This window comes from Bubalus bubalis, chromosome 1 (assembly GCF_019923935.1).
Source record: "Bubalus bubalis isolate 160015118507 breed Murrah chromosome 1, NDDB_SH_1, whole genome shotgun sequence".
Taxonomy (NCBI): Eukaryota; Metazoa; Chordata; class Mammalia; order Artiodactyla; family Bovidae; genus Bubalus; species Bubalus bubalis.
The window spans coordinates 165,831,789-165,975,967 of record NC_059157.1 but is presented as its reverse complement, the minus strand read 5'-3'; the positions used below and the strand labels follow the sequence as shown (position 1 = coordinate 165,975,967).

Sequence of the window (144,179 nt, the reverse complement as noted above, 5' to 3'; positions counted from 1 at the left end):
CACAACCAAAAGAGGCAGAAGTGGACCAATTTTAACAGAAACAAGTGGAGCTGTGGCGAGGAAAAGCAAAGAGGTTAAAGGACCAAAAAGAGGAGGAGCTTGAGGAAACAGGACTGATGGAGAATGAGGAAATGCATCCCAAGAGACTAGAATTAAGGATCCTGTGAACAGACACAAAATCCTAACACCTTCTAACTAAGCATAGATTGGATTATACCACTGATATATGAAGAAAAGAACTAGTAGAAACTTCTGAATTTTGTTTGTTCAGTTATTTTTTTTTGCTTGCTAGGCTCCTCCTGTACTCTGTGATATAAGACCAATGTCTAGGTTTGACTAAACATTTTTTAGGTTCCCAATTAAGTTGCATCTTTCCAAGATCCTTTCCATACTATTTATAGTCATCACAGAGCTGCCAGTCTGCCCCTAGACTTTAATACTTTGTACTGCATTGATCACTCTATTATATTAACATCTTCATTCAAATATATTATAATGATCTGAGTTTTTAAAACAATATCTTAAGTTTCTGCATTTCTCACAACAAAGGTAAGTGCCTCCAGAGCTCTGGGTAAATATTTTATTCTTTATAGTTAGATGTTATTACAAATACACAGCAACCTATACAGGCCCACGTATGTAGTCTATGTTCAATTCATTTTAAAAGTAATCTGTCTATACATCTACTGTCTTGAGAAATGTCTAATATTCTGATAATAATTTTTAATTAATTTTTAAATTGTCAGTTGTTAAATACAGTCACTTTGATAAATTGTTTTTAAATATGTGCTGTGCTAAGTCACTATATTCACGTCTGACTCTTTGCAACTCAATGGACTGCAGCCTGCCAGGCTCCTATGTCCCTGGGATTCTCCAGGCAAGAATACTGGAGTGGATTGCCATGCTTGGGAAATCGAACCTACATATCTTATGTCTCCTGCATTGACAGGCAGGTTCTTTACCACTAGCACCACCTAGGAATGTAAAATTATTTTAAATGTATTTAAATTATCTAAATAAATGATCTTTAAAGCAAAGGTAATACTGAAAATTCATCACTTCCTAATTATTTACTATATTTTGCTATTATCTTGCTCCTCAGGTTATTTATATCCATCACATCTGTACAATACTGGCAACCCTTCCCAACTCTGCTTTAGTACATCATTTTGGTAGGATGTGAGAGCTGGACTGTGAAGAAAGCTGAGCACCGAAGAATTGATGCTTTTGAACTGTGGTGTTGGAGAAGACTCTTGAGAGTCCCTTGGACTGCAAGGAGATCCAACCAGTCCATTCTGAAGGAGATCAGCCCTGGGATTTCTTTGGAAGGAATGATGCTAAAGCTGAAACTCCAGTACTTTGGCCACCTCATAAGAAGAGTTGACTCATTGGAAAAGACTCTGAAGCTGGGAGGGATTGGGGGCAAGAGGAGAAGGGGACGACAGAGGATGAGATGGCTAGATGGCATCACTGACTCGATGGACGTGAGTCTGAGTGAACTCTGGGAGTTGGTGATGGACAGGGAGGCCTGGCGTGCTGCGATTCATGGGGTCAAAAAGAGTCGGACACGACTGAGTGACTGATCTGATCTGATTGGTAACTTGAAATTGGCAAATTGGTAACCTGAAGGTGGGAGTGCTTACATCAAGAAATTTGAAAAAATGCCACAAAACAGGCCTTATATTTTGTTGATTTCGTTGCCTATTCAGTCTAATACAGATTAAACCTAAAAGTGTATCTGTCTACATCCATTATGTTATACATAACATAAAATTGAAGCATTTGTCCAAAATTTGAAAACTATTATACTATTCAGCAAAAATGTCATTGACATTATTGACTAACAAATGAGTTCATATATATTGTTATTGGTTCATTTTTCATCTTACCATAAACAAAAATATCAACCAACATTCACATTGAAACTATATACATTCATCAGCTACACCACAGTTTGTGCTATGCATGCTCAATCACTCAGTCATGGCCAACTCTTTGCGACTCCATAGACTGTAGCCCACCAGGCTCCTCTACCCATGTGATTTCTCAGGCAAGAATACTGGATTGGGTTGCCATGCCCTCCTCCAGGGGATCTTCCCAAACCAGGGATCAAACTGTGTCTCTTGCATCTTGTCTGCTGCATTAGCAGGTGGATTCTTTACCACTGAGCCATCTGGGAAGCAACCATAGCCCGGCTACAGGTAAAAGAGTTTAGCAAAAATTAAAGAAATTACTCTGTGGGAATAAATTGGCTATATGGAATTTACAATAAAGAATGTGGTATATTTCATTACTTTTAAATTTTACACTATATATTCTTTACCTAAATAAAGTGTATAGTAACAATATATATATAAATACATTTTTTCATGGACCAAGTTATTAAAACATTTGCCAACATAGCACTGCCTAAGACAATCGTTTACGATGCAAATTCCCAGGCCTCAATCCCTCAGATTAAATTAGTAGATCTTGGGTAAGGCCCAGAAATTTCTTTTACATAACTTTTTTTTTCTACAGTGGAAGCCTTAAGTTTGATTAGGGAAGAAGAGAAAAGTAAACAAAATGAAATATACTGTTGAGTCAGTTTTCGATACCAACATATGAGTCCATTAAGAAATCAGAAGATAAAAGGGACTACATTCTCTTTTTCAGGAGGGAAAATAAATTCTGCATGGGTATTAGGCTATTTATTTAATTTAAAAAAAGTAAATTAAAACTAAAATCTTTTTATTCACATAAATACTTATTTTCTAAATTATTCATGTATTACCACCATTGTAGTCAAAATCAGTGTGGAAATGAGAAGTCACTTTGGAATTATACATGAAATATGGATGTCTTCATTCTAGAAAACTGATACTATTGAAAATCGTCTTCAACCACAAGGTGAGTGTCTGGATTATGGAATGTTGCACTGAAATGTTCTCTATTGAGACAATCAAACCACAGCATGCACCACTGAAATTTATGAGTTCTATCTTTTAATTACTCCCTTTAACATTTTATCAGTATTTCCACCCCTTAGTAGACAAATATTCTGAAACTTTTTCTCCTGGTTTTATGACATGATATTTCTTTATTATATGACCATCTAAATGACACTATCCATAGAAATGGATTTTGAACAAGTTTTAAGCCAAACAACTAGTTGTTTCTAATGAGAGGCCATTAGACATCCAGTTACTGATTCAATTCAATTCTGTTAATCATTTTGAATGTGTTCACATCCAATCCCTTGTGATTTTATGTTTTTATTGTTCAGCAATAAGAGAAGAATAGCGAGCCTGAACAGAAAAGTCAGCTGAAATCTCAAAATGGATCAAGAAAACTATTCATACAGTTATCAGAATTCTTAATATAAAAGAGATGCATAGTAGCTATTTGAGTGAATTCAAACTTATTTTCTCATCTCACCCCAAAATAAAAAAGTACACACTGTACCTCCTTAACCACTTTTGTATATTCACTGGCCCCATGCATTGCACACTGGAACATACTCAAGCTTTTTAGATGGGTTGTAACATAGTGGCCTTGATCTGATCAGCTGTAGTTACCTCTAAAATCCCATATTGTCACATTTTTGCAATACACTTAAAGATGAAAAGAAAATTTCTGTATCAATTGTGAAAGAGAAATGGATGATTTCAGACAACAATAAGCAGATCCTATTTTCTAGACACCCTCACTTCTGGGAGCCAGTGGAAACCAAAATATGATGAATCTTCACATAGTAGAAGCCAAGCAGGTCCATCACTTTATCTGCCCTTAATATCTAATTCAAAAGTAACCAGCTACATTCACAGCAGGGCTTACAAGATAAATTAATTCAAAGCCCTTAGCAACCTTACAATAACTAGAATTAAACTTTCCTTGTCAGGGGCTTAACTATGGCAAAATTTAAATTAAAAAAAATGTCCTTTTGAAAGTTTTGAAATTAATAAGCCCAATTCATTTGTGACACTAGAGACTATTTAAGTTTTGCAATTAAATAACCAAAGGAAAAATCACATGAAATCCTTTTTCTGAATGTCTTAAAAGTTAAAGACTCATGCTTAATATGAAAAGTCCTGCTTTTTCCACTTGTGATAAATTATTAGTATCTTGGTCATGATATTAATATACTTCCCATCATTACATTGTTAATACAGTAAAAATAATGATTCCTATATTTATGTAGCTACAAATTCTTTAATATACAATTAAGCACACATAATAAGAAGTATGGTTAAACATTTGTAAGTGGAATGTTATTTGGAGCTTTAAATTATATATATTTAGAAGGCAAGAGTGTTTTCTTAGTTCCAGAAATTGATAGGTCACTTCCCTGATGTTAATTACTTAAACTAATAAGTGTAAAGAAAATTCATCAAAACAATTTGCTAATATTATCTTCCTTTTGTTTTTAATTTCTTATTTGATTTTTTTAAAAAGAACTTTGGAAATCCATAAACATGGGAAGCTCATCATATATTATAATTAATTAAAAAACAGTTTTTGAATGCAAATTATCCAACGTGCTATTTTTCACTAATAAGAGATGCGAGCTTTTTCAATTTGTTGTTTGTCTAATGTTCAGGATGTATTTTTAGAAATATATTTAAAATATTTTTTGGATCAAATGAAAGTGTCTCTCCTATTCTTACTACTGCCAAGCTTATGATTTACACACAGTTTAATTATTCAGATGTTTATTATGTTCTACATAATGAAATTTGGACCCTCATATTTTCTTCCTACATGCTCGATGCAGGCTGCAATTATAGCCACAGATATCTGTTTATTTGATGAATTTTGCTTCTTCTGCATAGTTTGATAAATATGGAAATAAGTCAAAACCTACTTTATATACAGTAATTAAAGTGAAAAATCTAGTCATGATGCAAATCCTTAATTGGACTCCAGGAGAGATATGCAGAATTTCTCTTTAATAATATGGGATGACTGGGGACAGAAAAACAAAGCACACTAAAATATGGTTTAGAAGCACAATTAATCACAAAACAGAAAACAACCAATTTAGCATAGCTCATTCAGTGACTCTCGTGGCTCAGGTAATGTTCTTTTAATCATCTGGCTCTAATATTAAGGTTGTGTCATATGCATCTGAAGTAAAATACAATATATATGCTGATCTTCAGTGTGAACCGTGTTCTTTCATCTAATTTGTAAACAGAGCCCTTCATAATAAAATGCTTAGACTACTTAATGACATGTAAGTGAATGATCAAAGCAGTACAAAATGGTTTTAACTGTATTCTTTAAATATATTAATTTTTTAGACAAAAATAAATAAGCCTTTGGAGCTCATGATAACTTTTTAGTTCTTGTGCAAATTTTGTTTGGTCCTAATAAAGTAGAAACAACTAGCCAAGATATGCTTTAGGCTTTTGACAATATAAAGGATTCACTTGTTATGTAAAATTAAAGGGATGCATCTTAAGATGGTATAGATGTGGATAGAAAACAAACATCTAATAATCTAAGACCAAAAGTACCTGTTTTCATGTACAATACATTCATTTATCTAATCAGCTAAAAATTAACCATCATTGTCCCCTAATTCAATTGTAAAGATATTCTTCTCTATATAGATTTTTATAATATCTCCTTATGGATATAATTATATGAGTTGGCTTAACAAGGAAAAGAAACTGGATTTTTGTGTTACTTTAAATAGAAATCCCATTATTCTGTGGTTCTATATAGAACACATCTCAAAACTGTGACAAGCAGATGAGAGAAAGGAAATGTTATATCTCCAAAGTTATTCTGAATTGCCCAAGTATAACCAAATTGTGTGTTTGTGTCCTGAGAGGGGCCAAAAAAGAGGTTTATGCCTCTATGCCTCATGGGCACTTGATGACATTGTCACTGGGATCATTTTTCTGTTCCCCAGATGTGTCCATCAGAAGAGACCATGACTGCAGCCTCCATGCTGAGAGCAGCTGAAATAAGAGAGGCTTGATGTCCAGTATTCAAATCACTGCAAAATTCTTTCTAACCCAGGACGCCTAACCTTCCCAAACAGATAAAAGGAACCAAAGACAATTGCGTTTAGATGGAGTCTTCTCCTGGTTTCCTGAGATGACCTGACATCTCTATGAGGCACCTGCCATAAAACTTAAAGGTTTCAGGGAGGTTGCCCTTTGATGTCTCTTACTGACAGCTGGTCAGCCTTTGATGTGGTCCTGTGGCACACGTTTTCCTTCACAAACTGAAGCACAGTTTAATAGCAAACAATTTCTACACCCAAGGTAATATTGGTCAAGGTAATATTGATGTTGCTCATCTCTACAACACAAGCTTGCAACCAAGAAAATGAAAAATGTGTTTTGCTTTGATATGTAGAAAAAAAAAAGTGTGTGAATGTAATTGTAATTCACCTGATGTTATAAATACCCAAACTTAGAATGGAAAATAGATTTATTGTATGAATTTTACTTTGGACAATACACTTTCCTTATGTAATAGCAATAATAATACATAATAATAAGGTCCCAGTCTTTTCAGATAAGTATAGCAGATTTAGAAGTAAATGTGCTATATTTAACTATAATATACTCAATAACTTTCAGAAATATTTAAAAGATGGAAACATGTTTTCCTATTTACTGAATCTTTGGTTCTGCACTGTCCATTATAATTAGAGCTTGACCTTTTCTCTAAAAGCTTTACAATGTTTTCCAATGTCAAATGCTCCTAATCTCAAATTTTGGAAATATAAACTACGGAATAAAGATCATCTATCCTTCTCCACATCTTTAGAAAAATTAATGGTTAATTCTTCTCTGCAGTTCAAATTAAATCAGGTCACATATCTGGACTTTTCCTGTGTTGTTCAAAAGAAGAAAAGACAAAGAAATAATGCCTCTTCGTAGCCCTGGAAGGCAATTTTCTGGTTGCATTAGATGGACACTTTTGAGCTACCTGTATCCATTTTTTATTTTATCCAGTAGAAATATAACTATAATCCTACATCAGGAAACTCTATCTGCATTATTTAGGTAATAGTCAAATAATATAAGATAATTAATTGGTAATTAGTTTTCTAATTCATTTGCAATTTCAAACCAACATTACCTTGTTGGTCTCATATTGTAGAAATTGTTTTATTACTAAGAGTCTAGCAGGTTTAATTTTAAACTGTGTCATGTAGAATTCCTTTATATCCTATAATATTTGAAATATGATAAAACTATAAAGTGTTATAGCTCTTTATTATCAAGATGAAATCATGTCCCCCAAAGCTAAAAAATTTATTCCTGAAAATGTTTGCCTACAGTGGTGTATCCCAGTAGAGAGACATTTATTTAGGAGACTTAACAAACCTTTATAGCAATAAATTTCATTACCATTTTTTTTTCCATAACAAAAATCCCGAAAGTTTCACTCTACCAGAGTTGTTGTGTTACTAGTCATATAACTATTTCTTAAGTTGCCTATATGGTACACAGACTTATGCTAGTTGTATTATTTCAAAATTTTTAAAGACTAAAACTATGTTACCTTTTTAAAAATGCAACACATTTTTGCCATCATTTCCATAAAAACAGAGGAGATGGGAGAAAAAATGGTAAGAAGGAAAGAAGGAAGGGAAGAAAGAAACTACTAAAACAATGTCTCCTGGTGTCTGACAATAATACATTTCAACTTAGAAACAATCTTGGCCTTCTCATTGGAAATATGTAGGATAAATTGCATGTTATAAAGCCATTTTGATCCTGTGAAGCCTTTAAAAATGCCTATAATTTACTATTTCTCTCTAAAAAATTTATCAAAACATGAACAAACCAGGCATTTTAAATTCTAGATGTGGTACTTTGAAGAAAAATGTAGATTGAGCATGTATCTAATATTCCTCTAACATCTGAAATATCTTAGAATTTTTAAATATCTAAAAGGAAATATATAAAACTATAAAACATATCATTAACATATAAAACTGTAACCACCACTTACTACTCAAAATGTTACATATCAATTACAACCAACAAAATATAGTCTTTTATTTGCTAACAGGTTACAAATATATATGAGAATGCCAAGCTTTAAAAAACAGATGAACACATGTATTCCAAAAAGTAAGACAGAGGACTCTAGCAGTTTCATAATCTGACAATAAAAATTATTATTGTTCTCTGAAGACCTGTGTAATACAGAAACAAATCATGTATGGCTTTCACTTTCTCCTGTACCATCCCCACCACCCACAATTTGGGTCATTAAGAAGAAATCTGTTAATCTTTTCATAAATTTCAAAACCTATGCTTTGGGTAAATCTCAAAACTTCTCTGTCACGCTCTTCAAAATATTTCAAATTTTAAAAGTGAAGTTTCATTTATGGAGTACCAAAAATTTTAATTAATGCCCTTGAACATTTCTATTTCTCTCTCATATTTATTGTACAAGCATATAAATCGGAGAAAAAATTTCTCACTTGTTAATCATAAGATTACAATTCTACTGCAAGCAGTAATTCCCTTTTGAAAAGATACACTTTTGAAACTGGAATTATCTGTTAAGATTCCTAAGTTTCATTCAGATTGTTTTGTGTTGTTCACCATGCAAATATAATAATCATGGTGGTACACCTCTCCCTCAAAAAAAGATGGATTTTACAATTCCAGATGAAGAATAAATTCAAGCCACAAAAATTTAGTCATTATTTCAGGGTAAAATAAAACACATCTCACAACTTAAAGATATCATTATAAAATATGGTGAAACTATATTAAGTTTATTACTTCAGGATATAATATACATGTTATGATCATGAAGGGATTAAGCTGTCTTCCTCTAGCCCTACAATGCAACAAGCATATATGCCCCTTGTAGTCATAAATCTGCTCCTGGGAAACCTAGACCAGCAAAAATTTGCTGTGAAATTTGCTATGTGCCAAATACTTTGCTAAGAGTATAACTTATATGCAGAGTATATCATGAGAAACGCTGGGCTGGAAGAAGCACAAGGTGAAATCAAGATTGCTGGGAGAAATAGCAATAACCTCAGAAAGTGAAGAAAAACTAAAGAGCCTCTTGATGAAAGTGAAAGAGGAGGGTGAAAAAGTTGGCTTAAAGCTCAACATTCAGAGAACTAAGATCATGGCATCCAGTCCCATTACTTCATGGCAAATAGATGGGGAAACAGTGGAAACAGTGGCTGACTTTATATTTCTGGGCTCCAAAATCACTGCAGATGGTGACTGCAGCCATGAAATTAAAAGACGCTTACTCCTTGGAAGGAAAATTATAACCAACCTAGACAGCATATTAAAAGGCAGAGACATTACTTTGCCAACAAAAGTCCACCTGGTCAAGGCTATGGTTTTTCCAGTAGTCATGTATGGATGTGAGAGTTGGACCATAAAGAAAGCTGAGCGCTGAAGAACTGATGCTTTTGAACTGTGGTGTTGGAGAAGACTCTTGAGAGTCCCTCGGACTGCAAGGAGATCCAACCAGTCCATCCAAAAAAAGATCAGTCCTGGGTGTTCATTTGGAAGGACCGATGTTGAAGCTGAAACTCCAATATTTTGGCACCTGATGCGAAGAGCTGACATTTGAAAAGACCCTGATGCTGGGAAGGAATGAGGGCAGGAAGAAAAGGGGACGACAGAGGATGAAATGGTTGGATGGCATCACTGACTCAATGGACATGAGTTTGGGTGAATTCTGGAAGTTGGTGATGGACAGGGAGGCCTGACGTGCTGTAGTTCATGGGGTCGCAAAGAGTCAGACACAACTGAGTGATTGAACTGAACTGAAGAGTATAAGACACTCATCCTCACTCCTCCTTATAAGGCTCATTTTAACTTTGTGCAATAGATGGAATAATTACCCATGTAATACTGAATCATTACTCATATATTACAAATACGCCATACATTTGAAACACAGAGCAGTTAAGTAGCTTACCCTAGGTCATACACTTAGTAAGCAAAAGCACCATTGAGACAGTACTTATTTATCTTCATGGGCCAGAGAGACAGATATAACTTCTTAGTTTCACCTCCAAAGGAAGGGTGATAGACTTTGCCCTGAAAGAAAGAGGGGAACCCAGAAAGAAATGGCCAGTAAAATCAAAGTGAGGGGCAACTAACCTCGTGGTCAGCCAGATGACCTGAGATGTACCCTTTTTAAAGGGAAATGATCATAGAGCTTGGACCCCACCGCCCACCACTACCATGATGTAAAATCCTCACTTCCCTAACTATGGGGAAATACTAAGTGAAGAGAGAGTACCTACCATGGGTCACCAAGCAGAGATAAACACTGAAAGATTGGCCCAATTCCATGGGAAACCCAAGGTGAGAGGGTGGTAGGAGAAACTGGAACAGCCTGGACAACAGCAGGGCAGGAAATGCCAGAGGGACAAGGGCAGGAGAGAAATTCTGTAAAGTGCAATGAACCCATTTTCCAACCAAGGAGAGGAGAGGCAGGCAGACTTACTTGTAAAGCTTTTACTGAGAGTAACAAAGTCTCAGGTACTGAACATTCATCTAAATGAGTGCAAGGCTACAAAACCGAGCCTCAGACACCTTAGCCAGGTAGATGGGGACCAAAGGAACAGAAAGGATATGAAAACAGCTGATGGAGAGAGCAGAAGGCAACAACCTAGCCATCGTCAGAAAACATTCACCCACTCCCTAGGCAAGAACGGAAAGTGTAGTCAGAGAAAGGATTGCCCTGACACAGTCTATAATTAATTGCCATGTTTGATTTCATATTTAGTAAATGGAGTCAAGAGTTTTTCCACAGAGCCCTTAGAGTGTTCTCTAGACAATCCATTTTTAATTACAAGTGTAAGAACCTTAATAGGAGTTTGTCATGCTCCGATAACTAAATACAGCTGGAACCTAACAAGACACTGGACACTGGACAGATGTGCAGAGACAACATGACCCAGCTGCAGGCTGATGGGGAAGGGTGACAGGCACCAAATCGTGCCAGGACCCTTGGCGCTTCTCAGCCACTGCAAGTAAATCACAAAGTTTGCTTTTTCAGTTTCTTCTCTATGAAGCATCAGATGATCTGGTATATGTCAGAAGATACAGACATAACAAGGTCAGTCTGCTGATGCCAGTTAAGTAAACAATTTATGTAATACTGAGATAGGGTTTTGTTTGTTTGTTTGAGCTTGAATTATTTTGAGCATTTTCTTTTCCCCATCTTCATCCTGTCTTTTTTGCTTCTTCTTCAGTTTTCTCTTTGTTAGCCTCTTTTTGTTTTTCTCAGCCCTGAGCATCTCTCTCCTCTTGTACTTCACATCTACCTGACAATCTCCCTCCCTGCTCACCTGTTCAATCAAAACCTAGTTTTCTACCATAAATTCTAAAATTGCATGATGCTATATGGCCCATTAGAGTTAAATATGTGTCTTTCTCTCCTTCTCTGAAATCCTTTTAACCTACTTTTGCTTCAGAATTTTTATTTTTTAAAAGCTAGGAAAAGGAGTTTAGCTTTTCTTCCCAGTTCAAATGTACATAAAGAAGGATTTAGTGTATGCCCTGAACAGAAGTTAGCTAATTGGAAAATCTATTTGAATCCTGTCCAATTATAGCATAAGACAGGATAAAATAAAATCTCTCTCCTGTTATAGAAAGCCTTCTATTTTAGATTCTATTTATAAAGTCTTCTATTTTTGAAAAAGCTAGCTGATAGAAATTAATACAAATAAACAGCAATATCGTTTTAAAATCCATTATATTTGCATTCCACTCCCATGTCATCCTTATTATCTCTTTTTAGTTGATGTCTGTAGCCCTGTACTCTTTTTCCAATTTTCATGAAGGAATTTTTATTTCTTTCAATTACATATGTTCCCAATATTTAAGTTGCTGCTAACTTTTTCCCAACAGAAGGCCAAAAGTCATAGCTTTGTCATGTTGTTTTTGTCACAATAAACATTATAGCTAATGTCCTTTGTCTAAATTGGTCTTCATTATTCTTTACATCTTTGTGGTGCTTGTTTTTTGCATTATATTTTTTCCAAGCATTGCATCTCCATTCTCTTGAATATCTAATGTGCTGATATTATTTTCTGGGACTCATTATTTCTAGCACTCTACCCAGAGTGAACAGCATACACTCTATTATTTTCTGAATTGCTTTTAAACTATTTTTAGGAAAGTCTCAATAATTTGATTACTATACTACATGACTCTGAAATTCTTTTTTGATCGACCAGGACAAATCAGTGGAAATATAGGAACTGTACACACATTAGTGGAAAATAAAGCATATCAAACACTATATGATTTTAAATTCTAAGAAAAATGTCAAATATATTTTTAAATACAAAAACGAAAATTTCTCCTATATAGAGAAATATCATATTTTAAACATAAAATTTGCAGAATTTAGAACTCTTCTGAAGTGAACCTTTAATTCCTGTTCTCTTCATAATTCTATTTTATTGCATTGCATTCAAAGTAGAAATAGCCACCCAGGGATGAGATATACAGAAAGTTATTTTTTTGTGGTTTTTATTTTGGCCTTGTCCTGGTTAAGTCGGAAAGAACATGAAAAACATTTTATGAATTAAACCCAGTCTAGATATACTATTTGAATAGCAAAATCAATACATGTATCAAGAAATTTTTCACTTTTCTTTGTATGTTTAACTATAAAAATATTAGACGGTACTTTTACATGACTTTGAAATTCAAACCATAAAACTTTTAAGTGATTTCTGCCCATTTATAGAAGAGAAAGTGGCTTGAAGGGAGAAATTATAATCATTTGTTTGTTCAGTCACTAAGTCGTATCTGACTTCGTGACCCCATGGACTGCAGCACACCAGGCTTCCCTGTCCTTCACTATCTCCCAGAATTTGCTCAAACTCATGTCCATTGAGTCAGTGATGTCATCCAACCATCTCATCCTCTGAATAATAGGGATTTTGTACAAGGTGGTTTGGTAATTATCAATCTGAAACTGGGACAAAATCCTAAAGATTAGCATCCTCTTTTTGTTGAAGGGTTCATGGGAATTTATATCATAAATGAAAAATTACTAGTTGATATATAATTTTAATGTCATACTAAAAACTGAACTCCAGGTTGTGTCTAAGAGGAAAATCTATACAAAGAAATGACCTCAATTACAGCCACAAAGATTACCAGGAAAGATGGTGCTCAATTTGATTTTACTAAATGTGTATTTTTCTGCTCCAGGGGCCTATGGCAACCTCATGTGTGCACTTTGAATTATGGCAGAAGTTACACTTTTAACATACCCAGAGTACAGCTCCAAAACTAAAACCTAAAGACGGTCACAGTTGACTGGAGTAAATTGAAAGGTGATGAGGAAAGAAGGCGAGAGACCCATATTACAGGTTAAAAGCAACTTTTCTTAAATAGAACCAGCATCTCAACAAGAGCTTGGCTCTAGAAACTGAAGATATTACTAGACTGAAGGTATTCATTCCCAGAGCAAACATACCCATCTTCGGGAAGCTAATGTTTCTCTGAGAAACAGAAGTTTATTTTTAACTTAGTTTGTTTTTGATAAATACAATAATGGATTGTCTTTGTACGTGTGCTTAGCTGCTCAGTCATGTATGACTCTTTGTGACCCCATGGACTGTAACCCGCCAGGCTCCTCTGTCCATGGGGTTCTCCAGGCAAGAATACTGGAGTGAGTTGCCACGCCCTCTTCCAGGGGATCTTCCCAACCCAGGGCTCAAACCCAGTTTTCCTGCAATGCAGGCAGATTCTTTACTGTCTGAGCCACCAGGGAAGCCCTGTCTTTGTAAAGTGCTGATGCTTATTTACTGGGGTAGACACAACCCTGAAACACAGCTAGTTAAATATTATAATATGTAATATTTTAAATACTTAGCTAATGTTGGGAGTGACTAAGATAGCTCCATGTCTCTAGAGGAAATTTCAGAGAAACGGTCTTTCTAGGTAAGCTTAAGGAGGCAAGAATATGTTTTGAACAGGGATTGTTAGGTGTTCTGAATACAGAGAAGTCACTCCCTGCTGTCTGAAATTACATCAACAGAAAAACCTGGAAAGAAGTTGCCAATTACTACCCAAGGTAGTCAGCCTACTGGTGAAAGGCTGGCCACAAGCCAAAACTTTTAAAGTCACATACACCCAGTTTCCAATTTTATTACTGTTACCATCATCATCATTATTATTATCCTAACATGTAAATATTTATGTGAACCATTTTCATGACCTCCATCCACACTATTCTTATTCCTGGCATTGGAAATACTCATGACTACAACCTCTCTCACCTCTATCTTTAAAATTCCGATCCTTGAAGTGGTTCCCAAATCCCATTGTTCAGTTTATTTAATGAGAAATAAAATGTACAAACTGAAAGGAATCAATGAGAGGAAGACACACTTTTCAGACTTTGTTTTAACATGCCTAAAGATGAATTCTTAATTTTTATAGTATTTCAAATGAAGACCTTTGAAGAACACTTTTTTCATCTATTTCATTTCATTACCTCATAGGAACTAAGGATAAACCTAGGTATGTAAAGAACATTTCATATATATGTGTGTGTGTGTAGATATATATATCTACACACACAAAAAAATGACATCTATTGTGTAATGATTTTTGTTTAAAGCATCAATGAACTATTTAACAGTTTTAATGAAGACTTGCTGTTGAGACTGTTAAAAACCAAGCCTATATGTTTGTCTGTAAAAACTTAAGTTGATGAAGGTATACATTGATACATGAGCTCTCTGCATCAGGGATGCTCAAAAGAGAAATGAATTTAAGAGGTTAGAAAAGGATAGAAAATAGATAAGATTGGTGATGGCATGAGGAGACCCCAAAAGGGCAATTAAGCTTCACTCCCGCTGTAGAGAGATGAAATAGACAAGAAGCAGAATTCTTGACAGAAGCGAGAACTTAAAAAGTCAAAAATGGTAAAGGCTTTGTTTACTTTACTGCTACTACCTATAATCAGAAAATACTGCGCACACCACCAACATAAAGATACTTGTGACAAAAATCCACGAAACATTTAATATTTTACAGACATTAATCTGATCTATAAACTCCAGTACATTCTCTCAAAAGCATTTTTTTAAAAACAGAGGTTCAACTATAAGAGATTAGCCTTTATGTTACCATCATAATTCATCTTTTTTTTCCCTCAAAATTTACATCATTTGCCAGACATACTAAATCTCTTTTCCAGACTTATTAAACCTCTTTCGTGCTAATGTACTCACTTCCTACAATTTGCACCACATTACCCCAAATTTGTCCTCATTTTGCAGAAGTGCTTCATGAAGACTCTCATTGTTTGCCAAGAAATTAACTCTCAAGACCGGCCAGAGGTTCCCATACAAGTGCTAATGAGCGCTTGGCTCCCACACAGCAAGCCCGCCACTCCAGCTCCCACACAACAGTGTTAATAAGTATTTAACACCTTTAGGGAAGCCTCCTGGGTTGACAACAAAGCCCTCAAAGGAGGATGTTCTAATCTTCAGCCCCAGTGGTTCCCCACCTCTGGCATGTTCAGCAAATTTTAGAATCACCCAGGGTACTTCCTAATATATAAATGCTGGGGCTCTTTTACCAAAGGTTCTGATGCTGTGGAGCTGGGGTGAGACCCAGGAATCTGAATTTTATGTATCCATCTCCACTTGCAATTCTAATGCTGCTAGTTCACAAATAAGGTTTATCCTGGAAGACCCAAGTTTCTGCTTGCTATCTTGACATGACTACTAACAGAAATCCTTGTTTCTCAAAGTTTCTTTGTTTCAACAGAGTCACCAACACTGGATCCAATATTATCAAGTCACCCACCTGTATTACATTTGATTACTCCTAGTCTAGGTTTTCCTTGGTAGCTCAGACAGTAAAGAATCTGCCTGCAATGTGGGAGACCTGGGTTCAATCCCGGGGTTGGGAAGATACCCTAGAGAAGGGAATGGCTACCCACCTCAACATTCTTGCCTGGAGAATTCCATGGACAGAGAGCCTGGTAGGCATTAGTCCATGGGGTTGCAAAGAGTTGAACACAACTGAGCGACTAACACTTTCAACTTTGCTTTCATTTTACAGTATCTTTAAAGACGGAACGTGGTCCTTACTGATCTGCAGCCCACTTTAGACATGCTCACAGTTGTACCCTTTCATTTGACAACTATTTTTGAATGCCTACTATCTGCCAGATATTGATCTGGGCCCTGGGACATAGTAGCAAACAAATAAGGCTTGTATTTCCTAAGAGTGAGGGGAGTCAGATAATAAACAGGGAAGCAAGACATACACAAGATGTCACTTAGAAAATGCTAGGGACTTCCCTGGTGGTACAGTGGATGAAAATCCACCTGCCAGTGCAGGGGAACATGGGTTCAATCCCTAGAATAGGAAGATTCGACACACCACGGAACAACAAATCCAATGAGCCACAACTACTGAGCCCATGTGCTGCAACTACTGAAGCCTTTGTTCCTGGAGCTTGTGCTCTGCAACAAGAGAAGGCACTGCAATGAGAATCCAGTGCACCCCAACAAAGAGTAGCACCTGTTTGCCACAACTAGAGAAAGCCCACGTGCAGCAACAAAGACCAAGAGCAACCAGAAATAAATAAAGAAATAATTTTTTTAATACTATAAAAATAAAAAGAAAATGTTAGGACAAAACTGAGACAGTAACTGACCTGAAGAATACCTGAGCATGAGGAACAATATACCTCAAAGGCAAGGTACTTGAAGCATAAGTGCTTGAGAAACAGACCACAAGCCAGGGTGGCTGACGGGTAGGCTGGGATAAGATGAGGGCAGAAAAATAGTAGTCATCACAGTGGCAATGTTCTGTGAGCCAAGTGCAGGTGTAAATCCTTTATATACATTCATTCATTTAATACTCAACACTATCTCTATAAGGAAGTACCATCCTTCCCATTTTACAGATGAGGAAACAGAGATCTGGAGATAGAAGTAACTTGACCAAAGACCCACAGGTAGCAAGTCATGAAGCCAAGATCTGAAGTCAGGAAACCTGGTCCCAAAGCTCATGCTTTCAGAACATCTCTCAATGACAGTGATAGGAATAGTAGTGGTGATCAGAATAATAATAATAGCATCTCACCTTAAATGAGCGCTTACTATTACACTCATTTTTAAGTGCACTTCAGGTATAATTTCATCTCATCCTCACAAAGACTTTTGGAGACAGATACTATTATTTTCCCTATTTTACTTATGGGAAAAGCTGAGGCACAAGGAGGAGCTTATAATTTTCAAAAGGTCACAAATCAGCAAGTGTTAGAGCAGCAGTAGATCACAGTGAGCCTTGCAAACCGTAAAAGGTCATGTTGAATTAGATAACGTTGGTCTTTTTCTACACATGATTTTGCTTCTGAAATAAAGAATCTAAGTGATTTTCCAGTAATTTTCCTGTCTTCAGTATATCTTTAAAGTGTACCTTCAGTATTAGCCTTAGAGTCTCTTACAAACCACTTAAAATTCTTTTTTGCAACATCTAAATTCTGCTTTTCTCCTGAATTATCACATTTCATGGGCTACCCTATTCTTTCTTGGCACATTTCCAATTTTCTACATTAACACTCTGTCACTAGACCAAGCATTCTAACTGCGCTTTTGCTTTCCTTTTGACACCTAACAATACATGGATTTGTTTTGCTTCTTTTTCATTTATGAAGACCCGATCTTCATGATTCTATGGTTTAAACTAAATATGTATTAAAACCCTGCCGTCTGCCATGGATAACAGAGGCCCAGTTCTTAAGTCTCCAAGTACACAGCAGTGGAGGAACCTGTAGCTGTGCGTCTCTGAAACAAGGTGTGTGTATGTATGCTCACTCGCTCAGACGGCCAACTCTTTACAACCCCCTAGACTGTAGCGCATAAACTCCTCTGTCCATGGGATTTCCCAGGGAAGAATACTGAAGCAAGTTGCCGTTTCTTTCTCCAGTAGACCTTCCCGACAGAGGGATCGAACTCCCAACTCTTATGTCTCCTGCATTGGCAGGTGAATTCATTACCACTGGGTCACTTGGGAAGGCCCTAAAACAAGGTAGGATGTAAGAATCACCCTTGGACTTCTGTGCATTCCATCAGCTCACAAATCTCATTTCCACACTCCCACACCATTATCACAAAGCAGACCTTTTTTTTCCACACAAAGCCACTTTAGGTTATTATTCTGTACTTGCTTTTCCACTTTAGAGTTGTTCTTAACATTATTCTAAAATGAAAATCACCTGCATAAAATGGCTGGGCCTGCGAGAGCCACAGCAGCAAGCTCTCCACCCTCTAGAAACGGTTGGAAAGCAAACTAGCACTGCTCTATGTGTACTAATTCCAGATATTTTGCAGACTGAATGATTTTGTAAAACAATTTGCTCAGAAAATATACCCCATGATCTCATTAGCTTCCTCATTATCATTTCACAAATAAAATCAAATCTGAAGCACAGAGAGGCTAAGTGACTTGCTGAAAGATACAAAAATCAAATGGCAGATACTAGAAATAATCAAAGAAATGGAATACAAGAGCGGGACACCATCTTCCTCATACAAAGAGATGGCCATCTGTCCATCTGTAGTGAATCATGCAAACACGGGAGAAAAGACACCCAGAGAACAATCCCCAGAAACAAAGCAGAAGCAGACCTCGCTTGCTCTAATCAAAATCCAGCAAGCATGCCAGAGAAATCATCTAGCTTTAAATTTTAAAAAACCATTAGCCATCCAATTATATAGAAGATGAAAGAAAAAAATTGCCTTTTGCTAAGACCTACTGCTAAATTTGGTCAATTTTGTTGTTTATCAGAGCAGAAAGTCCTTACACTTACCATTTGATAAATCTTACACACACACACACACACACACACACACACATACTTTGCTGCAATCAGGTAAAGTAGGTTATTAATGATTCTGAACAGACACACAGGATTGCCTCATCCTGAGGCAATTAAGGCTGGGGAGTAAGTGTGTTTAAAATCTCTGAGGACTGACGATCATGGAATAGGTGGTCTTCCTACAGTTGGCATTGTTTGTAAAATTCTGAATTGCTCAATACATTTCATCTTTTTAACAAATCACTCATGAATTTAGAGGTTTTCCTTTTTTTGTTAACTCCAGCTCAACAACAAAAAAATTACCCAAAGAAAGCTGGAGATTTTACAAAAGAAAAACAGAAGCAAATAACCAATTATCATTATAACACTTTGTATCATCGAGCTTGGAAGAAAATGGAGACCAACTATTGAAAGTGAGAACATAAATCAAATTAAAACAAAACTTTCATGTGAGTTTGCAATATACACATCCTTTTGAGCTTGGCTACTAGGTCTAATATTTGCCTGTCAAAACTGCAAATCATTTGTAAATTACTGAGGACAAAAGTTCTTGGGAGAGAGAAAATGTACTATTTTCCAAATACAATAATACATATGAACAGAAATCAATCCAATGTCCAAGTTTCTATTTTATGTTATTTGCTCCAGAGAGCTCCCCCTCCATCATTTCTACGCCATACACATACACCCAAACACAGGATTAGATCAGATGGTCTTAAGTGACTCTGAAAGTGCCCTGTACTTCCCTTATTCTAGCAGACATCACACATTACTGCCACTGATTATATAATTTACCATCTTTCCTCATATCAAAGTATATTGAGCCTCAAGTAATGGAATCGCAAATAAAATAAGGATATTTACTATCTATTTAACATGAAAATTGGAGATAGATGGATCAGGATGGTCATCAAAGAACAAATTTATTTGTTCCCTCTCTCTCTGTCATCCACGGCTAATCAACTCTACCCCTCATGGTCACAACCACAGCAACTCTCCAGACAGGTGAAGGGAAGCTGGAATCCTGGTTGAGTTGAATATATACTGAGTGGATGAACTAAAAAGATATTTCAGATTCAGAAACCAGGACTTCCCTGGTGGTACAGTGGTTAAGACTTCGCCCTCCAACGCAAGGGGTTTGAGTTCAATCCCTGCTCAGGGAGCTAAGATCCCACATGCTTCACGGCAGAAAAACTAAAACCATATTAATAAAACAGAAGCAATATTGTAACAAACTCAATAAAGACTTTTAAAATGGTTCACATAAAAAAAGAAAAAAAAATTCAGAGAACTACTCTTGAGCCAAAAAGAGCCAGTCTAGTACTCAGCAAACCATCTAATCTGAATGTGTGAGTTCATTCTGCCTTCAGCTCTCTATTTCATGCCACATGAAGTTCCAGTCATACCGAATGTGTATCAAACCCACCACAAATGGTAAGAAGTAATTCAGTCCTTAATACACTTGTGAGAAATGACTATGTCTTTTCTGAAATGGCCTTATTTTGGAGTTGTTCTGTCATTCTGTTGCTATCGTCACCACTACCAGACACCTGCTCCAGGAGTAAGTGCAGTTACACACACAGGAGCTTCAGCAACATTCCCTCTGAAGCACTGCTGCTGCTGCTGCTCCTGCTGCTAAGTCGCTTCAGTCGTGTCCGACTCTGTGCGACCCCATAGACGGCAGCCCACCAGGCTCCTCTGCCCATGGGATTTTCCAGGCAAGAGTACTGGAGTGGGTTGCCATTGCCTTCGCCTCTGAAACACTAGGGCACAGAAAATGCCCCCGTCTGACCACCACCTTGCCCCTGAAGCTCTCACAAATAGAGTGTTTTGTTTTCTCTAAAGAAGAGACTAGATACTTCCCTTACTGTCATCAAAAGATAACAATGATAACAATATCAAGTAGAATAGTAACACTAAGATCATCACTCTTCCATCTTCATAACTATTTGTATACTTTTATAAGGATGATATTTAATTTTTTAATTATGCTCCCTCTAACTTGTAATAGAGCCAAATGCAGACTAGTTCATCTTTTTCACATGCATAAAAATCTTTGGTTTTTCAATGGTTTCAATAACTTACAGTCCAACTTACTGTATAATCTATCCACGTTTTCTAAATATTGTCCAAAATGTAAGACTCTCTGAACGGGGTCACTGGTCATGAGAAACAGAATGAGATAATCCCTTCCTGTATTCTGATGTTTTATCCCCACATCTAAAAAAGTCAATCTTTCTGTTGCGTGACAATTCCAAATACTGCCTCTCTGTGACCATATCCTGTGGTACTAGTAACTATCTCTGATTATGTAACTCAAACTTAATTCTGTATTTCTCAGCAAAAAGAAAAAAGAATCCCAATTAAAGTATGCCCACAGCAATAGGGATATCTTTTCTGAGTAGCAAACAAACAAAAAAAAAGATACTTTGAAAAAGAGGTTCCTATAACATCTAACTTGTGCACTAGTATGGCACCATCAATTTGAAAGGTGTTTTGCCATGAGATTGAATCATATTTTTAAAAAGAGAAGGATGAAGTAAGCTAGTGACCTAGGAGCACCCAAATAGGATAAGTAAACTCCTTAGTTTTTGAAAGATCAGGTAAGCCCCCAACATAGGTATTGCTGTAAAGATCCCCATTCTAGCTTGGGTATTAAGAAGAACAGACTAATTCTCATATTGGGAAATGTAGGTAAGAAGAAACAGCATTTTCCCAACTCAAACTATATTTGTTGTCAATCATAGAAACATTAGACTGCCAAAGCATCAAAATTATCAATATTTACTTTTTTCAGATAATAAAATCTGACTTGTGTAAAGACTTGTGTAACCATTAGTTGATCAAATATTATTTTCCCCAAAACTTCCCTGGGGAAATGATTTAATTGGGTGTTCCTTACCCTTTTCAGTTTAAAGAGTAGGAATAGGAACAATGTGTTATTTTTAAGGCAAAATTTTAGCAATTCTGTCAGTCATTACAACATCATTGTTTAAATGACAACACTGTAAATCAACAATACTTCAATTTTAAAAAAGAGTTAAAATGAAACACAAGACAATCAACATTATTTTTCAAAGCCACTAAAGAGCATTCTGTTTCCCCAAAACATACAGAAAAATGAAATAATACTGAGTATACATCTTTTAAGCTATGTACTACTAAGCATATCGTATTTGGATAATTTTTTTCTGTGCAAAATTGTGCTTCCAGAGTTCTACCCACTGTGTATACTGCCTACCTACACACATATTCTGGCACTAATCTTGGTCCTTATGGCCTCTAAAAGCTTCTTTCATGTATGCGCCTATACATCACATGACTTATTTCAGCCTTGGAATCATAACCATTGATGGGTCAAGAACTTTCCTCCCAAACAAGAGTCCACTAAAAATAGCATTCTCCATATCATACCTGCTGCTGCTGCTGCTGCTAAGTCACTTCAGTCTTGTCCGACTCTGTGCGACCCCATAGATGGCAGCCCACCAGGCCCCGCCGTCCCTGGGATTCTCCAGGCAAGAACACTGGAGTGGGTTGCCATTTCCTTCTCCAATGCATGAAAGTGAAAAGTGAAAGTGAAGTCGCTCAGTTGTGTCCAATTCTTAGCGACCCCATGGACTGCAGCCTACTAGGCTCCTCCATCCATGGGATTTTCCAGGCAAGAGTACTGGAGTGAGGTGCCACAGGGTTTCTAGGACAGACTAGGTTTCTGGTGAGTAACTTAGTCTTGCATTCTTAAGAAATGCAGTCTACACTCAGGACTTCATTTTTACTATTTTCATTCAGAGCCTTTTGTTCCGAGGCACATGTAGGTACAATAAACTTGTAAGAGGCACAGATTTGTCTTTCAGAGATTACAATCGTCATCAATGTGTCTCTTCTCACAAATAAAAGGTGGGTGGAGACCTAGAGACCTAGATCTGGCCCTGGACTAGCTATGTTGGTTAAAATCAGCTCATTTCCATAATTTTCATTTTCTTTATCTATAAAAGAAAGGATCCAATGTAAGTGGTATTTGGACCTCGACCAAAGATAAGCCTCTCTTGTACCATATTATATTCCCAAAATTGCCTAAATGATGAGAAATCCTTTAGGCGCTCATATTTTGTTTCAACCAGCTTTAATGTTATCTTTTCCCTTGTGCTCCTCCTGCTAAATCACTTCAGTCATATCCAACTCCTTGCAACCCCATGGACTATAGCCTGCCAGGCCCCTCTGTCCATAGGATTCTCCAGGCAAGAATACTGAAGTGGGTTGACATGCCCTCCTCCAGGAAATCTTCCCAACAGAGGGATCAAACCTGCATCTCTTACATCTCCTGCATTGGCAGGCAGGTACTTTACCACTAGAGCCACCTGAGAAGACTATGTGTGTGTATGTATATATATGTATATGTGTGTATATATATACACACACACACATACACATATATACACATGTATGTATATATATATACATATATATGTATGTATACACACACACACATACAGGCTTCTCTGGTGGCTCAGCAGAAAAAAATCTGCCTACAATGCAGGAGATGCAGGTTAGATCCCTGGGTTGGGAAGATCCCCTGGAGAAGGAAATGGCTACCCACTCCAGTATTATTGCATGGAGAATTCCATGGACAGAGGAGCCTAGCAAGCTACAGTCCATGGGGTCACAAGGAGTTGGACATGACTAAAGTGACTGAGAACTCGCACACACACATATATACAGAGCTGATCAGAATAATTCCATACATGAAATCTTTGGGTTTTTAAAAAAAACTCTCAATACTATAGAAAATGTAAAAGATATTTGCATTTTCAGAACTAAAAGAGCCTGAGTGCTCTTTCAGAGGGCCATACATGGGGTTTATCCCATCAGATTCATCATGATTGAAAACCTTGGTGAATTCTCCACCCAAAAAACAAACAGGCAGCTGATAAAAGGCTCCCTGCCCTCAAGAACAGAGTTATCTACACTCAGTTTTGCAGGTGAACATTTCAATATAGTTTGGCACATGTTCTGAGTTATCAACTCCACCTCCAAAATATGATGTGTCCAGTGTGAGGTAAGTATCACTGTAGCCAATATGAATAAACCGTTTTTGGTAATTTCTACTTCATTTCATAGTTGTGTTATACAAAAAAAAAAAAATGTTGTTTTAAAGATCTACTGCATTGATTAGGGTAGGGAAATAGTTAAGATGTTGCTATAAAGAATAAATTGTGAATAAATATTTCCCACATTTACAAAAGCACTCATATAGAAAACCAAGTCCCAGTCAGCTGCAATGTAATTTTATGCTTCCTAATAAATACTAACATAATAAAGCTGTGGCTCAACCAATACCTTAAATAAAACTCCTGTTAGAGAGGCTTACTTAAGATAGTAGGATATCTAAAATATTGAAATCTCAAATTACCATTAGAGAAGGTGGCATATTATATCAATCTTATTCCTTAACACATAGTTGATTTTCTCATTTATTGCTCTAAAAAACAAGTTTTTTAAGACTATCTCATTATAGATATCTTTACTTTTGTAAAAATGGAAACCTATAAAAAAAGATTAAACTCCTATAAATTTGTTTTAGTCTGTGCATGTGTGTGTATACATGAGTATGTGTATATATAGATATCCATACCAATATAAAGCATAGAAGTTTAAAAGCATATTGACTATTTAAATAATTATTAAATTATTTTAATATGTAATAATTTAATTCACATTTATACTTCATGATGCAAGATGATAATATGAACTTTTTATTCCTCCACCTTAGTTGATTAATATCAACACAGCCATATTTCCAATATAAGGTTTGTTAACAGTGAAAATAACAAATATTACAGAGAAATTTTTCCTTTGGGAAAGAAATTGTAATTAACTCCCCATTCTGATCCCCAAGCATACCAGTATAATAGAATTCGCCTGAAGGATTCTATTAGTCCACCAATAAGCTTACACAACTATGTGCATTTTTTTTTACAATCTGACCAAACACAGATCAAAGTTCATGCATATTAAGGAAACTTTGCTTAGCCTATCATCCTTCTCTCCAATGGCTGTGTTACAATTTTGTCTTGAAATCTTCATAAGAGAAAGAGAATATCTGATTTAAAAGAAAAGGCATATTAAGCCATTATAAGCAAAGTTTTTTTAAAGAAATAGAAAAATAGAGTTCTTATGAATTTTTTATTAGATAATCATCTATACTAAGGTACTAATGGTTCTACTCACTTGTTTAAATATAAAACAATAATATCATAATGAAAATAGCCTGAGTCTCTGACTAACCATGAACCAGAACGTCATGAAATTTCACAGATATTTATTGTGTTCAGGAAACTTCATTCACAACTAACACTGAGAATAAAGGTATCTTTTAATCAAAGAACCATGCTACAAATATATTCAGAAATAACTAAACTTTAGGCTTCTATTAAAGGAGAGTTACAGAGGGAGCAATTTAGAAGTATTTAACTGAAAACAATAGAAAAGTTTTAAATTATTCTATAATCCAGAAATTAGATCATTCATTCAAGATGAATATATCTTAATTTTAAAGTGATGATCATGGGATGGGATACAGGGTTTATGTAGATTATCAGAAACTTATAAAATTTGAAGGAGTTTGAGGTAAACAGGAAAACAGATACAGAGAAGTTTGGGAGGGCGAAAGAGGCAATGAATGCAAATCTTTTACCTTATAGACTCAAAATAGATAAACATCTCCTGTCAAGTCTCCTAGAATCCTAAATATTAAACATGAGATTAGAACAGTTTTCCTTATTTTAATTCTTACTCTAGAGGAAGCACATATTATAGGGCTTCCTGCTCACTTTCTAGTCACCTAGTCAGGGGCTACCCAAAGATGCCTGCATCTTCAGCCAAGTGGGATTTCATAAATTAGCACTTTCTAAAGTCAGACTCAGCTGACATGCATGCAGCCCTCATCCTCTCTGTTACCTAATCTGATTCTCTCCCTGCCATCGGTTTTCATGTCTGTATTAATGACTTATCTTTCTAGGGGTATTTTTTGCCTATATGTCTGTGTGTACAGAGGTTGATTTCTGTGCATGTGAATAGAAACATGGTCAATGAAAAATGCAGAGTAGTTAATTGTTGAGATTCATAACCCATTAATTCAAGGCATCTTTATTATTTTCACTGAAATATTTGTGGGCTGATAACTAACTTTCCTAAAGAAAGAATACCATTCAGGAACTGGCTCCTCAGGAATTCACTTCAGAAGCATTTCCCTCCACTAGTCCCTCGACATTTTACTATATCTGCTTATAAAATACTGGTTGCCTTGGACTCCATGAATAAATAAATATACATAAGCCCTCTGGGAAAATGTTTGTGTACACCTTTAGCTAGAGTCCTGTGGTGTTTTTAAAGCTAGAGGGGATCAACTAATTGAATAGTAAGGCATCTGTATTTTTTTTAAAAAAACTTTTTCTAATAATCTACAAGGGCTCAGTTTTCTGTTCTAATGCTCATTCAGTCCCCCTCTTCTGTAAATTTCAAACCCTATGTACTGTCTTCCAAAATTATGTTCATAGAGGGCTAGTATATATTGTAAACGTTGCTAATGTAGGGAGACACTGAAGAGAGTACTTAAAAAGCCAAACAGTGTGCTATTCAATTATTTTAGTACAGTTTCCATATGAACTCATAAGGATTAGAGGTAATTACAGACAGATTTTTGTGATAACATGATACAAATATATGACTTCCTATCCTTAAAAAAAGCAGTGGCAGTCCTAGACATATTAAAGTAAATGGAGATGAACTCCTGGGTTTTGACACGGCATAGATATTTAAGTATACCATCACAAACAATTGTAGCTGGGTGATTAGAAGTGTGACCCTCACCAAATTCCTACGAAAGGTTAAAATTCCTAACTTTACTTATTCAGGAAATTATATCTGAAGTGAATTTAAATGCATTCTTATTTGGAAAATTAATTGACCCTCTAGAGATTACTAGGGGGGTGTCTTCCCATTCCCCCATTTATCCCCCACTTTTGAGAAGTTGTTTGACCACGATGACTTACTGAATCATTACTTAAAGAGACAAGGTTTTCATTTTCCAAAACGTTCTGTCTTCTCAAGGCTCCCCAAATAGTCCGGGAAGCTTTTCCAAGCAATTCCCTGGACATCTCAAGTTTTTTTTTGTGTTTGTTTTTTGGCCTGAATTGCAAAAACTTTCAAGCAATCACAACACTTGGCAAGGCAACTTTGCTTCGACTCCAGGGAAGGAGGTAGGGGAAACCCCGGTGTCCCTCTCTTTCCTCCGCCAACCCTTTTTCTGAAATCTTGACATCTACCGGGTGGAAAACTAGGTTAATTAGGCAGGAGTCTCTGGCTCGGCCCCCGGCGGCGGTTTTCAGGTGGCTTCGAGACCGCCGCCTTCGGAGCGTGGAGCGATGAAAACTAGAGGGAGGCCGCGCGGACCGGCCGGCCGCACACAATGGCGCAATTATTTGTCTAAAAGTTCCATCCTTCGCCGAGCTCCTTGCATAATTCAAGCGTAATTAGACCGACGGTGTTCCCTTTAAAGGCATGACTTTGAGCCGGGAAGCGGGTGTTTATTTACTTTGGGGCTTCGCTTGGAGAGCAGCTTCCGGGGGAGCAAAGAAAATGATTACAGGCGAATTGGCACCATCTGCGTGGAGAGTTCAAAAAGTTTTTCCTCTTGCAAATCGAAGCTCTGCAAACTTTCCACTCCCCTGCTCCCGGCTTCACTTGAAAGCTGCTGTCACAGACTCACATTCAAACACCGCTGGCTTAAGAATGTTTATATATATCCACCTAGGAACTGTGCTCTCATGCCCAACAGTCTAAATGCTGGCCCTCAACTTAAATATTATTCCTCCTGATCAACTACCGTATTTCCTGATGTCAGGAGTAAGGTTGAGTCACGCCCTTTGCTCAACTGGCCTTATCCCAGGTCTCAGAGCCACGGAATTTGGTCCTCGAAACTCGACATGCAGAGGGAACATTTGAACCAAACTCAAAACCCAAGGAAACTATCTTTAAGGCTAAGGGGCCAGTTAAGCTAAGGCTAACTGGAGAAAAAGTTGGAGTGTTTAGTTCATCTACCTATTTTGATGATTTTCTTATTTACATCAAGATAGTGTAAGAGATGTGGGAAGTTAGAAATGGCACAACAAAGAAGGTGCTATTATCATCTCTGCCAGCTAGGGTTAGAGCTCAAAGACATCCTCTGCATCATGCAAAATTGTAAAACACACTCTTAAAACAAATGCATGTGTCTCCAGCCTTAGTATATATAAAGATCACCTAATTTATAATATGCTTCCTAATAATGTTGGTCCCTGTGTGCAATTTTATTATCATCTCTTAATATACAAATGGCAATACACATCTACTATAATATGTATCACCATCTATACATATAAATCCTAATTGCAACACACACCATGTAATACACATACACCTCATTTAATGTGCTCTTGTAATATATGAAAAGAAAGTGAAAGAGTATGTTAATATACATCAAGATGGTGTTTTGCATTAGGTGAGATAAATATAGAAATATACATATATAATGCAAATATATATATTTATGCATAAAAATGTTACACCTATGGGCACATGTTAGATGACGTGTATTAGACCCTAGGATCGGCTTTGAGGCCCCATTTTCTGCTGTTGAATGGAGAAGGGAATAGTTACCCACTTCAGTATTCTTGCCTGGATTCCATGGACAGAGGAGCCTAGTGAGCTACATTCTACAGAGTCGCAAAGAGTGGGACACAACTAAGCAACTAACACACACCAGAGGTGGAACCTAGCAGGTAGAATCTTCTCTTTCTTCCCCACAAACTCAAGCTCGTCAAGATGTCTATCACTGCAGGGACAAAGGAAGGGAAGTCCTTGATCAAATAGCAGGCTGCATGGGGTCTGAGCCAACGCAGGGAACTTGTACTTCAGAGGAAGCCAGACCAGCATAAGCCACAGGAACACTGCCTAAAAAGTTCAACTTCCACAGCTCTCTCTGCTAGGCTGGATTCAACTTTCAACTTGAGGTAAAGAAGTCTTAAATCTACCCGAGAGGATCATGCCGATCACATCACGCCCAGGCGGGCTGACCTGGCCAGGCCAGGTCGTTGGGGTGTTCAATACTTGGGCGGGAGCGTGCTCCAGACTCGCCTCCTCCTGCAGCTCCTCCCCCCCCACCCCCCAAAATCTGAGCCCCTTAGACACACTTCTCTCCTGGCCTCTGCAGCAGATCCTGGGGCAAGTACAAAAAGAGAATTAATACCGAGTTTCCTATTATTCGATTTCCATTCTCCGGATTCTTAATTCTGGCCTTTTCTAGGCGCTATTCTGCGCCAAGATGAGTTCGATTTTGCCAAACGCTCCCGCAAGTCGGAATCTTGACCACTCGGAGCGACTTTGAGAACGGAAAATTCGTTAATTTTAAGAAACTATTAAAAGAAGTTGGGTAGGAAAGGGACTAGTGCTACTCTAGAAAAATCCATGCTTGAACCCACGCCCCCGGCGCAAACGGCCTCCTGGGACCGGACGGAAGGAACGCTCTTCCCTAACGTGGGTCGGGACGCCTCCCCGCTGCGCTGCCGCTAAGCTATTAGAAGTGTGCGAGTTTCTGCGCATAATTGAGAATATATCCTAATGTCTATCAAAACTTGGTGGAAAGAATTTGATGAATGTGTCTAATTGGCTTAACCTGCCAACTATTCAGGAGAAGAAGAGCGCCGTCATTAGCCTTAATTAAGTTTTTTTTTTCTTAAGTCTCTGGTCTTAATGATCATAGAAACCGCGAAGTCCAACACCAGCATCTGTGTCATTTTAATTACCCTGATTATTTGTTGGGGATGTGGCAGAGTTACCCAATATTTTCCCACATCCTTTCCAATTCATAGGGGAGTCCTGCGAGCAGGGCAGGCTCGCATCCAACGCAGAGAACAAGCGCAGTGTTTGGAAAGTTGAGGCTGGAGTCGCCTGGCGGGGCTTCCAGTCTCTTCTGCCACGCGCGCCCCCGAGCGCCAGCTATTTGAAGAATTTGGACCACCGCCTGAGGAACGATTTGCCATCGGATTTGTCCTCGGCAAATGGCTCACCAAACAAATACAAACACACACACACAAAATCCTGCAAGTTGCAAATAAGTGTTCAGGAAAAAGGGCTGCTGGAAAACTTCTACACACCTGACCGTACTGGGAGGCTCGCGGTCTCCTTGTCATCTGTCCACCGGGCACTGCACTGACTGAGGAGAAAAAACGCTGTTGCTGCATCTGGCCAGGACACCCGCGTTCATTCAAAAGTTTCCATTTAATTCCCCCAGTTTTCCTGGTTAGGGAAACAGGAAGACAAACTTCCTGGAACCCGGTGGTTGGATTGAGCTCCCACCCCACCCCACCACCAGCAAATCTTTCACACACATAAAAGCACACACAAAAGCAATTAGAGCCGATGTCAGAATGCTTAAAACTCATCCATTCTTCGTGTTAATTAAACTTTGACAATTCAGCTTCGATGGGCTGGGATCTCAAGGTTCCCCCACCCCACACCACCCACCCACACACACACACACTTGTATGTCAGAAACTTTGTAGCTTATGCTTCTCAGAACTTTGGCCTTCAGCTCTGCCAGTCTCTTGATTGTTAAAAAGACAAAAAAAGGCTAAAAACAATCCAAATTCTTGAGCATTGATAGAGATACAGAAGGAGCTTGAGTCCTTGAAACTCAAGTCAAAGGTTTCAGTCGGTCAGGCACTAAAGTTTATTTCAGCAGCAACATCCTGACAGTGCTTAAATTTTTTGGTATGATTTTTGCTTCCAGCTTCCTAAATTTAGGAGTTGGCTGAATAAAAGAAATGAGAGAAGCCACCTAAGCCAGATGAAGTCTTATTCTTTAATGTCTGGGAGATGGTCATTATTCAAAATGGAATTTAATATTTTTTTCTCAAGATAGAGAAAAGGGATCATGAGGGAGTTAGCACCAAGCACCAAGAAAAGAGCAGCCAATTCTTTCTTTTTTCCCCCCAGAGCAAGAAGGCAAGTGACTGACCCTTTGGCAAGTGTCATTAGCCACAGCTCTGGACTTTAGGCACCACTCTCATTTGAGGTAACTCAAGCTGGTCTCTGAAAATCTGAACCACCTGGTTGACTTTGGATTCAGTGAGGGCCCAAAAAGCAGGTTCCAAACATTTGACAGGCCTTGGACTTGACCCATCAGAACTTAATTTCAAGAAGTGCTTCCCACAGGTACCTCTGAAGGGGGAAGCACAGAGTCTGAAGAGCTTGTCTGGGTGGAGGTGGGTCTGGAAGCTGTAAGAAGCTTCATCTCAGGAGCCATCTCTTGACTTCATCAGGTGCTGTGAATTTCCCCTCAGCCTGCACCCCTCTTGCTCCAGGCTCTGGGCTGTGGGAGGGAAAAGTCATTTAACACTACTTAGTAAACTTTGTAAAGTTTACTTAGTAAACTTTGGCTCAGCAGCTCAGGCTGAAGTTGCACTGTAGTTCTGGGAGAACCTGAACCAGACAAAACCAGTCTAAAACCCTATTACCCCTCCTGAGGGCTTCCAGTGCCCTGCCCACCCTTGTTGAGGGGGGAAAGAGCAGGTGTTGTGGGGAGAAAGTGTAAAATTTTTCATTTTCATCCTCTGGAGAAATTTAGATCTACAAAGTGCCACCCAAGGGGGTTGAACCCTCAGGGCATTTCTGTCAGCCCCCTCAGTGAGTCCAAGATCAACACACCTATCCCACAGCTCAGGAAAGGCACTTCTCTGGTTCCTTCTCCTGCCTCCTGCATCTTTCCTCCAGCACCTGTACCAGCTTCTCCAAGGCAGACAACTCGGGATGAACAAGTGAAAGTCGTTCAGACACGATTGAATCCGACTCTTTGCGACCCCATGAACTGTAGCCCGCCAGGTTCCTCTGTCCATGGGATTTCCCAATCAGGAATAGTGGGTTGCCATCCCTTCTCCAGGGGATATTCTTGACTCGGGGATCCAATCCGGGCCTCCTGCACTGCAGGAAGGTCCTTTACCGTCTAAGCCACCAGGAAAACCAAAGATCCCCTGTTTAACAAGACCATTTTAGCTTTCGTGTTTATTGCGATTTTCAACCTCCTATTCTTTTGTTCTGTAATAAAGCCCTTCTCACTCCCATTTTCGGGAAGGGAGGGGATCTTTCCCCGACTCTCTCCCCTTCCCCCGTCCCATTCTCTCCCCAAGTTCTGGATTTTTTGCACCCGTGCTCTATAACTTAAGGAGAAGAAAAAATGTCCAGAGAGGCTGCGCTGCTTAAAAAGAGACCGAAGACAAGCCCTGGCGGCATCGGGGGAGGTGGTATGTGCAGCCTGGTCCGGTGTGTTTTTGTGCACAGAGTTGGCGCTGGAGCAGCAAAGGAGTCTCCAGCCCCGGCCAGACAAGGCGCGGCTGGACAACGGCGGCCGATACAATGGGGCCCCTTGGCCGCCGCTCTGTTTACTTAGTGTCGGGCTTGACCCCGGGCCGCCAGCTGCGGGTACAGATGCTGATCCCGCCCTGGGAACCGGCTTTCTTCCCTCCGGCCGCTCCGACTCTGGCGTGTCCGCGCCGGCCCGCGCGTGTTTGCAAACAGCTTCATTGACTTCTCCAGTATTCGTCTGCCGGCGTTGGCTTTGGGGAAATCGAAGGGGAGACTCGTGGGGCAAAGGCCCACCGCCTCCGGAGGGTTGGCTCCCCACACACGCGTCCAAGCCGTCGGGCTGATTATCTTCGCCTCCTTCCGGAGGAGGCGGAGAGTCTCCAGCTTTTGAAAATTTACTGTTTTAATTTCTCAGCCACAAGGTCCGGAAGGAACCTGACAGCAAGCCCACAAGCCTGGAGCAGCCCTTCTCAGAGTGCAGCGCGCGCGCACACACACACACACTCACATACACACGCTCTCTCTCTCTCACTCTCACTCTCTCTGCAGGCTAGGCCAGAGGATTCTCTCTGTGCACATGGACGAGACATCCATCTAGGGCTGCTGCGGCTGGTCCATTCCTTCCATGCTTGTCTACCGAATCACCCTGGAATCCCCATCCCTGACTTTGCAACTTGCCTTAGACTTAAAAAGCAAAGTCCGCTAGTCTATCCTGCCAACAGTATCTCAAAAACATTTAGAATTTGTTTCTTAGATGTGCAATGAGGGGATGTAAGGTGGGAGGTGGGGCTTCCCCGGGTGGCACTAGTGGCAAAGAGCCCGCCTGCCAATGCAGGAGACTTGAGAAACCCAGGATTGATCCCTGGGTTGGGAAGAGCCCCTGGAGGAGAGCATGGCAACCCACTTCAGTATTCTTGCCTGGAGAATCCCATCGACAGAAGAGCCTGGTGGGCTATGGTCCATAGGATCGCACAAAGTCAAACAGGACTGAAGTGACTTAGCACACACACAAGGTGGGAGGTACCTCACTGAACTGCCCCCTCAAAGTCTTCCCCTTTGGCCAGCTCCTCTCTTGGAAGAGCTGCCAGTAACTCACATCTGCAAAGACAACTGTTGGGATGCCAGAAAACTCCCAGACCCAGGATGTCCTATGCCCCACCCCGAGTCCACATCTTGGCCTAAAGACACTGCTGTGTCCTCTGCACCCCCAGAACTGCACACCACGACAGCCTGTCCTGAGTTTAATTGGGTGATGTGAGAAGCCAGCCTAACACAACTTCTCTTCCCCTAATTTCAGCAGATCTTATTTTTCCTAAGTCCTCCTGTAGGATTGAGGGTGAGGGTAGGTTTCTACCAGGAGCTCCTTGAGTGCAGGGCTGACACCTCCCTGAGACCCACTGGAGAAGATGGTTGGAAACCAGGTTGAGCAGGGGAAGCCAAGTTCCTGGTGCCCCAGTCCCCCTTTTATTCCCCTTCATGACATTGTTCACAGTGATGGTCTAGTTCAGATATGATGAGGCCAGCGCCTCCCTTGAAATGGAAACAGAGGACTGAATAAAGAAGAAAAAAGTACTTTGTAGTCTGCATCGTCCATCTTTAATTCACAGACGCATCTATACTCCTGGGAGCTCTGCCTTTGATCTCTTTGATTTTTTTACACCAGATCTGTTATGGACTAAAATTCCTAGGTTTTCCATAGAAACATCTCCATTCCTTCGGGATATTGATGTTTTCTTCTTCCTGGGGGTTATGATATGGTAAATCAGATCCAAAAAAGAAGAGACAATGCCAGCATTCATTGGCCTAGGGTGGGGTTTCTCTTGGCCTCCCCCCTTCCCCTCTCATATTCTCTTCTCTTCCCCTCCCTCATTCATTCATATCCTCTCTCCCCCTCTTTTTCCCTCTCCCTTCCCCTCCCCTCTTTCTTTCCTTCTTCCTTTCCTCCTCCTTTCTTTCTCTTCATTTTCACCCCGTTGTTCCCGGGGAACCGAAATAGGGTTGTGATTCTGGTCTCTTCAAGCCCTTTCAAGCGCCTTCAACTTTAGCGGCGGCAGCAGCAGGTTGCGTTGCCATGGAGACTGTACTGTATGGCGGCGGCGGCCGCCACCGCAGCTCGAATCCCCGGAACAATGCCGCGCCAAGTGCAGGTTTCTCGCCCTTTTCCGTGCACTTTTCCCTTCTAATGGGGCTAGTGGCCTCAAATGGGCGCTGCATCTTGACACGACAACAATCCCTACACCCTCTCTTTCCCCCTCCCCAGCTTTTCCTTCCTCCCTCCACGTCTTTGATCTATTAAAAATCAAAAGAACAAAGTCACAGAGGAAAGTTGGGTTTTGTTGTGTCTGCCACTGCACAAAATGGGGCCCTTCAAACAGTGTGGTGGAACCGCGGACTGACAATGCTGATCCAGGATTGGTTGTAACTACAGGTCAAACTGGACAGCTCTATACAAGAGGACGCAAATTATAACCGGGCCGGGCAAGGGGCAGCCAGCCTCTCCATCTCAAACTGGCTGTAGCTAAGAGCTTCTGGTGGCCAGAGATGCACCCAGTAGGGCTCCAAGTGCAGCATGGGTGAGATCAGGGTTCTGAAGAGGCCCCCAGGTGAGGAGTCACACAGGGACCCAAAGCTAGAATATCTGCTCAATCCTAAATCATGTAACAAAGCCCCTGCATGGCAGTGGGCTCTGTCCGGACCTGGACACGCTTCAGCTTTCTCCACAGTACTTGGCATACAGCAGATGATCAATAAATAATCGCAGGTTGTCTTGACTGCTGGTAGACTGTCAAACCGTCCGCTAGGGGGCAGGAGAGGGGTTTACCCAGCCAGGAGGGAGTGGTTAAGACGCAGAAGTCAAGAAACAATCAACAGCCATCCTTTCCCATAAAGGATGATAAGAGGGTTGGGGGAAATGCCAAACCATCTGTAAACAGACACTAAATTCAGTGGGCCCCCCCACCAAAGTGACAGTAACAATATTATTATAATCGTCATATGTCACTTGCCACAATAGATTTCTGGAGAGACACCTTTGAGCCAAAACATACTTGGGCCATTTTCCCCAAGCCAAGACCATTGTAAGAACTTCAACCTTAAGACACTTGAAGCATTTCTTTAAATAATATGTTCATCACTCACGACTTGAATATAAGCAATATTAATTGAGCCAGTTACACCTGTGTCTTATATGCAGACAACGTGTTTATAGATTGATTTTTGTCCAGTGAATATTCTACTTAGAAAACACAAATAGATGTGTATTACATTCATCTCAATTCAAAATTAATAAGAAAAGAGGACTTAAAAATTTTTACACTTAAGTATCCAATTCCTTTGGCAACCAACCTCTGGCTTTCTGTATTTAAAAGCTCCCATTTGACATAAAACTAGGTAAAGCTCCACTCTTATAAAATCATAAAGTGGAGAAAGGAAAGCAAGACCAACTTGAAATCTGTGAAAATCTGGAGGATGATTGTTTTGGTAGTGTGATGTCCAACCTAGCATTTCTCAAGGAGCTGCTGCTGCTGCTGCTAAGTCGCTTCAGTCGTGTCCGACTCTGTGCGACCCCATAGACAGCAGCCCACCAGGCTTCCCTGTCCCTGGGATTCTCCAGGCAAGGGATAGTGTGCTTCTAATCTCTTGGAACATTTTAGCAATCTCTATAATGTTTTGGGCTAGAATATAACTAAGAAAATGTGCCAACAAGTGGACATTTGGGACAATTTAATTTCTTTTCAAACCAGAAAAGAAGCTATATATTAACAAAATTCCAGTCATTTTTAACAACAGGATTATAAGAGGGACATGTCAGTGCAGTTAGATGTTTCATAATGCATATTAGAACAGAATAATTATTTGTAATGTGGAGGGAAAGTTTGGGGGTGTTGAAATATTGCTAAGGTTTTGTGAACATAGAAAGGTTTGTACAAATTCTAACCAAGATCTCCTTAGACATAGTCTCCAAAGGCAGACTACAAATATCTTCCTTGGTCACTAAACCTAGAGAAAAAAAGATTGAAAACTGTTGGCAAAATCAGCTGGGAGCAAATACATAAGGCTGTTATTGATCCATGTGATCAGGATTTGGGCTTTATATTGTCAAGTAAACTCAAATCTAAAACGAACTATTGCCTAGGATCATGAAGGCTTATGGTATGTGTTCTCTAACCAGTTAAGCATATCGCATAGACACACATATACCCACACAAAGAAAGTTGAATTTGAGGGATTTTCTTTTCTTTTTTATGTTTTTCCTCCTTTATACACATACATTTGTAGTTCCAATAAATTAAGAAAACCATTCTCTAGAACATAAATTTGCTAAAAGTTTCTGGCCCACCTTCCAGCCTTCAAGGACCAAAGGGTCTATGATGCTTCTTTACAAGCAGATGGAGAGAGACCAGGAAGTAATCATGGCAACCACCACCTAGGCTAAAGAAGGTGATTCTTCAGGGCCTGAGTTCTCCTGTCCATTCAGAATGAAGCCTAAACACAAAAGTAGTCAGCAAAGCCTCTAACACACACATACACACACAGACACCAAGTCTCACAAAGAGTAAACCTACCCAGAGTGACTGGGCTTCCCTGGTGGCTCAGAGGGTAAAGTGTCTGCCTACATTGTGGGAGACCGGGGTTCAAACCCTGGGTTGGGAAGATCCCCTGGAGAAGGAAATGGCAACCCACTCCAGTACTCTTGCCTGGAAAATTCCATGGACTGAGAAGCATGGCAGTAGCCTACAGTCCATGGGGTCACAAAGAGTCGTACATGAATGAGAGACTTCACTTACCCAGAGTGACTAGCACTTTCAGTGACCAAAGCCCAATTCACTCCAGTTCTAAACACCATAGCTTCCTGAAAAATGGACACTAAGGGCTTATAAAAAGACATGTCCTGGACACAAGTCTTCTTTCTTTTTCCCCATCCTCTCATGGAAGAAGCCCTCACCATGAAGATGATTTGGTCATTTCTGGAGGAACTAAATCTTTGTCAGAGTGAATTCACACTTCCAAAGTATCTTCTGGCTTGGGAAATTTGGGGAGGGCACTCTTCCCATCTAGCCAGCATCATTCTACTCTTTAACGTCTATGTTCTTCAGACTTCTCTCTGTCTCTACTGCTGAGATATTGTTTACATTTTCTCAAAAGGTGCTCCCAGAGCTGCAGCCTCAGAATCACCTGAGAACTCATTAGAAACACAAACTCTCTGGTTCTACCTCAGGTCTACTGAATCAGAAGTCCTGGGATGGGGCCTAGCAATCACTGGTTGTTTTGTTTTTTTAAGAGACTCTGGGTGATTCTGAAGCTTGATCAAGTTGAAAAACCATCAGTTTAAAGGACCCTATCACTCACGCTGCTGATGGATATGTTATACTTTTGGATATGTTATACTTATTTGTCTCTGAACTCAGAAGACAAATCTGGGAGTACAGTCCAGGAAGCTGGACTGACAACTCTGAAGCTGAAAACTGACAGCAGAGAAGCCAAATCAGAGGACTGGCTTCTAGCTGCTCCTTATGGATGAAGAAGGTGGAGGGGAGGCAGCCACATGTCCTTCCCCAAAAAGAAGTCTGTCTCCCGAATGGGCAGGGGAGATACTAACCTCTGGTGCGGAGGGAAATGTGGAGGGAGGAGGGTTTGAGGGGAAGAGGCTGGAAGCTAGCGTCTCCAAAACAGAGAAGAGCTCAAATACCACCAGGCCAAAGGCGGTTTGAGGGGCTGGCCTCTGTACATGATTGAGAGTAGGAGACCAAATACGGGGTGCTTATGAGTGGTGCAGGAGATGTGAATCAAGTGGGTGTAACAAGTGGAGGCAATGCCAGGAGGCATTTGAGGAGTGTGGAGGATGAGGACTTGTGAAGGAAGGGAAGGGGAGTGACTGGTATAAAAGGATTAGGGAGGTGCAGAAGTGTCAGAGAGCAAGAGGAGCCTGTGGGGTTGTGAGAGGGTGTGTAGGAGTTTAATGGGGTATAGAGGTGAAAAGGTGTGGGTGGGGTGGTGAAAGACATGAGGAGGCTGAGAGGAGTAAGTGGGTGCAGGACATTTGAGGAGTTGGTGGGTGTGTGTGTGTGTGTGGGATAGGGTGAGAAGGAAAAAAAGTCAAGGGCTGGGAGGTACTGGGAAGGAGTGTGAGGACTAGAGGATTTGTGAAGGACTGAGAGTGGGAAAGGATGAGAGTATGAGGTGTCAGAAGAAGTGGGAGACAGGGAGTAAGGAGGATGGAGCTGACCACAGGGGTCAGTCTCAAGGGCTGCTACAGGAGGCGGGGTCCTGCAAATAAACAGGGATCCAAAAAGCCTGAGGAACTGCGTAGGAAGCCAGGAAAACTTCACAGCCGGCCCCTCACTCCTCCACCAGCCGGCTCTGATAAATCTGAGAATAAGCCCCCACCCCTCCGCACGCACTTTCGCGGTACCCGCCTCGTTCTGCTCAGTGTGGAGATCTGCTTCTGAGAGTAACTGATTAACACGCGCTGCGCTGAGCCCTATTGACAAATTAAGGGAACTCCTGAAATGTCAGCTGAGAATATGTTCCCAGACCTTTAGGTGTGGGCTCTTTACCGGGCCGGCGCCTGGGGCCCTTCACCCCTCCCTAATGTTTTCACCCCTCCCTCTTCCTTAACTCTGAATTCACAACTTTTACCAAAAAGAGAGAGGATTAAGATGGAGGGGGTGGATTTTCCACAACTGTCCATAGGAACAAGTTCTGCTTATCCAAGTCTTAAATCTCACTTCTCAGGGTGAAGATCTGCATGACCCTTGGAAATGCCCCTTGGCATCCAAGCCCAGTTCAGTATTACCCCAGCCTCCCCCTTCTCTTGGCCAGGACCAGGTAATTAGGGCCTGATGTCAGATGCAATGGGCATTGGAGATAGGAGCACAATTTGGTCAGAGCTTGTGTATCAAGAAGGAAGTGAGAAGGACTCCCCTTTTCTCTACCAACAAAACCTAGATCTGTCATCAACCAGGGAATAGCTGGTCTCTGAACCCCAACTTTAACACAGCCTGGCTATTCACTTGCACAAACACAATGTCTAGGGGTGGCAAATTTAGGCTATTTCAACTCAAGTTCCCTTGTTAATAGTAAAATTCGCATGCCTCCAAGCCATCTGTAAGTGTTCACTTGCTGGGTAGAATGGAATTTAATAGCAAGTAATTGTTGAGGATTATTAAAACAATATAAGCATTGTCTGCATGAATTAGGGGATAAGAATTATCTTTGAAGGGATAAAATGGTAGGAAGGTCTAGGATGCTCCCTCCAGCACCTGAAACCTTACTTTTTCACTTTATTAATAATTTCACTGCATAGTAAGATTAAAAAAAATTCACAGATCCTGGCAGATGTCATTTTATAGTCATCAGTAAGAATATTATTAACACAGAAGTTAATGTGTACTATAGAATAATCTAAAAGATATTTAAGTTTTAGTGTCAGCCAAATGCAATCATTTTACCTTTAATGAACTGAACATTAATTTCATATGCAAATAAATTTTCAGCAAAGATTTTCTGAACTACTCAACTCATAAGAATAAATCAGTTACCTTCATTTCTCAACTGTAGTTATAAACTAATTTTAGATCTATTTTTTCCTCTAAGGAAAATAACATTACTATAAGAGCTTGATTATTTTCAGAAATGATAAAAATCTTTCCTCCTTTATTTTCCATTAAAGTTGTGTTATTCATTTGAATAAGAATGGTTTTGGCAATTATGTATCAATATTTTGTGTCAATAAAATTACTATATGTCATCTTGACCACTGCCAGAAAAAAACACATACAGACTTCACAATATAATTATTTGATGATATTTTAACTTTGGCCAAAAATATGCACAATTTCTAGATGTCTTCCAGCAATAAGATTGAATGATCATCTCCCTTCAATTTGCTTTATTATAATAGAATAAATGAACACAGAGACTAAATAATTTTTGATACCTAGAATATATGTGAAATATGTTTTATATAACAGATATTTTCTAACTAGATGTGGTTTATTAAAATGTATCTATTTAAAACTAAGCAAATTTGAAAATTTCTTGGTTTCCTAAACTGATTTTTATAAGAACTAGACCTGAACCTCTCTTTTATATTCATCATCATGGGTTGTGAATGCTAGGTCCCAATTCACCCAAAAGCCTGAACAAACTTCATCTACCTCAGGCACAACTATAGGATAGCTGGAAACATATTGCTAGAGGCTAGAAACATATTATTGCCCTGCTTTCTCCATATCATTGTAGAATATCTCAAAGGACTGAGCCCTAAAATGTGCATTCTACCGCTTTAATTTCTAAATTCTCTAAAAGATTGGGGAATGGTGACAAGGGGCAAGGAGGGAAAAGGGAATACCTAGAGTCATTTTACTTTTAAATGAAACAATTTTTTTAAATAGTTTAAATGATTATAAGTTTAAGAAAATATTCTCTGAGAACTTAAGTCTTATTTCTGTGTATATCCAATTTCCTACATTCCTAAACCTAAAGACAAAATACACAGGCTATCATTCACATTGTTTTCTGTGAAACTTACAGACTGTTTTGAAATGATTTATACCTACCACATTATTAATTAAATAACAAGGATAAACTAACGAATCTTATATGTAAGTGAAGAAATTCTTAAGGAGGAATTACTGAAAAACAGAGGTAGTGTCCTTAATTTTTTTCTATATCCCTTAGGTTCATTCTTCTTTTGAGCCCCTCCTGATTCCAATTCTCTGCAAGTTACTTGTTCTCAAATTTATCTTTTTCTTTTGCATTCTGGGCTTGTTGTTGCTACCTTTCTACTGCTTTTGTGCTACACCAAAATTCTCTGGGGGACAAAGGTTTTGTTAAAGAAACTTCCCCCAGCTCTGACCCATAACCCCCAGGAGTGAAAAAGTAAATTCAGCCCAGAGAACTAGAGAAGGGCTTCCAAGGAGAACTGGTGACCCACCCTCCTGTCCACCTGCATAAGGTTAAAGGAAACCTGAAAGAGACTTGGCCAGTGTTTGGAGAAACTATAGAGGCTCTTGGGACATTTAAATCTGCATCCCCAGATTGTGGCTTGAGTTTGTGCTTCTCTGATCAACACCATCCTTTTGGAACAAAGTAAACACTCCACTCACCCAAAGGAATGACACTCCCTAAAGGGAGTACTTCAAATGCCCCAGTTCTTTTTAATTTGTCCTCTCTGTTACTACAGTTCTACCTGCCACAGAAATTAAGCCCTGGAAATCTGTGATGTGTTGCCATCTTGATGGCAAAGAAAGGAATGTGGAAAATTCTGAAGCCAGCTAGGAAACAAAGCCAAGGGAAGTTCATTTTTTTCCCCATGTCAAAGTTCAGGGAAAGGCAGCCCAGCCCTCTAAATCATTTCGGATCTACAAAGTACTAGTTAAAAAGAGGGTTTGAACCAATTTTAGATTTTCACAAGATGTTTTTCTCCACCTGCTAAAGTATTTAGTTTAATTGGAGGAAGTATTCAGAACCATAAAGCTCAAAAGTCGAGAGAACTTCCCCAGTCCCACAGGGTTCCTGGGGCCCCGGAGAGCTTCTTCACTCTCATGGCTCCTCCAGGAACAATAAATCCTCCAGGATCTTCGGGTTTGTTTCCTAAACCTCCCCATTACCAATTGTCCTAAGCATTAGTCCCCCAGTTCTCCCCACTGTTCCCCTCTCTTCCTTCATCCACTCCCCATCTTTGTGGAAAAGTCATTTGTAGGAGAACTACAGTCTTATGTCATGGGTATAATCAAACAAGAATTTCTTGACTCCCTCAAATATAAACTTTCCTGCACTACCAGTTTTGTTTTCTGATTATCTTGTTGACTACTTGAAGGGGGGAGGGAAAAAAAAGACCAGAGAGAGATGTGTATCCCACACCCGAACTGTCTTCTATTTAACTAGCAACTAGCAATCATCCGACATTAATTTATACGGTTTGCACAAATACCTAAGCTATTTAAAAGGCTGCTCTGGGTCGTGTGTGGCAGGGAACATCTATCTGGTGAATAGGCAGTGTCACACGGTAGCATGCTCCCTTGTCAAGGCCGATTGTGTTTTAGGCAAACATTTGCGCAAACATAAAGGCAAAGGTCAAGGACTGTTCAGTCCCAGTATGCGCTAATTCACCTAGCGAACCAATGGGGCAAAAGTTGCATTTTATATGCTCGCCCCGCCAGACCCAAGCGCAGGAGTCGCGCCTGCTAATGAACAAAATCGCCTCCGATCCGCGATCAGCTCTCTTGTCAACTTCTCTCTGGCTTCCTAAGTCAGTTTCTCTGGGCTTCCTCAGCAATAACTGGCAAAGATTTGTTTGCCAACAACTGGATCGGCTCTGCCCAACCTTTGGCGCAGCTCGCGTTTCTTCCACTCTGCTAAGTAGGAGAGAACTAAAACTGATTAAAATCTGGCTCATGGAAGACGCTTGCGGGTTACTGTTTAGTGCGTCAATGAACGACCACTCAGCATGGATGCCTAAATATTCGTGTCATAAAATACACAGCAGACCAACAATATTATTCAAACCACAAAACCGAATCCCAGAGCCGCGGGTTCGCGACAGTAAAGTGCATATAAGTACGCATCTCCAAAACATATCTGTGGAAATGTGTGTGCGCGCGCTGGGAGCCGCCTTTCCAGTTTCTTTGGGGCCACTTTTCTACAATTCAGCGAACATGGGGTATCGCTTTCCAGTGAGATGTGTCTCTCACACTAACACATGTCTACACCATCTCCCACAGATCACTCCTAGTTATTTTTCTCACCCCTGGAAAAAAAAAAAATACAAGCGATTTCGAGTGGAAGTCAGCGTAAGCAATTCGGAAGTGGAAGACTTTTAGGGTTAAAGAAACGTGCCCGCGCTCCAACCCGTAGGGTTCACTTTGCATCAATAATCATCTGGGCGAGAACCAATGGCTGACTTTTTCCGAAACCCTCCATTTAAGGGGAGAGTTTTTTCCCCTGATAAACCGGAGGGTCTCAGCTGTGCGCGTCCACAGGCAAATAGTTTACACGTGCAAAATTCATTTCTGCGAAGCGAGCCCCTGGCTCAGCTGCGGAGCGGTGCGGCGCTCGCCCGGGGCTAGAGGCCAGGACTTGTTGCCTCTGCGGCCCTAGCGGCTCTCCAAACCCTTGACACTCTGGGCTCCGGGGCCTCTGGGACCGTGATGACAGGGCTCGGGAAGAAAACGCCTCCCTGTAAAACATCCGCAAAAACAGAGCAAAGTAGCAGGAGGCAACCATCCCAGGAGAGAGCCTGGAGTTAGTTTCTTTTCCCTAGAAACAACAGGAAAAATTCTCCCCGAAGTGCATTTGTACTGCTATCCAAAACCAAAGAGAACATAGGAGAGGAAAAAAAAAAAAGTAACTTACCCCGACCTGCCACAATACTACATTTTGGGCGTCCTTTTAACACTCTGATTCTTCTTTTAATGTTGCAGCCTTTTCTTTCCTCTTGCCAGAAATCAACTTTCAAACTAGCTACAATGTAAAAAATAAAAAAATAAATAAAAAAACTAAATAAAACCGAGTTTTACCCTTCTCACATCTTGCCAGTTAGGATCTGCCTCAAGTACCTCTTCCTTCATTCTTTCTTTACCCAAATTTCCTAAACACCACCTGGGCAGCTTCACAAGGCTTAAAGTTTGTGTGGTTTGTGTGCGCAAATGTGCTAGTGTGTGTGTGTGTGTGTGTGCGCCCGCGCGCGCGCGCGCCCGCGCGGGTGTGGGAGTTAGTTGCTTTTAAAAAGACGTCGTTGTCATTCAGAGTAATAAAAGTGTGGCCCCCATCTTTGGGTGTGGGTTTTTACATGCACCTCTCATTTCAGTTAACTTTTTTCGAGCTGAGAAAAGCTGCTAGCTTACTTTCGGGAGACTTTGCTCGTTATTCATCTGTTTAGTTGCCTCAGAGGCACAAAAGCCGATCCGCGGCGTTATGAAAAATGGCCTGGGCGCGGAGAATGTCACAGTGGTCGGCGTATTATTTTAGCCTTCTTAAAAAAAAAAAAAAAACCTCAGGGAAAGTTTGCTTTTGATGAATTCAATAAAAGCGAAGCTGCAACGGAAGAGATTTTCAGCTAAAATCATACAGCATGGGGCAGAGCTTAAAACAGCCAGATGGCCAAAGGTAGATAGACTCGGTTTCAAAACCCAGATCTGGAGTTCCGCTGGCTGAGCTTCTTAGTTTATTTAATCCCGCATGTATCTTTATTTTTTTTTTTTCAATTGATTTCCCCCGCTCTTTTTTTCACCTCACTTGTGGTCCCCTACCCCACTATCCACCCCAGAGCTGCTGGCGAGACCCCGTCTTGGGATTTGCAGAAGTCACTTTGCAATTTCCCCTTTGATAATAGAGTTAAACTTTGCAGCGCACGCAGCCTGGAGAGAAGCTAACTCTGAAGGCGGTAGGCCCGCTGTTTGTGACCCATCGTCAGGTTCTTAGTTCAAATGCTGCGGCCTTTGACAGCTAAGGCCTTTGAATATAAGGAGAAATGTGTTCATCCCACCCTGCCGGGACCTCGCCCCCTCCCCCATCCGCAACCGCGGAAAATCAGAAGAGCTCGGCTCACTCAGTTTTTTACCCTCATGGGTCCCTCGCATACAATCCCAGCCTGAACAGCGTTAGAGTCCCATGTAAATTTCTTAAGAGTCTCCTATAATATCCTTAGGGGCTCCTATAATATCAAAGAGGAACAGACTGGAGTGGCCACTGTGTCTTCATTCCGACTCGGAAGGGGAGTTGTGAAGTTAACATATATCCTATTTAAACCTTGTTCTTGAAGTCTGATGTTGGCTAAGCAGAGAACTTGGGGAGGGGACAGTGAAAACGGATGACAGGACTTAATACCTGTGCCCCTTCTCTCAAGATGTAAGGCAGGATCGGAAAGCACCCAGGATCCCATTCCTCAGACCCGGCCTTTACACTATTTAATTTGGTTTGCCGGTTTGACCACCGCCTCCAGGAAGGCCTCCGGATGAACTCTGTCCTAGAATCACTGAGACTCTCCAGGCTGAGGTGGGTGTGAAGGGGGCGGGTCTTCAGAAGGAGTTGGCGAATTGGGCGCCTCCTCTTCTAGGCTAAACCCAGAAGACACCTCCCCCCCCCGCCCCCCCCCGCCCCGCCCCCCCCCCCCCCCCGGCCCACATACACATGGCAGACGGTAAGGGGCATGGCTGGAAAAGTGGACACAACGATCCAGAGGAACAAGGATTAGAACTGGAGATTCGACTGGACTAGCACTGGAGATCCTGCGGGAGCAGAGAAAGGGGAGGCACCCCGTGACGTGCCCCACCTCCCCAAGCCAAAGGGGAGATGCAGCCCTGGTCCTTCAGGGACCCCCGCCCCCGCTCCTAGTACCTGCTGTGCCACTTCGTAAGGGTCTCTGAATAAAGCCTCAGCCCTCCGTTTCCTTGTGGCTCAGCTGGTAAAGAATCGGCCCACAACGGGGCAGACCTGGGTTCGATCCCTGGTTTGGGAAGACACCCTGAAGAAGGGAAAGGCTACCCACTCCAGTATTCTGGCCTGGAGAATTTCATGGACTGTGTAGTCCATGGGGTCATAAAAAGTCGGACACGGCTGAGCAACTTTCACTTCTGTTTCCTCATCTCTAAAATGGGCATAAAAGTAGACTCTGTTTCAAACCCGGGTTTTCGTTCGTTCGTTTTAAATAGGACTGAGAGTGCAAAGCGCGTAGAGAAGGAGCACAGTAAACATTTACTGCCCTGTTGTCAGGGTTACTTCTGCTGTTTTTGCTATAAATGCTGAGGTAGGCTTTGTGGGGACAGTACCCTGAAGCATAGGCTCCCAACAAGCGGGTCTCCAGACCCACGTTCTCCCTCTCCCGGCTCTGGAGATTCAGGATCGGGTCCCTGGAAACCGACGGAAACCTCGACAATCCTGGGGTTGGACTGGCTGTCCCCTCCCGCGTCGACCTAGTCCTAGTGGCTGCCTGGCTGTCCCCCTCCTTTCCCTGTGGAAAGCCAGGGAACCCACGTGCCTCTGGGAAGGCCTGGAGTGTCCCCCAACCTGATCTCTCAACAGTGCCCAGACTCCAGAGAAAGCCTACAGCATGGATTGCAAAAGACGAGACATTCGCTTTTCTTTTGGAAGTGAAGGGAAACAAATGGGAAAGGGGAACTGGTGGAAAGATGTGGGGGCAGCTGAGAGGCTCAGGCCACACACCCGCTCACTCCAGGTTAACACCTCGGAGCTTCCTTTGGAAGTGTTTTTGCAGGGGATGCCTTATTTTTCTTTCTTTCTTTCTTTCTTTCTTTCTTTTTTTTTTTTTTTTTGCAGAGGGAGGAAACCTCTGCAGTGGGCCCCGCAGACCTGAGGGCAAGAGGGTGGAGAGGAGGGGGCTGGGCCCTCCGGAATGAAAGTTGTAGCCCCCAACTGCTCCAGAACCCTGGAGGAAAGCAGCAGATCGGAATCCAGACCTCATCTCTGAAATAACTATCATAATCAACGTCCCCATCTTGTGGGACAAACCGAACTAAAAATCCACAAGACCTGAGGCTGGTTCACATCAACCAGCTTTAAGGGACACATAGACGACAAGCCCCTTTAATCCACTTGGAGTCCTCCACTCCTTTGTGGTGTTGGAAGTTGAGAAAGGTGATTCCTGGTCCCCACCTGGTCTGAAGAGGCAATGAGAAACCAGAGTTCCGTCAATGTTTTCCCTACTTTGGGCATCTTGCACTTCAGACCTAAATTAGAGCATTCCCACGGGCCCTCAAGAGAAGGAGGTACCCAAAGAGAAGGCAGTACCTCAAGAGAAGGGGGTACCTCAAGAGAAGGGGGTACAACAAAGTCCAACTGAGGCCTCGGATTCTCGCTCCTGCAGGGGAAGCTGAGTCAAGCATCCCTGACTTTAGGGCGGGGTCCGCTCCCTCCTCTCCTCTCCTCGCTGCTGTCCAGGTTCTTTCTCAGGCGGGTGACAGTGTTCCTGGTCGCGTATCACCTCGAATATTTACACCCTCAAGAAGGACGGTGGGAGTGAGGGGGATTCCAGGACTGACTTCTGTGCCTAGGTTGCTCCGAAATGGGGGGAGTCTATTGGCTTACTTCTAAAGATTTCTGTAGTTTTCACTCAGAAAAACAAACTGCCTGTGGCCAATAGACATTTGTGGGGGTGGGGTGGAGCCGATTTACATAACTGTCCTAGCACACCTCTGACCTCTGGGCTGAAGATTTCATATGATTGATGAACAGCCTCTGCTTTGCGCTTTACAATTATAATTAAACTATTAGAGACTCAGCCCAATTAAATAAACCTGTCCAGCTCTGACGTGATGAACCGTATGGTCTGTCCAAGGCACTCGCTTAACCTCAGCTTTTAGGGCACTCCATTTAGACAATGCCACTGGGCCAACGTTTACTCATGACGTATTTCACCCCCACTCCCTACCTGAAATATCCCTCTCTTTCTTTTTTCCTGTCTCTCTCTCTCTTTCTCCCCCTCTCTCTCAATTCTCCCTGTTCTCGGCTTTCTGGGTCAGGCAACTATCCACAGAAAGGAACTTGGGCGCAGGGTGGATGACTTTCCCACCCGAAGTGGAGCTCTCGCATTAATTGTCCCAATAAATTGAGATATAGTGTGCATAATGCAACGGAACAATATGGTTATAGTCCACGTGTATGACTTAATTAAGCTATTTGCAGCTTGATGCTGCAAGTCAACGGGTGTGCAAGTGGATTAACAATTGCCTGCTCCCTTATCCTCAGGATGGCGCATAATTACTTTACTAGCAGTACATATCAATTTTTGATGATTGCGGAAGCCATGCTCGCTTCACCAAGAAGCTGCTTAATAACCCTCCGTTGTGTATTAAAAAAGTAGTGTTTGGAAATATTTTGAAGCCGCTCCCAACGTTTTTATAGGTATTGATGGTGGCCTTTAATGGGCTGCCGTTTTATTCCTGATGTATATTTTATAAAGGGGCAAAGGCTAAACTCCTAAGTCCCTGTTCCGAGAGAGAATTGGAGTCCCCCTCCTGCTCTCCACCCAGCGAACGCCTCGCGCTTCGCTCCAAGCCGAGTTGGCTAACGGTACGCTGTGGATCCCTATAAAGGCCTGGCGGCGTCCTTTAAACTCTCTTTCAGATTCCCCGCTCTCTCTGTCTCACACACACACACACACACACACACGCACGCACGCACGCACGCACACACACACACACACACACAATCTCTTTCTACTTAAAGATGATTCAGAGTGACTATGAGCTCTCCCTCCTTTCAGGAGCCTCATCTCAGCTCCACAAACACCTCTATGTCCTGAAGGATGTATGTCCTCATGGGTAAGCCTAAGAAAAACAAGGCGTCTGGTGGCCCAGCGGGGAAGTGTGTATAACACGGGTTGATAAAATTTGCAAGAGGGCTAATAAAATTACACAACCTGATGACAGAGACATTGACATTTTGACTTCCTCGGTTCCTTGCCCTTTGTTTGGAGTAAGATGGCGCCAAAGCCCCTGCTCACTTCCATCCTGGTGGCCTGCTGGTTGGGGATGGTGATGACGATGTGCATTTGTTTCCTGTGATTTACTATTTGAATCTTAAGTCAAGGCTGATCGTTTGACCTCTCTGGATTGAACTAAATTCATCACCTATAATTTTATTAAAAAGCCTCGTGGCCATCAATCATAATGAGAGCATTGAGAGCCAACGTTTTCCAGGGAAATGTGTCAACTTCACAGACACATGGCACTTACACCACCCCTTTCAAGCTTTCCTGAACTGAGCAGGCACACACCTAGGGTTCCCTCTGAGGACACAAGGTTAATTCAGCTCCCATGGGTGATGACATTTGAAAAGAGGAGCTCTTTGCTTGCCTAAGACCAAAGCTGAGTGAGATGATGCCAAGATTTAGGCTGAATTCTAAATGAGTCCTCTTCCTTTGGACTCCAGAAATGGTTTAGGAACTATGCGTCCATCCTGAATCCAAAGAAAAATTTAAAACATCCCCCCGATTCCTGTGAAATCAGGATCAGAGTTGATCTGCCTCATTCTTAATATTGCTGCTGTAAATCACTTTGAAACTACAGTCTATCTCAGCCCTACATCTTTCTGAGTATCCATGTTATTGCTTTCTAGTGAATAAGTGTTACATCAGTCTCATTAAAACAGTTAAGAAGGGTAAAAATTTCCAGTGGTCTTTAGACCCAACTCAACATTAATTCTTAAAACTAAGGTGACAGAGTCCCTATTTTGGAGGTTTCTTGGTTGAAGTCTATTTGTTCTACCTGAAGCAGGTGATGTTTCAGCAGAGACATCTGAATGACAGCGGGAGTGAAAGACAAATCTAATAAAGCCTAATAAAGCATGAGCATCGAAATGTCATTAAACTTACAAAGATGAGACTCAGAATCACCAAAAAGGTAAATGTCTTCATTAGTCTGATCTCTGAAGACTGTCGAACATTTCATTAATTTATAATTTATGATTGTTTGACAAATATTGAAAAGTATGTAAATATGAGCCAGATAATGTCTTTTCTGCGGGAGATGAGGAAATGACCCAAACTGTACGTGCCTGCAAGATTACACACAGGACCCAGCTCTCTGTTATCAAACTGTGCCGCCCCTTTAGCCAACATATTGTGCAAGTGACAAGTGAAATAGTGCAGATAAACCAATGGTTTAAAACGTAATAAAGACAACAGCCATTTGCATTTTTTACATTTTATTACAAAGGTAATTTACTATGACACATTTCTGAATGTAATTTATGAAAACATGTTAAAGCAATTACATTGCATATACGGCCCTCAGAGCTACAAAATTCAGATAAATAATAATATTATAGACCTTCAGAGACTTTCACTATTGAAAACATATCCTTGATTTCAAAAATAGGCTGTACAGAAGAAAATAATGGCATTAAATTTTTAAATTAAGAATAAAAGCTTAGAGAACAATAGAAAGTAAATGAATAATATTCTTTGCTGGAGTTGAAAAATTAAACCTTTATGATGACAATGTGCTTACTTCACAGGGTTTATTATCAAGTTGTTTTTTGTTTTTTGTTTTTTCCTCCTCTCCTTCCTGGAGTCAAGGTTAAGTGCAAAGTATTACAGGTTTTGGGGGAGAGAGAAACAAGAGGAATGTCTGTTTCCTCTTTCAAACTTCTGAGCTCATTCCTTCACTCCATTTCTCTTTTCCTAAGCACAGGACTGTGCCAGCTTTGAAAACTAAAGAAAAATCCATTCCCTGAAGGTCAGTACTGTCTGAGCTGATCCTTCAAGCAGATTTTCTACACCAGCCTGTCATGAGTTATCAGAATGGGAGAAGATTCTATGGGGGAAAGGAGGAGGAAAGTTTACATACTAGAACAAGAAATAAAAATTGAAATTAACCAGGAAATGTTTAATTTCTGCTCCCATTTCCCAGACATTAATTTATTTCATAATAACTTCATATTATGTTTTAAATCTGGAATGCACAGTTAGATACTTAAGAGTCAACCTCCAGCTATTCTTATCAACTTTGGCAGGGGAGGTGGGATCTGCCTTCCTTTTGTCTTTATAGGTAAAATGTTTTGCAAATGCTTTAGCTTTAAAAGTCAATGATATCATGTATGAAACGAGTTGCCAGTCCAGGTTAGATACTGGATGCTTGGGGCTGGTGCACTGGGACGACCCAGAGGGAGGGTATGGGGAGGGAGGAGGGAGGAGGGTTCAGGATGGGGAACACATGTATACCTGTGGCAGATTCATTTTGATATTTGGCAAAACTAATACAATTATGTAAAGTTTAAAAATAAAATAAAATAAAAAAAAGTCAATGATAAAAGCAAGCCTAACAGGTCCTTTACCTACCTGTGTGGGGAATGCCATGGGTTTATTCTGCAACCATGAGACTCTCTGCAAGGCCTGTTGCATATTTGCTTGTTTTGCTTGGAAGATCCCTTAGGCAGTGTTATCTGCCATGACGGACTTACAGCCCCAGTTTCCCTCCCAGTCCTATTAAACCTTCAACCTGAAGAAGAAAAAAAAAAAAAAGACCTTGACACAACTCAAATCTGAATTCGGGGCACTGAAAGCATATAAGAATTGTGCCTAGCCCTCTTTTTCAATTGGGAAATGTAACCGGCCTCCAAAATTTCCCCCACGCCTCCCTGTTGGATGGCTCAACACACTCAGGTGGATGCACAGGTACAAGGGTTCTTGAAGGAGGCCCACAGAGTGCTGTCCAGTTGCCACACGTGGACCGTCGCCGAATGCGGCACAGTACTTGAGAGTAGTGGGCAAGTGAGGCCCGGGTCTAGTGACCTGGACTCGTGAACTCTCTGCTCATGAACTTGTTCTCTGCCCCTCCCCCTACTACACAGAGCACGTGCCTGAGGTTCCTTCCACCTTCAAGAAAAGAAGAGGACATCGGGACGCTCCTCCGCCAAACATCCCACAGGTTGACATCACTGATGGACAGACCAGCAATCATCCCCCTACCCTACCCTTTCAGCGCCCTGGGTCGCCCTTCTACCTGGCTTTGGAGAGAATTCTCACTTAACGCCAGAAATTGCCCCCACCAGCGATCCCAAGTGCAGCCAAGGCTGAGGCCCAAATCTGTTAGTCCCTGGCCCTAGTCGGGTCTCGGTACCCCTCTTTGGCTCCAGAGCTGGACAGGGCCAAGGAGGTGGGCTGTGGGTTAGTTTTCACCAGGGTTAAGTCAGTCCTCGGTTCCAGCCTTTGTCTCTCTTGAAATGTTTAGGGGCTGCATATGCTTTCGTATTGCAAACAGCAAGCGGGGTCCCCAGGAGTCCCTAAGCCCATGCCTTGACGTAAGCACAGTCTCCCTGGATGACTGTGACTCGGTGGGCCTCCGGGTGATGGTCTTGAGCAAGCACGTTGCCACACACATCCGAGCCAGAGCAGATGGGCAGCTCCCGCGCGCTCACATACACACAGAAAGTTCCTAAGAATGAATTGTACTGATGATAAACCCTCTGAATTCAGGGACTAGATGAAGGAGGGAAATATAATCGGGGAGGGGATCAATAAAGAGAAGGGGCAGAAGGAAAAAAATACCTGCTGATGTGTCAACTGCAATGGGCAAACACTCTTCTAATAACAAATGAAACAATGAAAGGGATGCATTGTTTCCTGTTAAGCGCTCCATCCATGACCCCGTTTCTATCCGCACCGCCATGTTTTGATGACTTCGAGTATATGCAAAAACAAACTTTCCCGTGGCGTTATTTTTTCCCCTTCCTTCTACTCTGCTTGTCAAGCTTTTCTTTCCAAACAGTCAGATGATTTTAAAAAGAAGGCAAATGAGAAGAAGCGGGGTGGGGAGGGAACTCCACCACCATCTCCACCCAAGAAATGATAAATAGCTTCGAATAGCTAATCGCTGGAGGGCGCGTTTACCAATTCATAATCATTTATTCTGGGTGATGTATGGCTCTTACTCTTAAATCTGAAAAGCTTCTATTTGAAGGTGTAAATAGCTTTTTTTCTTTCCTGCAGTAAACCTTCCTGCATTAGCAGTGATTGATCTCATGTACAATTCGTCCCAGAGTGCTATTTTACAGGGGGAACACTAGCTTTTGGAGATTAACTGGGGAGTCTGTTACATATTAATGAAGCCGGGAGATATACTAACGTTTTGGTAATTTAGTTATTTGTGTCTATAGCTATCGTCGTTATTTTCTTTTAGACCCCTGCGGTTGTTATCCATCGAATTAAAAAGTGGTCCTTAGAATTATTTTTTTCCACTGGCGACTAAACGCCATTTAATGTGAAAAACAAATGTTGACTTCTCTCTTGAAGGAAGTGTGTTTCTTGGCAAGACATCAAAGTGTTTTAAACTGTATTAGTGGGTGATGTTAGTTTTCTTACTCCGCGGAGCCTGCGCTGAAGTAATAGCTAACTAGAGGAAAAAGAAGTCTTGGCTTGCCTCTGTCTTAGAAAAATTATTTGATCTTCTAGGAGAGGGAGAGGTTAAAACTCTAAGATAAAAGGGTTCCTGGCAAAGGGTCCCCCAAAACATTTGGAAATCCAAATCAGTGTTGGGAGTGGAGGTGGGGGAGGAGGGGCGGAGATTGCTCATTGATTTGCAACTTGATAATTAATATCCCATCAAATGAGACATCAACGTCATTAATGCCTGTGTATTCCCGGAGAGAGATTTAGTGAATTGCAAACCCGAATAAAAGCCACGTTCAGCAAAGAGATTGCTTCATGGCCCGGGATAAGATAGCACTACTTTTCTGTTTTCTTGTAGGGTTTTTATGGGGAAGGAGGTTTCCTAAAATGCTCTGGATAACAACCGAAGATCTAGGGGAATGTCTGCGGGCAGGAAGTCTCTCCTGACACACCCCAACTTCCCAGGGTCTGTTGGGAACGCAGGACCACTGCCGATTGCGGAAGTAGGGATAGGAGAAAACGGATAGGAGAGAGCGAGCGAATCGGTTTTGCATAGGAAAAAGTGGATCACCCATTTCCACTTCCGGGAATTGCCTGCTGAGTTCAGGAGCGGCCAGGAAGTGGCATAACATCCTCAAAAGACACAACTGACCCCTGGGTCCTGACCGTTTGAATCTTAGCCCCTTGGCCCTTGGGATCGCCTGCCGCAGGCCGGTGCGTCTCCCCTCCCCCAAAGCGAGTCCCCTCTACATTCCCTTCGGGTAACCCATCACCACTCTCCTTCCAGAAGCCCAGATCTGGAGCTGTAGATGATTGGGACCTTCCAGCGCATCGTTTGCAGTGAGGGTAGCTTCTAGACGCAACAAACTTTCTAGAACCGCGAAACACTGAAGCGTGATGGCGCCAGTTGGCCGGGACGCGCCCCCTTTTGTTTTCGGGGGGCGATTTATGTTCTTTATAAAAATGTGGTTTGGAAAAATAGAAAGGGCCTTGAAAACGTTGTTACAATGAAAAAGGACAAATTAGAAGACATTTTCCGTGATCAAAGGCGGGAGGGTGAGCGCGCATGGGCATTCACAAAGCTTGACTTATTCACTCCCCTCTTTTGCAAGCCGGGGCAACAAGCGTGTCCCCCATTGACAAGGCGCCCTATTCAGACTGCAGGTGCGAAGTGGGCCGTCGCGCCCGGCCACATTATGTCAAGGTTGTTGGAGATTAGTGTTCGGCCTTAATAACTAAAGCGCTTGATTTACATTGGAAAAAAACCCCCTCAGCCGTGAAAACAAAATCGTTGAACGCGTGATCATTGCGAGGGCGGCTGATATCCTAATACTCGCATTGTTCTCAGCTGGGCCCAGACGCGCCATGGCCTCCTCAGGAAGGGCAGAGCCTGAGTTTCTGGCCTTGGACCAGGTCTCCCATTCATACTGTCTGGGTTCTGGAAAAAAAGGCGATGGATAGAAGTTTTACAGGGGCCTGTGGAAGACAGAGTGGGGAAGTCCCTAGGAGTCCAGATTTGGGCCCCCAATTTTGGCAAAACCTGGGATGGAAGAATCGTGGGGGATTGACGGCTTCAGGCCCAATGGTGAGGTGTCTTAAGGCTGAAGGGCCTCCAGTGTGACTTTGGTGGGACTGCCAGGGGTGTCATAGGCAAGAACAGTCTTACTCCAAGGTGAGGATTCTTAGGAAGTGACTAGAGAGCTGAAGGAACTTAGGAAGGACTAAGACACTCCCACCAATTTGGACTGCTCCAGGCCAAGTGACTGAACTGAACTGAATTGAGGAAGGCCACAGTGTTCAGGCCAAATTGCTTCTTCAAAGGAGAGCCCACTTCCAAGACATCCAGAACTGGTTGGAGGCCCTACCTTGCTTTTCCTGCACTTTCCTTGTTTTATTTTCCCAGAGATGGAGGGGAGGGGGGCGGTGTCCACCTTGGCCTTGGTCCTGCTTCCCCCATGTGGATATTTTAGGGCAGATTCTCTCCCCACCCTCATATACTACTATATTTGTGCCCCACCCATGAAAAGGAATGCGGAGAACAAGAGATAAGTGGTTGGGCCCTGAGATATGGATATGTATCTATTCTAATTGCAGTATCTTTTTTAGAAGGCTAGCGACTTAAGGCAATTTCCCTAAGATCTGTGCTAGAAGAATAGGTTTGGTGGGGACAAGGTGAGAAAGCTGTTAACTATTGTCTGGCCCTGAAAAGGTCGTAAGTCAGCGCCTTGGTAGCTGACCTGTCAGAGGAAGGTATAAAGGCTTTATTCATGCGGTTGCTGCAATGTTCTCAGCTCTCACAAAAGTGTTTTTATGATTCGATTCTCTTACCTCTTTTCTTAATTAAAAAGCTGAACCATTAGAATAGCACCTGCATCGTGTCCTGACGGGGCCTGCATACTAATTCCAGAGCCTTTACAACATGTAATTATAACATAAAATCAGAGATTGAATAAAACAGAAGGATTTTGCTCCCAAAGCCCTGCTAATCCCCTTTTAAAAGGGTCTGGTGAAAAAATTCAGAACAGTATCCGGAAGTTGGATTACCGCTCCTTTATTTTTTTTAACTTTATACAATAAAATGATATTTCACATTTAAAGGAAGTTCTGTTTGTCTATAACAGTGTGTGTGTGTGTGTGTGTGTGTGTGTGTGTGTGTAAGTTGGCAGGTTCTTTGAATGATACAAAGCATTTGACTATGGATTCCTTGCTTACTAAATGCAGTGCCAGAAAATGTAGAGGAAATTTGTACCGACAGGTTTGAAACACATTTTCACAGGTGAAAGTGGCTGCAATGTGATTGAGAATTGCATATGTGCATCAGGCAATTGTTCTCCCTTCTCTCAGAGGAAATAAACAAATCTTTTGGGGTGATGTGCTTGTTTTTGTGACTTAGAATATGCACATTTCAGGCAAAACACTTTTCACTAAGAGACTGGGTGTACTTTTTTATAACGCTTAATGAATACATCCTTGAGTTCACAAAAGCTAGATGCCTCCATTAAACCCTGAGCAAGACCTTGCTGTGGCATAAGCCAAGGACCTTGAGCTGTCTGCAGTTCTCCCCAGTTCTGGCAAAGAACATTATCCTCATCTGGCTAATCTGATCTTTCATGGGCCAGTCGTCAGTTTCAGACAAGAGAAAACTGGTCATCCTTCTGATTTTCTGTATGAGTCATCTGATAATATTTTGTTTGGGGTTTCCCCCTTTCTTCTTCCCATTATTCTACAATCATGTGGCACAGACAAAACCATAGAAATTTACCCAATTTGGGTTTCTTTTCTCTGCAGACATTTCTCAAGCCTGCCCATTTATTATTGAGGTTCAAAAGCATGCAGAGCCTGCTTGACTTGTTTTGAATTGATGAATATTTTTGCCCTGCATGTTGGCTCACACAGAGTCTAAATTGGATCTAAAGAAGCCAAAAATGCAAGACAGGTTTCAAGTTCATCTCCCTGGTCCTATTTATATTTTATCAACTTACATCCTGAAGTAATTTTTTTCTTCCTTTCTCTCTCTCTCATTTCTTTTCTTACACAGCTGTTTTGGATGTTTGTAAAACTACTGGAAGGTTCAGAGGCAAACGCCAAGAACTCTCTTTGTTGTCTAATGAGGTTCTCTTTTTCTTAAATGATTTTGGGGTCTGGACTTGGTAATGTTCCTAGAAAACTCTCAGGCATTTTCCTCATTGAAGATATTTGGCTAAAAAGGCAATGCTGTCCTGATGCCCAGACAGGAAGTTGGTGACAAGTAGAACATGTTATTGTGGGATTCTCAGTCACTTGATGACAAAGATGTTATTAATTTTCTCAGAACAAGAATGAGAATTCAGCATGAAAAGTGATTCAGCATTTAAATGAGGATTCAGCATTTTAAACAACTATGATTATTTTTCTAAAAAGGTTCTGATGCCTTCCTGGAAAGAATGTGCCTTTGTGTGACTTTTGCCCCAAACTGCTCTGTCCTGGGTTGCTCACTTTTACCCCCCACTTGCACATTCCCGCCCTGCACACCTGGGCCATGAAAAGGCCACCATCTGGATTCAAAGTAACCGCAGAATTATGGTAAAAAAAATAAATCAACATCTGGGCCGGCTGCAGTGTTAGTGTCTTAACAAGTCATGGGAGTGACATTAAGACGATCGGGTTTCTCCTGCTTAGTTTTGCACAGAAATAAACTCGATTCCCTCTCATTTTTCTTGAGCTTTTAAAAATAAATAGCATCTCTGCCTCCATGCTCTCCTCCCTTCGCCCCCTGCACCAGCATCTAGAACTCTACATACACTCATGCAGTTTCAGGACCCTCAGCTAGCCCAGGTGCTGCCTGGAAAGACACACCCTGCTCTGGAGCTTGAAACCTTTGCAAGTGCCTTGCTTTCTAGGAGGGTCTGGAGACCTGATTCAAGGAGGAGCTAAGTGATGTGTCTGAAAAATGGAGTCTTGTAAGTGGTCCTAATAACAACAACGTTAACAACAAGCACTTGACACCTACGCTCTAAATGGTTTCAAGGATTATCCTATTTACTGCTCCAAGCAAACTTGTGAAGACAATTCTTGGAAATTCTCTTTCAGCAGACAAGGAAACTGAAGCACAGGGCCACGGGTGGACAGGCCTAGCCAGTCTTCCCCTCTTACCCACAGTTTCCAGTTGGTGCTCGCATTGGAAGTAGCGAAGAGGCTAAGGCGTCCCCAATCTTCCCTCGAGGCTACCAGTGTGGGAAAGGAGGTAGGCAACTTCCCTAAAGATTTTCTCTAGGGTGAACTAGCCAGGGGGACTCGGGCACCAGTGACCACCCCTCTGCCAAAGGTCATACCATTCAACTTTTCTGCCAAAAATAACTTTTCTCCCAAGGAAACCCGAGCACCCTTAGGGGCAGCAGCACGCAGGTGCCCCAGCACGCAGGTGCCCCAGCACACTTGCCCTTTTCCTCTCCTTCCCTCTCGAACCTGGCCGGTTCAATCTCGGGTCTTCCCGAGACCCGCGTGTTGGGGTGGAAGAGATGCGGGCAAGGGCAGCTGCCCTCCGCACATGTCCTCTCGGCTCCCAGGGAAGGCTGGGCTAGGACTCCCCTGGCGACCCCGCGGAACAGCGTGGTCCCGGGCGGGATTAGAGAGGCGTAGCTGGAGGGTCCGTGGTCTCCTCTGGCTGCCGTGAGGACTCCAGGCAGGGGACCAGGCCCAGGGTGCCCCAGGCCTTTCTCATACTCACTTGCTCCCCCAACAAGGATTCCGTCGGTGAACCGGCTTTACTGAGTGCCCTGTCCCACAGAGGCAGGGCGCAGAGACCCAAACAGCTGGAGAGGCTCTACCTCGGCCCAGAGCCGGAGGAGGGGGACCTTTCCGCGAGAAGGACGGGAGGGGGCGCTCACCCCAGGACTAAAGTCCAGGAACCTCTTCCCCCGCGTCGCCCACTGACTGCGACGTGCCGCGGCTGTTCCAGGGGCCGTTCCCTCGGGGCTCTCTTTTCACACTCGCGCGTCGCCCTGGCACTTTTGCGCGCCCGGGTCCCTTCCGCAACCTTCTCTGCAGGCCTGCCACCCTAGCCCAACGAGTTGGTTCTCCCAAGGTGTTCTCGAAGGGAACCTAGCATCCAGACGCCAAGAGCCCTTGTCGTCCCACTCACTCAGCTCATCTCAAGCCCCAGCCAGGCCCTCGAAACCCAACTTCTCTTTCGTTAGGAAGGGGTCCGGCGGTTGCTATGCCTGCGCATTAGGAGGGAAGGAGCAAGGCACGCGGGTGACCAGAGGTTCAGTGACCGCAGGGGAGGGAGGAAGAAGGCTCTGGTGGTTCAGGTAGTACTGATATATCTGAAATAATTTCTCCAGTGGCCGGACGGGATAAGAGCTTCTCCATCAGATGCTAAAACTCACTGAATCCCAACCTCCCAATCGGGGATCAGAGAAGAGTCCTGTGGGCTGTAGCCACACAATCTTCGGGGAGGTGAATGGTCTGAGCACCGGCTACTCCCAGAGGGGAATGACGTCCTCTGGGAAGACTCCTGCGGGCAACTGTACTCGAAGTACCCTCACGAGGGTTTATGTTCTGTGCTGTGCTGCTTAGTCGCTCGGTCGTGTCAGACTTTGCGACCCTCGTGGACTGTAGTCCGCCAGGCTCCTTTGTTCATGGGATTTCCCAAGCAAGAATACTCGATTGCGTTACCATGCCCTCCTCCAGGGGATCTTCTCAACCCAGTGATCGAACCCACTTCTCCCGCACTGCAGGAGGATTCTTTACCGTCTGAGCCATCAGGGAAGCCCCATCAGGGCTTAGGGAAGACTTGGAGGCAGCCCGCCCTCTCTTTTTCTTTGTTTTATTCCTGCCAGGTACCAGGCATCTCTCTAGAAAGTTAGAGGTGGTTTGTGAGAGGTTGGGAGAAGGCAATGGCACCCCACTCTAGTACTCTTGCCTGGAAAATCCCATGGATGGAGGAGCCTGGTAGGTCACTAAGAGTCGGACACGACTGAGCGACTTCACTTTCACTTTTTCACTTTCATGCATTGAAGAAGGAAATGGTAACCCACTCCAGTGTTCTTGCCTGGAGAATCCCAGGGGCAGGAGAGCCTGGTGGGCTGACTTCTATGGGGTCACACAGAGTCGGACACGACTGAAGTGACTTAGCAGCAGTAGCAGCAGCAGTGAGAGGTTGCGGTACAACTGCAAGACAGCCCCTGCCAGGAACACACTGAAAGCATCGGCCTATCTTTTCCCCTTCCGCGATGGAAACCAGTTAATGAGTGCCAATGTTACTGGGATGAAATTGGGGGCGAGAGAAGTCTTCTTTAAGAAAAGGGCCACTTTGGTGGGTCCTTCTGTATTTTGCTGCTCTGAATGACTAGACTTTGGAGATGTATCTGGAAGTCGTGAGGGATGGCAGGGAAAAGGAGGGGATGCTGCTGGGCGGGCCCCAAATCTCTCCCAAGACGATGAAGCAATAACAGGACACTCGAATTTCAAAGGGAAAGAGGAACATCACATTGTTTATTTCCAAAGAAAATAGGGAAATGTATCTCCATGTACACAAAAATCTTTGGAGGGAAAAGGAATCACGGGTTTAACTCATTTTTACATATTTACAGCAGATTAAACCACAGGTTTCAACTATATTTTCATTCAACAATCACTTTCAGTGAAATACATAACAACTTTTTTCCTTTCGAGTTAGTTCATAATTTAAGGATGCTAAGGGGACAGATGATAAATCACTAACAGTGTGGGTAGAGAGGGTACCAAATAGTCTAAGATTTCAGCCAGGCTTTCTTGCGTGAGTAAATTATGATCACAAAACATTTGCCTGTCTGTATAATTCACATTCATTACAATCATTACATTTTCCCATAAATTAGCAATATAAACAAACATGTGGGGACCTTCAGTAAACAAATAAAAATCAATATAAGAGACAACATTTTGTAGCAACTATAATAACAGCATGGGTTACAGCTTGGGGAAACTTCTTTACAAATCATTTAGTCAGCACACACGGGGGTAGGGAGGCTGGAACATCCTCGTTTTTGTAAAACACCTTTAAAACCACATCAAAATGTCTGGGGAAAGCTGGACTGGGTGAAAGTTTCTCTCTCTCTTTTTCCTGGGCACAATATGAAATGAAGGACTGCACATGTGGATGGGGGAGCGGGAGGTTTGCATGCACTTTGGGGTCGAAGACCTTCTGAACTCCAATTGCCAAGATGCTGAAGAAAACAGGAAATTATAAAAATGTTTCTCTCCCTCAAGCCCCTCTTCTTTCTATTAATGGCAGAAAGGGCTTGCTGATAGCTGCTAGTGGGAAGAAACACACAATGGGTCTATTTTTAGCTGAGATTGTCTTTGAAGGAGCAGGAAATATGAACAATTGCTCTGCTGCAGCTTTAGGTTCCAAGGATAGGGAACAAGAATAGTGGGAGCTTGAGGGGTCCCCAGGTGACCTGACTTGGACTGATTGAGTGCAGAGCAGCAAAGAGAGAAGCAGACCCACAGTGTGGGCTTAGGGTATCTACCCTCTGCCTGCACTGTCTCTGCATTCTTTCTTTCGTGTCCCAGAGCCTGGGCAAAGAGCCCCCTCAACATCTGCACACCTCCACAGGCTCTGGACCTGATGTCTCTGCAATCCTTTTGTTTTCCCCTTGGCAGGACTTAGCCCTAAGTTACCAGTTAGTGTAGTGTGCATGTATTTTTTTTTTTTTAAGAAGTTAGATTTTATCTCTTTAGAAACGGTTTGAAACTAACGGGGCAGAGGGAGTTTGACAGAGGAGAACAAATCGCTGACAAAGAACCTTTTACGTTTCATCAGCGTTGTTAGGACAACAAGGAGGAATGTCTCAGATAATAACTCCCACTTCAAAGATTTCTCAGCTGAATAGAAAGCGGACCATCCTTTTTATTCAACCACAAGGACTGGCACTAAAGAAGACTCCACTGTTGGATTTTTTTTTTTTCCACCATGTTTATTTTTCCCCTATTCACTGGGGTACTTGGATAAAATAAACAACAAGACAATTAAGGGAACATGGACTTCTAACTTTCCTTCCATCTTCCCTATCCCCTTGGCCTTGGGCTCTTGAATCTATGCCCAGGCCAGCCAGGCCTGAAGGGTTCCCTACACTCCACCCTGGGGAGAAACAAGTTTGGGGGTGTGTGAGAAACTTCTGGGACAGAGGGGCCGAATGAGCTGTGCTGGGGGCCAGAGTGAAATGTCCCAAAGGCACAGTCTGAACTCCCCAGACTCAACCAGGGCGGTTCCTGCTCCTTCCCCCAAGTCCCATTTAAATTCAGGCCTCCAACCTGGTCCAGAGGCAAAGAGCTGCTTGGCACAAAACCGAGCTGGGGATGCTCATTTGTTGAGCTTCCGAGCTTGCCCTAAAGTTATTTACTCCTGACCCTGGAGCCTCATCAGGGCGCAGTCAAAATGCACGGAGTCCGGCTCCTCCCTTTCCTGAAAGCGTCCCTGGTGTCAAGCGCCCCTCCCCCGCATCAGAGTGCAAGGTGAACCCCTAAACGCTGGCGAGGCAGGTCCTAAGGAGGAAGTATATACTGGAGAGCACAGTGACAGTATTAAATGGCGTGAAAGCAAAGGTCAGCGCAAATGTATCTTAATAGAGTGTCTGCAGTGAAGTGTGCCGCCTTTGAAGCGGCCGCTCCCCGCGCGTATTTCCATGGCGAGCCTAACACGGCATGCTGATGCAACGTCAAACTCACACTTTCAACCCCAAAACCCGACTCTTTGAACAACCCGAGTTTGATTAGACCTTTCTCCTTTTCTTTCCCCTCTTACAAACCATTTCCTCGCCTTTAGAAACTCGCCATCAAACCCAAATGCGCCCTCTGATCACCGCAGAAAGCAGAAACAAAGGGGGCTGAGCGGCGATTCAAGCGGCCCTTTTCTTCCCTCACATTATTATCCATTTTTATTATGATCGGGAACAAGTGCCCATTCGCGTGGGTTTTGTTTACCGGAAATTAAATGAAAATGATTTAGTCCGCGTCAAACAAAAATATATACTTGTATACACAAGAAAAAAGGCCTGTTAGACGTAAATATTATGTCCTTAATGAAAAGCCTGGACGGGCTCCAGGCTCGGCCTTTCAGGATTTCAGTGCGACTTGCCCATTGCCATAGAAATCCTAACTTACCATGAAGATGCACCGTGGCGAAGAAACATTGCTTTGTGCGCGGCCCCTTTGATGTCGCAGGCGCGAGATGCGGGCGCTCAGCTGCGCGGGGCGAGATTACCTTGCGAGCAACGCGGTGGACATCTGTAACAAGCAAATGAAAAATTAAAGGCGATTAGTGATCGACTACGCATTTTTTATTTTATTTCATTATTTTGCATGGGGGTGGAAGGAAAAATGGGGCCTAGAAAAGCAAGAGAAAGAAAGGAGTCCTCTGTGGAGACTGGGACATTTTTTAACATCTTCAGAAGAAGCAAGTTTCCCAGATGTCCCCTGCACCTTGGTGGCCGGGCGGGAGTTGCTGGATGAGAGAGAACCGTTTGCAGCCGACCTCCAGTCTTTGGCCAGAGGGCCTCTGGGCCCTATTGTAGTGGGGGTAGGGCGGGAAGAGGACTGCAGAGCCCCTTCCACAAGGGCGGATTCACTAGAGATGTATTTGGAAGATTCTGGTTTTTATTAGGGGTAATGAAAACAGTCCCTCTCCAGTTAGGACGTTATTTATCGGATGGACGTGTATGGCGATGGGGCAGGAGTGACAATCTTCCAATGGTGTCTGAAGAGGAAGAACATAAGAAACGCCAACAGAGTGGCAGAATCTGGGCTGGTTTGCTGTGTCCAGCTTTTTAACTGAGCTCTTTGGGGGCTCCCCATAGGTAGGAGTATCACACCTCTACTTAGCTCCAAATTCTTAAGGGACTGGGATGGGTCTACCAAAACTTTTCCCTGTCTTTTTTATCTGCCCCTCCCCCCAAATCTTAGCAAGAATTTTGAGGCAGCACCATCCTTCCCTTCAGAGGGTAACTGACTGGGAACCAGGCCCTGATCTTTCCTCCCCCTTGGCAACAATTGCAGACTTTTCCTTCTCCCTGCCCCCAACATCTGGTTCTTTTTCAGGGGATTTGGTACCCAGCACATCAAATACACATTCAATTTAGACCCATTGGGTGTTTGCCTTCAAAATATTTATTCTTGCAGTTTGTCTCTTGTCCCACGCGCCCCTCCCCCCTTTTAAAACAAAACCAACATTGTGTGATTTTTGACAAAGACCATCACAGAATTGCCGCGATTCACCCAGACACTGTCGCCCAGGCGGGATCCCTTTTCTATGGAGGCCTAGGCTCAGTGACGTCATTGGTCCACTCTGCATCCCAAACTCCCAAGCACCCACAAGATTCCACAGGCAGCTCCTGGACCAAGGTGGGACGTGGGAAGAGCGTGACTGGTCTGTGGAGTCCTCAGAGCATTGAATCCCAAAGCCCCTTTAGCACACTTTCTTTTGTATTTCCTGTGTTGGGACTTCTCGCCCCTGGTATGTAATGCATACCGCAGCCGCAGACAAGTCCGCAGACAGTGTGCCTGGGCCAGTCTATGGAGGAGGGGCATATAATCCGCAGGGAAGGTGCTTAACCTCCCCCTCCCACACCCCTACCCCCCACTTCCCTATCGTGTCCTTTACAGAAGTGGCTGGAAAATTTTCGATCTGGGACTTGAACAGCAGGGGGAGGGGAAGTGTAGGGAGGCAAAAGAGGAAGAAAACAGGAGGGAAGATAATGGCTCATGAGTTTCTTCTGCCATCTTCCCGCGTAGGAATTCCGAGGAGGCTCCAACTGGGAGCTGGGAAGAGAGTAGGGGTCGCAGTTGGAGAGGCCCAGGCCTCGAGGAAAACATTTCCCATTCTGTGAACCACACAGGGCTTTGTGGTCTTACTTGTGCCACCTGCAGTTGCCAAGATTGCACAGAAACTCTCCTAAGATGTTTTCTTTTCTTTCGTCTTCTTTTTTTTTTTTTTTACCTTCTGCCTCTTTATTTACTTTACCCCAACCCTGGCTTCACGCAACACAGTCGAGGGCATCTGGGTGGGTGTGTAGGGGGCTGGATGTGACTGCAGAATCCATGTGGGTACCATATTGATATTTTGAGACAATGTACATTATATCAGCATATTCGGTGAGCTCTACCCCCTATTAGTGGTGACCTTCCTCCCTTCCTTCTTCCCTCGCTTCCTTCCTCACTCTCTCTTCAAGCCTCAGTAACCCAGCCTAGACCTGCCAGTCAGTGGACGCAGAAGCAGCACCCACAGCAGCAACCTTAACACAGGCGACGGCGGCGGCGATAGCGGCGGGGCCAGGCGGTGGCGCGGGGCTTGGGGGCGCCGCGGGGGCAGCCGCTGCGGGGCCCGCGCCCTGACACACGTACCATTCGCTCAGGTCGGCGCCCCGCGCCGCCACCGCCGCCGAGGAAGCCACCGGGGGCTCGCGACCGAAGTCCGACGAGGGCGACACGAGGGCAGACGGCGTGGCCGAGTCGTAGCCAGAGCTGGGCGGAGGCGGCGAGCGCCCGTGCACTTTCATGTGCTTGCGCAGCGAGCTGGGGTGCGTGTAGCACTTGTCGCAGCCGCGCACTTTGCACGTGTATGGCTTGTCACTCGTGTGCACGTGCGAGTGCTTCTTGCGGTCGCTGCTGTTGGCGAAGCGCCGTTCGCAGCCCTCGAACTCGCACCTGAAGGGCTTCTCCCCTGGTGGAGGCAACACAGAGACATTAGTGCGCGTGGGTAACATCGTTAACCTTTCCTAGTTTCTCTTCCATTTTGGGGAAGAGGGCCACACCAAAAAATTCAGAAACCTCTTTCCCCGGCGCAGAAGGCCCGGCACCCCCTTCCCCCCACTCAGAGCGCGCCCCCGGAGCTCTCTCCTGCAAGCCTCCAGCCCTCCCCCTCTCCCGCCTGGGCCTGGGAGGAGGGGAGGGAGGAGGAGGAGCGACAAAGACTCCATCTTAGTCGAGTTGCCTTCCTTGGAACATCCCGATCCACTCCGGTTGTTTTCCTCCAAATTTTCTCCACTCGGAGCCAGAAGCACCTTTGCCCGGAGAATAGAGTTGACTGAGGAGCTCGCATCTGCTCAATTTAAAGTTGCTGTTCCAGCCAACCGTCTCTGCTCGCCCCCTGCTCCCCGCCCAGTGGTCCACCCCGCACACATCCAGTCCTGGCCCACATTGTTTCCTAAAGTAGGTTTCGTGCAAACGCCAAGGCGATGGAATAATTTCAGGACGCGCAGCTGATGCACACGGCGTGTGCCTAATGTGGACTCGTGTTGCAGGGAAAGGTATTCTGAGAAATGATTCACTTCAGACGCGATTTTTACGGGAAACGGAGCCCCCTCCCCCTTCCCCTTTACCCCCCGAGGGCAAACATTTAGCAGCATTCTTCAAATCTTGCCTAAACTGTCCCGGATCCCTCCAGATAGGCGCGCAGGCAATAATATTTTATTACGCTGCTCCAGCGGCCTCCTGGAGACTGTGCCTCGGGCAGCCGTCTCTCCCAGTCCAAACTGACTGTGAGAGGTCGAGCGGCCTCCACAGACCACCCACGGCCCACGGTCCGGTCTCCCGGGCCTGAGCAAAGAAACCAGCAGGTTCTGCCCCGGCCAAGCGAGATCTATGGCCTCTCCAGTGATCCCACCCTTGGTCGCGGCGGCTTCAGGATGAGCGCAGCTGCTGCGGTCAGGCCAGGCCTGGCTTGGTGGACCGGAGGGCAAGCGGGCAGCCGGGGTAGACCCGGGAGGGCTCGGCTCCACAGTGCGATGCCCTGTAGAGCCGCGGGAAGGCGCGAGCGCGCGTTAGGGTGGAAATACTGGCCGCGGACCGAGCCCCAGTCTGGGAGCTCACAGCCCGCTGGATTCGCTAGCATCTGGGGGAGGAAAGGACCCCAAGAATCCGGAAGCCCAGGTTTCTGCTGAAGCTGCAGATGCTGCGGGAAGGAGGGGAAGAAATGTCCGGGCGCTTTAAACAAATAGAGGCTGTCGGGCGCCCTTGGTTGAGGGAGAGGCTACCAAGCGTCTGGCTAAGGAGGAAGAGATGCACGGCTGGAGGACGGTTTGCCTTTGTGGTCCTTCTCCCGCCGCTTCCAGGAGAGATGAGTGCTTTGGGTCAGGTTTGAATAAACAAAGCCCCTGTTCCCGAGTCCCGTGGAGGCTTAGACTGAACCAGAGGTTTGCGTACAACCCTCGCCTCCGCCATGCAGCGGGTTAGAAGCCCAGGGCTCCCTCACCGCGCGGCCGCTGTGAGTTCACATTGCAGGAGTATTGTTAGTTCAGTGGAAACACTGGACAGTGCTGGCATCTGCCGTTTCTCGGCACACTCGTATAATTTTATTAAAAAAAAAAGTAGGAGAACGATGCAGAATAAATCAGTGTCCCGATATGCCTCTCTTTTTCTCCCTTCTGCTCCCTGTTAGCATCTGCAAAACTAAAACTTTTCTTCCTCCCTTCCTTCCGTCTTTTCTTTCTAAAATCACTTACAAGAACCATGTAATTCAGAGCCTGCAAAAGAAAGCAAGATTTGCTAAGACAACAGAGGAGAAATACAATTTGAGGTTGATTGCAACCCCCAATATTGCTTCCCTCCCCAACCCATCTTGTGAGCGCCTTGTTGAACATTCACGTTAAACAGAAACAATGATTTCGTCCCAGACGAGGTACTGAGGCGAAAAAAGCAGGGCACTGAAGGTGATACGGACAGGCTGGTAGTTCGCAGGCCCAGGGGAGGCCAGGTGAGGCCGCGCCCCGGCGTCCTCCCGGCCTCTCCCCAGCAGCAGGAGGAGCCCGGGACTCCTCGCCTAACTCGGCACACCCCATCCTACCCCGCCCCTACACCCAACACGCAGCCTCCCGCCCTCTCCCTCCCACCAGATCTGGGCGCTGCGCCCTGGGTGGGTGGGTGGATGGATGTGGGGAAGCAGGGTTGGGCCGGGGTCCTGCAGCCCGCCCCGAGCAGCCTGGGCCTGAGGCTGAGTCCTGAAAGGCCGGCAGTCTCCTCCCAGAGGCTCAGCCGCCGAGAGAGGCCTCCTTCCCCGGCCCAGCGCCAGGCCCGCCGGACAAAGTTGGGCAGCGGCGGGGCGGTTCGGCTCGCGCCATTTTCTCGCACTTGTGGCTGGGCCGGGCTGTCCGAGCATCAGCCCCGGCGCGGTCTCTTCTCCTCTGCCTTGGATCCCAGCCCTGCCTCCCTCTACCGTCAGCCTGGGAAAGTGGGGCGAGCCACCGGCCCACGGGTCCGGGGAAGGGCGCCGGGCAGCCGGCCCGAGTCTCCCTCGCGGCAGCACCATTGTTCCGAGATCGCTGTGACCACCGCGAAGAGAAAGCTTTCAGAGTGGGCTCGGAGCTGCTGCTTCTGAAGCTGGGCCCGGCATTCGGATCCGAGAAAATCTCAACTCCCAAGAAAGCGGCTCCTGATTGCCGCTTCCGCGACTCAAGGAAATGAAACGCCATTAATATTTGAAAAGGCAATTATTTTCCTGTTGAATCGAGAACTGTCTTCATGAATAATTTGTAGTGAGGTCTATTGCCATTTCAGAAACATTTTGTTGTTGTTGTTGTTTTTCTCCTCTTTTCATTACTTAGGAGGAGGGTTTGAGGGAAACGCCAAGGCAGAAGCTCTGTAAAGAAAATTTTTTTAACTCCGTGATAATAAATCAGGACTGCCAGTAGAAAGGGAAAGGATGCACTTAGAATTCTATTCTGAATAGACACAGACCTGAGCCAGCTCGGGCGCACTGAACTTGCTTCTCTGCTGTAGGTCGATTGCACTGAGAATTTAACCATTTTCTGCTTCACGGACTTCAAACAGTAGGCCGGCAAAGAGCAGTAAAAGTTTGTTTGTTTTAAACCCCCTGTCATTAAAAATGAGTTCCTTCTCTGGCTCATACTCGAGTCTACCTTCGCGGTGCGGGTCGCCAGCTCCATGAATAGCGAGCCTGAGGGCGGCGATCTGGGTCTCACTTCTCTCCTTCTTCCCCTGGATAAAAATCGGAGGGGGCGGGGAACAAACTCTTGCACGAGATTGTGGCGGGGGGTGGATCCTGGAAACGGCTCGGATAAACCGTACGTTTCCGGAAATAAAGTAGGAGGCTAACTGGACTTTTCTTGCCTCAGAGTGTGCCAGTGTCCTGACGAAGACCTTCCCCAAGGCTGCAGGGTTTGAGGGGAGAAAGTGGGATTTTAGCAAGCTTCTTTTCCTGGGTAGTGCCAGCCTGGGGGAATACTTTGATAATTGCTGATGTTTCCGCCAAGAATAGAGGTAATTCAAAATGCCAGGGAGTAGAAAGGGGCACTAAGCTGAAACTTATTGCATCCTTTCTGTCTCTCCCATACATGCCCTTCTCCGTCCCCCAAAATGGAGGAGGGTAGATGTTGACTTCATAAACTTTGAGGAAGCAAGGCAAGAAAACCCTAGCTAAGGAGAACAAAAACACTGGCTGCTAAACTAACTAATATAACTTCACAGGCTGTTCTGGGAAGTGTGAAAACTTTCTCCTTGCAATTGCATTAATTAGAGATGCTTCTGGCCAGAGGAGTTCAACTTTTCAGGCTCTTGTGCTCCTCCTTTTCTGTTAACTAGAACTAACAGACGTTGTTGACACATGTCCCCATTTCACTTAACAGCTCAGTAAATGACATTTAAGGCAGATGAGTCTCCTTGGGTCTCTGCTAAAGCAAAAGGGTCTGTGAAACATCCGGAGTATGGGTGGCCAAGGCTTTCAAAATAGAGGCAAAGTTAGCCCATGAGACTCCCAAATCCTAAAGAAGGCATCAAGGGCCTGGTGAGCTCTAAGGCAGTTAGGCTGTCGGGCTGACCACTGGAAGAGTACTCCCCACACAATTCCAAAGGGACCAGGAAAACAAATTGTTCCTATGTCTTTACAACTCTGATGAACAGTGCCCTTTAGAATACCTTAATATCAAACTCAATAAGCAGGGACCACACATTTGCACACACAGAAACTCAAGCACCGCCCCCCCCCCGCCCCCCCTCCAGCAGAAATCTCACACTATCCTTCCCACACACAGCCTCAGGAAACTTCTGCGATTCTAATAGAAGGGCATAATTAATATTTTATGAACTTGGCTCATGGAAACACCAAAATATTCCTCCTCCCCCCCAGGTGGAACTTGAGGAAATCCAGCTCGAAGGCTCCAAGGAGGCCCCCCTTTTCCCCCAGAGGGTGCGCACGAAACAGACAGTGCCGAATACTGACCTGTGTGAGTTCTTTTGTGTATTTTGAGATTTTCTGATCTAGCAAAGACTTTCCCACACCCCGGGAAAGGACAGGGGAAGGGCTTCTCGCCCGTGTGCACGCGGATGTGATTTACAAGTTTGTATTTGGCTTTAAAGGGCTTGCCCTGGCGCGGACACTCCTCCCAGAAGCAGATGTGGTTGGCCTGCTCAGGGCCTCCGACGTGCTCCACGGTGACATGCGTGACCAGCTCGTGCATGGTGCTGAAAGTTTTGGAGCAAAGGCGCGGGGGCACGGAGCCGTCGGCCGCCAGCCACTTGCAGATGAGCTCCTGTTTGATGGGCTGGCGCATGTAGCGGAAGAAGGCGCCGGGACCGTGGGGCGCGGCGAGGTTCATGGTCAGGTTCATGCCCCCGTAGCTATGCAGGGCTGCGGCAGCTGCCAGGGCGTCGCTGCGGGACACAGGTCCCGGCGGGAAGGGTTCAGGTCGCGCGTACATGTCTCCGGGGAGCCCCAGACGCAGGAGTCCATTCAGAGTGCCGCTAGGGGAGGCCTGGGGAGGCTGCTCGTGAAGGCCTGGGAACACCGAGGGGCTGGAGGCGGCAGCGAGCTGGGGGCCATGGTGTCCGGAGCTGCTACCTGTTGTTGAGACAAATAGTGCGAATGAGAACGTGTGGCGTGGGCTGAGCGTTCTACCGGGCCCCAGGGGGCAGGCCCAGCCCAGCCACACCACGGCCTCCGCGGTCAACGCCGGGACCGAGAGTCAGATGGCAGCCGTTGCGACCCGGGTGGACAACGCGGGGCAAGCGCCGCCACCGCGGTCCGGCTGGGCGGCTGTTTCGTAGAGCCCCCTGCCGCTTCATGAGCAGGAGAGTGATTGTGGCGGCGGGGTAGATGGAAGGGGTAGTGGGGTGCGCAAAGCTGAGTCTGTGGGTTGCTGGGGGTCCCCAGGCTCTGCTCCAAAGGGGTCCGACCGGCCGCTCCGAGTGCGCTTTGGCGGCCAGCTCCCCGGGGGTGTGGAGGTGGGGGAAGTGGCGATGTTGTAAGTGGCGGTGGTGCCCAAGCGCCCCGGCCATATATACGAATTTCAGCGCCCAGATCGGCTGAGGGAAGGAGGCTTGCTGCATCCCGGCCGGGGCTCCCTGGAGCTCCTTGGGTCGGGGCACTCACGCCACTGTCACCTAAAAGCGCGGAGGGGAGAGAACAATCACAAACAACTTCTGCAAAGTTCTCCCCCCGCCCCCCGAGTTTTGGGTTGTGACTTTTTTTTTCTTCCTCTCTCTCTCGGTCTTTAATGTCTACTTGAAATCCCTTACACTACAGAGGCAGCAGCGGGGCGCGTGAGGAAGTGAATAGAGATTCGGGGCCGTGGCCCGGGCCCGCCGAGAGGAACAATCGCCTAGGTCGCCCATTGGCCCGCGGCCCGGTCCGACGTCAGCGATGACAGGTCTCTCCGCACGGGGGACACACACACATACACACACGTACAGAGTCACAACTGCTCGCGCTCCCCTCCCCACCCCCCATCTCGCGCCCCTACTGCTCATGCGCTTTGACCCGGGCACGGATTCTTTTCTCTATTCGTGAGCCCCCTCCCCCTTCGCTCCCGAAAGCTAGGCAGATCTGCTCGGCCTCCGCGCTCTCGGAAGCGAGCGAGGCTGGGTTTTGCCTCTAGCCACCAAGATTTCGGGGATGGGGAGTTGCGATGTGCGTCATGTCCTCCTGGCGGCCCGGAGCCCCCAAGTCTGCCACCGCCGGCGCGCAGGGACGGCGGCCTGCTTCGGCAGCTGGTCCCAGGTGTCGGGAGGAGACGAGGGCCGGGGATCCCAGGAGGAAAGGCGGCTGCAGATTAGGAGGCCGAGAGCAGGGGAGCTCCCGGGCTAGCAGCCCTTACCCCTAATTTTGTTTTCTCGCTTTCTCCGAATTTGCTCGTGTCGCTCAGCTTTCTCGCTCTCTCTTTCTCCAGCTCTCGCTCTCAATTCCACGAGCCTCTGACCACACTTCGCCTTCCTACTTAGATCCTTTCTTCTCCGCTCCTCCTCTCTCTTCCCTCCACTCCATATTTTTCCCGTTTAGCCTTGTCGGCCCCTCTTCCCGGGTGCCTGGAACGCTTAGAGACGGGCGGACTCTAGAATCGGGCCCGGAACCGAGCCCCAGGAATGGCCCAGAGACGGTCATGACCTAGGAGAGGCTGGTTTCGAATCCACGCCGCCCTCCGGAGAGGGCCTAAGGATCCCTCCTCCCCGCCGCAAATCACAGCGAGCCGGGGGTCGATGGGCCACAGAGACAAAGGCGAGGGGAGCGCAGCGAGGAGGGAGGGTCCTCGACCGCAGGTCTCTTCCCTCGGTCCGTCTGCGGTCCTGAACTAGGTACCCAGCCGTCACACGGAGCCCTAGGAAAGGAGACTTGAGAATCACTTCCACTCTGAGCGCCCTCAGGCCACTTGTTGCCCGCGGCCGGAGTCTGTCCTCTACTAGCTTGCCTAGAGCCAAGGGCACGTTTTCCGGCCAGGCTGTGAGAGCCACGGCCGGCCGCGGACTCCTCTCCCCGGACGCCCTCCTGGGCTGCGGGTTCCTCTGTCTTGGGGTGGGAGGTCGGCCGGTGGAAGAAGCCTTCAGTCTTCATTCCTGGCCTAGCCGAGTGTGGCCTCAACGGGGGCGGGGAAGGGGGGTGGGGAGCGGTTCTTTGTTTGTGCCGACCGGTTGGGGCCGGCTGGAGCACCCGGCGATTTAAAGGGCTGCTTGCCTTCAGCCTTGCACTCAGTAGCCGAAAATGCCAACCTAAGTTCTCTCGGGCCTTTCCGGTGGCCACAGAAAGCGCCCTCAAAGCAGTGAAAGACTTAAGAGAAGTTTTAAGGATTGGGTAAAAGACCCGGCTCCCCTAGGAGTGGGTGAGGAGTTTGGACATGTTACAGGGAACCCTGATGGAGTTGACTGAGTTGCCTCAGCCACCCCCAATACCAAGGACTATTCTTAAACATTTCCTGGTCAGTCAATAAGGATTTCTTTTAATTTTTTTTAAAATAATTAACTTATGAATAATGGTTGCCAGAGTCTTTGAGACTTTCTTCATTTAATGCATTGTTCCTTGCTCAGGGCCGCAATTTGGTGAGGGATTAACTTCCACAGCGATTTCCCTCGGCTTTGACAAGTCCTGGTCTTTCTGCTCCTCTGGCCGGAAGAGCTTAAGCAAGCTACCAATAGATGCTGCGTTAGCATTACAAAAAAAAAAAAAAAAGAAGAAGAAGCTGAAGGAGAGCGTTTGACAGCCGGACCCCTTCTGCTCTGAAACCAAGGGCTTCCACCCAGTAGTGCTGAGGCTAGACTTGGAGGATTTGTCTCCTTTCCCGAGCTTTCACCCTCTCCCACACTCTCCCTTGCTGGATTTTATCCCCTCTGCCCACAGGTGCCTCCATTCCATATGCCTGCCCCCCATTTTCCCTTCCACAAAGCGCTGGTTTCAAGGCGTCCTACCGAGAAGGTGTCTTTTGAATGGTACAGTGGTCTAGGCAAACCCACAACCCATGATGGGTTCTGAAAACCCATAGTCCAAAAACAAACCCAGTGTTTTCCTTTTTGGGACCTCTGGCCCAAAGGCTCTTTCTCCTAACCATTTATCAGCATAGAACTTAGATCTTCCTGTAGCATTCAGGCCTACGTGTAGGGGCACTGCTGCAGGAGTCCAGCAATTAAATTATTTTATTTAAATTAAAGTATTTTCTTTCCTATCCAAAAGTAGGTGATCTACAACCTAATGTTCAGGTTGTTTGTCAAACTAACCATCTACTTTGGCTTCCATTAAAACTGATTTGCACAAAGAGGAACCACTTAGTATAGGCGCTGTGACCCCATCTGTGTCAAAAGCTTTGAATAACAGCACAGAACAGGAGTATTCAAGTTGGTCTTTGGTTGTGGACTCTTTGGGAAACCTGGTGAAGCTAGTGAACTTTAATAATCCTGTGTTTGTTGCCCACACTCATAGCATATAACATTCCATTAGAAGGTGGTGAAAACGAAGATGCTTTTTTTTTTTTTCCTTGTGACCATCTGAGTTTGTGAACACCTCTTCCCCTGGAATTCTAAGCACTTCCACAGAAGCCAGGGATAAGAAGTAGAGGTTTTACATACATAGACTGTGACTACACCACACAGTGTCTCTTGATAATTTTATCCTTGAAAAGCTTTGAACATGTGTATGACTTTTTGTGCCAACAATGAAAGGGCAGATGCATCTGATTCAGCCAAATTCACGGACAGTAACCTGGCCCCATGGAGCTCCTTCCCAGATGCAGCCTTCTCTTGAAGTACTGAAAACATCTGGATGCATCCTGGGTAGATGCTTCTTGAGAAGTCAGGGGTCAGTTGACCTAAGGTCACTAAGGTTGCTTAATCTTTGCAAGTGCCTTGGAGCCACGTGGTTCACACTTTGGTTGGCTAAACACAGAATGGGACCATGCATTCTCCCATAGAGACATTTCCCCAGGGATAGATAGAGGGAGGGAAAAAATCCATTTTACTCACTATTATTTATGAAGAGGGACGTTTGGGGTGATTATATAAGAGTCTTCAAGGTGATTCTCTGAAATAAATCCCAAAGCAGTATCCAGCTAGTCACAGATGACAGGTGGGGCACTGAAATCAGGGAGGCATATTTTAGTTTTCAAGTCTCTTCCTCTGAGTCTTTCAGAACCCAGGAAGCAAGGATTCCAGGTTCCATTGACTATTGCTTGGGCAGGCTGAGTAGTGGTGTCCCTCAGTAATGCTCAGAATTTTTCTTTCAGAAAGTTATCTCACCACACTTACCCCAAATACCAAATGCTTGACTGGAGCAGTCTACTAACCATGCTGGGGAGTTATAGCATTGTTGAGTCCACATTTCTGCTTAATATACAGAAGGAAAAAAGATACATTCTGCAGCTCAGAGATCTTCAGCAGAGTTTCAAGAAGCACTGGGGATTTTCATAGGAGCCTGTTCGGAGCAAGTTCCACCACCAGACTCCAAACATCCCTCCAGACCTCAGAATCATGCCCTAAGCATGGTTTACTCCAGCCATGATAAAGCAACATCATAAACTAAAGTGATTTTCTAGTCCTGCTGGATAGAAACATATTTGGTGACCCTACCATCTGCCATAGCTCCTCACATCACTGGCTTAAGTGGGCAAAGGTCTAATTTCTCTTCCTTGGAGAGAAAAAAAAAAAATGAGAGAGATGTACAGTCAATAGCTGGGCTATTTTTTCTATTTTGATCTTTTCATCAATGCTAAGTGATGATCTCTTGCAGGTTATGCTGAGAGCCAGGATCCCAAAAACTGAGGGCCACTGCACAGAGCCTGGCCAAAGCACTAACTTTGTTGGCTGAATATTCTGCATTTTGGTCTGCAGATTCACTGTTTTAATCTTTTCTTCTCTGTTTCTAGCTAGGGTTACACCCAAAGCAGGGGGGCAAATCCTTTCATAGGTTATTCACAGACAGAATTCAAGATTCCTAGAGTGAGAAGCTGTCTCTAGTCTTAAGGGGGGAAAAGATACCTTAAGCCCCTGAAGCCTTCTATGGGTCCATGACCACATTATAAGAGGAGGTGAGATCTATCAGGATTTTGAAGATAAAAGAAGATACTCCTCCCCTCTGCTATGGAAGTTTGGGGTTTAATTATCATTAGTGGAAGTGCATATGAAAGAAAACATGCTTGGATAAAATTTAATTTCCAAACAAACCATCTTTTGACAAATGATTAGTAAACATGGTTAAAGGATCTTCCAGAACAGCACTGAGGAATTAAAACAACGGAATTTACATAATAACCACATTGCTCTAGAGAATTCTGCCATCAAATCTTCCCAAAATAATAGAAGAGAGTCATTTCGTACGTAAGTTGTCCATTTAGCTTTTGTTAAGAAGGTTGCTTTTCCTACCAACAAGGCAGCTGTTGGTATTGGAGGCAACCTCAGCTGGTGGTGTAGTTGAAATGAGGCAGGCTAGATGCCTGAAAGGGGAAACTCTCAACCCTAAATCATATGCTTATTCTAAATGGAATATTAAATTAAATTCTTCACAATGAAGGTATTCCTGACAGAGTGGCTGTCAGTCACTTCCCGTTCAGACACCACATTGTGGGAACATCGTGGCTGCCACATTGCAGAAGGCTGGTGTCCCTGGTAAAGATGATGCATATCATGTAAACCCCATCACCAAGATCAAAGTCTGTTCCTTTCATGGAAGCCAATACATGTCAAACCTCATTCCAATCAAATCGTCCGGAAATGAATTCAAGATGAATATGTCATAGAATAATGTGACAGTGGAACTGCAGAAGGTCAGGGGTTGTTGTTTCAATGAGAGAGTCGTCAAATATTAATTCTAGAACGTCCAGATGAGTAGACATTGAGGGGGATTAGCTGGTTGCTGGTGGGAAGTTGTGTTGTTGATTTGTATGCAAATGCATCAAACACTAAGGTGTTGTTTTAAGTTTCACTGAAACTCAAGAAACACCCCAAACTCACAACCAACAGAACCAAAAATCAACAACAACAACAACAACAACAACAACAACAACAAAACATACAAAAGTAACTTACTTCCGACTTAAAAAATAACTTCAGCAGACCAGTATTCAAATGAGGATACTAACTTACTTGGCTCTTTCAGGGCGTTTCGGTAAAGCCGTATTCGTTTCCTCATCACCAAAGAAGTCTTGGATCTCATTTTCTGACTTTAAGCCTGTTTGGGAAGAAAAGACAGTCACTAGTTAAATGATTTCCTAACATGTTTGTATGGCAAGACTGTGTGGACTGAATGTATGAGTGAAAGAAAGTGCTGGTCTGAAGAGCTTTTCAGTGTTTCTTTGACTATTTTCAAATTTGGAAGGGAAAGAATTCTGCTGAGAACTGTCCCTGTTTAGAGCAAAATAATATATTCTGGGTGATGAAAAATATTTAAAAAAACATCATTTTCCAACTAGATTTTAATCTGTAACTTCTTTGTGGGTCTCTTCACAAATAGAGGTATGCACCCTTTTCATCAGCCAATGTTTGAACATGTTTCATGCCAGAAATTGAAATTTTTTAAATCTGAGAAGCCCCCATCATTTTCTTTAAACTTATTAATTAATTAAGTATAGCGAGAAGGCGGGCTGGGTGTCTTTGGGGAGGTGAGCAGGTTAAAAATTGAGTTGTAAGTGTTGAAACTGATAGGAGAGGGAGTTTTTTTTGCAGATTTGTAGCTCCTGTTATGCCCAAGGTGATGTGGAATCCCTAAACCTCATATGGCTTGCACTTCCTCACCCATTTGGAAGCGGTAGCTGTTGGTTTTTCAAAGTTAATGTAAAATTCATCAGATTGCGGGGAGATCTTTTCTATCATTTGGTCCTGGCTGTCCACATTTCTTGCTCTGGAAGCTCAGAAAGAACCCAGCCCACCCCCAAAATATTCCCATTCCTTATCAGATTTACTTTGTGGATACAGCTACCCAGTCTTTGGCCATCTTAAAGACTTAAACCCATCCTGGGGAATCTCTGCATCTGTCAGGCAAGGCTGAAAGCAGTGGAGCAGCCAAACAGGCGATTCACCCAGCCCCAACCCTCAATTTGGACTAGAAAGACAAACAGTCATTGAAAAGTTCTCAGGCTGGACAAACACAGCAAGCTCTCTGTCAATGAGGACGTCTGCCTGTCTTGACACTCCAGCCCACAGAACAAGCAGTTGTTTAACTTGTTGAACCACAGGCCAAATCCAAGTGGGGCTCTGCTATCTCAAAGGCTTTCCAGTTCTCTGTGCTCAAAGATCTCTTTCTCTAGCCTTCAATCCCCAACCCAGGCTTGAACTGGCTTAGGTGTTTTCACCCTTCCCTCTCCCTTCTTTTCTAGGTTCAAGTCTGAGGGGTGGGGGTAGGGGGTTAGACTCACCTTTTCCCAGAGTGTTTTATTTATTTTCAATTCTTTCTAACCAAAAGGCATCTGTCCCCAAAGGTAATAAGCTCCTTCCCGCACAGATCAGGAAAGAAAGGAAGCCCAACTTCTCATTCCTACAGAAGGGCGGCATGCTGGGAGTCCTTGCTCTAAAATTTCCTCATGGCAGGATGTCTGGCACAGGAAAAGTCCTGGTTGGTTGGAACTAATAGAATTTACTTTTTTGCTTCAGAGGGAAATGGGTGTGAGTTTCCCTAGAGACCTCTGTCCACCCACAATGCTGCCCGAGCCCTCCCTTTGAGAGGCTTGGGTCACTTCTACCCCCAGTCCTGGCGGTCCTTTGTGCATTATAAACCCAAAGGCATGCAAACAAATGTTTCAGAGGCTGGACTTCAGGCAGGCAACTGGGACCGACCTTAGGCTGCTCCTGTAGCAGCTCCATCACCGGCCTGTGCACGGAACCTGGGTAAATATCTTCTCCTTTGGTTCAAACTCTGACCCCACTTAGCAAGCCAGTCATCTCACTGAAGGAGGGGTAAGAGAATCTAGGAGCTGTCCCTGGACCTCAGATTATTGCCAACCCAGGGATCTAAAAGCCCTGAAAATTCTCGGCTTGGTTTCCCCCAAATGGTTGCTCCTGACTTGTCTCCTTTTCACCCCAGCCCTGGGCACTGAATCTCCAGCCGGGAGCACAACCTGGAAACTTATTAGAATCTGCCTTCCTTCCCTTGAGACAAGGAAAGGGTGCCAATGAGCATCGGTAATTCATCGTGTTAGGGGAGAGCCACGAAAGTGGGGCCAGTGGGTACAGGCAAAAGGCATCATTTTTCTTTGCGGGGGAACACCAAGGCTGCACGTTGTGGGGTCGTGAAATCCAAAGGGAGTTTCCTGCCCAAGGTCAGAGGTCGTCTTCAGCCTGCTTCCCAAGCCAGCGATCTCAGTCCCGGAGCCTTACCCGCTGCTCCACACTGATTACCCCGCGGGCGCGCCGGCAAAGGGATGCCCGCCTCTCGGCCACAGCTCAGCCAGCGGGGCAGGTGCAGAGCGGGGGGGGCGGGGCGGGAGGGGCTGCCTGCAGGATGCTTAGGAGCGTCCCTGCTAAAGGCAAAACGGCTCCCGGCCTCTGCCCGCGGTCTGCGCTAGCCAGCTGCACCCGGCACCTCCCTGGCTCCCCTCCGTTGGGCCCTCAGGCGCCAGGAAGTTGGGCTTCGAGGCTGAGTTGTGAGACGGCCTTGGCTCATTCTTCTGCTCCCTAGAGGGAAAAGCTAGGGTTCCTCCAGCTGGGGGCTGAAGTCGGGGCGACCTCCGTGTGCCCAGAATAGAATCTGCGTTAGTGGGTCCCTTAAAGGACCAGCCTGGACATTGAACCGTCCCTTTGAATCGCCCCCTGCCTCCAAGCTGCCGGCGGCTAAAGTGGAAGGGTACGTGGTGCCTCTTCGCGGGTCGCTCTGAGGCCATTGCTGTCGGAAAGGGGGTAGAAATATGACCTTGAAGTCCAAAGGGAGTTTCCTGCAGACGGTGCAGGCCAAGTTGCGCCCCCCCCTCCAACGCCCCTTCTCCATTCCTAAGACCTCGCTGGCTCCCAGCTGTCCCCACGGACTATTCATCAACTCCAAACTTTCCTATTAAACCTTTGGGACAGCGCTAGATTTCTTTCACAGTCTGACTCTGTTCCCGCCCCACTGGTCCCTAATTTCTAGGGCTTCTAGATGTCTAGGGTAGTGCCAAGAACCCCAGATAGCTGCGGCCTTCTCCCTTGGGAGCTAGTCGTAGCCCTGGTTCGCATCCGGGAGAAAGAAAGCCAAGTCCCCATTCCACGGGAGGCCGCGCGCAGAGAGTGGATCCCAGCGGTCAGCGTCCCGAGGCAGGACCAGACCGCACGAGGGCGAGGATGCGGGCCCCGCAGCTGACCCAGCCGGCATCTCCCGGCAGGTTGGGGCGGAGAGGCTCCATCATCTTGCAGCCAGCCGGCCTAACTCGGCTCCTTTGACCCCGGAGAGGGGAAGCCGAGTCCTTCCCCGCCGTCCTGGGTGAGGGTGGGGGGCGCAGGACGGAGAAGCTGCCTACAGGGGCCCCCCTCCTGCGCCGGCCTGGGGGCGAGGGAAGCTCAGGGCCATGACTCCCCTTCTGGTGCCAACGGTGGGGCACCCAGGCGATTTACAGAGCGGGGAGGGAAGGCGGACAGGCAACGAACTGCTCTAGGTCCGAGTGCCAGTGGGAGCCCCATTCATCCCCCTTGCCCACCCACCTCTGAGTAGAAGGGATGGACTCATCCCCAACGTAGCCTCTCTCCGCGGACGGGCCCCCTCCTCCCCTCAGTGTCAGTGGGGTGGGGCCTATACCCACAGTTGGGGGGCTAAGGAGGGGGGGGATGGGGAAAAACATCTAGCTGGGCCTTTTACCCCAGAGGGGTTTGGGTGCCAATGGCCGAGATAAGGGTGCGTTCTACCCCGCGGCTGGGGGTACAGGTCCGGTCAGCTTGCCCCCCGGACTCACGCACTTACCCTGCTCCACCTGTTGCCGAGATCGCCTCATTTCTGCACATCACTTTGGGGTGGCTGAGGGGGGACCACAGAACACTCCAAGCCTCTCTTTTGTGGTTCCAGCGAGGCGGTCATCTTTCATTTCTCCTTTTCCAGCTTTCGGGGAGCAGTTAGGGAATGTATGATGAAGCAGAAATGAGCCGTCAGGATGATATTTTAATGGCTTATATGTCACGTTGGTGCATGTGGCTTTGAACTGGAGCCGCTTGCGTTTCCTGCAGAGAGCGCCGCAAATCCCACTTGATAACTTCTACAACCCACAACTTTTTTTTTTTCTCTCACATTCACTCTTACTCTGTATATTTGGACGCGTTTCCTAAAAATACCCTCTTGTCAACGTCCCCCTTGGATATTCCACGGACTGGAAAGAAGAGGACTGATTTTTCTTTTTTGAAGAATTATTTTCCCTCTTCCCCCCTCCCAACCGCTACCCTTCTCTCCTCAGTTCCCCTCCCTTGTTTTTTCTTTTTTTTTGAAAGGCAGGCGAGGTGGGTTCAATATTTGTTCTCCCTGGTGAAAGCAGTACAGCCTCTAGAGAAAACTTCACCTTGCAGATAAGATTTTTATGACTACCGTGAGGCAGGATCCAAATTCCCCTTACAGGAAACAGGAAAGACTCAGAGTGGCTCCACTATATCTTTTTTGAACAAAGTGTATGGCAGTTAAAACAAACAAACCCTCAATCCCCTTGCCTCCATTCCCCATCCCAGTTCTGCTCAAAGTTGGCAGGGAATTCGGGGGCTGCTGCACTCAGACTTGTTGCTGGGGACTGAACATTTGATTTTTTTTTTCTTTCTTTCTCAAATTTCTGTTTCCCAGCACAACAAGCTCAAATGCTCAGCCAGGTTCCCTCAGACACCAGGAAATCATCCCAACTAAAAGAAGTCCAGTTTTGAGGAGGGAGAACCCAGGAAAAGAGCAGCTCAGCTCACCAACCCCAAGCAGGAGTCTAGTTGGTGAAAAGACCAGAAAACCAGAAAGGAGGAGAGGCCGACTCTGACCCTGCCTTCCTGCAGCCAGTGCAGCCTGAGCAGGCGGCTGGGCAAAAATAATCATTTTCATTTTCCTGTCGCCCAGGCACTGGTGAGTTTCCTAACCGGGCTGCCTGTGAAAGGATGAGTTGAGGTCTCTTTGTCTGAGAAAAGAGTTTAGGGCTCTGATTCAGCTGCAAAGAAGCCAAATGAAGTTAGAAACAAAGGGCAAATTGAAGGATTCCGACTCTTGGCTTTTTGTGTTTTCCTTACTAGAAAATAATTAGACCTAATGAATATGCAGACGCTTCTGCTAAACCCTCGGCCCGGGCTGCTGGGTTTTAAACAGAGCTGCGGAGAAATGCAACCTTCATCCCCCAACCCCCCGTAACTGCATGCATTTTTTGAAATGCATAAATGTTGCTCGCCTTAATTGATTGAGTCACAGGGATTTTTTCCCCTGCTTTTAAGTGCCATACTCCTCTACCTTTCAACAATCATTTTAATATATAGTCAATGGCTCTTTGTGGACGGGACAAAAAGCAACTACGCGCAGTTGTTGAATAGACTTTGCGCTGGGCAAAGACAGGTTAATCGAGGGCTGCATCGCGAAAACAAGCGAGTGTTGTATGTTTGCACTGAATCCAAATGTCTGCATTTTCCTAACTAAATCAAAGGGAGTGTTATTTCTTTTTCTGCTCACTCATCTGAAGGTAAGTAAATTTTCTCTGGCGATCAAAAGCCTGGTCGGCAACAAAGACCGCGCCCGCTTTTTCCACCGTCCTGGTGTGGCGAGTTGCGGAATTTCAATAACTGTGACAAGGGTGACTGATTTGTGAACTAGAAAAGGTTTGAATGTCACAAAATTTACATTGGTCCTATCTATCAGAGATTTAAATACCAAAAAAGTATTCGGGGATTTCTAGGGAGCTCTGGGCAATCCTGAAGAACAATGGCGCGTTGGGAAATTTACAGTTTTACCTGAATGAAAGGGGCCCGGGTTGGGAACACGAGTGCATAGGGAGGGGTTAGCGGGAGGGGCAGACAAGGGAGACTAGGGAAAAGGGAGAAAAGAAAAGAATAACACAGGAAAGGAAAAAAGAAAAATCGGCAATGTTTTTAATTTGCTTTAAAAAAACAAAAACAAATCAAACTTCAACCAGGAAAGTTAGAGCTCTGATCCACCTGTGCTTTTTGTTTTTCTGGGGGGGGGGGGGGGGGATGGGTAGGGCACAAAAAGCCTGATTGATTTAATAACAGTGAGAAAAATCGAGGCAACCGCTCATCCTGAGAAATAACATTTCTTGTGAAGAGAGAGTGGAGTGTCTGTGTGCTCCCGCGATCTTAAATTATAAGCAGGAGGGGGACGAAGCAAGAGGGAAGCAAACTTCAAAAGGACCAAATAACAAAAGCCTCCTTTGCTTCCCTTCAAGGCGGGGACAGGGGAAAAGAAAGAAAAGAAAGTTGCTGAATCGGGACATTCTGGAAGTGCCTTAGCTGTGTTTACCAGCCCCATCCCCGCCTCCTGTTCTCGGAGACGCCCGAAGTCGCTAATCGCTCAGCTAAGAGCAGGTTTGCAGAAGGACAAGATAGAGAAAGAGAGAGAGGTGGAGAGGGAGAGGGGTACGAATAAAAAGAGAGAGAGAGAGAATGTATATGACTGCGAAAAGGAAAAGAAATCGTGGCAAAAATTTTTTTCCATAAGAAGAGAGAAAATTTTGGCTTAAAAAAAAAAAAAGTTGCTACTCCTGGCAGCCCTGTTTGTCAAAAGGGGATGTCAAGCGCTTTACAATACCTGGGATTGATGAGGCGGGCGGGCCAATGAACGGCGCGCGGCGCCTCGGCGCGCCCTCCGTTGGCGCGGCGGCTGCGGGCGGGGGGAGTGCCGGCACACCAATGGGCGCCCGCGTCAGCAGCACGTGACGCCTCCCCCTGCTCCCATTCATCAAGGGGGGGACGGTGTCGTCCTTTCAATTCATTTATCTGCAGGAATGATTGCTGCTATCAGTCTCGCGCTCACCGCCCGGCTGAGGAGGTGAAAGTTTCTCCCCAGGAAGATAAACCGCAAAAGACAATATTGTGCATGATTTGCGCCTTTTCTTTGGCTTTTTCTTTCTTTCTTTTTTCTCCCCCTCCCCCCCCTTTTTTTTTGCAAAAAGCAGAGGGGGAAAAAGGAGAGTGAAGGAGCAAGGAGGCGAGCCTGAGAGAAAGGAGAGAGAGAGAGAGAGAAAAGAAAGGGCGAGGGGCTAGTGGAGAAGTGAGGAGGGGCGTACGGAGCGAGGCGGAGAGAGAACGAGCAGTCGCGGCTCCAGCGCTCACATTCCTCTATGCTACAAATCCGGGAGGAAGTTTTTTTGGGGGGCTGAGATGCTCCATGCCTTTCCCCGGGCAGCCTTGACGCGGGGTCCTCTCGGCAGAAACTGAGCGACGAGAAAGTGAGAGCCGGGCCGGCGGGGTCCGCTCTGCGGGCGCCGGAGGCCGCTTTGCTCGCGGCCCGCAGCCGTCCGGCTTCCCTGCGCTTGGCCAGGCGGGCGCCCCGGCGCGCTGCGCCGCTGCCTGCGGGCTAGGACTTCGCGAGGTGGGTCGACTCCTCCTCCCTCCTCTTCTTCTTCCTCCTCTTCCTCCGCCTCCCGTTCCTCCTCCTCCTCCACCACCTCCTCCTCCTCCTAATTTTCCCTCCTCGGCGGGCGAGGGTGGGGGGGGCGGGGGAGGCCGGGGCTCGCCCCGAGCAGCCACGATGCTCCTGGACGCCGGCCCCCAGTACCCCGCGATCGGCGTGACCACTTTTGGCGCGTCCCGCCACCACTCGGCGGGCGACGTGGCCGAGAGAGACGTGGGCCTGGGCATCAACCCGTTCGCCGACGGCATGGGTGCCTTCAAGCTCAACCCCAGCTCGCACGAGCTGGCCTCCGCGGGCCAGACAGCCTTCACATCCCAGGCTCCCGGCTACGCGGCTGCGGCGGCCCTGGGACATCACCACCACCCGGGCCACGTCGGCTCCTATTCGAGCGCAGCCTTCAACTCCACGCGGGACTTTCTGTTCCGCAACCGGGGCTTTGGCGACGCGGCGGCTGCAGCCAGCGCGCAACACAGTCTGTTCGCGGCTTCGGCCGGGAGCTTCGGGGGCCCACACGGCCACACGGACGCCGCGGGCCACCTCCTCTTCCCCGGCCTTCACGAGCAGGCGGCGGGCCATGCATCGCCCAATGTGGTCAACGGGCAGATGAGGCTTGGCTTCTCGGGGGACATGTACCCGCGGCCCGAGCAGTACGGCCAGGTGACCAGTCCGCGTTCAGAGCACTATGCCGCGCCGCAGCTGCACGGCTACGGGCCCATGAACGTGAACATGGCCGCTCACCACGGCGCTGGCGCCTTCTTCCGCTACATGCGCCAGCCCATCAAACAGGAGCTCATCTGCAAGTGGATCGAGCCTGAGCAGCTGGCCAACCCCAAAAAGTCGTGCAACAAAACTTTCAGCACCATGCACGAGCTGGTCACGCACGTCACTGTGGAGCACGTCGGCGGACCGGAGCAGAGTAACCACATCTGCTTCTGGGAGGAGTGTCCGCGCGAGGGCAAGCCCTTCAAAGCCAAATACAAACTGGTCAACCACATCCGCGTGCACACGGGAGAGAAGCCCTTCCCCTGCCCCTTCCCTGGCTGCGGCAAGGTCTTCGCCCGTTCTGAGAACTTAAAGATCCACAAAAGGACGCACACAGGTACGGAAACGGCTGTCCTAGACAGCCCTCGGTTCCCTATCCCGACCCTGGGACCCACAATTCAAAAGTCAGCGGCGGGGGTGCACAAACCCGGCCTCGGTTGGGTCTGGAAGTCAGATTTCAGCAGACAGCGAAAGTGTGCTCTGGGTTTTAGTTTGAGGCTTGAAAGTCTAATAAAGTATAGAGAAGGTTGGAGGAGAAGGATCTGGGCATATAGATTTTTAAATAAGAACTAAAAAAGGCCGGGAGAGCTCAGAGACAAACCGGCTTTGGGGAGCCCTTGGTGCGCGAGAAGCCGGGAGAGGTGGCTGGTTCCCGGCGGCGGTGGAGGCGGAGGCGCCAACAGCTTCAGCTGCAGGCAAATCTAATCGTTTGCTTCCAGCCAACTTCCCCTCTCTACGCACCTTAGTGAGGACTTTGCCAAAGGGAGGAATTGAGGAAACTGGAGGGGATCGGATGAAAGGGCATAGAAACAAAAACAGAGACAGAAAAGAGGGGGTGGCGGTGGTGAAAGCAAGTCAGTCGGGCCTGTGGAGGCTTTTGGAGGTTTATGCATATTTAAAGAGCCCCGAATTTAATAATGACTTGTTTGTAAGTAGATTCGAGGAGTCGGGAGAATCGGCAGAAGGCGGAGAATTCCTTTTTGTCAATTAGATTCTATGAGGACGTTTTCAAAACACCGAATACCTTGAGTTGGCCTTTAAAAATTAAGAGACCAGTCGGGAGCCGTTAAAAGAAAAGTTCGCGGCGAGTTTAGGGCTGCAATCTGGGTCGGGCAGGCCCTTCTGGGCTTCTTGGGCCAACAAAGCCGGGAATGCTGCTTCATGGTTCTGGTGGGCCCGGGTGATTTCTGAGAATCGCGTTTGGAACTTGGCGTTTAACGCCTGAGTCAGAGAGGAACTTGCAGTGCTGAGCTCTCAGCCCAGATTATCCTATAAAATGTGTGTATAGGAGGTGGGGTGGGGTGGGGGCGGCGACGGCGACGAGGAGGGTGCGGAGCGTTGAGGAGGGGGTAGGGGGAGGAGAGAAGAGCCAAACAGTAGGAGAATCAGCCCGGAAAATGAAAATTAGAAACTGAGAGCTAGGTAGAAGCTTCCCGGAGTTGTCTGTATAGCCCCGGGCCTAAAAACCTGCAGCCAGACCTGCTGCTACTCTGGGATCTAAAAAACTACCACCACCACCACCACCACCAATAATAATAATAATAATAATATAGTAAAATCTGGATCTAATTGGATTGAGTTAAAATAGTTCAGATGTTTATAATTCCAACGCAGATATATGATTTCATTAACGACCCGGGTTTTGAGCTTGAAAAGTACTAACCCTGAGCCGTTGCTTTTTTTCATTTTTGTCTTTACTTTTAATATTTGTTTAATTTTTTTTTTAAGAGCCGCGGGGTTTGTTCTAATCAGACGTCTCTGTTTCTCGCCTTTCGCACCAGGGGAGAAGCCCTTCAAGTGCGAGTTCGAGGGCTGCGACCGACGCTTTGCCAATAGCAGCGATCGCAAGAAGCACATGCACGTGCATACAAGCGACAAGCCCTATCTTTGCAAGATGTGCGACAAGTCCTACACGCACCCCAGCTCGCTGCGCAAACACATGAAGGTAATCGCCGCGCTCTCGCCGCCCGCCTTGGAGCCAGGAGCCCTCGCAGCTCTTCGGCCGGGGTCGGGCGGCGAGTGGCAGCTGGGCGGTGGCAGGAGCCGGCAGAGGCGGAAAGGCCACGATTCCTCTTTGCAGACTGCGCAGAAAGGGCGGGGGCTGGAAAAGGGGATGTGGGTACCCAAGGCCCTTCTAAATTTACTGTTTAATAATGAAAGTCAAAAGAAGCCAACAGAGGCTGCGACTGAGGGGGAGCCAGGACAGTCCCGGCTGGATGATGCTGCCGAAGCTGCGGCCTCGGCGGCTTGGCTGGCAGCGCCTGCACGGAGTTGGGGTCTTGCACGCGGGCCTGAGTGCTGGCTCACCTAACCCTGAGCCAGCAAATTTCAGCGGCTGCTGGGGAGCGTGTGTGGAGGGGGGGACACCATCTCGGGCTCTGGCCTCACATCCAGCCTCCTGCTTCCCAGATCTATTTTCTTTTGTGAGTCGGGGGTAGTGGGGGGCACTGTCCTTTCCCGGAGCCGGGTCTCTGCAGCGCCGAGGCGCGGCAACCAAGCCGAAGTCCCACGGGTCGGGCCTCCCTGGAGTTCAAGGGGATCCAGGGCTCCGGAGTAGGGGGTTGGGGGACGGCAGGCAGCGCTCAGCCTTCATGCTCCCTAAGCGGCCTCCGTGGCGGCTCTTTATCTCCGTAAAAACGCGACTTTATTCCCGCAGGTCCATGAATCCTCCTCGCAGGGCTCGCAACCTTCGCCTGCCGCCAGCTCGGGCTACGAGTCCTCCACGCCGCCCACCATCGTGTCTCCCTCCACAGACAACCCGACCACCAGCTCCCTGTCGCCCTCATCCTCCGCGGTCCACCACACAGCCGGCCACAGCGCGCTCTCTTCCAATTTTAACGAATGGTACGTTTAAAATCAGAAACAAAACACCGAACAAAACCCTATTTAAGAGACTGAGCACACACGCGTATACAACACATAACTGAAAGAACCCTGAGCATCAAAACAGCATCCCCACCCACCCCCCCAATCCTGTTTTTTTCTAAACCTGCCGATAGAACCAGGACCGAGTGAGAGAAAGCACCAAACCTTTACTTTTTTTTTTTCTTTTTCTTTTTTGGCAAAGGCTTGGTAGCCAACGGGTGGGAGGGTGGGCAAGGAGAAGGCGGCCGCCTGACCAAATGCCGCCAACCCCGAGGGCCGGTTTCTCTTGGGAATCGGAACAGGCTCTCTGGGATTCGGCCTTTTTTTTTTTTTGCTTTGCATTCTTGTAAATACAGAATTATTAGCTTAAAACTGTACTGTTGGATTCTGTATATAGTTATATCTCGGTTGGAACGGGCGGGTGGGATCGTGGCGTTGTGGTCTTTGCATTGGGGGAGGGGGGAGGGGCCGGGCGGGAGCGGGAGGGGGAGGGGAAGGGGGGTTGGGAGGCCGAAAGCCAACTGTTTGTACTGAATGGCAAGAATGTTCTAGTAAATGTGTACCAAAATGTGAATTACTTTGTACGATTACAGTCTCCACGTCGACCTAACAGAATATTATTGGTATTAATGTGCTTTTTTTGTATAAAGTGCAAACATTTTGTCCCAAAGTCTAAGTACCTTAGTGCAGTAAAATGTTGTTTCACGTCCTGTCAAGAATTCGTATAGTACGAGCCTGGATCTGCGTGTCAAACTGTTCCATTTGTTTATGTAAAGTGATATTAAAAAAAGATATAAACTATAACTGTCCAGTTGCTTTTGGCAAAAGATACAACCACATAATGTATATAATTCCTAGTTTCCATATTTATCCGCATGTAAAGGGCCGGTTTATTCATGTTACAGCTATTCAATATTTATGGCTAGAAGAACTCGTATGTACACTTTAGTTTCCAGAACTGTTTGGTAACCTTTCGTACCTTATTAAAGATTCTGAAATCTCAGTGATTGTAGTAGGAATTTCTTCTTCACTCCCAGCAACCTGCTGCCTCTTCTACCAGCCTTACTGGGTCTCGGAAAAGCTCACCAGTCTTCCCTTTCTGTCATTGCAGGTCGTATAAACATGATAAATGAAAGCTACCCTGCTGGCTCTCCGAGAGGGTGTAATTAGTATTTATATCAAAATTTATGAAACAAATTTTCGGCCGCAGTATAATTTAAATGACCTTTGCAGACGTAGAATAACAACCATAAAAATAACAGAAATAGATTGCACAGGCGACATCAATATTAATGCAGGCGAATTGTCAGAAGCTCAGGGGCTGGATCTGCAGCTTTGCAAATGAACTTGCAGCCTAGGGTTCCGCTGTCCCCCAAATTAAATTCCCCCAGCTGAAACCAAGTTGCAGATTTACAATATCATATTTTAAATTGCCATCTTCAATTAAACCATTTATGGCCATAACTAATTTTCAGGATGTCGATGCATGTATTTCCAGGCCTGCCTTCTTTGTACAAAAGTAAATGTCCATAAAGCGTTTTACTTATATTTCTTCAAACGTGATGCTAATTTAAATTAATTACCTCCTATGATATGTTATTATTCCTATAATTTTGCCACTGTTATTAGTTCTCTCAAAAATACATCTAGGGAAGAGAATTATTTTATGTAATTTGATTATCTTTCTATCTCTTTTATTTATTTCTCATTTACTTAAGAAATTTGTTCCATTGGCTGGCGTTGATACAGTAAATTTGTAAATGAGGAGACAATATAAAAAATCTAAATTACTTGTGCTTAATGACTGTAGCAGAACGCCTTTTCTCTAAATCAGATTGTCTTTCTTGCAGTTTAGTTTGATAGATTTGCAAGCTATGCTGCTCCCTCGAAGTTAGCTGCGCTGGTAGGAACGCAAGCTTCTTTGTCTCTGGTTGTAGCTTGCATGATCGCCCCATTAAGCAGACAGCGTAGCCGGAGATCACAAATCAGGGTCTTGGCTGTAGCTGCAAGGGTGTGGATGGGTCAGAGCTGGAAGCAGAAAGTGACCTCACCGAAGGCCAGGAGGAACCCAGACTTGGATGTTTAATATACTGTGTGTATTCAGGAAGTCACAGGCCATACTGACTCTGAGAATGAAAGCAAGAGGGAAAAACCCTCAAGAGTATAAGAACCCCTTAAAATACATCTGTTCCAAAGTATACCTTCAACCCATTACAGTCAAAATGTTAAATTCTCTTAAATTTTTGGGGGCTTGTCCTTTTGTTGCTTGCTCTTTGTATTTGTCTCTTTTAGTCAACAAAATTTTATTGGGTAAGGAGGGGATTTGCTACACTTTCTGCAGCACATCAAGAAACTAGAGCTGGTGGTGTTTAACTTAAAAAAAATGTTATTGTGATCTATAAGAGTAGATATCAACCTTTCATGGAAAGAGCGCCACCTTGCAAGGTTTGGTGAGATTTAAGGAAGTTGGAACACCTAAGCAGGAATTGCTGCTGGTTCTGAAATTTTGTGAGAGTAGAAGCTGCCTCCCAATGGCTTTGGAGGTGTAAAACTAACAGCATAGTATTTGAAGTGACTCCAGACATTAGGCGCAATAATTAATAAACCTGGAAAGAAGAATAAAAATAGCTCAACTTTCTAGGAAGGAAAAGTAAGCACCTCAAAAAATAATACTTTCCTTTAGAGATCAGAATTTCTGGGAGACTGATATAATATTCATAATAATAACAGTACCTTTGTAACTTTGTTAGGATGTTAACATTTAGGAAGATAGTCAATGAGTGCATTTTTTGACTATTCCTGAAAGCAGTTTACCTCAAAATTTGAAATATAAATGTCTCATGATTTGTTATATACCTGATACTCTTTTAAACTTTAATAACATAGTATAATAATGAAATATCATACTGTGATATATGAGTTAAATAGGATATTTTAAATATAAATTTTAGACATAAATATTTACTTCACAACTACTTCATAGTGTAAAAAAAATTTTTAGACATTGAAGGTCAAATAATTTTTTAAAAAAAACCACAAAGCCATTGGAGGAGTACTGTGTGTGTGAATAATCACATTCACCAGAAAGGAATTTTTCTAGTAGCAGCCAATATTTATGTCAATTCCTCTTATGCATTCTCTTTTCTAACACTTACCACAAAGAAAAAGTCATTAATGATGTAGGTTGCCTAAAATAATGCTTCATACTTAAATGTAGTCTATTATTTTGCTGGTACCTTTAATGTCTGCTTGTTGAGATGTATTCTTCATACTTTTCTTCATGGGCTATTAGGTTTTGAAATACATGAATGTGAACAGCGAAATATATTGTTAGACCCTATTTAGCAGGAGCTGAAGATGCTGCAAATGGCTGGTTTCTGTGTGTAGTTGTGGATTTTGATTTAGGCAGAAAGTTGTCCTGGTTCATATTTTGACTGCATTGTATTCTGTTACTATCAAATGATAAGAACAGCTAACAAGTTATTAAAAAGTTATATTGTGTCAACAAAAAATGCCTGAGTACAAGCAATCATATTTGAGAAATGAAGAGAAATGAGTTGTGGTATGTGTGTGTGTACATTTATAGAGTAAGCATGTAAATATACAAACACCATTTATGTGGGGGCTAATTTTCAAACATTTCAGGTCCTTTGTTTTCTTCTTCAAAAGCTACCCCCAACTGCTTTAAGCATTTGCAGCTGATGATTTTGATTTTTTAAAGTCAAGCGTTCAAGTTAACCTTTAAGAAGCAAACCACCTCCAAAAGAAAGATGTAACCTTTCAATTGCCCCATATGCTTATCATTTTTTTTTCTTTTTCCTTTTTTTTTGCTTTAGCTGACAATGAAAATAACACTAACCTTCTTTGCTGATGGGCCTGGCATTTAGATGTTTTTATTTGTTGATGGGGAAGTTTTCTCAGAACTTTTAAAGGCTGGCAACAGAACTAAATTCCCTAAATACCTTACCCAGCCTTGAAACCTTCCCGATGTTCTCTTTTCGAGGTCAAATTGTGATCAGTGTCCTGGAACCCTTGTGAATAAGTGCTGGTGGAGTTGGTACCTGAGCATTACTGCTTTTCAGGAAGCAGCTTGGGGAAGGCCATGGTCCTTAAAGAGCATCAATTTATGATGGGTTGGGGAGGAACTCACTATATGTGGTTTGGCAAAATCAAAATGAAGGCACTGAGCTTGTGCCTTTAATTATTTGTGAGCTAGGTATGATGTCAGCAGATTCCCAACTCACATTTCTTTCTTTTTTCCAACTCAAAATACTAACTACAAATTTATCTTCTCCTGTCTAGGTATAGAGTTCTCCTTGTTTCTAGCATCAAATGTAGTTATTAGAACTATGTGTTCATATAAGGAAAACAAAGTCTTGGTTGTTTTCATAAAATTTGCTGCAGTTGATATCACTGTCTGGTTTTAGAATTCTTGAAAATAGAGTGGCAATGGAAAGATTTATGTCATCTATGCCAGGCAAACCACTAAAGGTTCATATTACTCAGTTTTTTTTTTTTCAACTTTTTACCAACTCATTCACATCAGTAATATGTATCCGTTTAAACTGGTTATATATACAGAATGTAAGATTTTATGGGGGTAACTATAGAGCAATCTCTTTTTTCAAATGGTAATCACTAGTTTGGGGTTAGAAATAAGAAAAAAATGTTAGTAACTTCCTATAGCATGTCACATTTGAGCCTTTCCCTCAAAATTTTTTGCAACTCTAATGGCATAATATTAAAAAAATAAGGGAAGTGTTCTCTATTTATCTATGCAAGGCTGGTTCACTCCAGAATATCTCACCAAGCAAGAGGAAACATGATCAGACCAAACAAACCAGGGGCTATTTTTACCATGCAAACTGAATTCTGGCATTAGTTCCTAACGTTTATTTCCACTTTAGAGCAAGGACCTGAAACAGTATGAAGTTTCTAATTGATGCTATACCAGAGTTGGGTTTTTCAAGAATAAGTAACTGACTTTAGCTATCTAGTATGGAAAAAAACCAACATTGTTTGGCAATAATACTAGAGACTTACCATTGTCTGTCAGTTGTCCACAAAATTTTGGCTGTCTCTGACATAGCGGGTGTACTTTGTAAGTCTATGCGTAAGAATTCATGGGTTGTGAATCTTACACAGTGATATTTTTACCTACAGCATACACAAGAATCAATTATTAAGCATGGATATAAACAGATGGGAATGCTATCTTTTTAAAATAAAAAAAAACGTTCAAAGGCTAGCGACTTTAACAAACTTTAAAAAAGTATGATTATTTTGCATCTACTTTTGTATAAAAATCCCCATTAAGCTACAGAAAACATAAGGAGAAAAAGGTGAGAGAAGCTCATATCCTAACTCCTTTAAATTTTTTTTTCTGTCTATCCGGGAAAATCCTAGCCTCTGGCAAAGAAAACTGAAAGTTGTGGAGGAAGGTAAAACCACGAAAAAGGATCGGGGTGGGTGAGTCTGTGAGTCAAAGAAGATTTTTGTCCTGGAGAATTTCTTGAAACATATAGACAGAGGCTTTGGAGGTGAGTTTGTGGTGGTGGGATGGAACATCAAGGCTTCCTCACAGCACCTTCATCAAAGGTCTGGCGGTCAGCGTTTGACGGGCCCCCTACGCCACCCTGCAACCCAGAGAGGTGCTTTCCAAGTCACTGCCGCGGGCTGGGGCTGTGGCTGGGAGAGTAGTGCGCATGCGCGGCCCGTGGCCCGCGATTCCGTGTGCTGATGAATATGCATGAGGCGTCCCCCGCCCACGCGGGCCGCGGAGGAAACAGCTCTGAGGCTTCTGCCTGTGGCCTGGCTGCCAAAATAGTGTGGCGAGGAAGCTGCACGTGTTTGTTTTGAAACCTCGCGGGTTTAAGTGAGATCAGCAAGCCAGGCAGACAGCGTAGGTTCCAGCAATCGGGTGGGCCCTGCAATTTCCCCTTCCTTAAAGACCGCCCCGGTGGATCACGAACCATGCCGCTTAGAAGCGGTCCTCCTCCTGTCCCCTTCCAGGGAGCTGGCATCATGGCTGTTCTAGTCACCTCTCCAGTCACAGACCCCACGCCTGAGATGGTGGGCAGGGTACTAAGGGTTTTCCTATCACCCACCCTCTTTCTTTGCTGTGATTCAGGCCTGTCTTTGTCTTTCTCCTCCTTTTCCTTTTTCTCTCCGGGTTCCCAGTCCTGTTTCTGACTGTGTCCCCCAGTCCCTACCCACTCATCTGGTGGACTATCAGCCCCTTGTTTGAACAACTGCTCTAATGTTTTAACTCGACCCTTCCCAAATAAAACGTCCGCTCACGCACGTGTAAGAGCTGGTGTAGTTCTATTAAGCTCAAAAGTAGCCACTGGTGGAGGAACTACTCTGTCCAGGAGACCTGGAAAGTGTAGGGTTTGTGGAGAAAAGCCCAGAGTTCAGGCGCTGGGCTATTGCTTTGCTTTCCAGGTGACGTTCTTTGGGTTCTGCCCTTTGCATGATATTTTGTGGCCAATGTGCTGACATTCCAGAGCGAGTGCATAAATTGGTGGAGTGACTAACATTTGTAAGCAAAGGGGAGGGGTAGTGGAGCGCCCCTGGGTTCCTCCATCCTCACACCAGTGTCCATGGAGTTAGGCTTTTGAGTGTTTCTGTCAAAAGTCCTAGGTTCCATAACATCAGAAAATGGCTCCCAGACAGGTCCCAATCCTCCTCTGAATTTTACTCTCAAGTAGAGGCAGACCCATTCCATGGGGCCCACCCCTTTTGCTTCCCTCACTGCCAACAGGAGAGGCCTTTTGTCACTGCCCGGTTCTCAGTGCAGCTAACCAAGATCCAGCTTCATTCCTGCCAGTTCTGAGATCCCAGCGCCATAGCATCATTTCACCTGGCAGCCATCACTAACCAAGTCTTCAGCTTTGAAACTGGAAGTGCGGCAGAAGGGTTTTGGAAACGTTTCTGCTAGGAAAAGGCCTACCCGGAGGCCTCCGAGTCTCGAGTCTCAGAGCTAAATAACATAGGGGTGGCTGGATTAGAGCTGCCGGGGACCTGGGCCTGGCGAGGCCTGGCAGAAGTCAACCAACCTGGGTTCGGTCCCAAGGACTCGGTGGAAAGGGGTTGGCGCATAAGAGTTCTCTTGTTCGAGGTCCCGGGAGGACAGTGCACCCCGCGTCTATTTAGGGGAGAAGAGGCCCTCGATCCACCGAACCTCCGTTACAAGGGCCACTCCACAGGAAACTCGCTCCGATTTGGGTCCCTTTGTGTTTTAATATGTTGGGAGGGGGGTGCAATTTTAATTCTTAACTCTACGCTAATTACGAAGACCTGAGTCGGCTAATTCTAAGCAGAAAGCTCAAACTCAGCGTGGGTTCCTGCGTTCTTGCCCCAAAGGCCAAGGCCCAAAGAACCTTTTTCATTTGGCTTGGGGCTCGAGGGGAGGGAGGGGCGGGAACGGGAGCGGGCCGGGTTCCGCGAGCCGGCAGCCCCGCTTGGCCGCCAGAGTCCGTGCGGGCGACGCGGTTGCCCTCTCCGGGCCAGAGAATTGGGGACGCCCCTTCCCCGCCCCCGGCGCCCCCAGCGCCCCCGGGGTCGGCGCCAGAGACCTGGCGGCCCGGAGGCTCTGACTTGAGGCGGCGAGGCAGGCTCTGGGGCCTCCCCGAGGCAGGCCGAGTTTAGTCTGAGGAAGCGACGGCGGGGGACGCGGGTCAGGGCCAAGGAATCGGGGACCCCAACCGGACAGGCGCTTTCTTCCCCTCCCCCTCCCTCCGCCCCAGTCCCAGCCCCTGCCCAAGTTGCCTGTCTCCGGTAGGACCGACCGTCTGCCTGGCCTTACTCTGCTGCCAACCTTGCCCGAAATCTAGACCCCAGATCCGGTAAGTCGCGTTCTCCCCTCACCCCGCCCTGCCACCTTTCTAGCGGACTCCGCGGGCGGCTGCGTGTGCGCGCGAGCCGCTGGAGGCGCGCGCCGAGAATTTGGGCCCCTGCGGCTGGTGTGTGTGAACACAGTACCCGAAGTAGTCAGAGGTGTCGCGGGGCTCCCCTGTGAGGAGGGAGCGGAGGGCGGTGGTCCAGCCTCGCTCCTCTGGATCCTCTTTGTCCCTGTGGACACCCACTAAAGCTATCTTTTAAGAATAAGCTTTCTGCTGGTCTCTAAAGTGTGTGTGTGTGTTGGGGGAGGGAAGCAGGGGGAGGAGAATTGCCCTTTCCCCTAAGCAGTTTCTAATTCCTGAGGTCCCCAACAAAGTGTACTCAGGATTTCCATTCGAATGCTGTGAAGTTATTATCATTACTATTTCAAGTGAAGATTTCTGAGAGTCACAGCTTTTCAGATATACGTGCCTCTGGAGGGCATTTCGACAATTACCTTGTCCACTAACTCCTCTCCCTTCCCACTGGAAAAAAAATAAACTTAATTTTTCAGTAGTTGCCTTAGGACACGTCGTTTACAAGTTCCTAATGTGAGGGAAGAAGGGAAGAAAGAAAAACAACCTTGCCATTTCTCGTTGGGACTCCGCGTGCTCTGTTATTGAAATGTGAAGGATGGATTTTTTGGGGGGAGGGGGAGGCAGGGCGCTGGAAGAGTGCTTTTGAACCGCGCTGCCCTGTTGCACGGGGCTGACCTTTGGCTGACACGGCCACGGAGCGGGCCGTTCGTTAACGAGGATTTGATACATTAGACATTCGAGCTGGGCGTGTAAACCCACACTCTGAATCCAGATTTCGCTCAAATTAGTGTACGAGGAAATGATCTTTTTAAGTCCTGAGGCTTAACCAAGTGTCAGGAGGGCCGATTGCTTCCTGAAAAGGGCAGCGAAAGACACTATGTAAAAGGCACATTCACTGCTCCTTAAAAAACAAACAAAATCAACCCCCCCAAATCATCTTTGAAAAATTTCCGAAATCCTCCAAGTCACCCCTTTTAAGTGATGCTTATAAATAAGGCTAATCATCTCGTTCTAGTGAATTCTGTTGTATTAATTCCTAACACGAGGCCAAGCTGTGAAGACAGTGTCACAGTTATGGATATATATATGTGTGTGCATGGAAATATATACACGTATATGATATATATGTAATACACATTTATATAATTTTTTTCTCATTAATCGCTGGAGATGTTAGAATGTGACAGTTCATTTCTGCCAGGCAGTGGGGCACATATGGAGGGGAAAGTCACAGATTTTAAAGCCGTTTCAAAGTTGACGCGTCTCGATTTAATTTGGTTCGACTCGTGTCCAGACTTCTGAGCCCATCAAGGGAAGGCAGGCTGGCCACGGGGATCCCGGGCCTGGCGCGGAGGCGGAACCTGCAGCTCGCCAGCCTCACGGATGAGACTGAAGTTGGGGACTTGGCTGTGACAGTGGAATAGGAAGCCAGTTGGAGGCTGCAGCGGCTCCCGCGATATTTACTGACTTTGGAAAGGTGTGATTTTATTTAAGTTGACAATAGAGCTCCAACTTCAAAAAAAAAAAAAAAAAAAAAAAGAAGCACCCCTAGAAAATGTTTTTCTCCTCCCAAAAGCAGAGCCCGCGAAATGGTCTGAATTGGAGAGAGGGGGGAGAAATTCTCTCCTGCTCAAGTTCCCAGCCATTCTTAGGGTGGAAAGGGGAGGAGGAATCTGTGCCCTGCAGCCTTGCAAAGGCCAATTTCCCTCAACTACTATCCTGGGGGAGGGTCGCAGCAGCCGTGGCAATTTTCTACACCTGAGTGTTGGATTCTGCCTCAGGTTTTGCTGGGGCTGCACAGGGGCGGTTTCTGGGACCAGAGTTTATTAGGCAAAGCAATTTTTGGCCTCAAATCTTTGTTCTGGGAGTCTGCCTCCAATCCCCTCTTGTCCTCTGAGTGTGGATAAAAAGATGGAAAATTAACTATCATGAAAAGAAAGAGACAGTTTAAAAACAAGGATGCTAGGGGAGAGAAGTGATTCTCCCAGACCTATGATGAAGAAATTCAGACAGGACCCAGGAGAGGTACAGGATTCATTCCAGACAGAGCTCTGTAGACCCAGTCCCACGCACAGGCTGACAGGCTCGCGTGTCCCCGACCTTTAGGATCAGGGCAACTGAGCGGGCGGAACACTTTTTTGGATTCAGGCTCTGACCCCCTTTCGAAAAATCACACCTCTGCACAATCTTGAGAACGCCCAAGGTTTGGGAGGGTTACAAAAGCTGGCCTAATGGTGAACAGGAGAGTAGGGGAAGAAGGAAAGGTTGGGAGTGGAGAGAGCAGAGTTTGCTGCCAGTCCTCTTCAAGATCGAGTTCATTTTTCCCTGGTGGCGGGTCCCAGGTTTGGAGCATGAGCAACCGGTGCTTGGGGGAGAAACTCTCCGGATCACCAACTGCCAAGTTGTGCGAAGTTTGAGGTTGAAAAACGGTGGGTCTGTTTCATTTTAAGGTCCACTTCTGGAGTCAGTGGAAACCATCTAACGTTGACTTTAAAGAGTGGAAGGAAGGAAGCCCCCGCAGCTTGCAGACTAGTCTGGAGTTTCTTTGGCCCTCTTGTCTAGACCGCCCACCCACGTCCAGCCCCGGGAGTCTCCAGGAGCGCTGGAGCCTCTGCACGCGGTCAGGAGTCTGGGTGTCCGCTTGTGCTCGGAAGCCGCTGACGCTGTGGTTCTGACTGCCGCAGGACTTTCTGGCGGGCACCAGGGCTGACCCTTTCGCCGCTTGGGGGTTTCCTCCGGCCCTCACCCGGGCTCCCTCCCCGCAGCCCCCCACAGCCATAGGCCTGGCCACCCCAGGGGCTGCCCTGGACCTGACGCAGGCAGAGCGGTCGCTGACGTCAGGGGCTCCCAGTGACCTGAACTCCGGCCCCCGGCCAGGAGGCGCGCGGCGCGGACATCATTAATTACCAGACACTAAATGTTACAAGGGAAGCTCAAGGTTTTTCAGGAGGCAGCTGATTTTGAGAGTTATATATGTGTGCGTGTATATTATATATATATGTATATATGTGTGTATGTATATATATATAATGGTGTGGGGAGCGAGAAAAGAAGGGGGCGGGAATGGAATGAGAAACAGTGATTCAGTTTCTCAAAGCATAGTAACTTCTCACCCTTCAGTGTCCAGGTCCGCCCTCTGTGTGCACCCTTCCGTAGGTGTGGGCTCCTCACTTCGTAGCTGGTTTGGCAGATTTTCGGTGGAAGCGCTAGTATTTGTTCCTACGGGACTCGCATTGACAACTTCCCTGTAGATTCAAGTTTGAGGAGTTTAATTATCTCCAGACCAGAACCCAAGGAGGTGAGATAGGGTGGACATTGCGTCCTAAAGATGGATCTAGGATGTTCGTTATCACCCTTTCTATTTGGTTAGATCTTTAGCCAGAGATCTGATATTATTATGGCTGTTGTTGAGTAAAAAGAGGGAAAACCCCACGTACATCGACAGGGTCAAGATAAATGAATAGTGAAATTCTGTATTGGCAACGAAACCTTTCACTGGTAATGTCAAAAGCAGCTTTCCTTTTTTCCTTTGTTTTAAAAGGAATTAGGCATGCAATATCTAGCTCAAAATAGAATTTTAAGCGGTAATAACTTCTTCAAAATCACACCAATTCTTGGTTCTAGCTCCAATACATTTTCAAAAATCCTTTCTCCGAGGATCACTGCCAAGTAAACATAAGCAGGGTCACTGTGAGGCATATTCTCTCTTGGGCCCTTCTCTGCAGAGGGAACAAAAATCGTGCAATATGATAAATTCCACAGGTGATAGTGAAGTGATTTTCTGAAAAAAAAAAAAAAAAAAAAAAAAAAGAAGAACAAAGTGAACTTAGAGTTAAACTAAAACCCCACCTAAATTAAATTTTTTATGTAAATGGAAACAATAATCCACAAATTCAAATGTCTTAAATATTATATTATTTGCTGTAAACAATTTCCTCGAAACTGGCTAGTTGAATTAGCCATTTGGAAGATCCTGAATATAAAAATAAAACTCACATATATCACTGCATATCGTCAGTAAATAGCAGCTCTCAGAAATATAAAATTATCTTCATACATGTGAATACAGAATGCACCTGATACTACCCAGAGTCAGAACACAAGGCCTCCCTAGTTATATCTATAGGAGGTAGAAATATCCTGAAAAGTACTTTAAATAGCAGGTAATTTGTTAGAGTTTCACTGACTGAAAAAGAATGAACTGAACTTTAATTTTTCTTTTGAAACATTTAGAACCCCGTAGGCAGCTTTTGATTCAGATCTATGATGATGACCATTTTATTCTGAAATCAGTAATTTATTTTGAACCAATAATTATATGATAAACATTTAACAAGTATATACTGATTTCTCAGAAGAGACCTAGTTCATAAAATATGAGGTAAAATGGAGCCCATGCTTAATACCAAGTGTAAATATATTTGTAGTATAGAAATTCTATGGAGAATTTTAAAAAGCTTAAAAGGTTATATTAATACCTGTATTGAATACAAAATTCCAGAAACACACACCAATAAAAATTTCCAGGAATTGTATTAGAAGTATTTGAAAAGAGATATCTGCATACAAAGAGGGAAAAAAAGAACCTCAGGGTAAATAAAAACAAAGGTCCAAGTTCAACCTTTTTTTCTTTAATTATTATTATCTGTTTTCATGGCTTGTACCTAGATTTTTATTTAAAATTCCAAAAATGTGTGTTAACTGTAATAAATATTTGAAGTTGAGGACAACAGTTAGTCGGCATCCAGCAACTTCAGTGCTACTTTACTTACTACTACTTTTATATACTATAAATATTCCCAGAGAGTTCTGCTCTTTTTTGGTGCAACAGGTTGAAATTTATGGGTCTAAGATATTTTCCAGACTATATGTGTTACACTCTGGCTGAGAAAAACCTTAAGATATTCATTAGATTAAAAAAGTCAGCTAATATTGCTATAGTTCCTGAATAAATTATTTATAGATTTAAGGCAATAATTGAAGTGCCAAATTTCAAGGTCATTATGTATGTATGTGTATCTCCACATAAGTAATCTGTGCAATTTGGATAGTATCCTATGGGCCTTATGTGATTTTTGGTGTTGCCTCAGTCATGATTTCACTTGCTGACCGGGTAAAGTCAGTTGATATCCTTGACTCTTAGTTTTTTCAGTGTAAAATTAGTGCCCTAGATAAGATGCTCACTGAATTCTTATATAGTTCTTAAAGCAATGGTCTTGCTTACTCTTATAGATTGACATTTTAAAAACTTTTAAAGGTAGAATTTTATTTGTGAAAAAATTAAATCAGGAAAATTTACTTAACTGATTGGATATAAATGTAATCAGCAATTCCTATTGTAAAACTCATCGTTAAGGTTTTTCTTTTGTGTGTGTGTACTTGAGAGAGAGTCCTGTTTTAGAAATATGCATTCTATTAAACAAGGGGTGGGAGATACAGGAAATCTATCTTTCTCTTTTTCTTAGTTTGAAAAAGAAATAACATACATTCCTAATGTTTTGTTTATGTGAATTACAAGGACCTGGGGCAGAGAGTACTTAGGAGATGGAAGCATTATTAAATTCAGTAGTTTAAGGGTATGCATTTGGGAATTGTGAACTTCAAGTTTTGGTTGTATGCAAATGTATGTAAAATATGTTTGCTGTACATATTAATTCACTGAATTTACAAATCCCACTATGTAAAATAGCAAAAATAATAAAACACAATTCTGCACACTCATTTCTGGATCAGTGTGAAGGGCTAAATATATTGAGTATATTATTCAATCTACAGGTTTTGCAGCTGTTGCTTGTTACTTACCTATAAGCTGACTACATTTGACTAGGCCAATTAATTAATTGATTGATTAATTAAACAAAAAAACATTAAAGTCAAGTATGGTAGTTGTTATTGAGAGTGTGGCATTTCAAAATAAAATTCCAAATGCTTTCTTCCCTCCAGGAATACAACAGGAGAGACACATAGAATTAAACAGAATTTAAGGTAAAATATGATATTTGTCAGAAGGGAGGCATGAACAAAATATGGTTGGGCAATGTTTGACTTTCTGATCACTTGCTGATTTACAAAATCAGAACAAAATACTGCATCACAAACTTTTCTTTCTCTCTCCTTCATACTCTCCTTTTCTCCATTCCCTCCCTTGCTCTCCTCCCTTGCTCTCCTCCCTTTTCTCTTCCCCTTTCCCTGACTCTGGAACCTAAGGCAATATGACATTTGCAAAAGACCTTTCTCAGGGTGGTGGTAGTGGGTTTGTGAGCTTGTTGCTTGAGTCCTCACCAGGCTTTTGTCTTTGGGGGTTAGTTTTATCTGAGTGCCCATCTATAGCCAGCTAGCCTGGGCTCCCATGGATGAGCTTAAGCTCTGTGAATGTGGGGCCTTAGAGCTGGGTCAGAGCTTTTCAGGTACCAGAGTGTCCATTTTTCTGGTTGAAGTGGGTCAGGCCAAGCAGAGACCAAATTCTGACAACTCCAGGCAAATACTTGAAAAGAGAACACTGATTGCTTGCAAGGACGTTACACTTTGCAGAACTGTGCAGGATTTCTCTCTCCTCTGTTATTTATTTGATCTAAATAAAGGTTCCTTGTCACTAATAAATAAGCCTTTTCTTGTTTTTATGATGGTTCATTTGTTCATTTCTATTCAATTTAAAATTTATTTACTATAAAAGTTTAGCATACTAATTGTTTCATAAATTTTTGATCTGTTCTGTAATGTTAAGCCATTGAGCTATGTTTTTCCTTTCCCCGAGGCTGACTTGATTTTCTGGCAGTATTTTCCTGGGAAATTTTGTGTCTTGCTTATAATATTTGATAGTCATCCCATGAAACCAAGGAATAATTAATTTTCTCCAAAATAGATTGCGTTCAAGTGTTTTAGAAGCTCTAAGGAGGACTAACTTGTAACTAACCAAAGAAGTAGAAATAACTGGTCAGGTTATATATTATTCAGATTCTTCTTTTCTTCTTCTTTGTTGCTGTTCTATGGGTTGATTGGAAAGTGGCACAGCCCAGACCAGTCTGATTAGTACTTACTGGCTGTTTGGGTGAGTAGATTCAGGCAGGAGGGGTTGCAAAGTATGTTTGAGGACTTTATCATTTTTGTGTGATTCCTATCCTCTTTATAAAATAAAGTTTTCATTCTGAATGTTTTCTAACATATACAAGTAATAAATCTCCATTACCCTACATCAACATTTATCAACTCATAGCCAATTTAATTTTGTCTATATTTCCATCCACCATTCTCTCCCAGGATTATTTTGAAGCACATTCTAGGCATTACATTATTTAATATGTAAATATTTATTATTTAACTATATATAGTTAATGTTTGCTATAAAGCAGAGTAGCTTTTTCAAAGCAACTAGTGTGTTTTTCTGAAACACTGCCTGGTTTGAGCTTTTAGGTTGCTGTACTTGATCCTTTTAACAGTTTTACTTCTAATAACAGAGCCTTTATTAGCCACTGGAATCAAGGAGCTCTGTAGTTCTCAAGAGGAAAAGAATAATTCAGTTGATTATCTTCATAATCAATGAAGATGGAAGCTTCAAGTGGGAAATCTCACAATTCCCAGAGTCTAATAGTCACAGTGGAATCAGAATAATTTACTCAGAAGTTTCTGAGTTTGGAAAAATGTGATGACTATAAATTTCCTATATAAAAAATAAGATGAACACGTAGTGATATGGAAAAACCATTGTGCTTAAAAAACTATCACCTATATGCCTTGAATTTCAACTTCATACTACCCAAGGCAACCCCCCACCAATTATTCATACAATAATATATATGAATTCATGCACTGTGATTTATGTATAACGTTTTCTTATCTTATTAAATTGTATGAAGCCATATGTTATGGTTAATTTTTAAAAAGAGAGTTCTGATCTTTTAGAGTTCTATGCCAAACTGTTTATGGATGAGGTAATACAATGTCTAGAATTTGCTTCAATAACCTTGGGGGAGGGGTGGTGAATGAGTGAAAGAAGAATCAAGATTTTTATTGCTGGGTGATAAGGTACTTGATGATAGTCTCACTACTTCTATAAATATTTTTTTTCTTAATAGTAAAAACAAAAAAGCCATGAAAAAATATCCTGCTAACTGTCTATCACTTTAAAAGTGTCAGCAGAGAAGTCAAAAGTTAGAATGAAAATGTTTGGAATTTAAAATTAAAAAGGTCGAGGTTTATTTCCTTCATCTTGGACTACCTATTTGTATACTTGAAAAAGCCAATGAACCTCTTTCAGTTTGCATTTTCACAGCTATAAAATACTCCATCTGGTTTAAATAAATCCCAGTATTTTTCCATATACCCCTATATGTTAGATATAAATTCCTAACGTGACTGAAATAGGATCCGGCTGCTCACCACTCAAAAGTCTATAAAGAGGCCAGGTTGATGGAAAGGAAATTTTGCTTTATTTTGGAAGTTGGCAACCTTGGACGGAGCGGTGGGGGGTGGGGTGGGCGGGGATGCCTATCCAAAGGCCAAATCTCCCTGGTGACAGTCAGGGGGCAAGAGCTTTTATAGACAGAGTAAGGGGGCTCTTACATGGCGCTATTACATGGCGAAATAGTATAGTCAGCTCTGACAGTCATCTTGAAATTGGTCATGCTGTAGTCTGACCTGCATCATCTTGATTGTTTTTAGATACAGTTAATCTTCAGTTCTAGGGTTGGTTTGTTTCCATTTCTTTGAGGTCAGTTCTCAGAATTGTGACAGCTTATGACATGGCTACAGTCTGGTCATCATGTAGTTAACTTCCCCACCTGGAGTTTTACTAACTGTAAGACAGCTTGCAGGATATGAATCAGAATATTATCTATGGCCCTCGAAAATGAACTGAAGGTCTTTGACTATGCTTAATGACTAAAGTATTATTTGGTCTCCTTTGACTGTTTTCCTTTGTTTCTGCATCTTCTCACTTCTCTGATTAAACTTATTCTTTGGCTAAAGTTTTTCCACAGACAAAAGGCAGGCTGAGTACATGGGTGACAAGACCATAGAGTCCTGCTCTGTTTTGCTAACACCTTGCTAGTGAAAATGTTGCTTAATAATTTAAACTTGCAGCTACTTGAATGTTTGCTGTCTGGTTGTTCTGAGATCTCTGGAAAGACCTAGTTGTTACTTTCTGTTTGTACTTGTTTTGTGCACTGATTACAATAGAACCGTTCTCAGTATGTGAGGAAAATAATGATAGCTGTAGATTTTAAAATGAGATTATTGGTAGAGCATAATGCTGGGCCATCCACTTTCCTGGTGGGGGATGGAGACTCTTGAAGTTCAGGGTTAACCCCTGCCTCATTGTTTCTTCCTTTATACCACATCTGCCCTTCAGACTCTCTGGGCCATTCCTGCTGGAGAGAGAATATAGCATCCTCAACTGTAATTCATTGTGGAACTTGGAGCTGAATCATGATTTTCAGACTTGGGTTTTCATAACATATCTCTATTTTTAGATTATGTTGCCCTTCCTAATTTTCTAGCCTGGTTTGGAATATTAGGGACGAGGACAAATAAGCCCTTCAAAGTGCACGTTTGCCCTCCTGACTGATCTTCCCATAGACTGGGATTCTACATGTGTTGGCTGTGCCAGGTTTTCCTGCCTTGAACTCAAATCTCCCCTAGGGTACAAAACAGCCCTAGACCTGAGATTGAGCCCTAGACCAACATTAGAAGCAGTCTAGCCCTTTCCTTTCCGGGGCTAGATCCTGGTCCAGTCATCTCCAGTAGCAGTGGTTATTCTGACCACACTCAAAAATGGTGACTTTTCTTATCACTGTGCTATGCCTGCTATGACAGACTTCTGGTACCAAACCATATTCGAACATGTCAAGCTTTGGATGCCATGCATTGAACTGACTAACCTTCCCTGGTCCAACCTTTATAGTCAAGTTAAACTCTGTCTGGGCCACCATTTCCCAGAGGGTTAGCATCAAAATCATTTGGAGGATGTTTGTAAAAATTCGTATTCCCTGCCTTTACTCCAGATCTAATGAATCAGGATGTCTGGGTTAGGATGCTCATCAGGACTGTGAATTTTTTTTAATTTTTTATTTCTTTGGCTGTGCCATGTGGCTTGTGAGATCTTAGTTCCTCCACTAGAGATTGAACCACACCCTTGGCAGTGAAATCACGAAGTCTTAACCACTGGACTGCCAGGGAATTCCCAGGAAAGCACATTTTAATTAAATGAAGCTTAAAAATCACTAACTAAAGCCATAGACTTTGCCCTTGGATTTGAGTTTTTTTCTGAGCCCAGGTTTTCTTTTCTTTCTCTGATTTCCATTGCTATGATTTTAAATTTGCCTGATTCCTGCACTTGTTAGTATCTTGACTTTAGTAGAAATGTAGAAAAGCATAAACAAGACTGGTTCTTGGCATGCAAAAGTGGTTGTCTCAAACATTCTACTTGTGTTCCCACCAGTCCCCTTACTGCAATTCACTGTCTTCTTCTTGATCTAGTATTAGAGTAAGAATAAGTACACTATGTTAGTAATAATAATGCACATGAAAGTGCCTTTTATGAAGTTTAAAACAGTATATAAGTGCAATGTATTATTTAACAAACAGTTAATGAACTCATAGTCATTTGGGGGCACTGTATAACTTGCCCCCTGAACATAGTACAAAGAAAATGAAGGACATATTTTCTGCCCAAGGGAAGTCTATAATGAGGATAACAGGCACACATAATGTTACATGAAAACGATTGGAAAGCAACATAGCTGATTCATACCCCAAATATTCTCTTTAGTGATGCAAATCTGAGTTCCCTGGATGATACTGGGTAACCTTGTGTTTATGTACCAACATTGTATCTGTTGATGTATCTGTGAATATAAGTAGTCATCTTTCTCAAATGCCTGGTATTTATCATATCTATATTTTTCTGCTTTTGAAGTGGATGTGAGGTAGTTAGAATATAAGCTCCATGGGGGTGAACATTTTTCTCTGTTTTCTTTACTGATGTGTTCTCACTACACAGATTATGTCAGCTCCGTAATGTTTGTTCAATAAATATTTGTTGTCTGATTATCATTATGGTTAACTAAATGAAGTTAATCAGAAAAGATTTCCAAAAGGTGATGCGTGTAAGGGAGATCTCACAGGTGCCCATAGATTGGTAGGAAATGGTTATAGGTGGAGGCTATGGGATTGTAAGATAAATTGTCTTAGAGGGGTAAATGTCTTCACGATTGACAGCTTTAGTCTGCCTCCTATGGGCTAACCCAGTTACTGATGACTTGAGGTGGTTATAATTGTGATTTTCTGGCTCTGGGGAGGAAACTGCACCCCCCCTTTTAGACCTGAGACTGTTATGAAGTGTGGGGAAGTAGGCATGGGAAGGTGCTTTTTGGAATTAGAAAATTTTCTTTCTTTAGGAATTCTGTCTGTTTGCCTATAGAAATATATTGAATGGTGAAATACATGTAGCAAGTCTGACTGGTTGTGGTTTTATTGTAGCAACACCTCCTTCGCAATTTTAGTTTCCAGTCCATATGAGGAAAGAAAGGAGGATTTTCTCTTGGAAACTGTAAGTGCAGCTAGTCAAAGTTGAACTAACTACTGACCATGTACTACTTGTACCCAACTGGGATTTTAAATCCATCGGAAATATAATTTGGCAATCTTTTGATGTATATCATATGTGATATTTTAATTGTTAAAAAATTACTTGTGCTTATAGCAATTTAGTTTGTTGTTTGAATCCCAATACTGAAGAACAGTAATAGTGTGTGTGTGGGCATATATTTTAAAACTGCAGTTTTCAACCTTTCATTCACTCACTTAACAAATATTTATTGACTGCCTCTTAAGAGTCAGGCCCTCTTCTAGTTTCTAGAGACAGGTGATGAACCAGTCAAAGTTCCTTGTGGAAATTACACTTCAGTGAGTAGACAGGTGATGATAATAAACATGAAAAGAACACATATAAATAGGAACTTTGGATAGACTTAAGGGCTGTGTTAAACCAAAATAAGGTGACAGGTTAGAGAAGACATTGAGAGATGGAAAGTCTAGCGTAATCAGTGGCCTTTCTGAGGAGCCAGTGACTGAGACCCAAATGCTGTACAGGAATTAGCCATGAGAAGAATAAGGGGTGGGAGTTTCTGGCTGAGGAAAGAAAGTATAAAGGCCCCAGGGCAGGAACGTCTTGGTGTGTTCATTACACCTTCCATTTATCCTCTCCACAAGTATTTGCTCAGTGCCTGTTTTGTGCCAGGTACAACATACTCTGAAGTACTAGGGAAATGGTGATGAGCAAAACAGACAAGTTGGGTTCCAGTTCTCACAGAACTATGTTCCAGTGGGAAAGACAAAGCAAAAGCTAACGAGAAAAGTATTGGATGATAGTGGATTAATACTCAGAAAGAATAACACGATAGAAACTTTTTTGGTGGAGCCAGAGAATGCCTTTCTGAGTAGGTGACCTGTATATTAAGAAGGTGCAATGTGAAGTACACATTTGTGTCACCTACTCCCTTTGGATATTTCAAATGATGGACTGGGCCCTAGTAATACAGGCTGAAGATAATGTGTGATTTACTAGTAAACCCAACACTTTTTCTTCCACTGTTGAATGCGTGTGGGAATGCAAGGAACTCCAGCTGTGTGAGTTTATAAAAAAGGGAAATAGTTTGTAAATTTATGTACTTTATTAGTAGTAGCAAATTACATACAACTCTTCTCACCAAGGGCTTGGGATATTTAGGCTCAAAACAGCTGTTTTAATGGATGGGAATGTATGGCAGAATTAAGGCGCTTTTGCTGAATAAATGTTAAATAATAGCTTTAATAGTGATCAAACTTAAAATTAAATAATGAGGGCATGCAAATTAATGTGAATATGAGCAATCCTGCAAAGGCAAGAATCAGACTTGGTTTTCACCTTCTTATACTTTTTAAAATTAAAAGCAGTGGATTCAGCATTGAGAACCTTTTTCTGTATTTTATATATTTTTTCAAGTGTTGGAATATTGTCTTAGTTTGTACCATGGAAAATATAGTGGATATTTAAGTTAAGAGTCTAACATTGTAAGGAATCCAGTTCTGTTTAAAGTAGCTCATGATAAAGGGTTTTACTGTTAGGAAAGAGCATGAGTAAATGAAACAGAGCTTAGATATGTGGATGACACTGAAAAGTGGAAGACCAGATGTCTCTCTGTCTCTATATATCTGCACCATCTATTCTGTTCTTCCTTCTCATAAGCTTTCTTTCCTTAATTATGGTTTTTTTGTGTGTCTAAAAATTCACTTTACATATGGTGTTGGTTGATAATAGTCTCAGACTCTACATGGTCTATAGTTTCAGTCTTCACAGTTCTCTGACTGACTTAATCTCTCCACATCTCTATTCCAAATTCCTGGGAGAGATGATCTGATTTTTTTCCCACCTTTAATTAGATATATACTCTAGTCCAGTCGGCTTCCCTAGTGGTTTAGTGGTAAAGAATCTGCCTGCCGATGCAGGAGATGCAGGTTCTATCCTGAAGATCCCCTGGAGGAGGGCATAGCAACCCACTCCAGTGTTCTTGCCTGGAGAACCCTATGGACAGAGGAGCCTGGCAGGCTACAGTACATGGGGTTGTAAAAGAGTTAGATATGACGTATTGACTAAATAATAACAACTGATCCAGTCAGATGTAGCTGGAGTATGGGAACAGCAGATAGGGGCTACATAGTAGTACCTGTGATACATTAGGTAATTATTAAGAAATAATCAATCCCCCATTACATAAAAAGAATTAATGACTGTATCAGACTTAAAAGCTTAAAACAGTCCTTATAAAGATAAAGTACCATATTTATAGACTTTCCAGCCACACCAATCCTGAGCCCATTTACCAACCCTCCTACCCCACCACTGCTCTCCCTAGAGCTAAACTAGGTTTGGAGATATGCACATATACTCATGGGCTTCTTATGGGGTACAGTGATGAAGAATCCGCCTGCCAATGCAGAGGACTCAAGAGATGCGGATTTGATCCCTGGGTTGGGAAGGGGTCAAATCCCTTCACTCCATTATTCCTGCCTGGAAAATTCCATGGACAGAGGAGCCTGGTGGACCACAGCCCATGGGGTCGCAAAGAGTCAGATGTGATTGAGCACACACATACACACAGTTGTGCACTGGGAATTTAGCATTTAATGAAATGGATAAAAAAATAAAATGAATAAAAAAATTCTTGCCTGCATGGAGTTTACCTTCTAGGGTATGCAGAGATAAAACTAAATAAGTTTTATATTTGATAAGATCATAATTGCTGTCCCCAAAAAATAAATCCTGAGGATAAGTAGGGAACAATTACAGTGGTCAGAGAAGAACTCCAACTGAGGTGAGATTTGAGCCAAGACTAGTAAGAGGTCATCTAGAGAAAGGACATTCTAAGCAGAGGGAACATCAAGTGACATGCATGTTCAAAAAACACGAAGAGGTTCTGTGAGTCTGAAGCAGACTGAATGAGGAGAGAGTGGGAGCGGTCAGGGTGACTGAGAAATACTGGGAGCTGGGGGAAGGAGGTGGGTGACTGATCATTCAGGTTATCACCAACAAGTTAAAGGTCTTTGGCTTTTATTCTCTGTGAAGTAAAAGACACTGTAAGGTTTTGGGCAGAGTAACCTGATCTGACATTAAAAAAAAAATTATTTATTTGGCTGTGCCATGTCTTAGTGTGGCATGCTGGACGTTTTTGCTGCAGCGTGAGCTCTTAGTTGCAGCAGGTGGGATCTAGTTCCCTGACCAGGCCGGGCGCCCTGCATTGGGAGCACAGAGTCTTAGCCACTGGACCACCAGGGAAATCCCTGATCTGACACATTTTATGTGGATCATTATGATTTCTGTGTTGAGACCAGACTGAAGGAGACTGGCAGTGGTTGGATGTTAGGAAGCTGTTGCTGTGATCCAGGCAAGAGCTCACAGTGACTTTGACAAAGAAGTATGTAGCAGGTAAGTGGTGAGTAGTCAAGATTGTGGATTGGTTCTGAAGATAGAGCCATCAGAGGTTTCTTATAGATTAGATGTCCACGTGAGAGAAAGAAAGAAGACAGGGTTGACAACAAGTTCTTGAACTTGAATAACAGGAATGGAGTTTTCATTAGCTGAGATACAGAAGACTGTGGAAGGAGAAGGTTTTTAGTATGTATGTGTGTGTGTGTGTGGGTGGGTGGGTGGGAAAGTCAGGAATGTGGTTTTGAGAATGTTAAAGATGCCATGGTAAAGAATGCAGGAAATTGGGGTTCAATCCATGGGTCAGGAAGATCCCCTGGAGAAAGGAATGGCTACCCATGCCAGTATTCTTGCCTTGAAAATTCACAGAGGAGCCTGGCAGGCTGCAGTCCATGGTGTCGCAAAGAGTCAGACATGACTGAGAACCTAACACTTTCACTTTAGACATTTGGGTGGAGTGGTTGAGCAGGCAGTTGAATTTGAGTGATCAGCATAGTGACAGTATTTCCAGCCTTGAGACTGAGTGAGACCACAGAGAAATGAATTTAAAGGTACAAAAGAAGAGGTTTAAAGCCCATCTTTGGCACCCCAATATTTAGAAGTCTTCCTGTGGGCTTTCTAGGTGGCACTAGTGGTAGAGAACCTGCCTGCCAATGCAGGAGACAAAAGAGATGCAGGTTCGATCCCTGGGTTGGGAATATTCCCTGGAGGAGGGCATGGCAACCCACTCCAGTATTCTTGCTTGGAGAATCTCGTGGACAGAGGAGTGTAGCAGGCTACAGTCCATAGTGTTGCAGAGTCAGACATGACTGAAGTGACTTAGCACACATGCAAATCCCATCTTTGGCACCCCAATATTTAGGAGTCTTAGAGATATGCAAGAATTAGCAAAGGAGGCTAAGAAACAATGAGAAAGGACATCCAAGATAGGGTGGTGTCCAGGAAGCCAGGTGAAGGGAAGAAAGTCTTTCAAGAAGGAAGGAATGATGGGCTGTGTAAAATATTGATTATAGGCCATCAGATATATGAAGTGATCATTTGTCTGATTCAGTAAAGTAGAGGCTATTTGACGTAAACTGTTGCGATTGTGGTGGTAGAGATAAAGATATCTTTGCAGCGGGTTTGAAGGAGACAAAGGAAGAAAAGAACTGGACACAATGAGTATATAAGATGAATAAAATGGTATTGTTTTCTGCAGATTTTTCTCAGAACAATATGTGCAAGGGAGTCATACTATTCTTTTTAGATATATATTTATTTATGTATTTATTTATTTGGTTGCCTTGGGTCTTAGTAGTAGCACGTGGGGTCTTTGCTGTATTGTTGTTTTGGTGCATGGACCCTAGTTGCGGGACAGGGGCTTAGTTTCTTCACCGCATGTGGGCTCTTAGTTCACCAACCAGAGACTGAACCTGTATCCCCTGCATTACAAGGCGGATTCTTGATTGCTGGACCATGAGGGAAGTCCCCATGCTATTCTTTATAGCTTATCTTACTTCTCTTAATCATTCCATAGTTTTCAGTTACATAAATGACCACAAAGTGTTTAAGATGGTTCTCTAAACAGATGGTTCTCTGTTTTAGTAGTAAGAATGTCAGTTATCCCTACCCTCAAACACTAATACAAATGAAATGAAATGTTAAGTGGAAATCCAAAAATCATAGGAAAGGCCAAAGCATTTTGAATAGTCTATATGGAGACAACAGTGGACCGCAGCCTGGCTGCAGTGAAAATTTCATAAGGAAACAAGTAGAAAAGAAAGAGTCCTAAACTCATCTTTGACAACTCTCCTTGGATTTGGACCAACACTACACAAGCAAACACAGTTCTCTGAATCCTAAGAGACCCCCTTCAGGCCACAGAGTCTTCTGCCATAATATAATTTTTTCAAAACATGTAAGTTCTCATAATTTGGTTATGAAACCAAGTATATAGTTCTCCATTTCCTTTCTTCTAAGTACCAGTGTTGTTTGGGTACCAATCTCCAGGACGAACATCCTTGCCTTCTGATGCTATTCTCTCTACTGTCAAAATAATTCATCCTATTTTGGAATGCTTTCTAGCTAGAAACCTCTTTTAGTTCCAAACTCTTATGAAGACAGAAGCTGTCTCTCCCCAACCTCCCACATTGCACACCTGTTTATGAAACTTGTAATTAATGAAGATCTGTTAACAATCACACACTCAATGATGTTTCAGGCTTGTGGAAAGAAGCAGGGTGGATAACCGTCATTGGGGTGGACCTTCAGTTGTTCATTTTGCCAATGGGCTGTAGATTGGCTATTGTATTTTTTAGTAAGGGAATTTCTGGAAGCTTTACTTATACCATTCAGGCTATGTGACTTGGGAAATACGAAATGATCTGAACTGTAGAAAAATTAAAGAGGAATTTTCTGAATAGAATTAGTTGGTTGTTGTTATTGTTAGACCTATTTAAAGAGTAGTAATAGTACATCCCCTACAAATCTTCAGAAAATTTCCCATTTAGTATCTGGGTTGGTTGATTTCTATTTTTGATGGTTTATAAAATGACAGCTTCTGCAGCCAACCTCACTTTTCATTGTTCTGAGGATGAGAGCTTGGTCTAGTATGAAGGTTGAAAAGTCAGGTATCTGTAGGAGTCCAAGAAGAAACCAAGCAAAGCAGCCTGGTATTAGAAATCACTGGAGGGAGATGAGGACTGGGGTGGAGCAGGGAGAGAAAGCTCTGCTCGTCAGTTGCCATGTGAGAATGTCTGCCTGCTCTCAATACTCAAGTGTTTGAAGAGAAGCTAGGAATCTGGATTTTAACATGACATCGTTCAGCTTGGAAATGTTGGCAACAAACTCAATACTTTAAGAAAAGTACTCTGTAACCCAATACATTGCAGGCCAATGCAAACACATCTGCAAGCTGGATCCGACGCCAGGCCATCAGTTTGTGACTTCTGGTCCAGATGGATCAGTGGTGATGGCGATGATTTGAGACTGGTTCTTTCAGACTTAAAAACAACTGGTTGCTAATGATCTAAATGTTCTCAACTACAGGTTGTTCTCTATATTTCCTGTTTTTGCAACAAATCTTAAATCTCAGTAGCCTGATATTTGAAACCTGCTGGTTAAAAGCAGAATGACCATACATCCAGGACTTCCCAGCTTAGCACTGGCTTAGGCATGTACCAGTTATTATGTATTAATATTGTCTCCTTTCATTCCTGACATGTTCCAGTTTGGACAGTAAATTATATAGACACTTTAATTAAGAGTCTCTTTTATGCCTACTCTCCACCCCTTTTTAACTTACTTTTATTATTTATTTATTTATAATAGTGAAGACTTATGTTTATTTATTTTTATTTTTATTTTTTTTCCTTGTTAGAGGATTCCAGTTTTATTTATTTTATTTTATTTTTTAATTTTATTTTATTTTTAAACTTTACATAATTGTATTAGTTTTGCCAAATATCAAAATGAATCCGAAGACTTATGTTTAGAATTAGCCAGCTGGACTCAGTTTTAATGATCCCAATTTTGCTGGCAACATCTAAAGCATCATAGTCAGGAGCCAGTTGAACATATGCCTTCTTCTCTCCATCAGGCCTGAGCAGAGTGTTGACTTTAGCCTGTCCATGTCAGAGAACTTCCTCAAAGCCTGTTTAATTTGGTGCTTGTTGGCCTTGACATTCACAATGAGCAGCAGTGTGCTGCTGTCTTCAATTTTCTTCCTGGCTGACTCCATGGTGAGGGGAACTTTATGAAGGCATAGTGGTCAAGCTTGCTTCTCCTAGGGGGCGCTCTTCCAAGGGTATTTGGGCTGCCTCCTAAGCTGCAGTGTTTTGGACCTTCAGGAAGTGGATGACCTTTGGATTTTTTTCCTTTCCTTTTTTCTTTTTTTTTTTTTGGTGGCTGTGAATGCCTTTCAACACTGCTTTCTTGGCCATCAAAGTCTTTGCTTTGGCTATGACATTGGGAGGGCCTGGGGCTTACTTCTTTGCATTTGGTACCATCTTCATGAAAACAGGTCACTTATTTTTTAAATTTCTTTTTTAAAAAGCTATCATGGGTCATTTGAAATATTTAAGAAACTGATAAACATCTTAAACCTCTATGTAGCCATCATCCAGTTTCAGCAATTATCAGCTAACATCCATACATGTTTTTTCTATATCCTTAGCCACTCCCTGGAGAAGGCAATGGCAACCCACTCCAGTACTCTTGCCTGGAAAATCCCATGGACGGAGGAGCCTGGTGGGCTGCAGTCCATGGGGTCGCTAAGAGTCGGACATGACTGAGCGACTTCACTCTCATTTTTCACTTTCCTGCATTGGAGAAGGAAATGGCAACCCACTCCAGTACTCTTGCCTGGAGAATCCCAGGCACAGGGGAGCCTCGTGGGCTGACTTCTAGGGGGTCACACAGAGTCGGACACGACTGAAGTGACTTAGCAGCAGCAGCAGCCACTCCCTACCCCTTGTAGTCTTTCGAAGGAAATCTCAGATTCCATATTATTTTATCCACAATTTTATGTCTTTTGAGTCAATATTAAATAAGTACCAACTCACCACTAAACACTTACATTTTAACCCATTATGTTTCAAATTGTTTTTATTTTCCCTAGTACCTTGAGTTCTTTGTAGCCTCTTTCTTTCCCCTCTGTCTGCCAAAGTCTGTCATTCTGTTCCTGAATCCTAGTGTTAAGAGTTAAATACTTCTTACTGCTGAGGGAGATATCCATTATTTGTGTCTAAAAACAAAGTATCATTAAATTTGTTATTAAATGTAAAATATAATATTTTAAATTTTGTTTTTTTAATGCAATTAGTCCATTAATTGCATCCATCTTTTCAAATGTTGATTTACCCATTAGTTTGCCCCTTGAATAATTTTTGGTGGATTTATGTCATTGCCTTGCCCTGCCAGATTGCAGTTCTCTGAAGACCTCTGTTGTCTATTGTGGACTAATCCTAGGGTCTAATTTCAAGGTTCATTTGATGTTTTGGTGGGAAATGTGTGACTATGTCCTTTGAAAAACTTTGTGAGTTGCTAATGATCAGAGAAGGCAATGGCAACCCACTCCAGGAAAATCCCATGGACAGAGGAGCCTGGTAGGCTGCAGTCCATGGGGTTGCTAAGAGTTGGACATGACTGAGCGACTTCACTTTCACTTTTTCACTTTCATGCATTGGAGAAGGAAATGGCAACCCACTCCAGTGTTCTTGCCTGGAGAATCCCAGGGACGGGGGAGCCTGGTGGGCTGCCGTCTATGGGGTTGCACAGAGTCGGACACGACTGAAGCAACTTAGCAGCAGCAGCAATGATCAGAGAGAAGAGGCATGACTGTTAAACTTTGATAAATTTATTAAGGACTCAAGATACTTTATATGTTAGAATGTTCTTCATAGTTTAAATTTGTTAGATTAAACATATGAATGCACAGCATATAATATATATATATGTGTGTACACACACACACACACACACACACAATTTGGGGGCTTCCCAGGTGGCACTAGTGGTAAAAAACCCACTTGCCCACACAGGAGATGTAAGAGATATGGGTTCAAAACCTGGGTCAGGAGGATCCCCTGGAGTACGGCATGGCGACCCACTCCAATATTCTTGCCTGGAGAATCTCATGGACAGAGGAGCCAGGTGGGCTACAGTCCATAGGGTCGCAAAGAGTTGGGCATGACTGAAGCAACTTAGCAGGTAGGCATATACAATTTGATTATAGAAGTAATTGATTCCTCAAATAAGTTAGTTTTATTAGTTTGCATTCTATCTGGGAAACTTGAATAGAATACAAAGTATTACATTTTTATGCTTTTCTTTTTTTTTAATTTCTTTGATTTTTTTTTTCAATAACTTACATTCAGATTTTCTTTTTGAGTGTTACATTGTTTTATTCTTTTCTTCATATGTTGGTAATCCCTGTCTGCATTCTTTCCCATTATTTAATCTTCACATAGATCCAACTTCAATATTTTCAAAGTGCATATATTATGCATGGTTTAAAAATGAGAGCTGTGCTGTGCTTAGTTGCTCAGTTGTGTCTGACTCTCATGGACTGTAGCCTGCCAGGCTCCTCTGTCCATGGGATTCTCTGGGGAAGAATACTGGAGTGGGTTGTCATGCCCTCCTCCAGGGGATCTTCCTGACCCAGGGATTGAACCCAGGTCTTCCACATTGCAGGCAGATTCTTTACTGTCTGAGTCACTCAGACTTTATTTATTTCAAACTCAACCAAATGATTAAATGTATTTTTATTTTTAATTTTTTGGCTGCACCATGCAGCACAGGGATCTTAGTTTCTAACCAGGGATCAAACCTGTGCCCCTGCAGTGGAAGCATGGCATCCTAACCACTGGATCACCAGAAAATTCCATAAATGTATTTTTAAGGAGCATATACCTTTCATGTGTGTGCTCAGTTGCTCAGTCATGTCCGACTCTCTGTGAATCCATGGACTATAGCCCACCAGGCTCCTCTGTCCCTGGAATTTTCTAGGCAAGAATACTGGAGTGGGTAGCCATTCCCTTCTGCAGGAAGCTGACCTAGGATTGAACCCGTGTCTCTTGTGTTTCCTGCATTGGCAGGATTCTTTACTACTGAGCCACCTGGGAAGCCATATACCTTTCATACTACATTGAAAGTGCCTGAAGACCAGAATCTCAATCTTTTATATGTGTATCAGTAAATCAACATAAAGTTGGAATATGGTAGACTCTGTTGACTTAAAATGTAGATAGGAAAAATCATATTTTATTTTGTTTCATATACTAGCTGATCATAATATAAATAAAGACATATGTAAGTGTTATGGTCTTATGCACTGTAAATATTTAGAATATTAGCAAAATTAATGGAATTTTAATAAAGCATAAAAAATGTTTAGCCAGAGCTCCACTATTCAATAAATCAAACTTCTTTCATTAATCTATTTTCCTTCCAAATTGCTACTTATTTATAAGGGCAAATAGCTTTTTTAAAAGAAATATTTTTTAAAGTTGAAGATAATTGATTTACAATGTTGCATTAGTTTTTAGTATATAACAAAGTGATATATATATTTTTTTTTTCAGATTCTTTTCCGTTAGAGTTTATTACAAGATATTGAATATAGTTCCTGCGCTATACAGTAGGACCTTGTTGTTTATCTTTTTTTATACAAAGTAGTTTGTATCTGCTAATCCCAAACTCTTAATTTACTCTTCCCCCTCCTTTCCCTTTTGATAACTGCAAGTTTATCTTCTATGTAGGTGAGTCTGTTTCTGTTTTGTAAATAAGTTCATTTGTATCGCTTTTTAGATTCCACATATAAGTGATGTCATATGATATTTCTCTTTCTCTGTCTGACTTACTTCACTTAGTATGATAATCTCTAGGTCCATCCATGTTGTTGCAAATGGCTCATTTCATTCTTTTTGATAACTGAGTACTGGTCCATTGTGTGTGTGTGTGTGTGTATATATATATATATATATATATATATGGCACAATTTTATTCCCTCATGTATAGATGGATACTTAAGTTGCTTCTATGTCTTGGCTGTTGTAAATAGTGCTGCTGTGAACATTGGAGAGGACTTATCTTTTTGAATTTGAGTTTTCTCCAGATATATGTGAAGACAAATTACTGTTACACAGCTATAATTATTGGCATGGATGCTGCTGCTGCTGCTAAGTCGCTTTAGTCGTGTCTGATTCTGTGCGACCCCATAGACGGCAGCCCACCAGGCTCCTCTGTCCGTGGGATTCTCCAGGCAAGAATACTGGAGTGGGTTGCCATTTCCTTCTCCAATGCGTGCATGCATGCTAAGTCGCTTCAGTTGTGTCTGACTCTGTGTGACCCAATGGACAGTAGCCATCCAGGCTCTTCTCTCCATAGGATTCTCCAGGCAAGAATACTGGAGTGGGTTGCCATATACTTTGTTTTGAAAATCAACTTTATTAAAGTATAGGTCACATATAATAAAATGTACCTATTTTTGGTGTACATTTTGAAAAAGTTTCAAAAAGTTTTGACAAAATTATATACCTATGTGGCCGTATCTACAATCAGCATATAAAAAACATTTCATCACTCTATCCCAATCAATCTCTTTATGGTCCTGGATCCAGGCAAACCCTGACATACTTTGTGTCACTGGAGATTAGCTTTGCTTTTTCTAGAGTTTCATACTATTGCAAACATATGATATATATTCTTTTATATATGGCTTCATTTACTCAGCATAATGTTGTTGCTTGTATCAGTAATTCCTTTTTAGTGCTGTTCAGTATTCAATTGTATGAATATACAACAACTTATTTCTACATATACTTGTTGATGGACATTTGGGTTGTTTCCAGTTTGGGAATATGAATAAAGCTGCTATGAACATTAAGGTACACATCTTTGTCAGACACATGATTTTATTTTCTTTAAATAAATAATTAAAGAGTGGAATTGTTGGTTGGTATGGTAAATATAGGTTTTATTTTGTATAACTTACAGAATATACCATTTTAGTTTCTCAGCAGAAATAGAATACCATTCCTGGTGAGAAACGGAGCTGCTCTACATCCTCACGTGGCACGTGCATGCATGCTGAGTTGCTTCAGTCGTGTCTGACTCTTTGTGACCCCATACTGTAGCCCCCCAGGCTCCTCTGTTCATGGGATTCTCTGGACAAGAATATTGCTGTGGATTGCCATGCCCTTCTCCAGGGGATCTTCCTGATCCAGGGATTGAAACCTCCTCTCTTACCTCTACTTGTATTGGCGAGTGGGTTCTTTACCACTAGTGCCACTGGGGAAGTCCCAATGTGACACACAGTTATTTTTATTTTCTCATTTAATGTAATTTTGCAATGCTTTTTGGTCTTCATAGTTAATCTTTATATTTTGATTATATGTACATATATTTAATTGAAAAAATTGTTAAAAGGTAAAAATGCTATTCATTTTCTAGTTACTGATACAAGTATCCACTGTCTTACTGTACCTACAAATTTTCTGGCCAAGACTGGCCCTGGGTAAGATTTGGAAACAAGCAAAGGTTTTGCTTTTTCTTCTCTTGGAGTCCATCTCTGCTTCCTGCACCTCTTCATTCCAAGGTGAGTTTTCACAACAAGTCACACCTCTCTCTCTGGTTTTCATCACATTGGGACAAAAGCTTTTATACTTTAGACTCCTGAGTTTGTATTTAATGTGCTAATATCTTTAGTGGTAGAGATTTTCAGTCAAATATGTGGTGGTTTAGTCGCTAAGTCATGTCCAATTCTTGTGACCCTGTTGTCTGTAGCCCGTCAGGCTCCTCCGTCCATGGGATTTTTCAGGCAAGGATACTGGAGTGGGTTGCCATTTCCTTCTCCAGGGTATCCTCCAGACCCAGGAATTGAACCTGAGCCTCCTGCCTTGCACGAGTATTCTTTACTGGCTGACCTATGAGAGAAGCCTAGTCAAATATATAAATGCTCCTTAATCATGTATTGTTTGAAGACTTACCTCTTCTTCTATAAAGTTAGTTCTGACAGTACATTTGGTCATTTCTAGATTTTTTTCTGATTGTTGCAGGTATCTAAGTCTTATCCTGCAAAGAGTGCATGAGGCATCATGAGTGTGTGCATGTGTATAAACCAACTTGTGTTTTATTGCCCTGGAAAAATGTATCCTTCTTCAATATCTTCATAATATTCTTGTGTAGGATGAGCTGGGGAGGAGTATTATACTTTTCAAACTTTTATCAATACTCTAGTCCTTACATATCCTGTTACTTGCCTAGCTGGGTGGATAAAGTGTACGATTGAAGAGCTATGCTGCCAGAATGAGCTTTCATTCTCCCAGGTGGCTTGAATCAGATACTGCAATCCACAAATACTCAATCACAATTCTTAGTCACAGACTAGGTCACAGCCAAGCAATCAGCCTCAGGGGATGGTCATGTTCAAGTTCAGCTCATTAGTACCAACCTGGGCTAATGTCTTGTTTTTGTTCTCATAATTCTGTTAGGAAAGTGCAGGATTTAGACTGCTTTGAAAAATTTAATCCTGTTTCTCCAAGTTTTTGACTGTGGAACAACAGCTAGAGAGGGATGGGCTTTGGAGTCAAAATGACTCATGTGTATATACTCCTTCTCTCCCTTCTTTTCTTCTTTTCTTGTTTATTTTCTCATTTGTATATTTATTATTGAAAAAGAGGATAAAAGAGCATGATACAATTTCAAACAAATTTAAGAGTATGTGATGGAAAGTAAGCAGTCTCTCTGTCTCAAAGTCTCTAAACTCCTTTCCTGAAGGCAGTCACACTTAGCATTTTCTAATGTGTCCCTCCATAAAATTCCTGTTTATAATCAAGCACATATTTGTATTTAGCCCTTTAATTTAGATTCTGTTAGAAAGCTCAGATGTATCTGGCTTATTTTCACTTGAAATGTGTCTTGAATATTGTTTGAAAACAGTACCTATAGATCAGCCTCATCTTTCTAGAGACCATGTTTGCTATCTAGTATTATATGGTTTTGTACATACATTGATTATTGGTTCAATTACCTATCCCCTATGGAGGGAACTTATTTCCAGTTAAAAAATTCTTTTTGGTTATTAAGGATAATAGCCAAATACTGCAGTGAGTATTCATAGAGATTTATGGGGATAATTATTGGAGACATCCCTGAAGTAGACAGCTATGTCTAACATATAAGTTTTCATAGTAATTGCCAAATTGTCCTTCAATGAAGTTGCTTCAACATATCTTCCCACTAACAACCTTTGAAAATGCTTGATTTCAGACTGTTCACTATCAAACTTTTCCAACTTTGCCTACAGGTTCATTTTTCTTCAATAAATCAGAAGTACTCTCTCTTTTTTCCATTCTCCTGCCACCTTTAATTTTCTTATTTTTAATCATGGAATAAGGTTATGTATGGATGTGAGAGCTGGACTGTGAAGAAAGCTGAGCGCCGAAGAATTGATGCTTTTAAACTGTGGTGCTGGAGAAGACTCCTGAGAGTCCCTTGGACAGCAAGGAGATCCAACCAGTCCATTCTAAAGGAGATCAGTCCTGGGTGTTCTTTGGAAGTAATGATGCTAAAGCTGAAACTCCAGTACTTTGGCCACCTCAGTGGAAGAGTTGACTCATTGGAAAAGACTCTGATGCTGGGAGGGACTAGGGGCAGGAGGAGAAGGGGACGACAGAGCATGAGATGGCTGGATGGCATCACTGACTCAACGGACTTGAGTTTGAGTGAACTCCGGGAGTTGGTGATGGACAGGGAGGCCTGGCATGCTGCGATTCATGGGGTCTCAAAGAGTCGGACACTGACTGAGTGACTGAACTGAACTGAAGATGTTGATGGTTATAACTTATTAGAATTAAGCATCAATTCCAGATGTTGACTGTGTAGTCACTCCTCATAAGGAGGAAAGGGGTGTTTCTCTGGGCCTAGATTCAATTTCCATGCTTCAGTCCCTCTTTGCTTTAACTCTGCCCACGTGCTGGTATGTGGCAGTGTTAATTGGGACATTCTGCTTTTTGAATCTCAGGTAGAATGTACATCCAACTCATTTACCACAAAATTAAAAAAAAAATGAAGGGAGTGAACGCAGTCATTAGAGTTCTTGTGAATAATTTGAGTTAAATGTAAATGCAGAAAAAAAATAGGAAAACTACTATTAAGTACATTTTGCCCTTCTCAATGGAATACAATACAGATTTACAATGTTAATTATTTCCGCCGTCTATCTATTTAAAAGCTGTGAGATTGAAATATGAATATGTCAGGTAAATAAATACTAATTTACTTTTAAAAATCTGTACTTTATTAAAATATCTTTATGCATATTTTAAAGTTAAGACCCTGCTATGTAGATGTAGAGTTAAAATTCCCATTTATTGTCCACTGAATGTGAGGGAAATTGGATTTGTCAGGAAGCTGATTGATATCTTGAAGTGTTTTGTTTTCAGTGACTGGCACTGCCGAGTTACAACCATCTATCATCTAACAGGTAATTAGTCAGATTTCTCATCATGAGCCTTCAATCCTGCTGTTTTATTATTGAAATACCACAAACCAGTAGGCAATCTGAATGCAGATAAAGTTCTCTGTCATGGTCTTAAGGACAAAGATAACATTTTGTGATTCAGCAGTAGTGAGTTTGAAGAAAAGTCACTGAAATGTAAGTTTGGGTCTTATAAGAAAATAAGCATAATAAAAAATTTAATTTGGTACCTGGCTTGTCCTCCAAACTGACAACTGAGAAAGTAGCTATTTATAAAGCCACCTAATGTTCTAATATGAACTTATTTCATTATAGCATTTTATAAGGAGAATATTGATAGCATAAAAAGTGGAATTAGATAAATAAAGGAGGTTCTGAATAGCTTTCATCCATTTTCTAAAATATTTTGAGATGGTAAATAAAAATAATCTGTAATTAATAGTAGCTAATCATATGAATAGTCAAAGCTATGGTTTTTCCAGTAGTCATGTATGGATGTGAGAATTGGACTATAAAGAAAGCTGAGTATGGAAGAATTGATGCTTTTGAACTGTGTTATTGGAGAAGGCTCTCGAGAGTCCCTTGGACAACAAGGAGAGTCAACCAGTCCATCCTAAAGGAGATCAGTCCTGAGTGTTCATTGGAAGGACTGATGTTGAGGCTGAAACTCCAATACTTTGGCCACCTGATGCGAAGAGCTGACTCCTTTGAAAAGACCCTGATGCTGGGAAAGATTGAAGTTGGGAGGAGCAGGGGACAACAGAGGGTGAGATGGTTGGATGGTATCACCGACTGAATGGACATGAATTTGGGTAAGCTCTGGGAGCTGGGGATGGAGAGGGAAGCCTGGCGTGCTACAGTCCATGGGGCTGCGAAGAATTGGACATGACTGAGCGACTGAACTGAACTGAACTGAATCATATGAAAACTTTACTTCTTTTCAAATATTAAAAAAAAACCCTGGAAATCCTAAAGATGAATTACTTGATCACACTTACATGTGTTTTGTGCTAAAATGGCTTGCTCCTGAAAATTGGTGCTGATACTTTTGAGGTTTGTAAATTTCAGGCAATTGATTCACATTATTGGTATCCCAACAAGATTGGTAACTTCATAACAATAAATATTATTTTCTTGACTTCATTCAAAATTTTTTATTATCTTTCAGAAAAATGTATCTCAAAATACTTCAGCTTTCAAAAAGTCACGGACACCATAGCCATTGCTTCTTAATGAGATATACATATGTCTCTTCTTTCAAACATTTTAGGTGGGAATGAATATATTTACATGCTTTCTTAAACCCTGGTTAAATGAAAACTTTACTCCACAAAGTAATGTATATGCAGCACATACACATTAAAATTCACTAGATGAGGAATATTTTAATTGAATTACATAGTTATGGTTTCTGGTAAATAATAGATTTTATCAGAGAAAATTTTTACATAATTGATTTTGATTTTAAAATACAAATTAAACTCTAGTTCTGTGTGCAGATTAAACACATACTTTACAAACAGTATATAATGTGGGCATTAAACAATTCTCATGCAGTATGTAAACGCTGGGCTGGCAGAATCACAAGCTGGAATCAAGACTGCCGGTAGAAATATCAATGACCTCAGATATGCAGATGACATCACCCTTGTGGCAGAAAGTGAAGAGGAACTACAAAGCCTCTTGATGAAGGTGAAAGAGGAGAGTGAAAAAGTTGGCTTAAAGCTCAACATTCAGAAAATAAAGATCATGGCATCTGGTCCCATCACTTCATGGCAAATAGATGGGGAAACAGTGGAAACAGTGTCAGACTTTATTTTTGGGGGCTCCAAAATCACTGCAGATGGTGACTGCAGCCATGAAATTAAAAGACACTTACTCCTTGGAAGGAAAGTTATGACCAACCTAGATAGCATATTCAAAAGCAGAGATATTACTTTGCCAACAAAGGTCCGTCTAGTCAAGGCCATGGTTTTTCCAGTGATCATGTATGGATATGAGAATTGGACTGTGAAGAAAGCTGAGTGCTGAAGAATTGATGCTTTTGAACTGTGGTGTTGGAGAAGATTCTTGAGAGTCCCTTGGACTGCAAGGAGATCCAACCAGTCCATTCTGAAGGAGATCAGCCCTGGGATTTCTTTGGAAGGAATGATGCTGAAGCTGAAACTCCAATACTTTGGCCACCTGATTGGAAGAGTTGACTCATTGGAAAAGACTCTGATGCTGGGAGGGATTGGGGGCAGGAGGGGAAAGGGACGACAGAGGATGAGATGGCTGGATGGCATCACTGACTCGATGGACATGAGTCTGAGTGAACTCCGGGAGTTGGTGATGGACAGGGAAGCCTGGCGTGCTGCAATGCATGGAGTCGCAAAGAGTCGGACACGACTGAACGACTGAACTGAACTGCACTGAATAGCACATATTATCAAGATGTTTAGACTTGTTTAAAATATGGCACTATAATTTTTCTTATATTATCTTTATTAAAATTATTGCAATGTACGCATATCTTTGTATTTCCTTAAATAGCATAAGCTTTGGTTCTACATGAATATTTCATAAAAATCTTTTTATATGAAAACAAATATGAATTTATCATAAACCATGATTTCTTTTAGTATCTTCAGTTCAGTTCAGTCGCTCAGTCGTTTCTGAGTCTTTGCAACCCCGTGAATTGCAGCACACTAGGCCTCCCTGTCCATCACCAACTCCTGGAGTTCATCCAGACTCATGTCCATCGAGTAGGTGATGCCATCCAGCAATCTTATCCTCTGTAATCCCCTTCTCCTCCTGCCCCCGATCCTTCCCAGCATCAGAGTCTTTTCCAGTGAGTCAACTCTTCCAATCAGATGGCCAAAGTATTGGAGTTTCAGCTTTAGCATCAGTCCTTCCAAAGAACACCCAGGACTGATCTCCTTTAGAATGGACTGGTTGGATCTCCTTGCAGTCCAAGGGACTCTCAAGAATCTTCTGCAACACCACAGTTCAAAAGCATCAATTCTTCGGCACTCAGCTTTCTTCACAGTCCAACTCTCATATCCATACATGACCACTGGAAAAACCATAACCTTGACTAGACGGACCTTTTTTGGCAAAGTAATATCTCTGCTTTTGAATATGCTATCTAGGTTGGTCATAACTTTCCTTCCAAGGAGTAAGAGTCTTTTAATTTCATGGCTGCAGTCACCATCTGCAGTGATTTTGGAGCCCCCAAAAATAAAGTCTGACACTGTTTCCACTGTTTCCCCATCTATTTGCCATGAAGTGATGGGACCAGATGCCATGATCTTTATTTTCTGAATGTTGAGCTTTAAGCCAACTTTTTTACTCTCCTCTTTCACTTTCATCAAGAGGCTTTTTAGTTCCTCTTCACTTTCTGCCATAAGGGTGATGTCATCTGCATATCTGAGGTTATTGATATTTCTCCTGGCAATCTCCAGAATTTGGAATAATGTTAAAAAATTAAGAAGTTTAAGGGAGAGACTATCATCTGGTAATACCAATAAGCTAACACATATAGAGTTTATGCTGGGTATCAAGTATTGCTCTAAAGGATTTACATTTAAACCTTACAAAATCCTAGGAGGGAGGTAATATTTATTATCCCCAACTCTCAAATAGAAACACTGAAGCAGGAAGGAGAGTAAGTAGCTTGTTTGAGGTCACACAGGTGATGAATTGGCTGAGTTGTGGTTTGACCCTAGGCTGTCTATTTTTAACCACAGACAGATGAAAATAAGTTGCAGAATAACGTGATTGGCATGGTATAAAGGCCTCAGACACGGTTATTTGTTTCTTCATATGAAGTACATGAAAATAATTGCAAGGAAAGATCTGGATGTATACATGTCACATAGGAAAGAAAGGTTAGGGGTAGCTCAAGGAGACTTTAAATTCATTAGTAGTAATAGTTACCTCCTTTGGGAAATGTGGAACCACTTGGGTTATGCCTCTCAGTTTCTTGGTACCAAAATAGTGTTTATTCCTACTTTCTTTTTCAGTCTTGAACCTGAGTACATTCTTACTTGAAAAGGCTTCTTGGACATAGTTAGAAAAATAATACTTAAGGATATTGATTTAGATCAGACACTTAGGTCAATATGTCCCACACTTGTAATACAATTTTAGTAAAGGAAAATTTCATTAAAACAGTTTGTTATGGATGGGCTTTATCCCATATAAGGTAATGTGGCATCACTTGCTACCTACTCACAAATTTGGATTCGTAATACCTGCCTAAGATATAAAGAATTTTCACAAATTGAGTTTTGGATTTTATTCCAATATGCTCTGTTATGCTAGTATTTTAAGTATCTTGTGGAGGGAAATACTAATTCAATCAAGGGATACTGCTTAAAAAACTTGCCCATGCAAATATCCTTGATTATTAATTCATTGAATTATAAATAAAATATAAGTTAAATTAATTTTGACTTTGCATGCAGTTTCATCTTAAGGCCACATTCTGCCCTTTTGCAAACCAGCTGATGTCCCTGAAAAAGGTTTGCAGCTGCTTCCATAGGCAGTGCTGTAATGACTCACCTGCCAGAACTGTGCTGTGCTCCTTGTGAAAAGCCCTGTGGCAGGATATTGATTTCTTTAAAGGCTATTAACATCCTCAATGATGGGGGTGTAAAGGATAAAGCAGAGGAAGACGGGAAGAAGAAACCTTAGAAATGTTCAGATAAGTCTTCAAAATGGCAGTGCATCGAGAAGTTAATCTGCTAGTTACCTGACCTCTGCATCTTTACAGACTACAAACCTGATCTGAAAAAATGTTTTGTGCAAAGTTTCTATGAAATTTGACATCTGCTTCGGACTAGGACTACTAGACACTGTTTCTCACTGCTGTTTTCCTTCTAGTGAGATTTTTGTAGTAAAATGTCTCATTAATGTCCTCATATTTGGAAAAGGATGTGGTTAGAGCTTGTTTCAGCACATAGACGTTATACTGTATGGTTATCATCCCTCATTTCTAAATCGATTAATTAGATAAATATTTATCTAACATGGGCGTACAGCACTATCTTGATGCTGGGTATGCAAAGGTGGGTAAGTCCAGAGCCTACCACGAAGGCAATCTGGGCTGAGAGGAGAGAAATATAACACTGTTGTTCTTTGGCTGCTAAGTCGTGTTTGACTCTTTGTGACCCCATGGACTGTAGCCCTCCAGGCTCCTCTGTCCATGGGATTTCTCAGGCAAGAATACTGGAGTGGATTGCCATTTCCTTCTCCAGGGGATCTACCTGACTCACCCAGGGATTGAACTCACGTTTCCTGCATTGAAGGTGGATTCTTCACCACTGAGCCACCTGGGAAGCCTGAGACATAACATATACAACCACATATTAAAATGTGAGAAACACTATCCTAGCTTATGAACAAAAAGAAAGAAACTCTAAAGGTAGAGATGACGAATTCTCCTTTGAGTGGGGAGCACAGTCAGAAGTTTTCAAAAAGGAAATAACATTTGAGCTAAGCTTTGAGTCCATGAAAGTTTGAAGCATGGGGATGATCAGAGCTGTGTATGAAGTCTACAGACACAGCCATCTGTGTAGGGAACATGGCTGTGATTAGTGTGTTGAGGAGGGATGAAGTGGTTCAGAATTTGAAGCGTGTAGCAATTGTAATGTTATAGTTAAGAAACCACGTAGAGCTGGATTTGGGCAGTGTAGGGGAAGGAAGACATGAATGGAAGATTTTGGAAGTGCATTTCTTGGGACATGGTGAGGAGTTAATGGTGGTGGTTGAAGAAGGACAGAAGATGAAGAAGGAAGAATCAAGAGTCAGTCTCAGGAACCTAGTATAGATTACCAGCAGATATATTCAAGGGAGAGATTATAGGTTCAGTTTTGTGCATGTAGAGTTTGGGTTTTCAGCAGATTATTCAAATGGAAATGTCATGCAGGATGTTCAGAAGATGGCTCTGGAGCTCAGGAAGGAGCAGCCAGTTCTGGAATTGTTTATATTAGGACTCATCAGTGTACAGGCGATGTTCCCCAGAAAGTAGCTCTTTTTGAGTCCTTATCTAAGCCTTATTTCCTGAGGCTTCATTCAGTAAATATCTTCTCGTAAGTAGAAAAGGAATAATAATAGTACCTGTACTATGAGTTTTTGATGAGAAGAGTGATGGCACAGTGTATAACGCATCATGCCTGAAACTTAGTAAGTGCTTAATCCATGTTAGTGATTATTGTGGTGGTTAGTTTTATTTGCTTAGTAGCAGGGACAGTAGAAGGCTGGGGGTGCTGAATATAATGCAGTCCTACAAGACATGTAGAGAGGATGGGCATGGGGAAATGGGAACATACATAAGGGGGATAGTTTTTTTTGAGATGGGTAAAATGATATATCCATAAGTTAATGTAGACAAGAGGAGATATTAAACATACAAAAGAGAGTGGAGAAAATCTTGGAGCTAGAATCAGGCAGTTTAGTGGACATGATCCTAGATGCTCACCTGGGGTCTAGTATTTATGGTTGGGGCTTGAAGGTTTAGAAACAGTTTCAGTGGGAAATGCGTTTCCCAGGTGGTACTAGTGGTAAAGAACCTGCCTGCTAATGCAGGAGATGTAAGAGACATGGATTCCATCCCTGTGTTGGGAAGATCCCCTGGAGATGGAAATGGCAACTCATTCCAGTATTCTTATTTGAAAATCCCATGGACAGAGGAGCCTGGCAGGCTACAGTTCATGGGTCACAAAGAGTTGGACATGACGTAACAGCTAAACAAGAACAAAATTTCTAGTTTGAAGGAATACCTCCAACAGCTCAAAAGAAACCTAAGTGGTAATTTTTGAGGTTTCTCAGGTGGTGCTAGTGGTAAAGGACCCGCCTGCCAATCCTGGGGACCTAAGAGAATTGGGTTTGAATCCTGGGTCAGGAAGATCCCGTGGAGGTGGAAGTGGCAACCCACTCCAGTATTCTTGCCTGGAGAATCCCATGGGCAGAGGAACCTGGTGGGCTACAGTCCATAGGATCACAAAGAGTTGGACAAGACTGAAGTCACATAGCACATCAGTGGGAAATGAGAATAAAGGCTGTCTTTTGTTGATTAGTCTTTAAGGACTTACTGATTTTGCAGAACCTAGGTTTTCTTCTCCATTAATTAATACCTTGGTTCCTCCAAATTCACTGCAGATGGTGACTTCAGCCATGAAATTAAAATATGCTTGTTCCTTGGAGGGAAAGTTATGACCAACCTAGACAGCATATTAAAAAGCAAAGATGTTGCTTTGCCAACAAAGGTCCTTCTAGTCAAGGCTATGGTTTTTCCAGTAGTCATGTATGGATGTGAGAGTTGGTCTATAAAGAAAGCTGAGTGTTGAAGAATTGCTGCTTTTGAACTGTGGTGTTGGAGAAAATTCTTGAGAGTCCCTTGGACAGCAAGGAGATCCAACCAGTCCATCCTAAAGGAGATCAGTCCTGGGTGTTCATTGGAAGGATTGATGTTGAAGCTGAAACTCCAATACTTTGGCCACCTGATGTGAAGAGCTGACTCATTTGAAAAGACCCCAGTGCTGGGAAAGATTGAGGGCAGGAGGAGAAGGGGACAACAGAGGATGAGATGGTTGGATGGCATCACTGACTCGATAGATATGGGTTTGGGTAAACTCCAGGAGTTAGTGATGGACAGGGAGGCCTGGAGTGCTGCAGTACATGGGGTCACAAAGAGTCGGGCACAACTGAGCAACTGAACTGAACTAAAAAATTGTGTCAGGACAACAGGTGAAAACTGGATCACAGTCAATAAACCCAGTTTTTCACATTTGTGTCTTATTTGTGTCTGTTGTCCATTTTGCTTGGATTACCCCCTCTGTCATTAATCCCATTCTCTTCCTGGTGAAATTCTACCCATCCTTCAAAACCCAATTCAGCTGCCAAGGGCCAGAAGTAATGAATTCTCTTTGATTTCCCCAGCTGGCTCAATTAACCATGTCCTTCTGTATGCTTTTATAGCACAGATTTTATGTACCCCTGCTTTAGCCCTTATATCATGTTGTTTTATAACTTGTTTGTATATCTGCCCTTTTCATTATACTGTGAGCTCCCCAAATCCCGAGTATTGGTGTGTATACTTGACACCTGCTGCTACAATGCCAAACCCATAGAAGTCATTCCATCCTAAACTCACATATTCCTTGGAATTATCATGTATGTCAGTTTCCTTATTAGATTATAAATGCATAGAGTCTTTGATTACTTCTAGTTTATCTTTCTATCTGCTTTAATACTAGCACATTTTCTTGTAAGTTGTAGGTCCTGAGCTATGTTTATTGAATGGAAGACTGAAAATTCAGACACTTAAAAATACACTTAAGCTTCAGGTTATTAGTACATAATGCTAAAAACCTGTCCTTGAAGGACTATAGTATCTTAGAGAATCCTCTCCTTTTAAATGATTTCCAACCTAAATTTTCAGCCTTGGGTTAATTTTCCAAAGAGATTATTTTGTGAGTAATGGCGATTTAAATCTCATAATGTGTTTAATTCTCGGACAAGCAAATCCTTTTAACATCAGTTGAATTTAAATGTGCAATTTTTTTCTTATTTCACTCTCTGAATATGAAATAGGGCAACCTTTATCCTAGGAGAGATCCAGATTTCTGAGCTGGGGTTTATTGGTTATAGTGAGTGATCATGGAGAACTTTGCATGAAACCATCGAGGAATTATGATATTCATATACGAGGAACAGATGATGTTTGTGAACAACAGACATTATTAGTTGCTTTCCGCAAACTGTTTTCCAGAGAGAAGCCAGAAAAGCCCTGGCCTTCTGATGGGAGGGACAAAGAGCCTGGGGATGTGCCTGAACATTTGAGAGCTTCCAAATGTTCTCTGATGGTCTTTTCAGGGTTAGCCTTTTAGCTAGTCTGTTCTCTACTAGTTGTATTATTAAGAGAAAATGAAAAAAACCTGAGGCAGGGTTTTATTTTGAAGTAGTTACTGCCGGAATCTTCAAACTATTTAAACTAGTTGTTAAGTGACACTATTATTTGAAGTAATTGAGGCTGTCAAAGGCTGCAGCTGTCCCTTCCATAAGCAGTTACCACTCTGAGGTGTCAGAGACCAAGGGAATGGAGATTTTTATTATTGGTTTTATTTTTAGCTTGTGTCAGTCAGTCATGCTGACTGAGGGCTGACACTAAAGCCAGCCTATAATGAGATGTCATGATTTGATACTTTTATGCATTCACCTTGGGGCAGTCATTATACCAAGTGAACAGCTCACAGCATCTCTTCCTGTGGCTCCTACTGCCATCTCTGGCTCCCGCTGACCCTGCAGTCATTTTTCGCCCTCTCCTGCCAGCATCGTCTCTAGCCAGGGCTTTCCTACCTCACTTTTCTCTGCTATTGCTGATGGCTCCTGGCTCCTGGTGACTCTAATGTCTGAAGCTAAAGGCTGTTCTTTCATTGAAGTGTCGTTTCCCAGAGTGTAGCAGAGAGCTGTGCACAGACTACTGTGAAAAGGCACACCTGCCTTCTGCTCCCGCCTCCACTGGCAGAAAACAGAGCTGCAGCCCACTGTAGCTGGTCAGATGGGCACTCAGTCAACTGCTGTGTCCAGCTGTACGGCAATCTTTTAAGCATCATGATACTTTCAAGATTTTTTCAACTGCTATTTATTATTTTTCTGTATGAGTTCTAATCGAAATGATTTCTAGTTTCTTATTTTGTGCTTCGAAGGTTGGCAATAGAATATTTCTTATGAAAATCATTACAGTAAGAAAATAAGTGTGATGGTGCCAAAGGGTGTTTCCTTGTCCATCAGTAGCAGAATGAATAAATAGCTTTTGGTGATTACAAATAAGGTTGCTCTGGAAATTATTACCCCTGTCTTTTAGTGAATACATATGTATACATTTTTGTTGGCCATGTACCTTGAAGTAGAATTGTTGGGTCATAGGTAAATGCATATTATTTAAATGGATGCTTAATTTTTCATTTAACTTCCTACCATATATATTTTATTGATTACTTATTACATGGTCTTTAAAACTAGTTTTTAATAGTTATACAATATTTCATTAAGTGGTTATGATGCAGTTTACTTAATCTTTTTCTTTCTGGTTCACTAATTTGCTGGCTTATAATTTCACAACTCCTTAAAGAGTTTATAAAATCTTTGTTAATTTTGGGTATAAATATATTTACTTTACTTGTGAAATGTCTAAATGACATCCTAGAGATGGTAGTCGCAGTATACATATGCACTTATTTACCATCTGATTTAAACCAGGTGCTATATTTATGAGGATAACATAACTGTCGTAAACACTCAGAAACTTATCACCTTGTGGCTGGGTCAGAATCAATTTCTCTTTCCGTCTTACTGTTTCTCTCATCTCCTTTAAAGCACAATTCATAGAATACGTTACACTGCATTGTACTTAGATATTTTGCACGTAGCAACACATTTGGAGATTTTTTTCCTATCAGTACATGCAGATTTGCCTCTTTTTAAGGGGCTCATACCATTTTAATTAGTTGACTTATCAATTAGCATATTACTCCATTAAATAAATATGCAACAGCTAAGGTTGAGTAATCAGTATTAAACAACCAAGACATAATCTATAGATTTTGGTAGGCTTTTTCACTGTGGAAGAGGTTTTTTAGGCTGTAAACCGTGACTTAAATATTTAGTTCATCCTCACAAAATGGCAAAAAATAACTCTCTAATTTATTCTATTTTTCAGTAACTGGCACCTTCACTGTTTATTTCTTTCAACAAATAGGGGAACTAAAATTCTGGTGTATTATTCAATTAAACCAAAGAAACACAGCAAGTGGTATCCAAGCTGGGATTACAGTTCAGGGGCTCTCCTGGTTTCATGGACTGCTTATTAAGTCATGTTTCAATTAGTGCATCATTTCATATTCCCTGGTGTCTCATGCAAATGCAAAATGTTTAAGTTAAGGAGATTATGTTTTTAAGAACTCCAAATTGCATTTTAGCATAAATTCCAGGAAGCAGACTCACCTTCAGAATAAAAAAGGATTTTACAAGAAGAGGATCAGGCAGTTAGGTATCTAAGGTCAGAATGATTGCATTTTGTCCCCTTTTCTGAGAGTATTTGGAAATGTCTCTGAGGCCCAGATGCAGAGCTCATGGTATGAAAAATTCAACCGTGGACTTGAGTATGCTCAGATTTAGAAGCAATACGTTTTCTCTTTTTCCATCATTCTCTTTTGTGCTGGTTAGATGAATCTTTATGCATCCACAGATCTAAGTCAATGCAGTGTGCATAGCAGGGACCTCGTAAATACTTTATCAAATTGACTTTTGGTTTGGCTTATTTCTGCTTACAAGTTCATATTTTTAAGGTTTTATCTGCTCAACATCCATTGGTGTATTTGCTGAAAACATTATAAAAGCATAATATCTCAAGATAAGTAAGGTGCTTAATATTTAAATCTATAGAAATATGTTAAATGCTTCATGACGGACATGACAGTGCATAGAGAAATGTTAGTATGACCTTACTAGAATTTGCAGAGCTACTGTTTAAACAAGTGAAAACAGAGACAGGTGGTAGGAAAGATTTTTTTTACTGCATCTACAAGCAATATATGTACATTGATATAGGCTTGTAAATCTGAAATGTGCACAGTGCACTAATGTTCAGTTTTATAATTTCTTTTTTTTTGACAGAGTATTTTATTTTATTTTTATTTTTTTCATTTGTTTCTTTTTATTTTATTTTTTAACTTTACAATATTGTATTGGTTTTGCCATATATCAAAATGAATCCGCCACAGGTATACATGTGTTCCCCATCCTGAACCCTCCTCCCTCCCCATACCATCCCTCTGGGTCATCCCAGTGCACCAGCCCCAAGCATCCAGTACCGTGCATTGAACCTGGACTGGCGACTCGTTCCATATATGATGTTATACATGTTTCAATGCCATTCTCCTAAATCATCCCACCCTCTCCCTCTCCCACAGAGTCCATAAGACTGTTCTATACATCAGTGTCTCTTTTGCTGTCTCATATACAGGGTTATTGTTACCATCTTTCTAAATTCCATATACATGCGTTAGTATACTGTATTGGTGTTTTTCTTTCTGGCTTCACTCTGTATAATAGGCTCCAGTTTCATCCACCTCATTAGAACTGATTCAAATGTATTCTTTTTAATGGCTGAGTCATACTCCATTGTGTATATGTACCACAGCTTTCTTATCCATTCATCTGCTGATGGACATCTAGGTTGCTTCCATGTCCTGGCTATTATAAACAGTGCTGCGATGAACATTGGGGTTCACGTGTCTCTTTCCCTTCTGGTTTCCTCAGTGTGTATGCCCAGCAGTGGGATTGCTGGATCCTAAGGCAGTTCTATTTCCAGTTTTTTAAGGAATCTCCACACTGTTCTCCATAGTGGCTGTACTAGTTTGCATTCCCACCAACAGTGTAGGAGGGTTCCCTTTTCTCCACACCCTCTCCAGCATTTATTGCTTGTAGACTTTTGGATCACAGCCATTCTGACTGGCGTGAAATGGTACCTCATTGTGGTTATAATTTCTTTTAAAAATAATTATACTCTGCTGCTAAGGGCAGAAGCAAGCTAAAATCAGTTTTTTTGCTTTCCTAGTCACAGGATGCAAACCACCATATACACATACCCAATATTTACCATATATTAGAGAATAAGCCAATAGCTTTCATATACTGGATAAAACACATACACACACACTCAGAATCTTTTTCTTTTTAAAAACAATGACAACAACCAAGTAGTGTTGTTATTTCAACTTGTCAACCACTCGAATGCTTTATTAAAAACAAATCACTGTTTCATCAAACAAATGTATTTTTGCTACTATGAGTAATCTAGCAATCTGTTTTACTTTTGTTATAGAAGAAAACAACTTTATTTAAATTCTTGAGTCAACTCTGCAAATAGGCTACATAACAAAAAAAAACCCCTCATCATATTAATAACATCATAGAATTTTCTTGGTGAAATTTATCATTGCAACAGTGAATTTTAGCATATATTAAAGAACATCTTGAATAAGACTGAGACTCACTTCTGCCAAACAAATATTTCCTGATCAGAATTAATCACCTTATACTTTTCTAATTTCGGAGAAGGCAATGGCACCCCACTCCAGTACTCTTGCCTGGAAAATCCCATGGACGGAGGAGCCTGGAAGGCTGCAGTCCATGGGGTCGCTGAGGGTTGGACACGACTAAGCGACTTCACTTTCACTTTTCACTTTCATGCATTGGAGAAGGAAATGGCAACCCACTCCAGTGTTCGTGCCTGGAGAATCCCGGGGATGGGGGAGCCTGGTGGGCTGCCGTCTATAGGGTCGCACAGAGTCGGACACAACTGAATCGACTTAGCAGCATACTTTTCTAATTAATCAAGAGAAATATTTTAGAAAAGTGAAACAAGATACATATGTGATACTTACTCTTTTAGCTCTGATACTGTGCTGAATAAAATTTAGGTAAAGATACCACTTTCATTAAGGGCACAGAGAGTCACTGAGTGTGATAATATTGTGAATTTTAATATTTCACAATTTTGAAAGAAAGAGGTAAGTTACTGTTTTTGTACCTAAACATGCTTTTCATTAACAAACTATTTACAACATGATACATCTTTTTCCCACACTGGTGCAGTTACAATAAACATTTGTTTTAGTTACCGAGAACAGAACCCAGTGAGCTAGTTTCATCAGAACAAGATTTATTACAGAGCGTAAAATGGCTTGCTGAATCTTGGGAAGGACTCAAGAAACAGACTTTAGATTGAGCTTCGAGGAACACCTATAACAGCCATATTCCTAAACTGGGCTGCCAAGGGAGTTGCTGACATTGCCATGATCTTATTTAATTGGGAAGCTGCAATGGAACCACCCAGCTCCATGCTGCCTCTGATCCAGTTTCCACTGACAAAGTGGAGGTCTCATATTACTTCTCCCCCATTTACTTCAGACCCAGATTCTAGTCTTGCATGAATACATCTGATGAGAGAACGCAGTATCTGGAAAACTAATGGCAAGGGAGTCCCAGAAGTTAATTTTTTAACTTCTTAGCACAAAAAGGCACATTAGAAGGAAAGCAATTTACATGATATGCCATAGAAAAGAACAGTAACATACAGAGAACAGTAACATAAAGGAATGTGTAAGTTAAATAGCTATTAAAAGCTTAAATAATGGCAGGTGTAGTTCTTTAGTTTTAAAATTTCATATTTAGGATGTTGATTCGTATTCACAATTTTCTTTGCTCTTGAATAGACGCTCAAGTCCCCAATCCTCTTTTTTTTAAATTTTATTGGCATATAGTTGCTTTACAATGTTGTGTTAGTTTCTACTAACACAAAGTAAATCAGCTATACGTATACATATGTCCCCTCTTTTTTGGATTTCCTTCCCAATTAGGTCACCACAGAGCATTGACCCCATCCTCTTTTTGATTTTCAAAATGTCCCAGAGCTGGTTTTTCCATAACCACTCAGCATACTCACCCTCATGACTCATTAACACCAACCTTTAGTTTAATTTCCCAACACCTGGTATGTACAGCTGTACTTCCACACTCATCTGGTAACACCCACTTTGAAATGTTCTCTTTCTTTCTGTTTCTGGATGCACTTAATTCTTGTCCAGATCTCAAAGGTCAACACAAATTTTATTTCCTCAGTGCACACCTTGTCAATATCCATTTCACAACATAGTCTTTGGTTTTCTAAAGCATAAAATGATTAGGGAATGGTATGTTTTTTGTTTTATAAATGAATTAATCGAACCATAATTGACTTAACCTGCACATATTTAAAATGTACATTTTGGTGTTTCGATATATATGGTTATACCTTTGAAACCAAGATTTCCTCCTGCCCCCCTTTTTCCATTTTTTCTTATTTTGGTAAAATACACATAATATAAAACTTACTGTCATAACTTTCTTGTGTGTACAATTCAATCTTATTAGATACATTCATATTGTTGAGAAACAGTGATATTTTCTTAACTGTCCTTGTAATAGCAATAGCTCTATATATGTCACAAGTTATCCTGCTTTCTGTATTGGTATGATAGACTTCTTGGTCATCAGCAATAGAAATTGACTCTGGCTGTCTGGATGAAAATCAGGGATTCATAGAATCACAGAAAGGCTGAAAAATAGGCTGGAAAGTGAACAAAAACAAGGATTAGGCAACTTGAAATGAAACTCTCTCAGTCCTGTCTGACTGTGAGCCCAGCTACAGCCTCTGTCCATGGAATTCTCCAGGCAAGAATACTGGAGTGGGTAGCCTTTCCCTTCTCCAGGTGATCTTCCTAACCCAGGGATCAAACCCAAGTCTTCTATGTTGCAGGCAGATTCTTTACTGTCTGAGTGAAAGTTGCTTAGCCATGCCTGACTCTTTGCGACCCCATGGGCTACACAGTCCATGGAGTTCTCCAGGCCAGAATACTGGAGTGAGTAACCTTTCCCTTCTCCAGGTGGTCTTCCCAACCCAGGGATTGAACCCAGGTCTCCGTCATGGCAGGCGGATTCTTTACCAGCTGAGCCACAAGGGAAGCCCTCTTTACCATCTGAAGTGAAGTGAAGTCGCTCAGTCGTGTTTGACTCTTGGTGACCCTGTGGACTGTAGCCTACCAGGCTCCTCCATCCATGGGATTTTCCAAGCAAGAGTACTGGAGTGGGTTTCCATTTCCTTCCCCAGGGGATCTTCCCGACCTAGGGATTGAACCTGGGTCTACTGCATTGTAGGCAGACACTTTACCATTTGAGCCACCAGCAAATATTAAAAGAAGAATAGTCCTACCCATGCTCTCCGTATGCTGCAAGGAAATTTGAACTCCAGTAATGTCTATATGGTTAAGTTGCTTGTACAGGACTTGAAGTTCCTCATGTGAAGCTGTATTTCTGATTGGGGAACCTAAGTCAAGCACATGATTACTAGCAGGACAGGGGCAGGGAGAGGTCTGTTCTGCTTCCTTGGACTTCCATGGTGGGAGAGGTCACTACCTTAAAGACTACACACAATAGGGGGTACACCAGATGGGGGTTTTATCAACTGTTCATGCATCTCTTAACTCTCTTTGATGATTATAATCAAGGCCTAGGGTATCTCTCATTTTCCAATCATTGGAAAATTTCTAAACATATTATAGTTGTCTGTATACATTTTTTGAATCAATTTAAACAGCAAGATATTCTTGAGTTTCTTAGAGGTTATGTTCAACTAATGTTCATTAGTTCATTTAGAATAAATAAATAGAGAGGGGCAGTGACCTAAGATTGCTGAATGTCTCCTTTGTTCAGTCCCATTTATGGGTATGCTGCTGCTGCTAAGTCACTTCAGTCGTGTCCGACTCTGTGTGACCCCATAGACGGCAGCCCACCAGGCTCCCCCGTCCCTGGGATTCTCCAGGCAAGAACACTGGAGTGGGTTGCGATTTCCTTCTCCAGTGCATGAAAGTGAAAAGTGAAAGTGAAGTCGCTTGGTCGTGTCCGACTCCCAGCGACCCCATGGACTGCAGCCTACCAGGCTCCTCCGCCCATGGGATTTATGGGTATATTTACTCATAAATATACTCATGGTTCATATGAGTTCATGCTCAGGTTTTGTTCATGGTTTGAACAGGACCAACCATCAAGGACCTTTTGAATCAAATACATCCATGGATGTTTTGGACAGAAACAAAATATCCTACAAATATAAGGTCCTTTTGGCTTAGACCAAAAGTCTTATGGACATTTTGGACAAAAGATGGAGAAGCTCTATAAAGTCAGCAAAAACAAGACCAGGAGCTGACTGTGGCTCAGATCATGAACTCCTTATTGCCAAATTCAGACTTAAATTGAAGAAAGTAGGGAAAATAACTAGACCATTCAGGTATGACCTAAATCAAATCCCTTATGACTATACAGTGGAAGTGAGAAATAGATTTAAGGGACTAGATCTGATAGAGTGCCTGATGAACTATGGAATGAGGTTCGTGACATTGTAAGAGGAGACAGGGATCAAGACCATCCCCATGGAAAAGAAATGCAAAAAAGCAAAATGGCTGTCTGAGGAGGCCTTACAAATAGCTGTGAAAAGAAGAGAAGCAAAAAGCAAAGGAGAAAAGGAAAGATATAAGCATCTGAATGCAGAGTTCCAAAGAATAGCAAGGAGAGATAAGAAAGCCTTCCTCAGCGATCAATGCAAAGAAATAGAGGAAAACAACAGAATGGGAAAGACTAGAGATCTCTTCAAGAAAATTAGAGATACCAAGGGAACATTTCATTGAAAGATGGGTTCTATAAAGGATAGAAATGGTATGGACCTGAGAGAAGCAGGAGATATTAAGAAGAGGTGGCAAGAATACACAGAAGAATTGTACAAAAAATATCTTCATGACCCAGATAATCACGATGGTGTGATCACTCACCTAGAGCCAGACATCCTGGAATGTGACATCAAGTGGGCCTTAGAAAGCATCACTGTGAACAAAGCTAGTGGAGGGGATGGAATTCCCGTTGAGCTATTTCAAATCCTAAAAGACGATGCTATAAAAGTGCTGCACTCAATATGCCAGCAAATTTGGAAAACTCAGCAGTGGCCACAGGACTGGAAAAGGTCAGTTTTCATTCCATTCCCAAAGAATTAATGCCAAAGAATGCTCAAACTACCACACAATTGCACTCATTTCACACTCTAGTAAAGTAATGCTCAAAATTCTCCAAGCCAGGCTTCAGCAATACGTGAACCGTGAACTTCCAGATGTTCAAGCGGGTTTTAGAAAAGGCAGAGAAACCAGAGATCAAATTGCCAACATCTGCTGAATCATGGAAAAAGCAAGAGAGTTCCAGAAAAACATCTATTTCTGCTTTATTGACTATGCCAAAGCCTTTGACTGTGTGGATCACAATAAACTGTGGAAAATTCTGAAAGAGATGAGAATACCAGACCACCTGACCTGCCTCTTGAGAAACTTATATGCAGGTGAGGAAGCAACAGTTAGAACTGGACATGGAACAACAGACTAGTTCCAAATAGGAAAAAGAGTACATCAAGGCTGTATATTGTCACCCTGCTTATTTAACTTATATGCAGAGTACATCATGAGAAACGCTGGGCTGGAAGAAGCACAAGCTGGAATCAAGATTGCCAGGAGAAATATCAATAACCTCAGATATGTAGATGACACCACCCTTATGGCAGAAAGTGAAGAGGAACTAAAAAGCCTCTTGATGAAAGTGAAAGAGGAGAGTGAAAAAGTTGGCTTAAAGCTCAACATTCAGAAAACGAAGATCATGGCATCTGGTCCCATCACTTCATGGGAAATAGATGGAGAAACAGTGGAAACAGTGTCAGACTTTATTTTTTGGGCTTCAAAATCACTGCAGATGATGATTGCAGCCATGAAATTAAAAGACGCTTACTCCTTGGAAGGAAAGTTATGACCAACCTAGATAGCATATTCAAAAGCAGAGACATTACTTTGCCAACAAAGGTCCATCTAGTCAAGGCTATGGTTTTTCCTGTGGTCATGTATGGATGTGAGAGTTGGACTGTGAAGAAGGCTGAGCACCGAAGAATTGATGCTTTTGAACTGTGGTGTTGGAGAAGACTCTTGAGAGTCCTTTGGACTGCAAGGAAATCCAACCAGTCCATCCTAAAGGAGATCAGTCCTGGGTGTTCATTGGAAGGACTGATGCTAAAGCTGAAACTCCAATACTTTGGCCACCTCATGCGAAGAGTTGATTCATTGGAAAAGACTCTGATGCTGGGAAGGATTGGGGGCAGGAGGAAAAGGGGATGACAGTGGATGAGATAGCTGGATGGCATCACCGACTCGATGGACATGAATTTGAGTAAACTCCGGGAGTTGGTGATGGACAGGAACGCCTGGCGTGCTGCGATTCATGGGGTCACAAAGAGTCGGACACGACTGAGTGACTGAACTGAACTGAAATATCAAGGACCTTTTGACATGGACCAAATATTTTATGATGTTTTGGATAGGACCAAATGTTTGCTAACCAAGTGTGTGCTATCTGTGAATAGAAATACTTATATTTCTTCCTTTCTAATTTGAATGTTTTTTATTTTTTGTCTTCCGAATTGCTCTGCTAGAATTTCTAGGACCATGTTGAATAGAGATGGTGAAAGCAACCATCCTTGCCTGGTTCGTGATCTCAAGGAAACACTTTTAGTGTTTCACCATTGAGTGTGATGCTAGCTACACAGATTTTTTTATAGTTTAGAATGTTCCATCTACTTCTATCTCTCCTGCCACTTTTTGACTATTTTGGGAGGTTCTAGTTTCTGTGGTCACTTTTTAGAAACTCAGGCTAGTCACATGTTAGTTCTTTGTTTTGTGCTTTCCAAAACTATCATCTTCATTTCTATCATTTCCATCTTTGTGTTCATATCCTCTTTATTCTAGGGGAATTTCTTAATTTTGTTCTATACATTACTGATTCCATTTTTTTTAATTTTATTTTATTTTTAAACTTTAGAATATTGTATTAGTTTTGCCAAATATCGAAATGAATCCACCACAGGTATACCTAATTACTGGTTCAGTTCTGTTTTTCTCCAATATGAATTTTTATTTCATCATTGATCTTTAATTTCTTTGTATTAAGTCCATAGTGGTCTTTTTCTTGGCTTGTTCTCTTACTATGATCTTTTGTTTCTTTTCATAAAGGTGACATCTTTTTGCACTTCATTTTACATTTACACAGTGACATACATGAGAATGTCAAGCAATTTTTAAAAATTTTGTCTTGAGTACTGTAATACAGCTATTTCCCTCTGTATCTCTTTATATTTGCAGCTGCTTTTAAATATATTTGTATTTTTTTTTTTTGCTAATAACTGTCTTGCCTATTGACTTTAAACTTAATGCAGAAAGCCCGTGTCTAATTTCTTTCCCCTTCTATGTCCAGTGCCTCACACAGTACTGATAACATAGAACAAATTCAAAAAATATTTGTTGAACAGATGAGTAAATAGTTTCAGAATTTTCTCTAGCTTTCCTTTATTCATTGTGTTTCTCAGAGACATCAAGTTAAACTTGTATATGTATTTATCAATATGACAAGATCTAGCTACACTCAAGATTTTAAACATGGTTAGTCCTGGACCTATTCTTATCTATATGAATAGTAGTTGAATTTTTTTCAGATCAGAAGTCAGAAGGAAAATTCACAGTCTATTACCTTTTCAGAGGTAAAGAATCTGCCTGCACTGCAAGGACAGAGGAGATGCATATTCGATCCCTGGGTCTGGAAGATGCCCTGGAGAAGGAAATGGCAACCCACCCCAAGTATTCTTGCCTGGGAAATCCCATAGACAGAGGAGCCTGGTGGAGTACAGTCCATGGAATTGCAGAATTGGACATGACTGAGTGACTCAGCACACATATTCCCATTTCTAGCAAAAATTTTCCCTGTATAATTCTGCCCTCAAGGTACCTTCTTATACCTCTTCCATTTGATCTTAGTTCCCTACACTAATGGAATATATTTCAAAACTGCAAATCCCAGCATGCACTGCTTCCTGGCTTTCACTTGCAAAAGCTTACACACATCCCAAGAGACAACTTGCCACTCCCCATCCTTTCAGATGGTGTATAAGTGGTGTGAAGTATAAATCTGGGGAGTGGGGATGAGGAAGAGTGTCTCTGTGTGTGGTACATAAAATAGGTTTCTGAATAATTAAAAATGAAACATCTTAAGCCTGTAAAGAAATATATACTTGATATCCAGGTTGCTACAAATTGTGGGTGTCTAAATTAGAGAATAATCAATATGTACAAGTATGAAAGTGTTGGTTGCTCAGTAATGTCCAACTCTTTGTGATCCCATTGATTATAGTCCACCAGACTCTCTGTCCATGGGATTTTCCAAGCAAGAATACTAGAGTGGGCAGCCATTCCTTTCTCCAGGAGAGCTTCCCAACCCAGAGATTGAACCTGGGCCTCCAGCATTGCAGGCAGATTCTTTACTGTTTGAGCATCAGAGAAGCCCAATCATCAATATATCTTCCTTTAAAAGGTAGTCTGTATTTCCTGAGATGAAGTCTAGATTGTTAAAAAACATCAGGACAGTTATATTCCTTTAACAATTCATAGTTCATGGGGTTTCACCCTAATTTTGATATGAGGTGTTTTTTATTCAGTCTCAATCTTAGTTGTGGTGTGGGATTTGGTGTTTTTTTTTTTTTTTTTTTCCTATATATTTTAGTGGGAAATAGGGAAACCTGTGTGGGTGACTGTTTTCTAGATGTCATTATAAATCGAAGATACCTGAATTCTGTTTTCAAATTGATAGCTGGGGACTACCTGAAAAAAGAGTAAATTCAGAGTCCTCCAAACCTTATTTGTGAATGAAATGTGGCAGTATCACCAGATAATGATCAATGAGAAACCTGCAGGCTCTCAGGAAGTGAAATGTGGAACCATAGGCCAGAATATAAGTGAAAAATTGTAAACATTTTCTTCATTCTGAGTCTGGCTAACTGTTAACATGACATCATTTTAGTAAAAGGTCCTAAAGGGTTTCTGCTAATTACTAACCTATATATCTCACTCTCCCTCATGGAAAGCCAATAACATCTGTAATTAAAGCTAGGTTTTCTGAACAAATATCTTTGAAATTGGTTATCTTTTCTTCAGTGGCTTTATGACTTACAGCACAAGATATGGTTTACTAACTTAAATCAAGTATGGACAAGGTATTAAAAACTATTCCTCTGCCAGGGCTCCGTCATTCTGGTCTCTGCCATGGTCACAGTCTACCTTGCCCCCCAACCAGCACTGGATGACATACCTGATACCACAGGGTGGGCCTTGATTTCTATCCACTGCCATTATTTATAGATACTTATAGATGCAGAAAGCATCTATAGTTGCTCTATATGACTTTATTGGAACTTTAGATATTGATTTCTCAGTTATCAGAGTTTGAA

General features: G+C 42.9%; 2 protein-coding genes, 2 long non-coding RNA genes and 1 pseudogene across 10 annotated transcripts; 2 read left to right on the top strand and 3 right to left on the bottom strand.

Moving 5' to 3' along the window:
* Positions 1 to 33,224: 33,224 nt before the first annotated feature.
* LOC123334513 lies at positions 33,225 to 44,046 on the bottom strand. Of its 2 annotated transcripts, none has more exons than XR_006552512.2 (3): positions 43,773 to 44,046; positions 43,570 to 43,677; positions 33,225 to 33,951 (listed from the first exon to the last, which is right to left on the bottom strand). It is a non-coding gene; the product is annotated as an uncharacterized LOC123334513 (long non-coding RNA). The 2 variants fall into 2 exon arrangements; XR_006552511.2 differs by lacking the exon at positions 33,225 to 33,951 and adding an exon at positions 40,966 to 43,393.
* An 18,911-nt stretch (positions 44,047 to 62,957) lies between these two features.
* ZIC4 (Zic family member 4) lies at positions 62,958 to 83,114 on the bottom strand. 6 transcript variants are annotated; one of them, XM_025290271.3, is made up of 5 exons: positions 80,145 to 81,015; positions 76,370 to 76,454; positions 74,255 to 74,365; positions 69,756 to 70,373; positions 62,958 to 65,243 (listed from the first exon to the last, which is right to left on the bottom strand). In XM_025290271.3, exons 4-5 carry the CDS (start codon positions 70,231 to 70,233, stop codon positions 64,768 to 64,770), a joined length of 954 nt encoding a protein of 317 aa, XP_025146056.2. In that variant the 5' UTR covers positions 70,234 to 70,373; positions 74,255 to 74,365; positions 76,370 to 76,454; positions 80,145 to 81,015; the 3' UTR covers positions 62,958 to 64,767. The 6 variants fall into 6 exon arrangements, with proteins under 6 accessions (XP_025146056.2, XP_025146053.2, XP_044802151.1 ...); XM_025290268.2 differs by lacking the exon at positions 80,145 to 81,015 and adding an exon at positions 77,638 to 77,877; XM_044946205.2 differs by lacking the exon at positions 74,255 to 74,365 and adding an exon at positions 82,950 to 83,114 and having other exon boundaries at positions 62,959 to 65,243; positions 80,145 to 80,398.
* Positions 77,881 to 81,330, top strand: LOC123334512. The gene is made up of 2 exons (XR_006552510.2): positions 77,881 to 78,106; positions 81,003 to 81,330. It is a non-coding gene; the product is annotated as an uncharacterized LOC123334512 (long non-coding RNA).
* A 38-nt stretch (positions 83,115 to 83,152) lies between the features above and the next one.
* ZIC1 (Zic family member 1) lies at positions 83,153 to 88,404 on the top strand. The gene is made up of 3 exons (XM_006067235.4): positions 83,153 to 84,873; positions 86,318 to 86,481; positions 87,193 to 88,404. Exons 1-3 carry the CDS (start codon positions 83,892 to 83,894, stop codon positions 87,388 to 87,390), a joined length of 1,344 nt encoding a protein of 447 aa, XP_006067297.1. The 5' UTR covers positions 83,153 to 83,891; the 3' UTR covers positions 87,391 to 88,404.
* Positions 88,405 to 98,884: 10,480 nt separating this feature from the next.
* Positions 98,885 to 114,271, bottom strand: LOC112586223 (annotated as a pseudogene).
* Positions 114,272 to 144,179: the final 29,908 nt, after the last annotated feature.

Bases quoted from the DNA above. Each gene is read 5' to 3' on its own strand.
- ZIC4 (XM_044946205.2), bottom strand. From the start codon at position 76,439: ATGAGATCCAAGACTTCTTTGGTGATGAGGAAACGAATACGGCTTTAC. The intron at 70,374-76,369 runs GTAAGTTAGTAT...TCTCAACAACAG, and splicing joins AAACGCCCTGAAAGAGCCAA to GTAGCAGCTCCGGACACCAT. The intron at 65,244-69,755 runs GTCAGTATTCGG...TGCCTCCACCAG, and splicing joins ACACAAAAGAACTCACACAG to GGGAGAAGCCCTTCAGGTGC.
- ZIC1 (XM_006067235.4), top strand. From the start codon at position 83,892: ATGCTCCTGGACGCCGGCCCCCAGTACCCCGCGATCGGCGTGACCACT. The intron at 84,874-86,317 runs GTACGGAAACGG...CTTTCGCACCAG, and splicing joins CCACAAAAGGACGCACACAG to GGGAGAAGCCCTTCAAGTGC. The intron at 86,482-87,192 runs GTAATCGCCGCG...TTATTCCCGCAG, and splicing joins CGCTGCGCAAACACATGAAG to GTCCATGAATCCTCCTCGCA.